Raw genomic sequence first — 144,179 nt, forward strand, 5'->3', positions numbered from 1 at the left:
TAAAAGCTCTGGTGAGGGGGCTCTGGGGGAAAAAAGGTTGGTTTAGAGTATGCAAACGTCACCTTACTCACCTGAGACTATCAGAGAAAGATTCCACTCCGTATTTGGACATGCAATATCCCCCTCCAGAGAAAGTTATTCTACCTGCCACGCTGGCTATATTTACCACACGCCCTCGGGCTTTCCTGATAAGGTGCAACATATTGATTGTCACATCAACAAGGCCTAACAGGTTTACATTCATGATCTTTATAAAATCTTCTTTGGTTAACCATTCATTTGGAGCACAAGGAAAACTAATTCCTGCATTGTTCACTAAGCCCCAGAGCCCTGTAATAAAGAAAATGGATTGTAATGTAAAGGATAGATACCAGAGGTGAGATAACAGATGAACACATCATTAATAAAACAATGGTAAATGTGCAAATATTCAGCCACAAATCTGTAGACCGTAATACCAGCCAGGGTCTAATATAAGGGATAAACATACTCTGTCCACTGTTGAATACGTTGGTACCAGTGACATTATAAAGGAGATAAAGGATAATTAGAATACATTTCACAGTTTATTTTTGGTGCATACAGATTTAAAGGAATTGTTCAGAATAAAAATAAAAACTGGGTAAATAGATAGGCTGTGCAAAATAAAAAATGTTTCTAGTTAGTTAGCCCAAAATGTAATATATAAAGGCTGGAGTGACTGGATGTCTAATATAATAGCCAGAATACTAATTCCTGGTTTCCACTGGTTAGTTACCAGACAATAACCAAACAGTGACTTGTGGGGGGGGGGCACATGGATCTGAATCTGAGCTGCATTGCTGAGGATCAATCGCAAACTTACCGAACAGTTATGTCCCATGTGTTAGAGAGCTGAAAAGCAGGAAGTAGTGTTCTGGCTATTATGTTAGACATCCAGCCACTCCAGCCTTTATACATTACATTTTTGACTAACTAACTATATCAGAAACATTTTTTTATTTTGCACAGCCTATTTACCCAGTTTTTATTTTTACACTGAACTGTTCCTTTAAAGGAGAACTCCCCTTAATAAAAACCATTACCCAGTACCCTACATACACCTATAAGTGCAGAGTGAGCGCAGCGGAGCTCATGGGTACCATCTTTTAGCTCCTCAGATTTCTTCAGGTCCTCTTCCTTTCCTTCTGCAATTTCTGTCACTTTTGGCACATACGCAGTTGCTACAAACAGGAAGAATGCTCCAACTGTGCATGTGCCAATATGGCGCTCACTTCCCAAAGAAATCTGAAGAGCCAGTAGTGTATGTAGGGACCCATAGGTTTTACTATGTTCCTATGGCTTTAAATCCCTATCCTTCCCTTTTCTCTAGTTACTAGACAAAAACCTATGTATCTAATTTCTAATTCTATTTTCATAACCAGTAGTTATTGGCCAAAGGGTTTGATGACTACTTCCTACCACACTTCAATATAGTGTGTGGAAAGGGGTGGATCTTCCTCTTTGGCTCCTGGTGTCCTTCCAGCTAGGTTGTTCCCAAATAAGCCTGGATACACCAAGGCCCAGTAAAGCCACCACCCTAAAGGGACAGCAGGAAACCCGTGAACGAGGTTAACAAGCACAGGTTAGTTTATTTCATAGACTATCTAGGAGAGTGAGATAGACAGATTATATAGAACGAGCAGTTGTGTGCTCCATCAAGGATAATAGCAGGGAGTAGCTTCCCACAAGGCTTCCTTGTATGCCTTTAGTGAAGGGACCACAGTGGATAGGGTGTCAGGCAGTGGCGTAGCTACCGGGGGAGCAGGGGGTGCAATTGGGCTAGGGCCCGCACGCCCTCAGGGCTCCCGGCAGCTCGTGCGCCACTGGATTCTGGCCCCCGGCTGCGCGCCCCTCACGTTACTGGTGTCAGGCTAGAATTCTTCTCCCTAACCACTCCTCTGGATGGGATCCAGACCACTTAAAGGTGTATCTGCCTGAGGGAATTGATGTACGCTTGACTATTTGCCTTATGGGAGTCATAACTGTAAATTCTGTATCATTCTCCTCTATCTACCCTCCTCTGTGTTATGTTACACAGGGGTTTATATTAGTGGAGGGGGGTTGAGTTCTCCTTTAAGGTGGCCATACACCGGCCAATAAAAACTGCCAACATGTATGTACGTATGTATGTATGTATGTAGACATGGGGCCCTGACCAATATGTGGCTAAAGACTGGTCAGATATTGGTTAGACAGGTTTAAAAATGCAGTTGGAGCAAGGACCGCATTGGCCCATTAATGTAGTTAACTAACGGTGTTTTTAAACTTTTACTATTAAACTTTTTAACCTTTAATTAATATCTGGCCACGTTTTGGTCAGGGAAGCCCTTTGGAGGACCCCAATAACATCGCCTGTATCTCTGTCATTATGATCTGATCATAGGCCCTAGAGACCAATGATTGGATCAGCCCGACATAGCTGACCTCAAGGTGGGCATATCAGTGAAAGATCTGCTCTCATGACCATCTTAAGAGTAGCTGTGAGAATATTGACTGTAAGTAACAGGCCAGGCAGGTACATCCTGCTAATCTATCACTAATATTTCACTATTTCAGTTTTACCTTTATCTCCAACAATCTGGCTAGCCCACTTTTCTGCAGATTTCACACTCTTGCTGTCAGTTACATCCAGGAGAATTGTCTGTAGCCCGCTTGATGTCTGCTTTTTTAGTTCTTCAGCCCCTCTATCGGTCAGACAGGCTGCCAGCACATGTATCCCACGTCTATCCAGCTTTCTTGCTAACAGGTTCCCAAATCCAGAGTCACAGCCAGTGATCAACACATATTTATCAGTTAGATTGTCCAAAATATGTCTGCCCTTGTACCACCTATACAGGAGACTCAGAGGCACAAGTAGCAGTAGAAGGACCCACATGGCAGCGGATGTAGTGTATCACTGTAAAATATATGATTCAACAGAACATTATATATAATTGACTTTTTAAGAAGTAGAGGACATTTTGCAAAGATTTTGTGAAACATAACTTGGGCACAAAGGGTAAAAGGGAATAAAGGGGTCACCTGTTTGCCAATGGAAGCATTAGAACAAAACCACCAAACACAAGAAATACCATATTAGTTCCCTTATTTTAAGAGAGAAATACTTTCATATAAAGCAAGGTATTCACAGGGCTTTAAAATATGGTGAAAAAAAAATAAAGTATATTTTCTATTCCAGTGTTTTGGACTTCCTTGAGACCTTTGTCAAGGTGACAATAAACTTTATATACTTTTTTCACCACATTTTAAAGTTCTGTGCTATTCTTAGCTTGAGAGGCAGGATATTCAAGTTCTGGACAAAAGTATCAGGCAAATCTTAAAAGACTGGTTTCTTGTAAGACAGTATTTCAAATATTTTGTTAAGCTTTAGAAATGTATGAAAACATGCTCCCTAGACTAAAGTACTACTGATATACACCCTTATGTGATTATATGTGATTATATAACCAGTTTCACATTAAATGTGTTTTTCTGAAATGTTTCCCATTTATCCAGCATGATAAACCCTGAGTACCAAACATTATTTTCTTGTAACCTGGGCTGACACATAGGGGGTTATTTACTAAAATCCAATTTTATCTAATTTTTTAGATAATTTCTATTTATCTTTAAAATTATTTATCTTTAAAATAACTCGAAAAAATTGTATTGGGAACAAACTCAATAGATCGATCAAAAAACGGAATTGTACAAAATTTTCAGACTTTTCTCCCGAATCACTTGATTTTTCAGGGTTATTGCTCGAAAACCCCCTTAGGCTTCTGCTATTGACATGATTGGGGTCCAAAATACCACCTCCCATATTGTATTCTTTTTTTTTTTTTTTTTTTTAAAGATTTATTTGGGATGTTATATATATATATATATATATATATATATATATATATATATATATATATATATATATATATATATATATATATATATATATATATATATATATATATATATATATATATATATACTAGACTAATATATACTAGAAACCCGCACTTGCAATTCTCCCTGATTTTCTATTGATATTGCAAATTGACTTTTATGGAAGTTTCAGGTGCAATGAAGTCCAATGTCTGCCAATAATGTGAATAAATATTGAAATACACAGTTCCACAGCTCTTCAGCGCTTTATGCAGATCCTCTTGTTTGCACTGTTACCCCCAAATGAAAGGGCAGTGATATCTAGTTACGAACTTTTATGGCCACTGGTCAGATATTTTTAAGATTATCCTGTGTATGGCTCTTAGCTCTCTCTTCATATATATATATATATATATATATATATATATATATATATATATATATATATATATATATATATATATATATATATATATATATATATATATATATATATACTAGACTAATATATACTAGAAACCCGCACTTGCAATTCTCCCTGATTTTCTATTGATATTGCAAATTGACTTTTATGGAAGTTTCAGGTGCAATGAAGTCCAATGTCTGCCAATAATGTGAATAAATATTGAAATACACAGTTCCACAGCTCTTCAGCGCTTTATGCAGATCCTCTTGTTTGCACTGTTACCCCCAAATGAAAGGGCAGTGATATCTAGTTACGAACTTTTATGGCCACTGGTCAGATATTTTTAAGATTATCCTGTGTATGGCTCTTAGCTCTCTCTTCATTTCTCTAGGGTTAATGAGGGAGAAATGATGAACATTGGTTTTTGTTGTTTAAAATGCCTAAACACAAAAACTTGTCACCATTCTGCAATGCATCCATGTGCTGGAGTTTAATTTGTCAACAATATAACTTACTAACAAAACTTTACTGCAGTTTGTGCTGGCTGGGGGAGTACACCCTTAAATAAATGGACCGTAATATGAAAGCAGCACTAGAGTCTTACCCCCCATATGTAATAAATATGTAATAAAGTTGGCCCAGGTACAGTATCCCATGCAAACCCCTGTAAATTATACCTCCTAATGATTAGTTGATTAGGATTGGGGATGCACTGAATCCTGGATCCGGTTCGGTATTCGGACAGGATTCGGCCATTTTCAGCAGAATCCTTGTGCCTAGCTGAACCGAATCCAAATCAATTAGGGCTCCGATTCGGTTCGGTATTCACCCAAATCTTTCACAAAGGATTCAGGGGTTCAGCTGAATCCAAAATAGTGGATTTGGTGCATCCCTAATTAGGTTACTAGAGTTCTAGTAAATGTTGCACCATTTGATAAATAATTCAAATTATTTTTTAAAAAATGGTGAAAAATATTAAAAAAAAATGAAAAAAGAGAATAGAGCAAAGTGCTTAGGAGGTTTTATTAGTGGTGTAACTACCATACAGTAGACCCCGTATTTATGGAAGGGCCCAGGGTACTGTATTGTACTGTACTGTATTGTGGGGTCGGCTGTATGATAGTTCCCCCTCTCCAGCTACTTTGAACTTTGCTGGTGTGGTCGGGTAGGGGGTTCGAGGGCCTACAAGTGCGGACTGCCCACAAGTGAACAGGCCCCTCCTGAATATTTTTTTTGTGGGGAGGGCCTTGAACATTGAAGGTATGTCACTTAGATTGTAAGCTCTACGAGGCAGGGACCTCCTTTCTATTGTCTCTCTTGCCACATGACACTTAAGCTCTGTGTTCTTATATAAGCTCTGTGTATATTTATTATATTTATTATGTTACATATCCTCCCTGTGTGTACTTTTATATATTGTACAGCGCTGTGGGTTACACATACAATACATGTTAATTGTCAGTCCCCTTTAAAATCTAAATAGAAGCGAGTGCAAAAGTCTACTAATAAATGAGCATAGATTATAACACTGCCTGGGAAAAACCACACCTAGTAATTTTTCAGTAATAAATGAACACATAAATGAATGGTTAATAAAGAAACTTGTCATTGATTGCAAACAATTATAGAAACACTATAATGAAGAACTAACACATATAATTAGAATGCAGTAGCAGCAGCAACTTACACTGTAAACGCTTTAGGATCTTTGCCTTTAATCCGTGAGTCTGCTGATATGCAAGAACTGCCCTGCAGGAATTATACCCTGTGCAAATTGTATAATATAGCACTATGCTGAGAAACATTAACACTGTCAATACTGGATGATATTTATGTGTAGAAATACAAGCCAAAAATAAATAAGAAATGTAACGAATGGAAAGTCACAAAAGTTGAACAAGTTCTTACCTGCTGACTGCCAGATCACAAAAACACCAGCTTAACAAGCAGTGATTCCAGTACAGCACACAACTGCACTGCGGGTGAGGAAACTGGGAGTAATATAGAGTAGAGTAGTGGTGAGTGAAATTAAGTGGGAGTGGAATTCAACTGTAAAAAATCTTACTTAAAGAGGTTGTTCACCTTTCAGTTAACTTTTAGTATGCTATAAAATGGTTTATTCTAAGGAACTTTTCAACTGACATTCGATTTCTAGTTTTTGAATTATTTTCCTGCTTATTCAAATGGGGGTCACTGACCCCATCTATAAACAAATGGTCCGCAAAGCTACAAATGTATTTTTATTACTACTTTTTATTATTCATCTTTCTATTCAGGCCCTCCTCTATTCATATTCCAGTCTTTTATTCAAATCAATGCATGGTTGCTAGGGTAACTTGGACCCTAGCATCCAGATTGCCGAACTTGGAAACTGGAGAGTTGCTGAATAAAAAGCTAAATAATGCAAAAACTACAAACAATAGAAATGAGAACCAATTGCAAATTGCAAAAAGACACATGTCCATCAAGTTCAACATTTTTCATAGTCTATATAAACCTGGTAGTTGATCCAGAGGAAGGCAAAAAATCCCATCTGAAGCCTCTCCAATTTGCCTTTAGAGGGGGGTAAAAATTACTTTCTGACTCCAAAATGGCAATCGGACTAGTCATTGGATCAACTTGTACTATGAGCTATCTCCCATAACCCTGTATTCCTTCACTTGCTAAAAAGCTATCCAACCCCTTCTTAAAGCTATCTAATGTATCAGCCTGTACAACTGATTCAGGGAGAGAATTCCACATCTTCACAGCTCTCACTGTAAAAAACCCCTTCTGAATATTTAGACAGAACCTCTTTTCTTCTAATCGGAATGGGTGACCTTGTGTCAGCTGGAAGGACCTACTGGTAAATAAAGCATTAGAGAGATTATTATACGATCCCCTTATATCTTTATACATAGTTATTATACCCCCCTTAAGCGCCTCTTCTCCAGTGTAAGCAATCCCAGCTTGGCCAGTCTTTCCTTATAGGTGTGATTTACCATACCTTTTACCAGCTTAGTTTCCCTTCTCTGGATTTTAGCCCCAAGTCAAGTCTCGTCGGTCTCGCTTAGTGCCACTGAAAATTGGTTAAGGGCTCTTACGCACTGGCGTTCTGACCTGCGCTCCCCTGCGTTCCGTTTTTTGGCGTTCAGCCGCAGGGAAGCGCAGGAATAGACGCATGTCATTATTTCAAATGGGGCTGTACGTGTAGGCGCCGAACGCAGGAAAAATGCAGCATGTTGCGTCTCAACCTGCGTTCGGCGCCTACACGCGCCTGAGTGAATACAGCCCCATTTGAAATAATGACATGCGTCTATTCCTGCGCTCCCCTGCGGCTGAACGCCAAAAAACAGAACGCAGGGGAGCGCAGGTCAGAACGCCAGTGAGTAAGAGCCCTTAACCAATTTTCAGTGGCACTAAGCGAGACCGACGAGACTTGACTTGGGGCTAAAATCCAGAGAAGGGAAACTAAGCTGGTAAAAGGTATGGTAGGTCAGACAGTGAAAGGCACTTACAAATGTGGTGCAAAAATATGCAAAACTTGTCAAGCAATTCTAACAGGCCCGGAATTTAAATCTAATGTGTCAGGACAAATCTTTAAGAATAGAGGGTTCTACAATTGCAACACTAGAAATGTTGTATATCATTTGGAATGCGGACACTGTAATAAACAGTATGTTGGCCGCACATCTCGTATGTTGAAGGAGAGAATAAGAGAGCACATTAGAAGCATAACTAATGAGGAAGAAACCACCCCGGTTGGCAAACATTTTAAAGCATGCTCAAATAACGGAATCAATGATTTAAAAGTCAAAGTAATTGAAAAAGTAAGGGTCCCCATTAGAGGAGGAGACCTTATCCATAGATTAAATCTTAGGGAGGCTTTTTGGATCCTTAAATTGGAAACCAGGATTCCAAATGGTCTTAATTATAGACACGATATAAGTTATCTATATTAGAGTTGGATACTGAGTTTCTAGGGTACTTAATGTTAATCTAGTTCTTACATGAACGCAACAATAGGCATGTAATTTGTTAAATAATATCTTAGATAAAAACCTTAACCTAAAGAAACGGAACCTAATAGATTTTGACAACTACTTTAAGACATAGAGATTTGCAATTTGTTTGGTTTTTATCTCATTTTAACAGTCCTATCTTATAAGGGTTTTAATGTATTTAAATAAAAGTGTAATTTTATTGTTTACCTTTGTATATAATTATAGCTGACCGAAATGAACAATTAGCCTATGACTAAGGGATACATTCCCGAAACGCGTTAGGTGTCGAACAGCAGCAACCCTAATAAACCATATTCCAGAAGTGCCGTCTGTCTGTCTGAGTTATATATGCCCTTCTCTGTACCCTCTCTAATACAATAATATCCTGTTTGAGTGATGGAGACCAAAACTGTACGGCATACTCTAGATGGGGCCTTACCAGTGCTCTATACAGTGGAAGAATAACCGCTCCTCCTGCGAATCTATGCTCAAGACCTTGTTTGCCCTTGAAGCTGCTTACTGGCATTGCTTGCTGCAGCCAAGTTTATTATCTACAAGGACTCCAAGGTCATTTTCTATTATGGTTTTGCCTTGTGCATTCCCATTAAGAGTATAAGTGGCTTGCATATTTTTACATCCCAGATGCATGATTTTATATTTATCAACATTGAATCTCATCTGCATGAGGATCAAGGATGTCGCATTCAGGATGGAATTAATTGGGCTGCATAGTTTTGTGTCACCTGCAAACACTAATAGATTACTTACAATACCCTCACATAAGTCATTAATGAACAAGTTAAATAAAAGTGGACCCAATACCGAGCCCTGAGGGACCCCACTAATAAACTTACTCCAAGGAGAGAATGTACCATTAACAACCACCCTCTGTACCTGATCCTGTAGCCAGTTTCCTATCCACGTGCAAACGACTTCATTAAGCCTAACAGGCCTTAGTTTAGAAAGAAGTCGTTTGTGGGACACTATCAAACGCTTTGGCAAAATCAAAATAGATCACATCTACTGGTCCCCCACTGTCCAGCATCTTACTTTCCTCATCATAAAAAGCAATCAAATTGGTCTGCCATATCCTTCATAAAGCCATGCTGATTGCTGCTCATAATGCCATTCACTAGAACAACATTTTGAATGTGATCCCTTAACAAGCCTTCAAATGATTTATCCGCCATAGATGTCAAACCTACTGGCCTATAATTGCCAGGCTGAGATCGTAATCCCTTTTTAAATATAGGAATGACTTCAGCTTTCCTCCAATCCATAGGTACTATACCAGATGAAAGGGAGACAATCAAAAATAGAGGTTGGTCTAAAACTGAACAAAGCTTTTTTAGAACCCATGGGCGTATTACAACTGGCCCTGGTGCCTTGTTCACATTAATTTTTGGTAAAGCTTTATGAACCATATCCTGAGTCAGCCACAGACTAGATTGAGCTGAACCAACAGTGCAGCTATGAGGTGGGTCTGAGAAGTCTGTATACATTGCATAAAACTGATTAAGCACATTTGCCTTTTCTGTATCGGTTATAACCATACTGGTACCATTATTTAATGGAGCAACACTCTCAACCCACATCATTTTACTATTAATATACTGTAGGGTGTTATTACCCATGACCATATCCTTATTTATCTTCCTTTATAAGTGTCAACTATAGTGTCTTGCATATATAGATATATTTCATAGTCACAGTATAAAGCCTTTGTTCAAATTTTACAGCTACATGCTAAAGTAACAGCTAAGAATGCAGAACCTAATAACTCATGCCAGCTGCAAAGGAAATAAAAGATGCATGTCATTATTAAGAAATTCGGTGAAGGGTTATTAATAATAGAAGTTGCTTACAAGTTAAGTCTGGCCAGAAACAAACTTTCTGCCCAGAAACCAAGTTATCTTTAGAATTATGACACAGAATGCCTTAACCAATTATAGTTTAGACAATGCTTTTGATGTGACATGATATGTGATAAATATGTGTATAACAGTCAGCTTGGGAAGAGATCTCTCCAAGCTACTGAATGCTTCTGTATTCTGTGCTTGACTAAACCTCCTTCTCTGATTATAAGTTGATCAATGTTGTTGGCTGAATCATTGGGAAAGACTATCATTAAGGTACAGACCCAACAATACTTAAACTTTTTGGGTTAGTCCCAGCCTCTGCGCAATGTGCTCCTCATTTCCAGTCTTTGCCTTCCAGATTGCTATTTTACACAGTTATTATAGTGTTTATATTCGTTAAATGCAGCTTCTATTCCCTGGGACTTGTAGTTTTTAATTGCCTTACTCTTCTTTCCTATTAATTTCTTTACTTCTATATTAAGCCACATCGGGTGATTCTTGGTGCTTCTACATTTACTTCTTAAGGGAATAACTTGAGAACCGTCATAATTTAATATAATTTTAAATTATAACCATTTCTGTTCTGTGTTTTTAGCAGAAAACATAATGCCCCAATCTATGCTCTGAATCTATGTTCTAAGATAATAGCATTTTTGCTGGTTGGCACCTCAATAACCTGTGCCATTATATTGCCATGCAACAAGTTTATAAACTCCAGTCAATATCTGGGTAATTAATATTTTCAATTATCATTACTTTCCCCAAACTAGCAACCTTTTCTGTTTTATATCAGGAGCTTAGCCTCCTCCTCTTCACTTACATTAGGGGGTCTATAGCATATCCTTACAATTAATTTTCTGGACTCTTTACAATCAGTGAAAAGCTCCACCCATAATGCTTCAGATCCTTTGTTTTCTAACATTACCTCCTCCTTTATATTAGCTTTTAAATCATGCCTAACAAACAGACGTACCCCTCTTCCTTTTCTATTGCTTCTGTCCCTTCGAAACAAAGTATCGCCACAGCATACTGAAAGTTAATTTAAAGGTGAACAACCCCTTTAACCTTTTAAGGAGCTGGACATTTTTGCATTATTGTTATTTGTGATCAGGTAATGCATTTAAAGGAGACAAATATTTCACTTTTAAGCTGTCAGGAAGTATGCACAGTATAAGTCTGAGCACAGTGACATCTACAGGCCATTTGTATAAACACCACGTATTCCCCCTATAGTAGGAAAGCATTTGGGCAGATATAATAAACAACAATTAAACAGTATGCATCTTAAAGCAATATTATGCATTATTCACATCACATAGTCCTGGGTCTATGCAGGTAGTCCATCAGACAGTTCATATGTGTATGGTCCTCGCTGGCATCTCACTTCAAGTGGTGTAGTCAATTTAGACTGTCCTTGTTTCAGTTTTCCTGGTTTCTTAATTCTGACTAAAGATCCAGGCTGAAAGTGCACTTCTCTTGCAACACGTTTTCTGTACTAATAAGCCTTGCATTTGGCTTGTTGACGTTTGACAATGTCAACAGTAGATGATTTTGAAGGCACAGTATTTTGTGGAAGTTTGATGTCTGCAACATGTAACTTAGTGCGCATCTGTCTGCCATGTAATAATTCAGCTGGAGATGATTAGGTTGTTGCATGGCAAGTTGCTCTTTAGTTATGTAGGAACTCTGTTGTAAATACTTTACAAGATTTCCCAGTTAGATTTGCTGTCTGTAGTGCTTCTTTCAGACTTCTGTTGAATCGCTTGATTTCTCCATTTGCTTGTTAGTAATACACTGAAGATTTCCTATGCACAATATTCCTCTCTCTCAGAAAGGATTCAAATTCATATGAGACAAACTGCGGTCCGTTGTCTGATATTAACTCCTTTGGATTACCTTCTCAGCTGAAGACTATAGACAGAAATGTTATTACTGTAGCTGATGTTATATGATAAACAAATGCAATTTCAGGCCATTTACTGCAATAGTCTATCAAGGTTATAGCAAATCTGCAGTTTATAGGAGCATCTATAAAAGGACCCACAATATCAATAGCAAGTTTTTCCCATGCTGAATCAGGGAATGGTTCTGGTTTTACATCTGGTCTCAACTTTGTGTACAAGGTTCTTTGCACATCCCAGTGAAGTGTTGCTTTGTTGTGAAATTTTAGACACTGGGTGTGTGGCAGGCACTGGTGCTGTAGTAATGACACCATCAACTAATTGGATCCCTTCCAAGTATAGCAGTACCCTTATTCACAATGTAAAAGTCACATTTTGCAGTATTTGATTCAAATTGTACAGTCACTGGCAAGCAACCAAGCACAGGGATTGGATCCTTTAAGTAACTGATCAGTTTCAGGGCAGGTGCAACAAGCGGATCTTTTGCAAAGTATTTCAAGAAAACATCCTTTGGTAGTATAGAAACAGCTGAACCTGTATCAAGCATCAGGTTAATGGAGTGTCCCTTGTCAGGAGAAACAATAATGACACTGACAGTGCATATAAACTTGTCTGGAATAAATCTACCAGCTTTATCCACATTTAACACTGTGACATTTGTAGTAGTGACTTCATGAACATCTTTAGCAGAACTACAGAAGATCTTAGCAAAATTTCCTACATTTGTGCATCTGCTGCACCGTATAGCCTTTGCAGGACATGTAACATGATTTGCAGTGTGTTGTGTTGAACCACAGAGAAAGCAGTATTTTTTATTTGTATTTGCTGTATGGTGAATCCCTTTCCTTAGCACTGTATTTTGCCTGTGACTGTGCATTATTAGGCCACAGTGCTGAATTCCCAGTCTGTACATACCCAGAAGTTTCCTGACTGAGAGTTTAGCCTCTGCCACTGCTGTTTCAATTTGGCTAGCAACTGTAATAGCCTTTGCAAGGGTTAAATCCTGCTCTAGGAGCAGTCTCTCTCTAATGAGAGGTGAGTTTGTTTTTTCCACTATTTGGTCTCTTAGTATTTCATCTGTTAGATTCCCAAACTCACATGTAACAACCAGCTCTCTCAAAGCTGCTACAAATTGTTCTGTGGATTCCATTACATTGTCCACGTTGGCGGAATTTATATCTTTCAACAACCACATTTACTCTTGGCACGAAAAAGTTCTTTATAGCAGTAAGAGCAGTTTCATAAGTCTCATCAAGTAATGGTAATGTATAGAATATACGCTGTCCCTCTGCTCCCAGGCAGTGAATAAGTAAAACACGCTTTCTAGCAGCAGAAATCTCCCCTTGGTCAGCAGCAATAATGTAATTTTCAAACATACGAATCCAAGCAGTAAAAGGTATGGTAGGCTCACCAGGGTTTAGAAGAAAAGGTGCAGGCTGCTGCAGAGGTAGAAGAGCCATCCTTGTCCCATTTGTTATGTTTTGGGTAGCCGAGGATGAGGAGAGTATAACAGTGCTTTTATTAGCAGAGTCATGCAGGCATTACACAACAGTAACTTTCACTTTTAAGCTGTCAGGAAGTATGCACAGTATAAGTCTGAGCACAGTGACATCTACAGGCCATTTGTATAAACACCACACACTCATTAGCCCTCACAGACTTACTCCTCTCTTAGTCATTATGTTCTTCTTTCTTTGATTTGGACTTTTCTTTAGTGTTTCACTAACCCAAACCCCACTTGTGCTATTACAATTAATATCCATTCTCCATCCTCTTGTCTCCCTGACACTAAGCTCTTGTGTATTTATTATTGTACTTTGTGCCTATTTGTATTATTTTAATGCCCCCCTGTTTGTTCTATTATTTTTTTTTATTCTGCTGGTCAGTGCTGAATCTCAAGTAGCTATATAAATAAAAATATACAAAAAATATGCTTTGATTTTCTTGCTTGAGAAGGCATCCAACCTCAGTGCGACCAATCGGGCAGAGGAGAAATCGTAAGTTAAAATGCTGTGTAATTTGTAATAGGTGCATGTTTTGATTTACACCAGTTTTTACACAACATTTTGCACTTTGCGGTGTAGCATAGAGTTGTTAATGTGTTGATGTTCCTGTATTTCATCTCCACTATCATTATAGATACTTGATCCCAGCTAAGATTTAATTAATCCTTATTGGAAGCAAAACCAGCCTATTGGATTTATTTAATATTTAAATAATTTTCTAGTAGAATTTAGGTATGATACAAATTACAAAAAGGTATGTTATCCAGAAAAACCCTAGTCCCGAGCGTTTTGGATAACAGGCCCCACACCTGTATATACAAAATAGATACAAGGCAAGTCTATGGACACCACTGGAATATGCGGAGATCATTAACAGTACCTATGGCGTTGAAGTTGATTTTATGGTATAAAGTGAGACATTCAAAATAACAGCAGCAATGTAATGAGGTCAGAGTAGAAATGTACAAGTACTCACTGAAACTGTCCTAGTGCTGGTGGCTGGCACTGTCCAACTCTGGTGGTGAGAAGCATAGATATGATGTGCTGAGGGCAGGCTAGGTTCATTCATACACTATGTACAATAAGTCACCGCATTCCATCCCTGCCCTGTAAATGATCTTGGTGTCCAGCACCACCTCTACTGCCTTCTCCATGGACATGCTGCTATGGCCCTGTATAATTAACAGATTGCATCACTGCTGGATGGTTTGCCTTGGGCTGCTTGACCTGTTAGACCTCCCTCACCATCCACTGAGTGACAGGTGAACTTTGTACTACATTATTATTATTGCAGTGGAATTTTTTAAAAAAAACAGACACACATGGAAATGTACAGTTTATATTGCTCATCAGATTATTTTACTAAATTAATGTTATAATCTCAATGAATTACTTGATGCATTGTTTGAAGAACCATGTTAAAGAATGCTCGTCCTACCCATACACGCTACAAAACTCCCCCTTGTGGTATTTAAACATAAACGCTGGGAAATAAAAAAAAGTTTCAGATGCACCTGTGATCGTTTACACAGCATAAATGCACCACAAATTTTCCTACGGAATGCATACCAAACCAAAGAAAAATACATAAAAATATTTTTTTCCCAGCCACTATCTACAAGTACTTTGTATGGTCTCTCTGTGTCTGCATGAATTCCTCCCACACTCAAAAAAACATACATGCAGGCTAATTGACCATCACGTGTGTGAATGTGATAGGGACAGGACCGTATTTGTGGCGAGAATAATAGGGGCAGCATTCATGTATGTTCAAATGCATGTGTGTTTATTAAAAAAAAAAAAAAAAGCAAAACTGTGTCTATCCTAAAAAAAGGTGTTTGCTCTAACATCTACCATCTACAAAAATTACACATGAAAGCAGAAAGAAATCTTTATTGCAAGAGAGGGGCCAAACCATCAGTAATAAAATTATGCAACAAACAGAGCAGTTGGAAATAAATGAACAAATTCTATTTTGCAGTAATAAGCTATAGTTCAATTAGCTGTCAATACAAGAAGTCATGAATCATAAAGGCTTGTGTATTCTTGTTCTTTATGCTGCTCCTTTGGGTGGGCTGGGTGCTAGCCTGGATGCCACGTAGTCTGCTAAGAAGGTTGGAAGGTAGGAAAGCGGGAGGTAGAATAACTTTGCATCCCATCCAGGAGAATAGCGGGTCCATGGGTGACAAGCAGTGAGTGCATGCTCCATACAGTTTGTGACCCTGTAGAGCTTGGGGCTGTTGGCCTTAATCAGCTCTTCGATTTTCTGTAAAGCTGAGCACAAATCAAACATTCACTCGTACATATATAATGGGAATATGCCAACAGTGAAAAAACTAATTATTCTCCTAAATAACATATTTTTTTTCGATTCCTTAAAATATATTCAGCTTACTCTCATGTAAGTACTGTTCTCCGTAGCTTTCCTTGGTCTCAGCTGGCAGATTGTCCCATAGCTGTTCTATACTCTTCTTACATGCATTGGCATTTATAATGGAAGTATTGAAACCTCCTGGCTCAATAATAGAAACCTTTATCCCGAAGCAGGAAAGCTCCCTCCTAGAAAAAAAATTATAATGCAGTCATGTTGATATAGTATGTAACAGTTATTTGGCTACAGAGGATTTCTAAATGAAAAAAAACAAAACAGTGATATGCTTTGAAACATAGACTTATGGTAGCCATACACTATAAGACCCGCTCATTTGGTGAGGTCACCAAACAAGCGAATCTTTCCCTTATATGCCCACCTATGGCAGGTCGATATTGGGTTAATCTAATCGTTCAGCCCTAGGGCCAAACAATCGGATTAGAACTATGGCAATGGGCACCGACGACGACCACATCAACTAGCCGCAGCAGTCCTCAATAGCAGGAAAATTCAAACCTGCCCGATCAATATCTGCCCAATTTGTGGCCAGTTATCTATTGGGGAGACCCTCCGGAAGCCTCCATACATGGGCAGTGTATGGCCACATTTTATACAGTATAAAAACATCCAATAGGTTTATGTAGACTTTATCAATAACTAATAGGTAAACCAGGTCCAAAGGGGTGCAAAAATACATAAAACTTTTATTTTATGAGGCAGTTTGCTCCACTAGACACCAAATCATAGACAATAATAATAAAAAAAATCTTCCAGTTTAAAAAGGCAGCTTCAGCTATACGCACAGAGGTGCCAGGTCATGTAGCAGAGAAAGACTGGCATCCTAAAAGAGTTTTTTCAGTTCAGTTGTTTTCAGATAATTCACCAGAAATAAAGAACTTTACCAATTACTTTCTATTTTCTATTTGTACCTTTTTCTAATACTGAAGTGTAAAGTTTCATGTCTCATCTTCTTATGTCTTTTAAAGCAGCTCGGGGAGGGAGGGTCTGTAAACTGTTCTAATCCATTGATTTGATACATTTCTTATCTTTGAGCCTCAGTAATGGAACTAAGGGGGTGCGGGCCGTGCAGCCAGCCCCCCCCCCCGCGGCCCCCCCCCTCGACCGTGCTCGTTTTCTTTGCGGCTGAAGCCGACTTCAGCCGGCTGCAGTGCGCGATCTGATGGGGGGGGGGGCTCTGCGGGGGTGTGGGCCCTGGCCCAGTTGCACTCCCTGCTCCCCCGATACTTACGCCACTGCTGAGCCTGCTGAGCAGAATCTTTGAGTTTCATTAAAGCCAACTGTTATAATTGACAGCTAATATAGTCTCTAATATTCCACAGATGCTGTTGAGAAATGTATCAACTAATTTTTCAAATTGTAACAGTTCAGAATCTGCCCCTGAATTACTGAGCTGCCAGATAAACACAAAAACAGAGACAGGAACTTTAAGGGCGAGGTCACACTGTGAGTTTTATACTGCATTTTTATGGTGCATTTTTAAAAACACGCGTAACTACTCCAATAAAACCACACGCAAAGGATAGTATGTGTTTTTCAGCCTGTAGTTTTCTTTTCCCAACATGCATTTCTGGTTTTTCTTGTTTTTGAATAAATAATTTTCTAGAAGGAACAGTCAGACCGTTGTTTTAAGGAGAACTAAACCCTAAAAATGAATACGGCTAAAAATGCAATATTTTATATAATAACCTTATTGCACCAGCCTAAAGTTTCAGCTTCTCAATAACAACAATGATCCAGGACTTCAAATTGTCACAGAGGTTACAATCTTGGAAAGAGTATGCGACACTCACATGCTCATCTCAATTATCCAGCAGAAAATTAGGTTGGCCTGTCATATAAGCTGATGCTACAAGGCTGATTATTAAATCGTGATGCTAGTTACACTGGTTTCTGTGCTAACATCTAGTAATTATCTGTATTAATCACTAATCATTCAGCCTTATATTGTGACATTTCTATTCTATGTGTACTGTATATTGTGAGTGGGTCCCTAAGCTCAGTAAGCGACAGCAGCACAGAGCATGTGCAGTGAATCAGCAGAAAAGAAGATGGGGAGCTACTGGGGCATCTTTGGAGACACAAATCTTTACTGCTAAAGGGCTGTTTTTGCCTTGGGTTGGTACAGAAGCTCAAAACATAATGTACAACATTTCTAGCTACTTCTTTAGTTTAACTTTCCTTGTCCTTTAATAGGGCAATAAAACATGAGATATAGTTTGTTTGCTGTAATACATGGGTGTGGATTGTGGAGAGCAGAATCTTAAAGAGGGATAACAGATGGGAAACCCCAGGCCCTGAGCATTCTGGATACACCAGGTCCCATACTTATTTAAGCAGTAGTGTAATAGGTATTGCAGAGTGAGATTGGGACATTATAACTATATACAGTATCAGGGCTATCAAGCTGTGGTACTTTTAGCTGTCAGGGGTTAAAGGATGGTACTACAGCAGTAAAAGTACTATAGGGTGAACAGTTGTTTGTACATATAATGGGTTCCAAAAATCTGTTTGTCCTGGGCCCGGCCGCCACTAGAGGCATTAATAGGACAACGCTAAACAAAAATTTGAAAATGATTATTGTCCACATAGCTCACCTTAGGCTGTCCGAGAAGGCCTCCACACCATATTTGGAGAGGCAGTAACCTCCCCCCAAAAGAGAAATCCTTCCCATAATGCTGGCGACATTCACAATTCGTCCCTTTGCTTTTCTGATAAGAGGCAGCAGTTTAAGTGTCACATCGACTGTACCCAGCAAATTTATATCGATCACCTTGACAAAGTGTTCTTTCTTCATCCAAGCATTAGGTCCAACGGGAAGGCCAATTCCTGCATTATTTACCAAACCCCAGAGTCCTGCCGAAACACATTGACCAAAATATTAGGGAAATAACCCAGACTTCATGAAGAAGTAAGGTTTCCAGATAGTTTTATATTTGATTTTTTATAAATGTTCTGCTACCCTGAATAAAGGATCCCATACCTGTATTATGTATGCATAAGACATGATGCCTAGGCTACCCAATTCTTCATCTGGTATAAATGGAATAAAACAGCATTGTTCAGTGACATCTGTCACATCTTGTGTTCAAACCAGATTGAACAAGATGTGAATACCCAGATAATTGAATGTACACAACAACCCTTCTATAGTTCTGTTTTCTGTTTGACGTTTTTAAGAACAATTATGGAAGGAAGCTGCCAGGAATTTCTTGTCTTCCCGTTTGAATGAGCTCTGCTTTTTTTTTTATACCTAGACAAACCATTGTAGCATGGCTTACTACACCTAATGACACATGCAGAGTTTAATGGCAACTTTTTAGAGGAATTGTGCCAATATTTTGACAAAAATTCTATATTTTTTTAACAGGAATTGTTTCATCCCACTTTTGTCACTTCCCCATAGGCAAATTTGCAAATAGGGCCCACAATGTGCACAAACCTGCATTTCCAACAATCTGAGAAGCCCATTCAGCAGCCTTGCTAACACTCTCGCTGTCACTAACATCCACAATGACAGTTTTGAGTCTGCTGGATGTCTCTTTCTTCAACTCCTCAGCTCCCTTCTCTGTTAGACAAGCTGCCAGCACCTTCAGTCCTCGAGCATCCAGTTGCTTTGCTGCAAGGTTCCCAAATCCAGAGTCACAGCCGGTGATCAGCACATATTTATTTGTGAGATTCTCGAGTGTCTGTTTCTGTCTGTTCCATCTATACAGGAAGATCAGTGCCGCCGCCACCCCCAGCAATAGGAGCCACATGATATGATAAACAGTGGCTCTGAAATACAAACAAGGGTATATTATTTGCTGAGATTCATTATCTACACAGTTATTTTGTATTCTCACTCTACATATGCAGTGAAACTCTGGCAAATGTATTTATTTTCGAGCTGTGGTTTTGCCATTATTTGTGCAAAGTCTCAAAAGCATTTTTTTTTTGCTCATACTTTTAGAAAACTCTAGGCCCCAAGCTTTCTGGATAATAGATTCCATACCTGTGCCCCAATAATCAATGCATATCAAACCACTCCCAGGAAAATTCCACACAACCTAAAAATGTACAAAGAATAAATTTTCTTTCGAGAAATTCACAAGTGTCGATTTTTAGGCATTTTTTGGCATTTGGGCAATTTAGTTAGAACATTTAGACACTGCAGTGTCTCATAAAATCTTTTCCTTTTACAATAATCCTAAATAGAATGCCCTAGTTATCTGGGTTCTATACTAAGAAATGGATTGGTAAAGCCTAAGATTAAAACAAAGATAAAGCCACTGCTGATATTCTTCCACCAAAAACTAGGAAAGAGGTAAGTACATTCCTAAGTTTGTTCTCTGTTATTATAAATCTCTGCCAAATTGCTGCTTCGTTAAACAATGTCATTTGAAAGAATCGCAAAGACCAAGTATCATGCAGTCCCAAATATGAAAACATTATCATTAACTGTTTTGCAATAAAGTGAGCACTGGGGGGGGGTTACTTACTAGGCCAAGATGGTACTGTCATTTGGAGATGTGTGGACTATTCTTAAGCTGGTGTCTGTTTGGGAAATACAACCTTGCAAAGTGAAAGTTTTGAGGTGATTTTTCAGACTTTTCATACATTTGCATAGAATCTAGCAAGTTCAGAAAAGCTTTGGTGTTTGGTAATTAGGAGTAGAAAGACGTGGGTTCCCATTTTGGATTCAGCAGGCAGAATACTTGAAAAATATATGGGGTAAATCTACTGTTCCATGTTTTTTGGCTTTGAAATGTAAAGTATGCCATATACTGACCTTTGCCTGACTACTGGATATGCAATTTGCTACCTGCCTTAACTTCTTAGCCTGGAATTTAAATACACATACAATTGACTCATATTTTCACTTTGTGATTTGTTTGTCTGGACCTAGCCTCTGCTTGTTGGTCAACATTGTTCCGTTTTGCTTCACTTGGCTCCTAAGTGTAATTGGGTCCTTGCAGAACGAAATGCAGAAAAAGCCTTGGTTCCTCTTGGTTGAAACTCATGCTTACAGTAGAGTAAATGCTTCCTACCTGCAGGTATGGTTGCCCCTCTTTCTGGAAAGAAATACCTGTACAATATTTTTATCTATCTTTCCTTTTAACAACATTGGCATCAAACGCTATTTGGCAACCCTGGGTGCAGGCTGGTTTCTGTTGGTAAAACTTTGTATGCTTTACACCCCCTGTTTGGTGTACCACAAAAATGATTTGTTTTTTTGCAGCTGCCCAGTAACATGCTTATACTATACTAACTATGTGCAATATTTTCAGAAATATGTTGCATCTGTTAGAACCAAGTAAAACTGAGACACGTATATAAATATATATAACACTGTCTAATACCACTATATGCTATACAATACAAACAAAATTCATTCGCGCTTAAATTGTGAAATCTTCAACTGGTGTTAAGAATCTTGATTGCAGTCACCCTACACTGGTCCTCTCTGCTGGACTCTCCAATGCAAAACAAATCTCTGTGGGGAAGCGCAAGAATGGATACTATGGTGCAGTAACCTTAAATTGTTTATTAAAGTGCCAAATGCAACACACTGTGCTGTGTTAATTACGTGAAATTTGTTTAAAAAGTGCATGTGCATGTTACTGGACTGAATAGAATTACTCTTACGATGGGTACTCACTTTTAGTCTGTTTTGGACACCTGATCAGTAACCCTTACCCCTGAACGAATTTGCATTCCTAGGTCTTATCCAACTCACCTGTTAATGATGAGAGCCCTAGTACCAGCAATAGGACTAAGGATTTTCATTCTTATTCAGTACCAAGTGGGATAAAGAGGGGTTCGGAACCCTTAGAGGAACGCGAACGGGGAAAAGGGTCCAAAATCTGGATAATCTATAATCTAATCTGGATAATACTATTTGATATAATCTGTGCAAATGACCACTTAATATTGGGAGAGAAATGCACAAAGAAAATAAATGCTCTAATTATAAAAAAAAATGTAAACAATCTTTATAGCTCTGCGTTATTCATGAGCAATGTCTCCCCAGACATTGATTTTTGCCAAAATCCTGGGTTTCAGACAAAAAATGTGTTCTACAATACCACAAAAATGCATTCCTCAAAAGATTTTGCTTATCGCTCCTCTTTGCCTAAACCTTTGGTCCCAAACCAGGTCTAATAATATGCTCATTTCAGATCAGATAATCTTTAACACCAAAAATATTACAAAAGCACAAGAAACAGACTGCCAAGGTAAAAACACAGTCACTTCAAAAGTCAACATCAGGGTCAGGGACTGTGCGGCTTAAATAGTGATAAAGAGGCCTCCTCATACCATTTATTGACCTTTGGATTTGTACAGATGTAAACTTCACCAAGTCAGCACAAAAACATTGCAAATATTTTACAAACTGCACTATGTAAGTTTTTGGCTTCACTACATTCTGAGCCACTCCAACAAGCAATTTCACCCAAGGCAAGGGTGGCAATCTGCACCCAACCCAAATGCAAACAAGGTGAATTTGCAGGATACAGCAGGCGTGGGACACCAGGGAGCAGTTTTTAAGGCTGTAAACGCAGTAGCACAAAAACCCAGGAATTTCTGTTCATTAATGAATTTTCTCTATGAACGGGCAAATAAGCTTATATGGGTCTAATGCAGGCCTATTGGCTGAGGACTAACGGCTCACCCTGTACTAACTAGGCAGGTTGACAGCATTTATAGCTGTGCAGTGAGTACCCTTCTGAAAGAGATGGTGAATGTGGTATAGTATTTGTACTAAGGCAAGATGGAGACTTCATTAGGGCTGTCCACCTGCAAAGTTAAAGGCACGCTTGCCCCAATATGTAATAAAAGACACAGAATTTGCCCAGGTGCAGTAACCCATGGCAACCAATAATTTTACTTTTAAAAGGTGACTAATGAATGCTTTTAGGCGATTGGTTGCTGCAGGAGATTAGACCTATAACATAGTAACAAAATAACATAGTAAGTTCGGTTGAAAAAAGAAACACGTCCATCAAGTTCAAACTTTTTACTTTTTTTAACCTGCCTAACTGCCAGTCAGGGCCGGAACTAGGGGTAGGCAGAAGAGGCATGTGCCTAGGGCGCAAAGACAGAGAGGCGCCAGGCACGTACTACTTTACGCCTTCCCCTAGTTCCATTTTGTGCAGAGCTAGCGGCATCCGTTCTCTCGAGTGTGTGCTCTTTGGCACATGTGCACTCTCGCTTCACTGTCTCTTGCGATGTCTCGCGCTTGTGTAATGGCGCGGGGCTCGCCGCTCTTCTGCACATGAGCACTCACGCTTCCTTCTTCTGTGCAGGCGCGAGGGGGGGCGCCGTAGTCGGGCTGGGTTGCCTAAGGCAACCAGTCGACTTGGCCCGGCACTGCTGCCAGTTGATCCATATATATGTGCATATTCTCTCCCAATATGCACATATATAACAATAGATGCATTTATTTTTTTACATTACCCCCTAGATTTCTAACAGCTAGAGTACTACAGGCTGGACAGCCTTGCATTAGAAAAATGTATCGTTCTTACAAAGGCTGCACCACAACTAAAGCTAGCTCTGCATTTTATTTCATAACATATCACCTAAAGGTTAAAATATGAACTAAAAAAGATCACATTACAGGGCTACTCGATCTCTTTTTTTGAGCAAGTATAATATTTCAGTTTGGTATATTGAAACTAATAACCTTCATGTAACATAGCATAGCACAGCAAAGCACAAACATAAACATGGAAGTGAACCCTGCTGCTACTGCACCTAAAGCACTCAAAGGTCTATTTGCTCCTATAGCAAAAAGCAATGATGTTACTTACATGTTAAAGTGGAGTTAAAATTTGCATTAAAGGAAGTCGTGGTGCAGCAGGACAAAACAAAAAGATCAAGCTCACACTGAACTTTAGCTGTGTAATCCTTGATCGCTGTGTAATCGTTGATGGCAGTTTTACAAATAAGATCCACCTCTTTTCAATTAGGAGTATAAAAGCTAGAAACTGAGGAGTGGCTCAAAAAAGTGCTAATAAACTGATTTCCTCTTTTTATTACTACAGGAATTCTGTGTCTCAGATGAATGGGAAAGCAGGTACATTATAACTGCGTGTGCCTCCACCCAGGGTTAAAACTGTAGACTGTGCTGAACATTTCTGATGCACACAGAAGTAAGATTTATTCGCAGTACACTTGTAAAATAATTTGCATTCCTACAATGTGCCAGCTGGGAACAACTTTACATAATAATCCAGATTGCTTGATCTTGGACCTGCTAGGGGATGCCCACTTATACGGCAGGTTCTTCAAAGTTTGTAGAGAGACACTTTTAGCTTTCCATGCCCTAAATAAAGCACACCGATAAGGGTCCCCTTTTGTTTCGCACCCAGAACAAAGTGTGCTTTTCTGCCAAAAGGTATTTAGGATCTTACAGAGATACATTTATCTCTGAATATTTCTCTCCCAGAACTCCTCCTGAAGCTTTCCTTCCTCCCAGCTCACAGGAGTGGGGACCCACTCACAGGCAGGGACCCCCCTCCCTGCAGAGAAACAACCTTGAGCATGTGACAGAAATTCACAGCCTCCCTACATAAGATTTATAGTTCTTGTTTTTAATCATATGCTGGCTTTCAATGTGCCTCCTCCCATTGTTCCTATGTAAAACTAATTCTGGCACCCCTGAAGAATTAAAAAGCAGCTGGGGTGGCTGTGCTCTGAGTACATCATGTCCGCTGCAGGAATGACGTGTACTATCATTGTGTGGTGAAGCTGCAAGAGGAGCACAAAGAAAGTCAGGCAGTGCACTGGACACTGGGACAACTTGTACATGCATGCCTGTCACTTGGGAGAAGCCAAAGGAGACTAGAAGTGGAGAGAAGAATAACAACAAGAAAGGAAAAAAAGTCAGAGGGAAAAAATAATATGCACAATTGAGTGGAAATGCAGAAACGGTAGAAGTATACAGAGTTAGAAATATTCAGTGACATAGAAATAAGTGACAGAGAGAGCAAGAGAGAGAGAAACATTGGAGCAGGGCTGAGGAGAAGTATGAAAGAAACTGTGAGGGAGAGCCAAAGGCACTGCACAGCTACAGATATAAGTAAATATAAGTAAAGTAAATAGAGAGAGGTCATGTTGGACCAGCTCAGCAAGGAATGCTCTGTGCACTCAAAGGCTGTTTGTTACAGGGCGTCACCAGCGTGTGTAATGATTATATGTATTAAGGACAAAGTAACCCTTTGCACACACATCTCCATTACGGGGAGGCTTCAGCTGTGCCAATATGGTGTAAAAAAAACTGTGTAAGACAAATGGTGTGTTTCTAAAGCTGTGTATATTTTCTTTTACACAGCCTGATTGCCATATTTATTGCTGTTATTTTACACCATTAGTTTTATGACATAGCTGTATTTGCAAATAAAAAAAAGGGGGGTTTGTGGGTGCACTCCTAAGGCTAAGTTAAAATGTGTTTGAGTACAATGGAAGTGCTACTGACTTGGTCAATTAATCAGTGCACATTCCCTGGTCCCCTGTCCAAGTAATTCAGTATAAATTCAAGTGTGTTTACAAAAACAGGGGTTTTTAGTTACAAAGTTATGATCATAAAGTTAATAAGCCACCATACCACGTCAAGGTAAACCCCACACGGTGGCCTGTTCTGAGGTTCAGGAGACACTTACTCCAAGTACATACCCCCCAACTGTCCCTTTTTCAGAGCTCAACCTGCAGTCCCTCATTTGTACTGGAAAGTCCCTATTTTCTCTGCACTGAACAGCCAGAAAAAGAAACAAAGTTCTCAATTAATTGGCTTTTAGCAGAGAGCCCAGAACAGCTAACAGGTGCAAACAGGGCCGCCATTAGAAATCACGGGGCCCCGTACAATAAAAGTTTCAGGGCCCCGCCTACCCCGGCCCCAAGCCCCACCCCAGATCCCGCCCACTTCACACTACAGTTAAAAGACCACACAGACATCAGTGCTAAAAAAGGTACCCCCCCCGCACAAGTTATAAAAAGCTATTGATGGCCAGGCCCCCTTATAAGTTAAAAAAAACTATGGTGCCAGGGCCCCCCATACTTTTTTTTTTAAACAATTGGTGGTCAGGGCCCCCCTACAAGTTAAAAAAAAAAACATTGGCGCCAGGGCCCCCCATAAAAGTTTAAAAAAACCAAAAACATTGCTGGTAGGGCCCCCCTTACAAGTAAAAAAAAAATTGATGGCCTAGGCCCCCCCACAAGTTATAAAAAGCCATTGGTGATCAGGGCCCCCTGCAAGTACAAAAAAATTTATGGCCGGGGGCCCCCCCACAAGTTATAAAAAGCTGTACAGGGATTGGATAAGGGGATCCAATCCCAATGCAGATTTACCGGGACTTATTCTTAAAGGACCACGAGGGTACAGGAAATCTTCATAGGAGAAAAGCTTCCGTGCACAGAGCTGCAGTGTCCTATTTTGTGAAGCTGGTAGCACGAAAGCAGGGGGGCCCGGTTAATCAAGTAAGTGAAGCATGGCCAGGCACAAAATCCTGCGGGCCCGGGACAACTGTCCCCCCTGTGACCCCCTGATGTTGGCCCTGGGTGCAAATAAGATACTTTGTAGCAATTTTGAGACACTTAAAAACAGTTTAGATAAGGAGAAATATTTTAAAATTTTCATCAAATTTTGTAAAATGAACATGGTAATTAGGGGGTGTGGCCAACATATGGGACGTGGCCAAAAATTGCGCTGTGCTACGTGCAAAAAATTTTTTTGCCCCTCTTTTTACTTCCAAAATGTTGGGAGGTATGGAATGCTACTATGCAGAGAGGTACAAGACCTTTTATACTATGAACAGAGGTAAACAAGTTAGGGACCACCGTGTGGGGTTTACCTTGACCTTGATCAACTTTATGAACATAACTTTGTAACAAAAACCCCTGTTTTTGTAAACACATGCACTTGCATTTATACTGAATTACTTATCAGGCAGGGGACCAGGGAATGTGCATTGATTAATTGACCAAGTCAGTAGCACTTCCATTGTACTCAAACACATTTTAACTTAGCCTTAGGAGTGCACCCACAACCCCCCTTTCTTTGTATTTATAACTGTATTTGCTCCTTTCTATGTCGAAAGTCTAGCCAGCTTGATCCATTTGCTGTTGTTTTTTTTGCCTGGCGATCAGATGGTCATGTGCTTTTTTAACATTGTTTAACAAACAGGTTCTTAAGTGACAAATAAACTTGAAGTCCGGGTTTTGCAGGTGAATTCAGGAAACAGATTTTATTCACAGTCACCATCATAACTTCACACCAGTTCTTTAGTTTTTTTCATGGGGCCTCTTGGCACAGCAGATGTCCAGTTTAGTATGAGGTACGCACAAAGGAGCCCTGCCACGCTCTCCTTATTGTTTTACTGAGGGATTGTCTCCTACAACTAATGGGATTCCCTGACTCATGCTGCCATCTAATGATAGGAACAGCTAACATATCAACCCTCTTACATGTTGCGACCTATATACTTAAAGGAGAAGTAAACCCTAACTAAAGAAGTAGGATAAACATGCTGTACATTATGTTTTGGGCTTCTGTACCAGCCCAAGGCAACCACAGCCCTTTAGCAGTAAAGATCAGTGTCTCCAAAGATGCCCCAGTAGCTCCCCATCTTCTTTTCTACTGATTCACTGCACATGCTCTGTGCTGCTGTCACTTACTGAGCTTAGGGACTGATTCAAAATATACAGTACACATAGAATAGAAATGTCACAATATAAGGCTGATAAATACTGGTAATTATTGGTACATGTCAGCTCAGAAACCAGTGCAATTAGCATCAGAATTTAATAATCAGTCCTGTAGCATCAGCTTATATCACAGGACAACCTAATTTTCTGATTGTAAATTTGCGAAGACCCCTAAGCTTAGCTTCTCAACAGCTGCTCAGAGCCCACTGAGCATGTGAGTGTCGCAGACACTTTCCAAGATGGTGACCCCCTGTGACAAGTTTGAAGTCCTGGATCATTGCTGCTATTAAATAGACAAGATGAAACTTTAGGCTGGTGCAATAAGTTCAGTATATAAAATATGGCATTTTTAGCCATATTCATTTTTAGGATTTAGTTCTCCTTTAAAAGGGTGGTTCGCCTTAAAAGACCAGTAACATAAATTTTTTTAATAAAAAAATCATTTCTAACAAAAGAAACCACCAACACAGTTTTAACTTTAAATTCACAAAGTCTTTATTAAGAAATTACTTACCAATTCTCTGCTTGCGCTCCTCTTCAGAAACGACGACAGGGCAACGATCCGTTGTGCGGCGCTCGATTTCTCCTCCCTGCCTTCTAAAGGAGATAGCAATGGAGGATAAATCGAGCGCCGATGGCACGATGGATTTTCGCTCTGTCGCCATTTCTGAAGAGTAGCGCAAGCAGAGAATCGGTAAGTAATTTCTTAATAAAGACTTTGTGAATTTAAAGTTAAAACTGTGTTGGTGTTTTTTTTCCGTTAAGTAGAAACTAACTTTTTTAAAACAAATTTTTATGTTACTGGTCCTTTAAGTTAACGTTTAGTATGTTATAAAATGGTCAATTCTAAGCAACTTTTCAAATGCCCATCATTATTTATTTTGTATAGTTTTTAAATGATTTGCCTTCTTCTTCTGACTATTTCCAGCTTTCAAATCCCTCTTCTAAAATCAGATGCTCTTTATGGCTACACGTTTATTGTTATTGCTTCTTTTTATCACTTATCTGTCTGTTCAGGTCCTCTTCTATTCATATTCCAGACTATTATTCAAATCAACATATGGTTGCTAGGATAATGTGGGCACTAGCAACCAGATTGCTGAAATTGCAAACTGGAGAACTGCTGAAAAGAAAGCTAAATAACTCACAAATAATAAAAAATGAAAACAAATTGCAAATTATTCTCTACATCATACTAAAATTCAACTCAAAGGTGAACAAGCCCTTTAAATACTTAAAAAAATGTTGTAGCCTCAGGTTTACAGAACAGAATTTCTCATAATTATTCTGAGCAACAGGAAGGAGTATATAAGTAACTGCTGATATTATATCCCAGGAAGAAGAGATGTAGTGAAGCAAATAATATTTTGTCCCATTTAAAATGAGACCTATACATACACATCCCAAATGCTTATTTTTAATGGAATGGTTTGCAAAGAACATTTGGTTTCTCTCACCAAGTTCTGCAGCAACTTGTATGAACTGTTTGTAGTGATCGGTGAATTTGTCCCCTTTCGCCGGAAAATTTGCCAATTTGGTTGGAAATTCGCGATACAGTGAAAAATTCAAAAAACGCAAATTTTGGCTAAAATTTTGACTATTCCGACGCGCGTCTAAATTTTTTTTGACCCTGGGGAATTTTCGCCACAAAGTTTGGAAATTTGCTGCGAATTCGCGTCTGGAGAATTTATTCACCTATCACTAACTGTTTGCTTTGTTCACAGATATATTCATTACTAGAGTTTCTTCATGTCTTCAACTATCCTCTTGCATGAACTCTTGTGCCTTCTGTGTAGATCCAGGTGGCTTCCTGCAGTATAAGAACTATTTGCTTTGCTCTGTTTTCTGCGCTGCATTTCTCATCATTCAGTTATATGAATATTTTCCCCTAATCAGAGACAGCTTCAAATGGGGTGCTTTCTCCTTTTTTGGGAACAGATAGACATTGCGGTAGCATAGGCTTGATTAAAAGTTTCAACTTGATGGATAGAAGTCTTTTTTTTAATCTTTAAATGCTATGTAACAATATAATTTTAAATCTTTTCGTGTATACCCTTCTGGTGGCTCCAAACCAGTAGTTAGAGCTTCCCATTAGAGCTACAATACTCGTTTCAGGTGATAAGTAACTTCAAATTCTGCAACCTGTTTATGGCACCTAAATCAAGACTGAACCTGGACGTGATGCTGGAACTTTATGACTTTTGGTGGTTTAGATTCAAGTATCCGTTTTTTAAATGTCTCTTTTGCCATTATTTCACAACTGAACGTGTTTCATCACTTTTCCAAATGAAACCTGTAAACTGATTGCAACATTATCTCCTTTCAGCAGAAAACATGACCTTAACCTGAAAGCATTTAGCACTTTACACAATGCTGTGAATTCCTCAGCATATTACAAAATATCTAGTGTGGAGACACTCATACAAAAGAATACACGCAGATGCTAAATTAACACATTTTTATTAATTGCTTTTGATTAGATATCGATGTGGTAATGCACACAATCAATGCAAGATAGATCTGTTTTTGTAAATAATGGATTTTTTAATGCACTGTTGAAAAACAAAAAACATTTGATCCATTCCTTTCTTAGACACTTTGAGCTGCTTTGGCTCGAGAAGTGCTAAGGAGGAAATCTACAAATACAGTAGGAAGGTACGAAAGGGGTATGAAGAAAAATTTGGCGTCATAGCCGGCAGAGTAGCGGGTTCTGGGATACACAGCAGTCAGGGCGTGCTCCATGCAGTCTGTCACCAGGTGAAGCTTTGAGCTGACCTTATTTAGATTCCGCTCTACATTGTTACAGTCTGTGTCAGGGGAAAAAGCAAATGCAAATTAATACTATTTTTTTCTGTGTAATAATAAAACAGTACTTTGTACTTGATCCAAACTAAGATATTATTAATCCATATTGGAAGCAAAAGCAGCCTATTGGGTTTATATAATGTTTCCATGATTTTCTAGTAGACTTAAGGCATGAAGATCCAAATTACAGATCCATTATCTGGAAACCCCAAGGTCCTGAGCATTCTGGATAACAGGTCCCATACCTGTACTCAAAGGATATAAGCACAGGAGTCTGAAATACATTTTTTACTGTGTTATTGACAAGGGTTAATCAGTGCAGCATTAAAGGGGTCGTCCCCTTTTTAACTTATAACTAACTAATAACTAATAACTTTTAACTAATATGGTGCAGAGAGGGATTTTCTGAGAAACTTTGCAATTGTTTCTTTTCATTTTTTTTTTATTATACAGTTTGCGTTATTTAGCTTTTTATTCAGCAGCTCTCCAGTTTGCAATTTCAGCGGTCTGGTTGCTAGGGACCAAATTACCCTAGCAACTATGAATTGATTTGAATGAAAGATTGGAATATGAATTGCAGAGAGCCTGATTAAAAAAGTAAAAAAGTAAATAAAGTATCTATAACAATACTACAAGTCGTTGTTGTTTAGATGGAATCAGTGACCCCTGTTATAAACCTGGAATGATTTAGAAGGAGAGAAATAAATAAATATTAAAAGAAAAATATTAAGTCCAATTGAATTGGTTAGAATTTCTATAACATACTAAAAGTTAACCTGAAGGTGAACCACCCTTTTAATGTTAATGTGCATGTGCAAGGCCTATCTGCCAGTTACATTACATGCACAACCTAGAGCAATAGGTGAATTGGTGCATAACTTGAGGCACAGACTAATTGGAATGAAATATTTACAGACAGAACCTAGGGGCTGTTCCTGCTGAATTGTGCTTAGTACAGTGGAATGCCTATGATGCCATAGTTTTCTGGTAACTCTCTGTACAGGCTATGAGCAAATTTAGGGACTGTTCCTGCTGAATTGTGCTTAGTGCGGGGGAATACCTATGCTTACATAGTTCTATGGGATCTCTTTGTAAAGGCTATGAGCAAATTTAGGGGATGTTACTGAAGAAGTTAGACCATTCCCACTTTGAATATATAGATAGCTAAGCATCTATTTTTCTATTTCCTTTTCTAAAGTATCTCAGAGTTCTGAAAAAAAGCCACTGGTGCAATTTCATTTATAAATCCCATAAAACAATCCCATAAAGCAATTCCATGTATAAATACCCCCAGAACTTATATCAAGATGGCACGGAGGCAATTCCATGTATAAATACCCCCAGAACTTATATCAAGATGGCGCGGAGGCAATTCCATGTACTGTATAAATACCCCCAGAATTCATACCAAGATGGTGCGGTGGCAATTCCAAGTAGAAATACCCCCAGAATTCATATCAAGATGGCGCAGTGGCAATTCCAAGTATAAATACCCAGCACTTATATCAATTAATCTGCATTGAAAAATGCAGCTTCTGCTTGCAAGTAAAGTGGAGTTCTGCCAGAAAATGCATGCTTTCTCAAGCCCTTTGTGAAAGTGCAGTTTTCAGTGAGCAACAAGGCTAGTGACAATGACACCCACTGAATAAAGCCAATCCCCACATAATGCAGCATCTATATGTAATTTGTGGATGAAAAAGAAATTGGTAGAAGACTGTTGGTGACATATGTAGAAATAACAGAATTTATTTCTTAGAGAGAAGCAGTTCCGGTATCTAAACACATCCACCTGCCTAGCAACCCAGAACTCTCTCTCTTCCCTGTTTCAAGGGTCTAGATAGCCTGGACTCCTGATGGGTATTGCAACTTCCTTCTAATGTGCTCCTCTCTCCAGCAGTAATAAAGGCAATGACACATGGGTGGATCTCAGGAGTTTTTGCTCTTATTTACATACTTTTTCTATGCTCTAAACCAATGCATATTTTCCTCAACATGTACTGTCTCTTCTTACATTCCAAGAAACATCAGCCCATAATCATCAGGTTCTAATATTGTCACATCAACAGCCACCTTGCAGGGGCCATCAACTATTCAACTTCAAGAACAGGGCTTACTGGGCATTTACCTAACTTTCACACAATGTACTCACTTAGCTTGGTGGCCTAGAGATTGGACTGCACCACTTTCTGCTTCCTTCTTAAGACCAGAGCTGCCTGAGAGGGTGGTAGAGCAGGGCCTGCCAAAACCCGGTGAAAAGTGCGCGCCACCGGTGACGTCACACGCAGCACGCCGCCAGAGGAGCGTGCCATGAATAACCCGGCCATCTGGATACAACTTCTCTGCTGGGTTGCGGTGCAGGGGCACGAAGCCTGGTGCAGCTGCACCAACTGCACCCCAGGTAGTTTCTCCACTGGAACGTATATAGACTAAAGTTTGTTCTACATTTCATAACATATAGCAACCAATCAGATTCTTGATTTTAAGCTTGCCAGTTAATGCTGCCTGCTTATTGTACTACCCCAGTTTGTTGAATTAAATGTTACTAGTGTGCCTGTTTATGTACAGCATTGACACTTTCTTGTCCTATAAATGCAAGGAAAGCACTCACATTTTTCAAAGTACTCTTGCCCATAGGCTTCTTTGATGTGCTTTGGCACTTTTTCCCAGATTTCAGTCAAAGACTTCCTTTGTATCTTAGCATCAGCGACTGGTGTTTTGAAATATCCAGGTTCCACTATGCACACCTTGATTCCAAACTGAGCCATCTCACGCCTGCAGAATAAAGATAAATGCGGGATCTTGATATTGGTAAGAGAGCAATTGAATATATACAGGTGTAGATGAATCAGGTACTCCGATATTGATGCTAAACAATTCAGCATCATGGAGCAAATATTTCCCATATTTTTATATGTTTTTATAGATGGAAGTTTGGTCTCATACTGAGAATTAACAGCTACTGTACAGACTGTTTATGAAATAAAGTAAAAGTACATAACTACAGAAAGACAAATAACATATAAGACAGCTATAAAGAATAGTTATTTGAACCCACACACTGATAATTCTAGTAATTCTATGAATTGTACTTTACACTTGCATGGGTGCCCCACTGGACAAATTGGCTTCTGCTGGGTGCAGAAGCTGGTATTATGGTTTTGCAAGTCTCTATAAAAATATATCACATAAAGCAGCACAGATGTAATGGTTTTATATTAATAAAGGCTATGAAAAATATACTTTTCGTGTAATATGTGTCATTATATAATCCCATATAGGAAAACTGCAATTTTAGCTACTAAAGTCTGCCCCCTGGCTCATAGGAGGGACTGTGCTCTCACACAAAACAGGGGCATGCATACATACAATACATGCTAGGTTACATCAGCCAAATGAATGGACCGATCTGTGGTGCTCATTTTTTAAACATTGGGCAAATTGGCACCTGGGCAGTTACTCATAGCAACCAATCAACACTTTGCTTTCATCGCTCAACCTGCAGGTGGTTGAAGAAAGCCAGTTACTGATCGCTAGCTATGGGTAATTTGCCCAGGTGCAAATTCACCCATTGTTTATAAATGAGCTCCTGTGTCTTTTAGTGTCGCACTTCTTCTTCCTGTTACAGTTAGAGCTTACATTATTTCATGTCAGGTGATCCGTGAGTGAGCACACACAGAATCACAAAATGGTGGCTCAAGGGAAAATATATCAAAGATCAATATTTACCTATATACAGATACCAATTTGGTAAAAACATTTTAATAGGCCACATTTTTTGCAAATTAGGATTAGGTTCGGTATTGAGATGAATCTTTTGTGAAGAATTCGGGGGCTCATCCAAATCCCAAATAGTGGATTCAGTGCATTGCTAATTCCCACTGATGTCCCTGATTATTGGTTGCATCCCTATAATGTTCTCTATGGTCAAATGGGAGTAACATTGTTCTACGACTACCATGAAATCAGTCACATGTGATTAGACATCATTTTCTTCCTTGGTGGGTTTTCAGCTGAAAAGCACATAAAGTAACATCACATAGCAATCCTATGTTAATGTCAGGGCATGAGTTGCTATCACAAAAGGATGTCATTTGCAGAAGAAATCTCTAGTATCTTGTGCCTCTTGTTGCACTTTCTGAATGAACCACAAGCTAGGGACGTTTCCAGGAGATACCTATGAGCTGTCCATTCCAATCTCTTTTAGCAGAGCTACATACAAAGTAAGACACAACACATTGGGCTTTGCCCCTGTTTTGCACTTTGCATCTTGCTCCATTGTTTTGAATATGAGACCCACTGACTTATTTATATTTGCATTTTAAAGTGTGCAAATAAGACTTACCGTAGGCTATCCGAGAATGATTCTACTCCATATTTAGAAATGCAATATCCACCACCAGAGAGAGACACTCTCCCGGCAACACTGGCTACATTGACAACACGTCCTCTGGCTTTACGAATCAGTGGCAGCAACTTCAGTGTTACATCAATAACCCCCAATAGATTCACATTCAGCACCTTTAAATAATCCTCCTTTGCCAGCCATTCATTGGGGGCTATTGGATTTGAAATGCCTGCATTGTTCACCAGCCCCCACAGCCCTACAGAAGAAGAAAAAACAGAGAACATGGTCAAAAAGTAAAAAAAAATAATTTTTCTTAGTGGTTGTTACTAGTGTATCATTCTTGTCTTGCTGGTGGTAATGAGCATAAGCTACATGAAATTTCATAGAGCGAAGCATAAACCCCTAAAGCATATAGAGGGGCATGGTCACTATTGAGAGTGTAGGTCATAAGAGGAACAAGGTATGAGTTCTACATTATTTTTAAGGCAATACTTATAGAAGAAATATGCTTGCGATATTAGCAGAAATGTAAAAAAAAAAATACAAAAAAAAAGTGGTACAAAGTCTTCTCAGTAACCCTAAATTAGGACCTACCCTTGGGATTGTATGTACTATGAAAACCTTCCTGATATAAATGCCACCACCACTTGCTACTTCTGAAAAACCAAATCCTTCTGATATCAGAATTCGCCTTTAAAGGAGAACCAAACCCTTGCTTATAAAAATCCCTACCCTACATAGACCCCCCTCCCTGCTCCCCCCCAGCCTAGGTGGTACCCCTCGGTGCCGATTAAGGGGATCGGAGTTCACATACACCATCTTCTTGGAGGGAATATACTCTCCTTTTTGGTCTTGTAGATTTCATTTGGTTTGACCAATACTTGAATTGGCAGTGCCTGCTGGTTGGTATCACCAGAGATTGGGACTAGACTTTATTTGTTAGTGGGCACTATTCCATTGGAATTTTTGATACCTACAAAGGTTTTATTGTATATCCATTTACTAGGTATCACCTTATAGTATGTAAATAGTTAAGCAGTGTGGCAGAACGAAGAGTAAAAAATGGTTTCAAGCAATAAATGCGTGCAAAGCTATATAAACAGAGACAAATAGACCCTCTTCTAACCTTTGTTTCCAACAATATCTGAGACCCATTTAGCAGCAGAATTCACACTTTGGCTGTCAGCAACATTGAGCATAACAGTATTCAGTCTACTGGAAGTCTCCTTCTTCAGTTCTTCAGCTCCTTTATCCGTCAGACAGGCTGCTAGCACATGTAGTCCATTTTTGTCCAGCTGCTTTGCCAGCAAGTTTCCAAACCCAGAGTCGCAGCCGGTGATGAACACATACTTCTCTGTTAGATTTAGCAGCTTCTCTCTCTCCCTGTTCCATCTATACAGGAAGATCAGGACCAACAAGACCAGAAGGAAGACCCACATAACTGAAGCCGGCTTCTGCTGTTATATACAGTAGGTTCTTTCCTTATAGAAAAATAAAATGTAAATGGTTTTAATGTTTAATTATTTTCATAGCATCAATGTATAAACCAGGGTGCTCAGAAAGGACTAAAAAATTATTATCCTGTATAAATCAGACCAGTGGCAGTTTAGGGTACTAGCATACAGCTGGGTTTATAAAAAAACAAACTGGTAACTTTTGGGCCTAAATGTATGCATAGGGTTGCATTCCATATAAACTTTCTTTTGTAAGCTCAATGTAAAGCCACTGTGATGGTAACTTTTTAATTTTTAGTTACAAAGTTAGCAGAAATTCCAGTTTCCAGACTTCCAATTGCAGTGACAATATCATGAAATTACTCCAGACTCATTTGATAGAGTACTAAGGGGTGCTTATTCACGAAAGAGTTCTTAATGAGCTCCATGCTTCAGTCCGGATTCAAAACCCATCATACTGTAGCAGCGGCAGAAGCAAAAAAGTGCACTGTTCTACTGTCAGATGTAGCTCTAAATATAGTGAATGAGTTACTTTATAGGGGTAAAAATAAGCATATAAGGCAAGATCATACCCTAGATTTATACACTATAGATTTTAGTTGTCCAATTGGTCATGGTTATATATGCTGTCTATCTTGCTGGTTTTGTGGAACAGTGAGTTCTTTCAATAGGCTACAAATGTAACCAATACTCCATTCAACAGCCCAGGGTGACTCCTTTGTGGGGCTGCAAGATTAGGTGGATCAGAGTGTCAGAGGAGGTACTGTCGGGTCAGGAAGGGGCAATTTAAGAAATACTGCAGTTATTCTTTGTTATTGAACTGACACAATACTTATCATTGATAGGTACACATCAGTATGATTTTAAGTTCTTGAAGTATTTTGAGATTAGAATTCTGGCAGGAGTGCAAAGCACAGAATTGGTGGGCACAAAGTAGCATTGTTCATAACAACCGCAACAGGACAGCTGATAAGTACAGAGCTCCTTTGCAGCCTGTGCCTGCCGACACTCTTCATCTTGTTTATCTGAATGACTGTGTGTGACAGAGATGTAGACTAACCCTATGTTATCAAGGTGATAATAGTTCATTACAGGCACTAGTGTTCAAGTATCAAGGAATTCCATTTCACATGGAGAATCTGGTGATTCCCACAGAAGTATATTAATTTTGGGGTGGACTTTGTTCAACCCACTGGCCCCAATGTACATGCTTGTGGGTAGTGCTGTGGTTCACCCCACTGGACAAAAAGTTCCAGTGAATGAGGCCTAGCCAGACACAGGGCTATGGGGAAATGTATTACAGTAGAACCCCCATTTTTTATCCCGATTTTAAGTTTTCCCTCTCACATTGTTGTTTTGTGGTCCCACCTATGTATTATGCATAATACATTATATACTTTATAAACATAGTCATATGAAAAAGTTTGGGAATCCCTCTTAATCTTTTGGAGTTTTTTTTATCATTAGCTGAGCTTTCAAAATAAAGCTTTCAATATATAACATGCATTATGGAAACAGTAGTATTTGAGCAGTGACATAAATTTTAAAGAATTAACAGAAAATATGCAATATGCATCATAACAAAATAGACAGGTGCATAAATTTTGGCACCCAACAGAGATATTACATCAAAATTTAGTTGAGCCTCCTTTTCCAAATGTAACAGCCTCTAGACGCCTCCTATAGCCTTTGATGAGTGTCTGGATTCTGGATGGCGGCATTTTTGACCATTTGTCCATACAAAATCTCTCCAGTTCAGTTAAATTTGATGGCTGCCGAGCATGGACAGCCTGCTTCAAATCATCCCATAGATTTTCCATGATATTCAATTTTGGGACTGTGACAGTCATTCTAGTATATTGTACTTCTCCCTCTGCATAAATGCCTTTGTAGATTTCAAAGTGTGTTTAAGGTCACCAGGGTTGGACTGGGGGGCCCAAGGCCCACTAGGGCTGTTGTCACAGGGCCCCCCTCCCGGCAGTCCCCTGGCCCCCCCTCCTGAACCCCTCCTGCCCACCTCCACGAATGCGAGCAAAAGATGCGCTGTGACATTAACTTTCTTTTCTGGGTAGCTGGGGGAGCAGGTATGGGCTAGCGGGGCCCACAAGGGCCGGGGCCCGCCGGGTTTTCCCGGCGTCCCGACAGCCCAATCCTACCCTGAGGGTCATTGTCTTGGTGGAATATCCAACCCCTGTGTAACTTCAACTTTGTGACTGATGCTTGAACATTATTCTGACCCCAGTTCCTGAACTAGCCACACAGCCCCACAGCATGATGGAACCGCCACCAAATTTGACAGTAGGCAGCAGGTGTTTTTCTTGGAATGCAGTGTTCTTCTTCTGCCATGCAAAGCTCTTGTTGTTATGACCAAATTACTCAATTTTTGTTTCATCAGTCCAAAGCACTTTGTTCCAAAATGACTGTGGCTGGTCTAAATGAGCTTTTGCATACACCAAGCGACTTTGGCATGAGTGCAGAAAGGGCTTATTTCTCATCACCCTGCCATACAGATGTCCTTTGTGCAAATTGTGCTGAATTGTAGAATGATGTACAAATACACCATCTGCAGCAAGATTATTGCAGGTCTTTGGAGGTGATCTTTGGGTTGTCTGTAACCATTCTCACAATCCTCCACATATGCCACTCCTGTATTTTTCTTGGCCTGCCAGACCTGGGTTTTACAGCAACTGTGCCTGTGGCCTTCCATTTCCTGATTACATTCCTTACAGTTGAAACTGACAGTTTAAACCTCTGAGATAGCTTTGTGTAGCCTTTCCCTAAACCATGATACTGAACAATATTTGTTTTCCGATCTTTTGAGAGTTGCTTTGAGGATCCCATGCTGTCACTCTTCAGAGGAAAGTCAAACAGAAGCACAACTTGCAATTGGTCACCTTAAATAACTTTTCTCATTATTGAACACACCTGCCTAAGAAGTTCAAGGCTTAACAAGCTTATCAACAAATTTGGTGTTGCCAGTAATCAGTATTGAGCAGTTACATGCATTCAAATCAGCAAAACTACAAGGGTACCCACATTTTTACCCAGCCAGTTTTTCACATTTGATTTAATTTCATACAACTGAATACTGCTTCACTAAAAATCTTTGTTCAGAAAACACCCCAGTACTCAGATGTTCCTGGGAAATGAAAGACATACCACTGTTATCTTTTTTGTTGAATGTGGAAAATTATTATGCAGACTGAGAGGGGTTCCAGAACTTTTTCATATGACTGTATATGAACACATACTTATCACATAGCATCAATAATACAGGACATCAGACTTGTTACAGGGGTGACATCTTGGAAAGTGTTTGTGACACTCACATGCTCAGGGGAAGTCACAAATTATCAAGCAGAAAATGAGGTTGGCTGGGCCTGTGTGAAAACCATGATAAAGCAGAATCATAGGTAACAAGCAATGGGCAACTGACGCAACTGCTGCAGCAAGATCAATGAGTATGAGAATGCAATACCCCCCTCGTCCTTAGCATTCAGGAAGCTCTGCGAACCGTTACAGACAATCCATTCCAATTAGGTAGATAGGAAGATGTCAGTTGAGAGCTGAATATGTGGGTTAGTCAGGGCCTGAACAAGAAGTAGGCAGAAGAGGCACCTGCCTAGGGTGCAAAGATGTGGGTACGCAGACAGATACCTGTTTAAAAGTCTTCTGCCTACCCCTATTCTGGGTGGTTTGCTCCCCTGCTGCTCTCTCCTCCCCTCTATCACGCTCCCCTCCCTCCATCACTCACCGCTACTTGCCCCTTAATTACTTCCCCTCCCTCCTTTTTCATGGCGCATGCACACGGGGAGGAGGGGGTAGCCGACTGGGTGCATAGGGTGCCCTGTCGGCTTGGCCCAGCCCTGGGGTTAGTAAAGAAATCAATGTGCAGAAGAGGGCTTTTAGGACATGTGATAGGGTCAAGAGAACAAGTGGGAGTAAACATTTTAATCCCCATTAGGACTTTTTACAAAGCAACCGCATATACCTAAATAGCCATAAAACATGAATAAGAACAAATATTTTCAAAGCAATAATAAATACAAATGCAGAACTGATGCTTCATTTCACTTGGATCTACTTTCAAAAATGTTCATGTCTTATGTCTATTTAAGTATATATGGTAATAGATTTATTTTACATTATGAACTTGTGTGGCTAATTTATGTGCAGGTAACAGCACCTTTGAGTGTATTTATAATATTTTTTTTACATATGTGCAATGCAGCTGCACTGCTTACTTTAAATTATTATCCATGATGTCACTTCCTGTGCTGGGTTCGAATATTTGGGGGTGTTTGAAGGTCACTGTTTAGTTTATATTATTGTCTTGAGGAAACTCCTAATCAAGACCATGTTGGCTGTACAAACAAATGTACATGTATTTTTTGCAAAGAAATTCATTGTTGCTGGTCATATTTCACTGCATGTTAAAGGGGAACAATTGTGAAAATGTAATATAAGCTTCATCATAAGACATACAATACTTTCTAAATACAATCAATTAAATATTGTGCATTGTTTCTGAGTTTTTCTTCACTATACCTCTCTCAGCATCTGTTTCTCTTCATTCTGTCATCATGCAGCAGTTGGGTGTCAGATATTCATTGACAGTTACATCCAATATATGTTATAGGGGGGGGTTCCTTTCCTAGCAGTTGTATTAGAGCTCACTCAAATATCTGATTCCAGTGCAAACAAAATAATTGTCTTTTGCACAAATCCTGCATATAGAGAGACATGATGTCTGGTGAGCTCTAATACATCTTCTAGGCAAAAAGAGTCCCCCTATAAGATATATTGGATCTAACTGTCAATGAATATCTGACACTCAACTCCTGCACGAAGACAGAATGAAGAGAAACAGATGCTGAGAGAGGTATAGCGAAGATAAACATGATTATTTCAGAAACGATATAGAATTTTTAATTATATTTAGAGAACTTCTTATTTCAGTATGCTGAAGCTTAGATTAAAATTTCATTTTCACAATAGTTCCCCTTTAAAGTTACTGAGCATCCGGTAATTGTCTGGGAGTCTATTATCCAGAATACTTGGGACCTGCAAGTTTATTTGATGAAGAAGGAGTTAAGGAACAAACTGCATATTTGTAAAATAAAGAATATATAGAGAACCGTATGCATATAAAGGGTAAATGCAGCTGGACGGACACAGTGGATGATGTTTGTATGGAATCTATTCTTTCCGGCTGGGGAAAGATGAGACAGAATTCTCAGACTGAGGCCCTGCTGCAGTAAATTTGTTATGCTAGAAATGAAATAGACACAATAAAGACAAAACAGAGCCTCAGGGATCAGGAACATGTCACATAATATTCTGTTAGCTAAGGCAATGAAGGAGCACTTACCTTGCACTACAGCACAGCAGCACTGGCAATTCTACAACTGCAGCCGCAGGAAATGTATATGGTTAGCCGAATGTTACTAAATCAGGAAATGTTACGTTATGTCACTGCTTTGCACGGGGAGTGGTTATGTTTAAAGATTTTCTTGTTAAACGTTTTCTCGCTTCTATAAGATGCAAACAGTGCCAAGATAACCCTGGCAAAGAATCTGATCCCCAGGCAAGAAATATACAAACAGGGACCCAATTATATCTGCACATATAATTACAGTCACAGCTACACAGAAAGCTTTGCAACACATAAGAAAAAACAGAGATTGAGGACTGCATAGCACCTTACAGATCAGCTGAACCCCCAAATCTAGTTAACCCAGTGTAGGCAGGTCCCAAGCTTGGTACTAAAGGGAAAAACTAACCTGAGCCTCCTAACACGTTGCTATTGCTGGAGATTAACATCACACTATCTTTGTTCTCCAAGTGTATTTGTGGGGTACACTGTTCTACCCTCTAAAACCATACACAGGGCCAGATTTACATAGCAGGCACCCCTAGGCCCACTGCTGTTCATCATCCCTGTCCCCCATCCCTTCATTCGTGAACATGCACAAATTTTCATCATCAGGTTGGGAGCACTGGTGATTGGTACATGGGAAATTTAAAAAACTATTGTATCTCATGATCAGTCCCAGATCTTCCGAACCAATGTGGGTGTGGTTGGGCTTCATGCCGCCCCCTAAAATCCTGCCGCTCTAGGCCCGGGCCTTTCCAAAAATCCGGGCCTGACCATACAGACAGGCTAATTGGCTCCTGATGAAACTCATCCTAGTGAACGTGATGGATTGTAGGCTCTCCTGGGACAGGGACTGGTGGGAATGTTAACTAGCCTCGATAAAGTGATGCTAAACATGTCGGCACTACATAAATAAAGGGTAATATAAAGGCATTCATCCTGGATTATTTTAATTTTTATGGGGAGAACAATTGTGGAGCTCTTCCTGACTATTAAAAAAGGACAGTTCTTCTGGGGTGATACATTGTTAAAAAGCTATTTTGTACCAAGCACAAAATGATCTAGTTAACAATTATACCTGTTCATTGTTCTTTGTGATTTTGAATAGGTGACTTCTAATATCTTTATAGATTAACAGGGAAGTGAATGACCTACTCAACTATACAAACAATGAAACTATGTGCAGCATTAAAGGTGGATATAAAATATAAGATTCTATCTGAAGTATTTTACCAGTGTGCAAGTGTCTGCCAGTCAGATTTTCTGTTGATCTCCTTGTGCTGAAGTTTGTGTTTTATTATTGCCCATCTCTGATACCATTTACATTCCCATGCATTGTTTCTGTTCTCAAGTTAGGGAAGCTGATAGGGAAGCTGGGGAAGCTGATTTGTAAATGGCGCCAACATATAAAGAAAGAAATACAGGGAATTTACATTGTAAGTTACATTTGATCGTGCCATCTTGGATCTCATTAGGAATCAGTGCCAATATACAAAACCATAATGGGCTGTGTACCAATGTATATGTACACAACAGGGAAGACTTCTAGGCCCTGTCATCGCCTTGCCTGATATCTAGCATTAGCCCAATCATCACCAGCAGTTGCAGACCCCGGATAGAGTGCTAGAGCACTATGGGGAAAAAAAATCAAGCAGAGTGCAGAGATGCTGGGCACAAGGCAGCCCTGTACTTACCCTCTTCTGATGTTGCTTCCTAACTTGAATGCCCCTTGTGCATACAGAGCTGCCAAACATTATCAGTGCTGTATTCTTTAATGGAGTGCAGTTCTTTCAGAATTATGTGCAACAACCTGTGTTTGTGGTGCAAAGTGCAGGCAGGGTGCAATCTTGCAAAAAACAGACCACTTTGCACCTTTCTCTGCACTTTGTGAATGACCCATGAAAACATCCTAGTTTAGGGTGCACCGAAAAAAACAACAATGCAAAGCTATATTTTATTAGACATCATCTTTGTTCCTATTCTTACAATGCATAGCAAATACTTCAGAGACTTAAAGGGATACTGTCATGGAAAAAAACATTTTTTTCAAAATTAATCAGTTAATAGTGCTGCTCCAGCAGAATTCTGCACTGAATCCATTTCTCAAAAGAGCAAACAGATTTTTTAATATTCAATTTTGGAATCTGACATGGGGATAGACATATTGTCAAATTCCCAGCTGCCCCAAGTCATGTGACTTGTGCTCTGATAAACTTCAATCACTCTTTATTGCTGTACTGCAAGTTGGAGTGATATCACCCCCCTCCCTTTCCCCCCAGCAGCCAAACAAAAAACAGCAGCCTGCCAGAAAGCATTTCTCTCCTAAAGTGCAGGCACAAGTCACATGACCAGGGGCTGCTGGGAAATTGACAAAATGTCTAGCCCCATGTCGGATTTCAAAATTGAATATAAAAAAATCTGTTTGCTCTTTTGAGACACAGGTTTGAGCACATAGGCCAGTAAGGAGTTCATTGTTCTAAAGGCTGAATGGCAGCTAGACCGTAATATTAGGATAATACAGTATTAGGCCTCTTCACAGAATTTAGAAAGAAATGACCATCACTAGGTCTAGGGTGCCCATCTCACCCTTTTAAACAGGACACTTATTGAATACACGTGCTGCAAGTTGCATGCGTGGATGAAGGATTTGTGGGCAGTTTTGTATCTAACTTGCAGCATGTGTGTTCAACAGGTGTCATACTTTAAAGAGATGAGATAGCCACCCTAATCTGGGTAGAACCCATTGTAGCTGCAAGAAGCACCCATATACAGTGTCGGACTGGCCCAGCGGGATACCAAGAAAACTTCCGGTGGGCACAGGTGTCATTTGGCCAATTTAATGGTCATTCCCTATTTCTATGATAACAAAGAGGCCAAATAGATGGAATAATAGATTATAGTATGTAAAGAAAAGAGAGAAAATAGAGATGGAGCGTTCAGAGGAAGAATAATAGTACTAAGAGTGGTCCCCTGGTCCAAGGTTTTTTGGTGGGCCCCTGGTGTCCCAGTCTGACACTGCCCATATGCAAGCCCTAGGTCTAATCTACATTCTGGAGTTGACCAGCAAAACTGCAGATTGTTGGCTTGCGCCTCTTTTTTGCACGTAGCACTATGTTCTGCTGATTGTAAATGAACCCTTCTTTTTACTCATTCATAAATTTGCCCCAAGATTTTTCGCAGAGCACAAAATTCCTATGAGATACTTTGTGCTGGTGATGGCTTAGTAATATTAATAAGAAAGTCTACAAAAGCAGTAGGTAAATACGTGAGAGGAATGTAGAAGAGTTTGGCATCCAAGCCAGCAGAATAGCGAGTCTTGGGGTACTCTGCAGTCAGCGCATGCTCCATACAGTCTGTAACCAGGTGAAGCTTTGGGTTAGATCTACCCAGGGTAAGATCAACAATGCTGCAATCTGTAAGTAAATAAAGACAAAGTCACGTTTTATTATATTTTATTTATACAGCAGAAACATACAGTATTTTGCAGAATGCAACAGAGATTATAAACTAGTAACTGCCCCATAGGAGCTTATACTCTAATGCACCTATCACATATACCAGGTCAGTCTGAAAACTAGTCAATTAAGCTGTCTATATATTTTTGGGGTCTGGCAAAAACAACCCTAGGACTCTCAGCAATTAAGAGTACAAGTGAAGCTCACCAAATCTCTTAGTCGTATTTTCCCACTGGGTATCCTGTGCGTGATATCCCAATTCGGTCAAACTGTAGAAATATGTAGAGGTGTGGGACAAATCCAAGGCAGCAACTGGACTGCAAAAACTTCTTTATTGGGGATAGAGGTACACAACATGTTTCGGGCAGCGCCCTTCGTTAAGTGTGCAGGAACAATCAAACTACAAACCTAAAAAACCTGTGACCTATCACATGTCTCATGGGTTAATTTCACAAAATTAACCCCTTAGTGCATCCTGAAAAAAAGTGCATTCAGTGCATAATACAACAAAACAATTTATAAAGTGCATTCTAACATGGTACAGGTTTAGCGTATCTCTTATTGTATAAGTGCATATGTGTTGTTGTAACACAACATTATTACTGTGTATAGCCATATATATTCATGTATAAAAACGAATAAAATTTCTCTTTAAACACCAAGTATAAAAATTTCAAACCATTATTATAATAAAACATTTTTTAACACACCTTATGGGCACGTTATTCTTTCAATTCACACGACTGTAACAAATGTCCCATTGTTTTGTTGTTTTATGCACGGAATGCACTTTGTTTCAGGATGCACTAAGCGGTTAATTTTGTGAAATTAACCCATGAGACATGTGATAGGTCACATGAGATTTTTAGGTTGATAGTTTGATTGTTCCTGCACACTTGACAAAGGGCGCTGCCTAAAACATGTTGTGTACCTCTATCCCCAATAAAGAAGGTTTTGCAGTGCAGTTGCTGCCTTAGATTTGTCCCACGCCTCTGCATATTTCTACCCTAGGACTCTCAGCTCTCCAAGTCAGGAAGTCTAACCACTTATTGTTATGGGTAAAAAAAACATGGTATTTTTGCATCTGAAATTGCACTTTGTGCACTGAATTTATGTTCATAAATGACCCCTAAGTAAATTGGTTTTAAGACCTACACACTGCTTCCTGAATTCTTGCACACAATAGGTTCATTATATCATATCCTGAACCAGTTGTGTGAGGTTTTTGAGATCTCTTGCACTTCTGATCTATAAGTTTAAGCTCCACTGAGGATGTAGCATATGAAAATTCCAAAGATGAAAATGGAGCTCGAAAAAAAACTGCAATAATCCAAACCTTTACTAGCCCAGTAATTAAAATCTTGGAGGTCATAAAAATGTGGGAGAGTAGAATTTCTCCACAACGGGAGAAAAGTGGAGAGAATTGATGCGGAATACCCCAGCATTTTACAAGCTAGCCACCATGTCCTATCGAAGGTGGTAGAGGGGCATCTGGCTTAGTCAAACAATTGCTTATAGGGGATGTTATTAGCTGCCTCCAATGAAACAAAATAATGAGCTAGCAAAAGAGGTCTAGGGTCAGTTTCATCTATATGAACCCAGCCATGAATATAATATATTTGACTGGCCAAAAAATACAGTTGCAGATGAGGAAGAACTAGGCCCCTTCATCTAGTGGTGTTGTAAGAGCCTCCCAAGCTATCGTTGGTACTTTATCAGCCCAAAGGAAGGAAATGAATCTTGAGTTTATTCTCCAAAATTTTTTTTGGGACCCAGATAGGCGAATTATGTAAGGAATTTTGGTAAGCATATCATCTTAAATAGATAAATACACCCCACAATATTAGGGGGGGCTTGGCTCAAATAGTAGCTGCTGTTTTTAAATTAGGTAATAATTTGCTAAATATTTTTAGTAATATATGTTGCAGTAGTAGAAGAAATATGGACACACAGATAGTAAAATTGAGTCACCCAATGGAGACCATGAGTGGAAATGGGATGATTACGTTTATGGTCAATATGGAAAATAACCGATTTGGACCTATTTATTTGTAATCCCAAGTAGGAGCCAAATCTACTAAGAACCTGAAAGGCCACTTGCAGAGACTCTAAATGGTTTTCTAAATAAAAGAAGTAGGCCATCTCAATGTAGAGCCAATTTATTCACCACTGCACAGACCTTAAAGCAGACTATGCCCAAGGACTACCTAATTTGCAGGGCCAAGGGTTCTATGGCAAAAATAGCAGGAGAGAGAGAGAGAGAGAGAACCTCTGTCTAGTGCATCTCTGCAAAGGAAATGACTGGAAAAAGGTTCCCTTGGATTCTAATACGGGCCATAGGTTCCCTATAAAAGGGGGCCAGTCCCAAACTGCATCAGTAGCTACCATAAATAGTACATTCGACCAAAAGGACATTCGACCCTGGACCCCCCATTATCCCAGCACAACTGTAGATGTATATACCAGGCCCAGGCCCAGACTGGCAATCTGTGGGTTCTGGCAAATGCCAGAGGGGCTGCTGTATGGTTCCATAGAAAGTTACCATATAGTGGGCTGGTAGGAAGCTGTTTTGGGCTGGTAGGGGGCTGTTTGGGCCTCTGTGTACTTGGAATGGCAGGGCCTATTTTGACTCCCAGGCCTGGACAGATACCAGCCCAATGCAACTACAGCCCTTTAGCAGGATGAGGATTTGGGGATTTTGCAGAATTGTAGATGTTTGTGTGCCATAAGGAGGGGGCCTGTATAAAATCGGGTCATTGGCCTTTGGCCTTAAGCCCTGAAAGGGGACATCACTTTTCTTTTTTCTCTTTTTGTAAATCTATGAAGAAATACCACTAAAGCAAAAGTTAGTAAAAATTTAATCTTGCTGTACTACTGTGTTCATTGATTTTTGTTGAGCATTGCCTATTGCTGTGATAACCAATTAAATCTTGCCATATCCAACACTCACATTTGTCAAAGTACTGCTGCCCATAACTCTTCCGTATTTCCTCGGGAAGCCCATGCCAGATCTTCTGTAATTGCTCTTTCTGTAACCTTGCATCAGTTACTTGTGTTTTGAAGAACCCTGGCTCGACCATGCAGACCTTCACACCAAACGGGGCCATATCACGCCTGTGAAGAGGTGGTATAACAATACAAGGATTACGTGTAACCTTTTTATCTCAACTATATTAGTAACTGTAGACACATGAAAAGCATCAAACCCCTTACACCATTAGTTGGAGGAGATGTATAACTGGTCACTTTAAGGCAGTGATCCCCAACCAGTGGCTCATGAGCCACATGTTGCTCTCCAACTCCTTCTTTTTGAATGATTGGCTTAAGGACAAGTTTTAGTTGCAAAAAAAAATGGGCGCACTGCCAAACAGCCCTCCTGTTGGCTGCAAGTCCAAATAGTCAGTCACAGCCCATAATTTGCACCCTCAGAAAATGTTTGCATACTTGTGTTGCTCTCCAACATTTTTTTTACATTTGAATGTGGCTCACTAGTAAAAATGTTGGGAACCCCTGCTCTTGGAAATTAATTAGGGTAGTCCCACACGATACGCTTCTCTCAGATGCTCCAATGAGGATGCAAAAATGTCAACGTCTAACTCCTATTCAGTCGGGTTTCCATTTGAGGGAGCAATATTGGGGTTCTGATCTCACTAAAAGTCTCTGCCTCTTTCAGTGGCTCTTCTTAAGGCATACACATTGTTCTGTGGGGCCTCCAATTTCAGGCTCCAGCCCTTCATCGTCCTTTTCTTCTGTGAGGGATCTGAATTCAACTACAGATCTGCCTTATATACTTCATAAGAGGGGGTTACCTGGTAATGTTTCAACATTTTGGTCCTTGTCCCAATACAGGCCCGGACTGGCAATCTGTGGCAGGCCCGGACTGGCAATCTGTGGGTTCTGGCAAATGCCAGAGGGGCTGCTGTATGGTTCCATAGAAAGTTACCATATAGTGGGCTGGTAGGAGGCTGTTTTGGGCTGGTAGGGGGCTGTTTGGGCCTCTGTGTACTTGGAATGGCAGGGCCTATTTTGACTCCCAGTCCAGGCCTGTCCCAATATATTTGGTCTACTAGTGGCTTACCCACTTAAGTTGGCCATTCACATAAAGAAGCACTTGCCTGGTGAGGTGGCCAAGTAAGAGTACCTTTCCTTGATTTAATCACCTACATGCTTGCTTGGCAGGTGAGAACTGAATCAATGTGCCAATGTGGTCCTCGTCCAATTGGATTTTCAAACCTGCCCAAGAGATATCTGCCTGATTTTAGGCCAGATATCTGTCAGGCAGGGCTTACACACAGACAGCCAGCTGTCAACTCAGTTTTAGGATTGGTTTATTTTCATGTAAAATTCATGGATACTTTACAAATTAGTTTGCAGATATTTCTGGTTGTATAATAGGAAAATATATACTTGCACAGGCTGCTATACAGGCCATCTTGTATGGGAGCCAAAGGCAACAAGAACAGAAGTTTATTTCCAACATTGGGGTATTTTTATCAAAAAGTGAAGTTAGAGATCACCACAGTCTTCTAGAGTGAAATTCCGCCACTCTCCATTAATTTCTATGGGATTTTTAAAAGTGTATTTATCAATGGGCGAAAGTGAAAGTTCATCCTTTGATAAATATGCCTTTCAAAATCAAAATGAATGGAGAGTGATGGAACTTCACTCTAGAGCAGGGATCCCCAATCTTTTTCTCCTGTGAGCAACATTCAAATGTAAGTTGGGGAGCAACATCAGCATGAAAATAGTTCCTGAGGATACCAAGGAAGGGCTGTGATTGGCTATTTGGTAAACCCTATGTGGACTAGCAGCCTACAGGAGGCTGTATTTGGCAGTACAACTGTTTTTTATGCAACCAAAACTTGCCTCCAAGCCTGGAATTCAAACTTAGGCACCTGTTTTGAGGCCACAAAATCCAAGGGGTTGGAGAGCAACATGATGCTCACGAGCTACTGGTTGGGGATCACTGCTCTAGAGGACTGTGGCGATCTATAACCTCCCTTTTTGATAAATATACCCCATAGTGTTTAAGACATTCCCTGTTGAAAACTGCCATTGCTTATTTATAATGGCTGAATGATACATATAGAATGATGCATATGCATTAAACAAAATATTTCTTTGGCATTCAGTGAAATTGGTTTAGCAATATCAAGAGACTAATGGTTTTGTTCCCTCTGCATTTTTACACACAAGGCAAGAGAGTGTATCCTGGACTTTCCCTTCTACTGTTAAAATGCTGTGTTTTGTTTGTTGGGGAGGGGGGATAGGATAATATTAGAAGTACTTGGAGGGTTGCAGATTGCATATCCTTGATATAGAGATAGGTGCCATGCCAGGTGAGTGTCAGTGACATCTGGAAAGCACAAAGTGCAAATTTGCTTGGCTACCTTGCTCTTTGTCCCATATCATGGCCATGGAACTCGGCTTCTTGAAAGTAAATTAATAACCAGGTTTCTAAAGAGGTTAACCAGTCATGTGTGAAAGTAAATAAGCAAGTTTATTGCAGATCAGATTTATAGTTAAATGGTCTGCTTCAGAGGTATAACTATAGAGGAAGCAGAAGGGGGGGGGGAGATGTCAGGAGTATAGAGAGCCAATAAAGCTGTGTAATGAGCAATTTCTATATATTTTGGTAAAATTTGTTTTGGGGCCCTAAATTTAATTTGCTGTGGGGCCCAGTAATATCTCGTCATGCCACTGATAATAAACAAATCAATACTGGGCCTGGAGGAGTTATTCTGCCTTCCAAAATCTCTAACTGCACAGCACTAACGGTACAACATAATGCATGTGCTTCTCTAGGAATATACAATAGTCACGCATTGTTTTATAAGGTGTCCTAGAAGTGATAATAATATAGTGATGAGCAAATATGTCCCCTTTTTCTTTAAAAATTTGTGAAATATTCACGAAATGTTGATTAATTCCCAAACTATTTTGTTGCACGACAAAACATTTTTGTAGCAAACTACATTAAGCTCTAATGCTGTTTTTTTGTAGCACCTTGTTTCTGCTTTGGGACTATCAATAAAAATTAGGAGGGTAAAATCACATGCATTTTTCACTTAGTATACCGCTACATTAGGCTATAATTGTCTTCAATTGAACAAATGCTCCCATGTTACCATTTCTTAAAAAAACATGTCTGTGATTTTTGACATTACTCTCAGTGCCGGGGGCCCACCAGAAAACCTTAGACCGTGGGCCCACTTTCCAAACTATTATTCCTCCTCTCCTCACTAAACTTTTATATCTACTTACTATATTTTTCCATTATTACACATTTTTTCCCTTAAAGAAATAGGGAATGACCACGATGGTTAGAAGTAAGAGGGCTTACTGACACCTTGGCCCACCGGGAGTTTTCCTGGTATCCCGGTTGGCCAGTCCGAGACTGGGTCGACTGGTAATGGTATCTATTACTACATTATGTTGCTTTGTATCCCACATTAAAATGAATAAACCATATGCAGTATGTATGTGTATGTCCTTATATGTACAGTGGGATGTCTCAGATCCCTTTGGTTGACGTGGAAGGAGAGAGGAAGGGTAAAATAACGTATGCGTTTGTCGTGCGTCCTATTTTAAGTGAGTCTTTTTTTGTCCAACAAAGCAAAACAACCCTCCTGATGAATTTTTGATGCAATTTTGCGAAAATGTTCGCTGGCGGCAAAACCTGGAAGTTTGTTGCAAATCTGTACATGGTGCAAATATGTTCCGCTCATCACTTAATATGAGTATTTCCATGCATGGATGCATCCTACTCACCGGAGACTGTCAGAGAATGATTCCACTCCGTATTTAGACATGCAGTAGCCTCCTCCGCAGAAGGTCAGTCTGCCAGCAATGCTAGCAACATTGACTACTCTCCCTTTTGCTCTGCGAACTTGCGGTAATAGTCTGAGTGTAACATCAATAACCCCCAAAAGGTTCACATTTAGGATTTTGAAAAAATCCTCCTTTGTCAGCCATTCATTAGGTGCAGTCGGGAGGGAAACACCTGCATTGTTCACCAGGCCCCAGAGTCCTGAAGAAGAATCAGATGTCATTATAATATATAAACAGATGGATAGATAGATTTATAGGCGGGAGATAAATTAAATGGGCCAAGCCCCATTTTCTTGCTTCATTTAAAGAGATTCTGTCATGATTTATGGTGTTTTTTATTACTAAATAATTTTCACATTGTAAATAATTCATTCTGCCGTTCAAAATGTTATTCTTTTTTAGCTGTTATATTGGTGTGTAGGCAGCCGTCTTTGGTCATTGTGCTTGATCCTGAACTTTCAGAAAGAGCCAGCACTTCACTGCTGAACTGCTTTCAGATAAGCTATTGTTTCTCCTATTCAATACTATCTCTAAAATGACTTGGCTTTCTTCTGCTTGGATGCTATTTTCATATCTACCACTAGGTGGGGCATGGGAACATTCTTAGTAATGAAAATTATGTTTAGTTTATTTTAAACTTTATAATGTTGAAACCTACTCCAGCCTTCAGATAAACTGCTTTTTGGAAAGGTAAAGAGTCTGATGTGTCAGGAACCACTGCCTCTCACTTTATTTAATGTATGTGTGGTGTCACTACTCTCTTCTTCCCTCAAGTCATTGTTCTTGCAAGTCACTGTACTGTATAAATATCCTTTAATGGCACATGGGGCAGTTATGAGACATTCATTTTTACTTAATGTCTTTCTAAAGCAGTTGGGAGGGACATAGACTATGTAACTTTTCTAAATTGATACATTTAGTTGATACATTCCTTATCATTTCTTATCAAGATCCTTGAGTTTCATTAGGGCAGAACGAAATCTCCCCGAACTGCCTACCCGCCGGCTAGAATCTTCTTCAGGCGACTAATCTCTCCGCAATGCCTTCCCGTTGGCTAGAATCTAAATCGCCGGTGGGATGGCACTCGGAGAGCTTTGTTTTCCAAAGTTGCCCGAAGTTCCTTTGTGGGGCTACTTCGGAAAACGAAGCGATCCGAGTGCCATCCCACCGGCGATTTAGATTCTAGCCAATGTGAAGGCATTGCGGAGAGATTAGTCGCCTGAAGAAGAGGCGACTAATCTCCCAAATCTCCACGTTTGTCTCTGCCCTTAATAGCAGCTGTTAGAATTAGTTGCTAATTTCTGGTGAACAATCTAAAAACAACTGAACTGAAAGCAGTGTCCAAAAAATGTGCATGGTGCCTTATTACTACTCCTGATAATATTAAATAAAAAGTACCTTGAGCGACTTACTATTGAGTGACTTACAAGAAGCAGTGAAAGTCATACTTCCACCTGTCACCTCTCTTTGAACATGAGTGAATTTCACATTATCAGAAGCCATGGCAGGGTTGTTTTAACTATTGTCACATCCACATAGCCCATGTGCTGTAGCCCTTAGAGAAATGGCAGATAGGGCACTTTGTTGCCCTTGAGATATCTTTCTACCTGCAGACAACACAGTACCCAAAAATACTTTCTCCCACATGGGTAAAACTGAATTCTGTAAAATTGCATGACAATTCACCCTTCTGCATTTTTGCACATTTTACAAGGAGTGATTCATATAGGGAACAATCCAAATGTAATTTTGCAGGTACTCAGTGCCTGTGGGAAGCAAGATATCACTCCAACTTGCAGTACAGCAGTAAAGAGTGACTGAAGTTTATCAGAGCACAAGTCACATAATTGGGGGCAGCTGGGAAACTGACAATATGTCTAGCCCCATGTCAGATTTCAAAATGAAATCGAAAAAAAATCTGTTTGCTCTTTTGAGAAATGGATTTCAATGCAGAATTCTGCTGGAGCAGCACTATTAACTGATGCGTTTTGAAAAAAACATTTTTCCCCCTGACAGTATCCCTTTAAGGATGATAGAACACTGGGAGATTTGCTGCCTTGAGGAAATCTGATCCACCCGTGGGCGACAAATCTTCCAGCAATACCTTTTCTTTGGTGTCCATGTGAATTGCGGGCAATAAAACATATAAATCCCGCAACCACCTGAAAATGCAGGAGAAGGAACATTTTAGCAAAAAGACACTGACACAAATGCAAAGGATTTTCAGGAGATTTGTCACCTCCAGGTAGTGCAAATTCCCATGGGCAACAAATAAATTCAATGGGAAGCAGTACTGATAGTTTTGCCAGTTTCCCCACTAAAATACAGGAGACTATGGGGCAAATTCACTAAAGGACGAAGCGCCTAACGCTAGCGGTAATTCGCTAGCGTAGCGCATTTTCGTTAATTCGCCGATTCCCTAACGAACACTGGCGTAAATTCGCTAGTGTTACTTCGCAACCTTACGCCTGGCGAATTTGCACAATGGACGTAACTACGCAAATTCCCTGACGCGCGCATTTTTCTGAACGCTACCTTTTACGACAGACTTCCTTCGCCAACTCAGACCAGACGAAGTGCAATAGAGTAGATAGGGATTGCTTCAAAAAAAGTTAAACATTTTTCTAAGTCCCAAAAAACGCTGGCGTTTTTTCTTTTTTTATGGGTGATAGGCTGAAAAAGATCGAAAAATTTTTTGCGGCTACCCTCCTTCCCCCCTACATTTCCTAACTCATGGCACCTTAACTATACAGTGGACACATGTGTAGGGCAATATAAAAATTTTATTTGCTGTTTTGAAGGTTTCCCAGGCTTGTGTAGTGATGCTACATATAACTCCATTGTAACTTCAATTTGGTGCCGTATGCAAATTAAGCATCGCTAGCGTAACTTCGCTTTGCTTGGCGAATTAACGGTAGTGAACTTCGCAACCTTATGCTTCCCCTGAGCGCAACTTCGGATTTTAGTGAATTTGCGTAGCGCTGGCGAAAATACGCCTGGCGAAGGCGGCGAAGCAGACGCTGGCGCAACTACGAATCTTAGTGAATTTGCCCCTTTCTCTATCAGCAGTACTATTTCATAAAAAATTTACTTTATAAAATGTTTTCCAAGATTTAATTAAACTCTAACCTTTGTTTCCTACAATACCAGAGACCCAGTTGGCAACAGAGCATACACTTTTGCTATCTGTGACATCGAGGATAAATGTTTGTAGCCTGCTGGAAGTCTTTTTCTTCAGATCCTGAGCACCTTTATCAGTCAGACAAGCTGCCAACACATGGATCCCACGCCTGTCAAGCTGTATTGCCAACAAATTTCCAAATCCGGAGTCACAGCCGGTGATCAGCACATATTTATCTGTCAGATTCTGCATGATCTTTCTGTGTCTGTTCTGTCTGTACAAGAAGATCAGTATCACCACCACCAGCAGGGGGAGCCACATGATGGATGCAAAGCACGTTTACTGTAATATGGGTATAGTATGTTAGAGAAGTATACAGCTATACAACATGGCATAATAACACTCTCCCATACTAAATAGCTAATACGGCAATTTATACATTTTGACTTTGACTACCATTGCAATATTAGGTAATGTGGTACAATGTGTACCCTACAGCAGGCCCTATTTCTTAAATTTTCCTAGGAACTTATCCACTGCAGGTACTGAGGGCTGCTCTCTTTAGCAGGCAGTTGACCATGTGCAGAGAAGGCATGGCGGCTAGCACTCTATTGGGCAAAATGAGCCTTGATTAAAAATCTGAGTGACTGAGAGAAAGTGTGTCATCTCCGGAGAGATCTGAGAATAACATAGGCAGGGCCGGGCCAACAACCAGGCACCCTAGCAGCCCATTTGGCTAACCCCGCCCCCCACATGCATGCATACAGATGGACCATAACATAGGTAGGGTTGCCACCTGGCCAGTATTTTATTGGCCTGGCTGATAAAAATGGTGGTTGATCCTAATGTTATTAATAGGGAAAAAAGATAAATATAGAGGAAGGCCAGTATTTTTTTCCAGAAAAGATGGCAACCCTAAACATAGGTGCAACGAAGGGGAAGCAAAGGGGCAGTTTGTGGTGGGAGAGGGACAGATGAGGGAGGGACAGAGGAGCAAGCAACGGAGGGGGTAGTCGAGACTCGCAGAGGGGAGCAAATCCGGACTAGGGGTAGGCAGAAGAACCTTGGACAGGCACCTGCCCAGCTCCCCACAGTGTTGCACCCTAGGCAGGTGCCTCTTCTGCCTACCCCTAGTTCCGGCCCTGAACATAGGCACAATATACAGGTATGGGTTAGCATACCTTTAATCGGGTTACATTATTCACAGGTTTATCTTGCCGATTGTTTATGCTCTACTATGGTATACCTGTATCTTCCTTATAGCCTAAACATACACCCTTGGAAGGTGCCCTGCTGCCTACCTTCAAGGCCCATTTATCAACATTCTGATTTTAGTGGTTTTAGAAACCACAAAAAAACTAATTTTCTTTAAAACCAGGAATGCCAAGTAATATAAAAAGAACCAGCACATAAAAATGCAGAACTAATCCGAATAATAATATGAAAACCCTGAAATCCTAAAATTTTTCTTGCAAATACAAATGAAAACAACCCGAAAACCTCCAAGGACAATTCGCACAACAGCTTTAAGATGGGAACGTTTTTCATGGCTTTTTTCATTTAATAGATTACACATTTTTCATGGTTGAGAGTAATTAGTATAATCCTTAATTTTAAATGATAAAAAATATAATAAGTAAAAACGAACAAAATACGAACGTTCGTAAATCGGCTCCTTTGAGTCAGTTCTGCCATTAAAAATTCAATGCAGAGGCTTGAGCACGTTCTTTAATTGTATATGTTTGTGTTTAGACTCAAATACTATAACAAAAAAGGGAAACTTGTGCTCACCACTAATTTTTAAACCATTAAGTGGGGGTGCAATGAGGCTGTGACCACAAAATTCATATTTATTGCACCCCCACTTATTGGTTTTAAAATGAGTGGTGAGCACAACTTTCCCTTGCGTGTTAGCTCCCACCTTCCCACCTATAATCAAGTGATCCCATTGGTGGTCAATAAAAGGGCAACCAAGTTTGTAAGTTTTACTTTGAAAGCAGCTAGTAAGTTGAAGGTAAAACTTAGTCCCTGTGTAAAATGTATAAAATGAATAATGAAACAAACAATCCCTGTTTTGTTTAAAGGGTAAGGCATTTTTAGTAGTTTAATTACCAAAATGTCTCAATGCCCTATATATATTGATAATCGGTTGAGGGCAGAGGACCTCTTGTATGAGTCTCACATACCAAAGAGCCCTACAAGCCTGAGTAAATCTTTATCTGCATTCATACCTTTGCAGAACATATTAAAAGGTTCAGAATTTGATTCACACATAAATGCAAAAAGCAAGTGAATCAAATCTGAGAACATTGCATCAAATCTCTGCCAGATTGTTTGGTTACAGACCATTAACAGTTTGATTTTTATTGGTTTGTCTTCCCTGTTTGTACAGCTACTGCTTTATAAAAGTGTGACTGTGTATACAAGTCATACTATGTAGATAAAGTTAGACACACACATATGTACTTACGAAACATTACATGTAGCCTGGTTTGCATGTGCATGTGAAAATTAAAGTATAGGTGAGATAAATTGATATAGTGACTTACAAAAAGAATACAGTTGGCAGGGTAATACTCAGGTTCAGCTCTTACCTTTTCTACAAAGCAGTCGGAATAAAGTACTTTTGCTGTAAATGTATATCACACAGAAACAAGATACATATCTCAGCCTGACTGATGCATCTGATAACCGGATGGGGGAGTGAATATCAGTGGGACATAAGTGCTCAAGAGGCAATACACACAGCACAGAGGGGAAAAGGTTAAAACACGCACACAAGGCCACTCCTGGGTGCAGAGATCACAAGGAAGGCGAATAGGAAGTTACCATAATCGAAGCAAAGGGGAAGGAGGAGCAAAGCCAGAAAAACAACTATGTGCATTCATCCCCAGGCCTACAGGCAGCTGGACAGCAGTGCATTTCCCATGGAGCATTGCATGTGAGCAATCTAACACTGGGTAGAATATCTGAAGGCGTGTGTGGGTTTAGGGAAAGTTCTGGCAGTAGCAATTCAAAAGCTGAGGAACAGCCGTTTCATTAGTCCCGGGCTTTCTGCCTATGGAGCCTGAGACCTGCCTTGTGATGTATTTTATTATTTTGTTTCATTCAACTTTGCCAAATGAATGTGGGATGCAAATATCTAAATGATAACATAGGCTTCATTAACATAAGGCTTAGCTTGGAACTAAGGGATTCATTGACATGTAAACACATTGCATGGAAATCAGGCACGCTACAGTAAACATCAGGTACACCCTGGGAAAGAAGTTGTGTAAGTACTTTATGGCAAGCAGTAAAGACACAGCACCTTCTGCTTGGTCAGGGCAATATGCTGCACAAGTTCTGCCAGGGGGCATTCAGGCAAACATAAGGCATCTAGGGTATGCTTTATAGGGATGATTTAGTGCAAGTGCACCCCTAAGTTTTGAATAGTTTTGATGTATAATAAATTAGAACATGGCATACAATCAATTTGACTATTTCTCCCTATATTGTATCTACTGCCATTCCCTGCAGCCCTCTCTCTAAGGCTTCCTGGGCAACCTAATTCCAGTGCCTTAGCTTCCCCACCAGTGACATTATGTAACGATCGGCTCCCTAAATCCAGAAAAGGTGCTAGGCTCCCTGGTCTCGGCTCTGCTTCCGCCTGTATCAGCCACCTTTCACTTCGGGAGGAGCACTCAGCTAATCAGATGCTGCCAGGTCTTAATAAGATTGGAGCCAAGCAAGAGTTCTGGACAAGCAAAGGGGCACTATTGCTTACCAAGGAGGATGGAAGGCCTCACAACTCAGGAGTAAACAAAGGGGTGTTTTCCTCACGGGGAAACTTCGAGCGCCTTCGGAAAACGAATCGATCCGAGTGCCATCCCGCCGGCGATTTACATTCTAGCTGACGGGAAGGCAGTTCGGGTTGATCAGTCACCCTCCTCTTCTTCAGGGTGACTGATCTACCCAAACTGCCTTCCCGTCAGCTAGAATGTAAATCGCCGGCGGGGTGGCACTCGGATCGATTCATTTTCCGAAGTCGCTGGAAGTTTCCCCGTGAGGTATTTTTGGGCGACTTCGGAAAACGAAGCACTCCAAGTGCCATCCCGCCGGCGATTTACATTCTAGCCGACAGGAAGGCAGTTCGGGGTCGGAGAATAGTCGCCCTGAAGAAGAGATTATTTGTTGCAGGGCAAGTAATCTCCCGGAATCTGACCGTGTATCTGTGCTCTAATAATAACAGCATTGCAAAAATGATCCATTGACTAATATGAAGACACAGAGGTAGCATTTTTTAACTCTAACCTAGAGGGTCGATGGTCAAATAAATGTCCCCCATGTGTTCACCCCTTCAGACAGCAAACTTTAATTATTCTGGATACCGTTGGTCTCCTGGATATTTGCTGAAGTATTAGACCTTCTATTCTCATGCTACTCTATGCTAATTAGATTCCCCAGTTTGTTGCTTCAACTTCTGATATCCTCTTTATCTTTTTACCCTGAATAATGTTCTAAAGTATTATCACTGTCACTGTGTATAATTTCTGGTTTATGCATGTGAAATCACTGCCAGCTTTTGAGCATATATTCGGTGCCAGAGGTCGGAATGCAGATTGTGGGGTGGGGCAGCACATAGATCTGAATCAGGCAGAAGATGAATTGGATCACCCCCTGAAAATTCTTAGAATTAGTTTTATTTATTTTTATACAAAACCAAAGGTACTGTAAATTATAAAATAACATTTATTGTGGTTTGGGGGATGAAAGCCTCACTACATAATCAGAAATGACCGTAGGCAGGTAAGAAAGAGGGATAAAGAAAAGTTTGCTATCCAAGCCAGGGGAGTATCGTGTCCATGGGTGAATGGCTGTGAGGGCATGTTCCATACAGTCTGTCACCTCCTGCAGCCTTGTACTTGCTGAGCCCATTAATCTTTCCATAGACTGTATATCTGCAAAATGCCGACAGACACAACTTAGAAAGCAAATATTATCTTTATCTGTTAACATATACAGTGTATAATACTTCTCTGATGAGTCAATAGATTTGGACTAAAAAATTCCAAATGAAGTAACAAAAAACTTTTTTTTAAATGAGCATCCCCTTATACAGTATTTGATCTACACAATTCACCATCCCCAAAATACAATGTTCTGGATCATGGCGACTTCCTTCTTTCTCCGCAGACACCAGAGAGATACCAAAGAGACTAATAAACCTCTGGGACACCATATCCATGGCAGGATCATTTCCAGAACAGAGGCAGACAAACTAAAAATACTTACATTGCTGGTAGTACAGATCTCCATAACTCTGTTTGATCTCAGTAGGAAGAGCCTCCCACAAGCGCCTCAGATTCTCTTTATGCTTTTCAATGTCTGTCATAGATGTAACAAAAGCACCTGGCTCTATGATGGAGACTTTGATCCCAAAGAAGTCTAGCTCTCTTCTGCAGCAAGAAAGGAAAAATGTTACTATTGAGGTTCTTAGTTTTAAAAAGTTTATCAAAAAAGTTCTAAAAAATATGTCAAGTTAAAACCAAAGTGATAGAGGAAATGAGAAGCAGATTGTAATAAAATCCACTTGCCCTAGTGGTCCAGTGGTGCTATGGACGCCTGCCACGCCGCTCCTCTTCAGCCACCATTGCAGCTCCTTAGGGCACAGGCGCCCGCGAAATTCGAACCACTATAAAAGGCTCATTTGAATTCCTAGACTTTGCCCGTTATAGGTTTAGCCTGGTGGTGTTAAGCTTTGAGCTATCTGTTCCTGATTCTGATCTGTATCCTGTTTTGACCCCTGTCTGGCTATTGACTATTCTGAATTCTTGTATCCTGACCCTTGCATGAATATCGTCTACCTCTTCTGCCTCATCCTTCTGATTGACTACCTGGTTTTGACCCTTGCCTGCCTGACTACGTTTACTCTCTGCCTGCCTCGACTCGGCCTGATCTGACTACGATCTAATGCCTTGTACTGCGACCTTCTGCCCAAAAGACTTTACTATCTGGTTGTGCCCCTCTGCTTGTCCAGAACCCCTCGCCTTGCACCTCTCGTTATAAGACCTGGCGGCATCTGAGTAGCTGAGGGCTCCTCCCGAGGCCAAAGGCGGCTGCTACAGGCAGAAGCACGAGCCGAGACCAGGGTGCTTGGCATCAGTTTGGGTTTTGTTGATGGACAATAGTCCATCAACTTCACGAGGTCATTCATAAACTTTTGTTCTTTGTTTTTTATTCTATAATGTCTAATGTAAGAGTGTAGCACACTTAATGTTTGTATCCCTAAGGTTGCTGATTAATGTAGTGCCCTGTGCCTTCCATTACAGTACAGAGGAACTAGTTAATGCTTCAGCCTGCAGGAAGAAAGGGATTTTTTCCAGTAAATGATAAAGGAAACTGTCTGTGTCCAGCCCCCGGAACCAGGAAGAAGGACAGGATTCAGAGGGGAGGAGAAACCAGCCAGCATGGAGAGATGTGCTGGGAAATCTAGAGACTGTGGGTTTGTGTTCCAGCCTGCTGAGTGACCAGCCAGAGAGAGAGTCTGCTATTAACCTGCCTGTTGCACTGCCATCTTGTGTGCCTGGTTACTGGGGCCTTGGGGTGTCACCTGGTTAAGGAAAGCACTAGCAGACTCATATATACTATTGCCAACACCCACGGGTGCGCTACACTCGTATATTCTAATTATGTTCCTTCACAAGTGACTTCTCTTCAGACAAAACAACCCTAAACCTGAAAGTCTTTTTTCATTCCTTCCTTCATCTCTTTCACCAGTTTAGTTGCACATTGCTGCACTCTCTCCAGCTTATTAATATTCTTCTTAAGGATTGGTGCTCAAAACTGCACTGATAGTTATAGAACCTGTGTAAGATCAGGCCTTACCAAGGATCTATAAATAAGCAAAAATATGTTTTCATCCTTGGAGCTAAAGTACAAATCCTTCGCAATTAAGGTGCCCCCGCCCCAATACTGTTTCATTTTTGGCCAAACTAATGAAAGGTGAAACCATGGCATGCGCTTAATTTTACATCAATCGATTTGATCCAATACCTGTATTGATACATATTCAACATTATATGTGGGGGGCTTTATTACCCGCAACATCAATGAGGGGTATTCATGGAACCATACTTCAAACTAGGGATGCACTGAATCCAGGATTTGGTTCAGGATTCGGCCTTTTTCATCAGGATTCAGATTCGGCTGAATCCTTCTGCCCGGCCAAACCAAATCCTAATGTGCAAATTAGGGGCGGGGAGGGAAATCTCGTTACTTTTTTGTCACAAAACAAGTAGAAAATGTTTTCCCCTTCCCACCTCTAATTTGCATATGCAAATTAGGATTCGGATTTGGTTCGGTATTCATCTGAATCTTTTGCGAAGGATTCGGTGGTTCGGCAGAATCCAAAATAGTGGATTCGGGCATCCCTACTTCAAACATATCAACCTGTACTTGCAAACTTTCCAGAGTTCTCTACTGTGCGCAATTAAAGACCATGTTGTCTTGCCACCCTGCAGTCCCTGAAACCTGGTTTAAGATCTTAACAAAACTAGATATGTTATGTGTAGGAGATTCATAAACGTTTCCATTAATGATACCATTGTGATCCTTCTGACCATGGCATTTAATTAAATAGCTTTACATTACTTTTCCAGAAATGCATGGCATCTTGCCATCTGTTTTTTCATTGTGCTGTTTATTGGTTCATGTCTGTAGCAGTATCCACATATCTCTTTTTAAAATGGTCGTACTTATAGGAGACTGTAATGTATATTTACCCCTGTGCTATGGAATTTTTACCATGTCAGGCTACTAAAGTGCAATTAGGGATTTAAAAAAATAAAAGTCATGGATTCTGTCCATCCATAAAGCCTCCGAAGTTACAGACAAAAGATTCATTGGCTGGCTTTGATGGATAACTTCATTTAAGGTAGACTCCAAATGAATAGGGTCCTGTTATCTTTCTATTCCTTGTACAACTCAATATCAACAGTCATTGATCCCATTAGGAGCACCCCAACCACTATTGGGTGCTTACTGGCAAGGTTCTAGCAAACTACTGGGAAAGGACTGGGAAATCTGCTGCTGATGCTGATTTTCCAGGAAATGCAAACCACTATAATTGTTCTCTCTCACCTTAGACTATCTGAAAATGCTTCCACAGCAAACTTAGAGATGCAGTAACCTCCACCGGCAGAGGAAAGTCTCCCCAGTGCACTGGAGACATTAACTATGCGTCCCCGAGTTTGTCTGAGCAGAGGCAACAGATGTAGGGTCACATTAATCATGCCCAACAGATTTACATTTAGTGCCATAATAAAGTCCTCTTTTGCTTGCCATTCGTTAGGAGCCAGTGCAAACCCAAATCCAGCATTATTCACCAATCCCCATAGTCCTAAAAAACACAAAGCAGAAACAAAAAGTAGCAAATGAAAGCACTGCTTCATCTTTAACAACAATAATTTACATTGAAAGGTAGAGAACATCAGTCCTCAGGTAGGCGTCAAGGACAGGGCTGAGCTGCACCTCCTGACACTGCTCTCTCCAATGAGAACCGGATTTTTGATCAGCCCCTCACTGCCAAGAGCAGCAGATCCAGTGCTTCCTAAATGAGCACTAAGGGGTGCACTCCCCAGGATCTGAGCCCTTAAAACTCCTAAACACATGTTTAGAAAACTTAGGGCTGTCACTGTTTACGACTGGATAAAAGGAATATTGAAAAATGTATCTACACAAAAAGCTGCACTGATTAAGGAAATTAATTTTCCTTAACATAAAGCTACATTGATAATAATGTATATCTATGGCATTGACTGTACTGTACTTTATTGTTACCGCTTTGCAATTACTGAGGGGGCTGGTGATAGAAAGTATTGTTTGAACCAGCCCTTTAAGCCTATTCAAAAGAATCCCTGTATCCCCCTTTCCTGGGTGTTACTATTTCACAGTATTTCCCAATGCAACCCTTTTAGTTTATATTAGGTGACATTACTATACATCTGTGTAACAGGTTTCCCTGTAGTGGCCAGTACCATTGTGGAGGATTTCCAGCTTAAGTTGGCCATACACAGAGAAATATGCTCATTTGATGATGTTACCAAATGAGCGGATCTCTCTTCTATATGCCCACCTTGAGGTGGGTGATATCGGGCTGATCCGATCGTGGGCCCTATCGTCCAACGATCGCATCATAATGAACAAAATACGGGAGGTCAGATCGCGGGACCACATCAACGAACAGATGTGATCCGCGATTTGACTGGATTTTTAGTCCTGCACTGCACGATCGACATCTGGCTGACTTTTGGCCAGATATCGATATCGGAGGGCTACATACATGGGCTAATAAACTGCCAACTCGGTCTGTTGGCAGGTTTGATCAGCCTGTGTATGGCCACCTTTAGCCTCCATCATGGTAGTGCTAAATTGCAGTGCAATCCCCCCTTAAAAACTTAAGCCATGGAGCCAGGAGTTTCAGTTAAAAGGGTCAAGTGCTATCATCCTACCATACTTAAATTTTGAGGCATATTTGTGAGCATAAACTATAATTCTGATTATCCCACAATTTGCCTACTAGTAGTTGGCAGAAGAGGAATGAGCCTACATGTGTGGGTTGAAACTATAGGGGCACAACTGAAAGAGGAATGAGTCCTTGGGAAGGAGGGGGGTGGCTTCGGATCGAGAGCAGCAGGGATGATGAAGGTGGGATGTGGACTGAATGGCCTGAGAGAGGGATAAATAAGCAAAGTGTTGGAGCAGAGGTCTGGGTGCCAAGCTAAGAAGCCAAACCAAGACCAAGCCAGTACCGGGTGCTAATTCTACTGCTAGTAGAGAAATAGAATAGAACCAGGCCTTTACTGGATATGCTATGCGAATACAAAAATATAGCCCTTTCTTTACTTATTGAATAAAGCTGTGTATTTCACCTTTAAATATATTCTGAATATTATATACCTTTTTTCCCAACAGTATTGGCAACCCATTCAGCAACTACTGTCACACGCTGACTGTCAGTTACATCCAGGATCACAGTTTGCAGTCTGCTGGATGTCTCCTTCTTTAGATCCCCTGCTCCCTTTTCTGTTAGACAAGCTGCCAAGACCTGCAGCCCCCGTGCATCCAGTTGCTTTGCTGCAAGGTTCCCAAATCCAGAGTCACAGCCGGTGATCAGCACATACTTTTCTGTGAGATTCTGTAGCTTCTGTCTCTGTCTATTCCATCTATACAGCAGGACCAGTGCTACCACCACCAACAGGGGGAGCCACATGATGATATCAAAGGCAGTAACTTTTCTGTTGTGTTTTTGATAAGAGAAGAGATTTGGAACTAGAATATGCATTAAAAGGCATGCACAAAGAAGACACATGGTAATAAAATAGTTAAAGTGGTGGTTCACCTTTACGTTAACTTTTAGTATGTTATACAATGGCTAATTCTAAGCAAATTTTCAATTGGTCTTCATTATTTCAAGCCTGGTATAAAGAAAAGAGTGGAGGGAGTTAACAGAAGCACTGAAGCATACTGTACCTCCCGTTTTGAGCCGGACAGTCCCTCTTTTGATAGCTCAACCAGCAGTCCTGTTTTTGTACTGGAAAGTCCCGATTTCTCTGCACTGAACAGCCAAAAAAGATACAATTTTTCTAACTTAATTGGATCCCAGCTTAAAGGGCAATTCACTTTCATTAGTAAAACTGTAATAAAACATAAAAACTACAGAAATGTGTTTAAACTTTCATAACCTGGCAAATTTAGTAAAATGGGCATGGTAATTAGGGGGTGTGACTGCAAAAAGGGCGTGGTCAAAAAATATTCGATTCGCTCCAGATGGGGATGAAATCAGCTTGCTGAAACCCGCAGGACGATTTCAGCCTGACCGATAGCAGAATCTTCCTCTTTTCCTCTTCAGCATTTGTGTCCGGAAGCTTTGTGCTTAGACCTGGTCTACCCGGGGGTCGGGCTGGTTCGGGCCAACCTCGCTGCGCCGTTTGCTGTCTGCCTGCCTGTGCCCTTAGACTACCAGCCTCCGAAGTCCAGTTTTATAGGGCTCAATGTCAGTGATGGAATTTGTGTGCAGTTCATTAAATAGAAGTCCATTGTATGGGTAGGTGCAACAAGTGGTAGTAATAACTAAATACAGGAAAGTCAGTGAATGCCTATGACTAAGGGAATGCTTTCCTGAAACGCGTAAGACGCCATGATACAATAAAGATACCTCTTTATACTTATCCGGAGTGCTGCCTGGAATATTTTCTCTTTTGGAGTAATAACTAAAGGCAGGTATTAATTCCAGAGCTTCCTTGCATGTATAGGTGAAAGTACCTTGAGTTTACACTTTGCCCTTGCATTGATAAATAAGCTCTCCTGTATTTTGACTATAAATAATTTGTAAATCTTTACAGATATAACAGAGATCAACAGTACTGATATCTGCTGTACGTGACCTTCTTATCTTTAGTACTTTAGTTCATGCGGTTGAACATTTCAAAATCACTGCACTCCCTATGAGGACCCACTGCAGGGTTCTTTCTTAATGGATTTAGCAAAGCAATTGCCACTTTTTGTAAGAGCAGTCAAAAAGCCTTTCACTGTGGGTCACTTGCCACTTACATACTAATAGGATGTGCCAAGTAGTTCATGAGCTGCAGTTCTTACACAACCTAGTCTGAGGTCCATAGTACACATTATCTGTTTCATGATCAAATAAATATTTATACACATCAGTTGTGTTTAGCTTTAGCTCTCCACTAGGGAGTTGTGAGACAGCCTTACTTTCATTATACTCACTGTCACATATCTATATAAACAGCCTCGTTCATTCAAAAACAACAATGAAAAAACAGAAAAAAACTCACCGTCTGAATTAAAAGGATCTGCTGTCTGAAAATGTTCACACTGATCAGTGCCAACGTGGCATCTGTAGGCAGCAGAAAACAGTGTAGCTACAGTGCATTCCTACAAGGTACATGGGCTTCCCTATACATAAAGCCTGTATTATACTGCAGCCAGAGGCTCACACAGAAATGACTGAATACTCTCGTATCAATGGGTTGTTGTTTTTTTTTCTTTACGTTTACTATAAGTCTGGATAATATCCACTTTGTTTTTCGAAAACTGTAACTTGTTAGACTGCTGCAATCAAAGCAATTTCAATAAAAGAAATAACTATTACACATTGTATTGAAATATATTGTATTTGTATCTGCTTTTGCATATTGTGGTAAAACCATAGGGGTCATTTACAACCACGAGGGCAGTGTGCAAAATGCAAATGTAACTGGTGTTTTTTTTTTACCCACAATGCATTTACCCCCAACATTCCAGCTCAATTGTGGTTGCTAGGGGGTGATGCACCAGACACAAGTTTCAACATTTGTGCACTTGCGCTTGAACTTTGACATGAATTGGACCAAAGTGTGATGAATATTTTTATAGTCAAAATGGTGTCACTCCTGCTGCTTGTATTCACTTTTTCATCTAGCTAATGAGATAGATTACATTTTTCTATAATTTTAAATAATTTGTTGCTATGGGATAAACCTGAGATCCCCTATGGTAGTCAGGTCTGGAATGGGAGTCAAAATAGGCCCTGGCATTCCACAGAGACCTGAACAGCCCCCCCCCACCAGCCCACTAAATAGTGAATAGTGTCACATGACTGCCTTCGCTTCATTCAAATTTACTTGCAGCTGAGGTGGGGTGCCCAAAATCCAGGCAGGATCCAGTCATAAGTCCAGGTCCTGGGTCGGCAGAGACCCACAAAGGCTGGGGCCCACTAAGTTTTTCCTGGTGCCCTGGCCGCCCAATCTGACCATGGGCCTTGATGTGGCATGTGAGCTTACATATTTTAGCCAAAGTGTGATTCCAACACTCTGGGGCATATTTATTAAAAAAACTTCGAAATTTGAATTCAAAAAGACCAACTGAAATTAAGTCGAAGGTTTTTTTTTTGTCGAATAGGTCCATATTCGGCTGAATTTCAATCGTACAAATTGAAGGAATAGCGCAATCGAAGTTTTTCCCAAAAAAAATTTAGATTTTTCAAAGTCCACCAATTGACTCCAACTAGGTTCTAGGAGGCTGAAAAAAGCATTTCAGCAGGTTTTAGATGGCGAATGGTCGTAGTTGAATTTTTTTTAATTTCGAATTTGGACTATTCCCTAATCAAAGCATACAAAAAATTGCTTGAAATAGCTTGAAATTCAAATTTGTTTCATTTGAAAATTCACCTCGACCTTTGATAAATCTGCCCCCTAATTTTTAAACAAAAAATATTTTAAAGCCACAAACTGTGTGCTGGCAATCAATCTCTTTTTACACATGCAAATTGCAATCAAGCTGCATTCGGGGGTTCTGTGTGGTGTAGTGAATATGGACACTATAGGAAAGAATGGGCTGCATTAACCCATGCTTGCCCTTCTGGTAGAACACATAGAAAGCCATCACAGGGCAAGACAGGACAATACACTTAAGTGTATGTAGGTTTTTTGGAACATAACTGAACTGCCTTCAGTTACACCTCTTGTTTATTAACAAAGAACTAAAGATACAGACAACCAAGCAAAAAAATGCTGCCAAAGAACATACATTTGAATTAGCTTCAATTGTTGGGAAACCCATTATCCAGTGCCGTAACTATAAAATTCACCTTCACCCATGCTCAGGGCACAGTATTGAAATGCAACTGTCCATGAATAGATAGGATGCTGGGAAATAGTTTGAAAACAAAACGCACAATTACTATGGAGCTGTAGATCCACACTGTAATTATGGTTTTTCTGTTGTTTGAATTGTTTTGAGTGTAGAGTGAAGAAGCACATAATCTGATATTGCTGTAGGCAGATAAGAAAGAGGGATAAAGTATAATTTGGAGTCCCATCCAGGGCTGTATCGAGTCCAGGGGAAAACAGCAGTAAGAGCGTGCTCCATGCAGTCTGTGACCTCAGTTAATTTTGGACTTGCATATTCCACCAGTTTATCCAGACCATGGCATTCTGTAAGTAGAGATAGAAGATGTAATGTAGAAAATGAACAGCACCATCGATTTGGATGTGGTTTAAAAAGCCTTTATTTGTGCTCTTGTGGGCATCCCCCGCGACGTTTCAGGCCATGTGGCCTTTTATCAAGCTTGATAAAAGGCCACATGGCCTGAAACGTCGCGGGGGATGCCCACAAGAGCACAAATAAAGGCTTTTTAAACCACATCCAAATCGATGGTGCTGTTCATTTTCTACATTACATGGTCTGTCAATGGAAAGTGGTCGTTGCAGAACGTGCACCATCAAGGCAAGATACTAAGAATCGGTGTGCTGACTAAATTTGTTCTCCAGTAGAGATAGAAGAGACAACTCTTTATATAAACTGACCTCCATGAGTTCCATGGAACAGCTTCTAATAAAATCACTATTTTTTAAAAACTTGGGCAAAAGGGTAAATGCCAGATCATAGTATTCAAGTTCAGTAGGTGTAATTCGAGAAACATAACCTTACGTTGCTGGATGTATTGCTCTCCATAACTCTCCTTGATCTCCTGGGGGAGGGCTTCCCATAGTTTAGTTAGGCTCATCTTTAGATTCTCAGCCTGTGACATTTGGGTTCTGAATGCACCTGGTTCTATGATAGAAACCTTTACCCCAAAGTTGTACATCTCCCTTCTGCAGAAGAAGAAACAACAGTGAATGGGCGAATAATGCCAAATGTTCTGTCAAGACTATATATATTATCACATTAGCAATGATGTGTTTTTTTTTATTTAAAAACTAAAACATGAAAAAAATGAAGTCCAATTGAAAAGTTCCTTAAAATTTCTAGTGTTGCCTTTGCTAAAGTAAACAAATGATGCTGCAGACCAAAATTGTTTTACATATGCATCAATTAAGTGAAATGAATTGATAACAAAAGACTCCAAGTAAAGAAGAGAATAGCACGCCTTCATTGCTTTAAAAGACTTTCATTTTATTTTGCAGAAAATCCTGCACAACATGTTTCGGCTACAGCGGCCTTCATCAGATGCACCTGAGGAAGGCCGTTGCACTCTGGCACTGGGCCTGCGGCTCGTTGAGAAGCACTGAATATACAGATGAGTATTATAAGGAAATCTCCATATCTAATCTGATAACAAAAGACAATATTGGTGAAGCCAATCCCAGAATTTGGAGTTAATTGGACAGGCATTTAATGTTTGCAGTGGACCAAGGAAAGACTTTGCTGGGTGAATAAATCAATTTCCTTACCGTAGGCTGTCAGAGAAAGCTTCCACCCCGTACTTAGATAAACAGTATCCTCCACCAGTCACAGCCAGTCTCCCAGCGCCACTAGATACATTGACAATGCGACCTCTGGATCTTCGAATGAGAGGTAGCAAGTGCAATGTCACGTCAATTGTACCCAGTAAGTTCACTTCCAACACTTTTGCAAAATCCTCCTTTCTTTGCAGTCCATTGGGACCACATAATACAATCCCAGCATTATTTACTAAGCCCCAGAGCCCTGCAAGACATAAGATAAGACTGCATGCTAAGAATTGCACTAGGAATCAAGCTAATGCATGCCTCTTCCATATTCTTGTTACTTATTTACTATTATTATGCTTGCCCTGCCTGTGTTTATTCATGTAGCACTTTCTAAGTCAAGCAACACATACATACATACATATTATGCTGAAAATACAACGCACATAAAACTAGGCTGAAAGTAAGAGAAAAAGGGGGCCCTGTCAATTCAAGAAGGTTGAGGAGGAGGGGTGTTAAATCAGGAATATCGAGTTTACAGTCTTCCACCTGTTGCAGTATAATCTGCACTGCCCTCAAGAACCCACCATGATGCTGAGGTAACAGAGCAATTGCCATCTCTGTCCTACCCTAATATCTACCCTAATATTTTGTTTTTCTGTCTGCATAAATGATGTGGTCACACCCTTTTTGCATTCCTGCTTTACAATGTAAAATGTTGAGGATAAGCACTATTTTCCCTTTTGCTACCTTGGAATCAAAGGTGAATAAAGGCCATACACAGGCAGATTTAAGATGCCGTTTCGGGCCCTTCAGACTGATTCAGCAGTTTATCTGCATGTGTATGGGGCCCACTGATGGGGAAACATCTTATAGTGTATGGCAAGTTTTTGCAACACCCCAATATGCTCAGTTTACAGCCTGCTCAGGTATTTCTCAGCTCAATTTCATTTTTCTTTTACCTTCATTTCCAACTGAGTTGGTGATCCATTCAGTAACAGATGTTACCATCTGGCTGTCAGAAATATCTAGGATAATTGTCCTCAGTCTACTGGAAGTCTCCTTTTTTAGCTCTTCTGCTCCTTTATCTGTCAAACAGGCTGCCAGCACCCGAAGGCCACGTCTGTCCAGCTGCTTTGCCAGCACATTTCCAAAGCCAGAGTCACAGCCGGTGATAAACACATACTTATCTGTCAGAAATGGCAGTATTTGTCTCTGCCTGTTCCATCTATACAGGAAGATCAGGACCACCAGCACCATCACGGGGAGCCACATGCTGAAAGTGACAGATTATCATTAATTTGACTAAAGATATTCCTTTATTTCTTTCACTCTTAGGTCTTATTCACACCGACACCCATGTGTAATGGCAGACATGGCATTTGCAGAGTCATAAATAGAGAGAAAGCAGACCATTCCATTGCAGGGGGCCCCAGCAGTGCATTGGTTCCCCCCATAAAAGTAACATAAAAAACATTGGTGGTTAGGGGTTAAAAAAAAAAAACATTGGTGTTCGGGTCTTTACGGCCGCGGCAATCCAGGAAGTGTAGAACCGCCGGGCCTGGTACAGCTGTACCCGCTGTGACCCCCTCATGGCAGCCCTGATCCTGGTAGAATTGGCCACTTTAGCAAAGTTTTGGGGCCCTAAATTGAATTTGCTGTGGAGCCCAGTAACATCTAGTTACATCACTGTCATTTTGTTGCCTGTGCTGGAGGAGAATGAATACAAAAGTCAGTGGGGTAATTAGATGTTACTCGCCCCACAGCAAATTCAATTTGGGACCACAAAAACATTGGTAATTTGACCTATCCTACCAAGATATATTGACGTTGTTCATTAATTAAGGACTCACTGGGTCCTCTACACTCCTGGGTCTGCTTCCTCTATAGTTACGCCCTTGCCCAAAGTTACATTCCTAATGGGACTAATGCCAAGGGTAAAACGTGTGAATAAAACAGTAGCCCAAAGTTGCCTTGTGACAAAAGGTCCCATCTTCCATAGCCCTGTATTTATCAAAATTATCTGCCTGAGAACTGCTTTCAGCTAATCACGTTATAGCTTTAAGGATGTTTTTTTTTTTTATAGAAAGGGGTTGTACATATGGTTTCCCTGGCTAAGTTATCATTGAATAAACAAGAACAATGTTTTTATTTAAGGCAGTAGGTATAGGGGGCCCCCATGAGGCCCTAATGAGTAATTTTATATATATATTGGCAAAACAGGGCAACCTCTGGATATTTTGGGGCGCGGTGTGGGCCCATTAACAGAGGCTGCTGAAGCTTGCTTAGCAAAGAAAAGGGTAGCTTTATTTCTTTAAAGCAGAAGGTAAAGTGTTCCACAGCTCAATTTCAGCATGCCATCAGAACAGCAGTGCGGTCTTTCCCGGGGTCTTTCCTTGGAGAGAGCCAAAACCAGACTCGTGCTGACTGGGAGCGGCCTTTTATACAAAAGGCTCCCAGCATGCTTTGTGGTTCTGTGACATCATTCATTTTAAATTAAACAAATATCCAATTTTAACAATAATTACAATTTTTACTTGTAAATGTACATATTAATCTGCTCAGATTAAATTCCAAGATATGCAAATGCCTGTGCACAGCTGACACTCGAAAGAAAGAAAGAAAGAAAGAAAGAAAGAAAGAAAGAAAGAAAGAAAGAAAGAAAGAAAGAAAGAAAGAAAGAAAGAAAGAAAGATTAAAAAATTAAGCTACATGACACAGGCCCTAAAATTATTTTGCTGTGGGCCAAGTAACATCTAGTTACGTCTCTGTTAAGAATCTTTTCCAGTGATCAAAACAACGTGGAAAAGACTTTACCAATTTGAAAAGCCACCTCATACAGTATTGGACTAGGGAAGCTCAAGCCAACCAGCCAGTCATTGTTGCTTTTCAGGCAGCAGATAGTGGGCACACCAGCAGTTTTTCTGATACCAATGGGCCAGTCCAACCCCATAGACTTGCATTGAGTTAAAACAACTGCAGTGCTTTTTCTTTCTTTGGCAAATTTACAAATCAGGTTCCTTGTAAGATTTCTAAGTGCAATTCAGGAGAAGCAGTATGAAATGCCAAAAATATATCAAGACGGATATCTTGTTGCTTATCCATTCAGTCATTCTTTTTTCCATTTGAATATACAAATGACCAGTCCAGAGAAGACATGCTCTAAAGTAACACAGAAGTTGTTCTCATTAGGGGTCATTTACTTTCCATACCGCAGTTGCACTTGGTCACAGTCAGTTACGTGAAAAACCCCCATTTATAAATCAACTTGCATCAACATGTGATCTTTACACTTTTGTATAGATGGCGTATCACTGCTGCAAAGGCCCACAGTGGGCAGTTGCTCCAAAAGTATTGGGTGCAAACATTGCTCTCACACCGAATGCCAGAAATGATGCCAAATGGGCTAAGGACATTTTCAGTGCAATTGCGTCCAATTTGCATTCAAGAGCAAGCACAACTGTGTGTATTGTAACATATTGGCCAAAATTGCACCGGCTCAACCCCTCTGACGACCACACTGACACTGGAACTATCAGATAAAAAAACGACATTGTGGGTAAAAAAAATATGGCGATTGTGTCCAAAACTTTACACACCGACGTGCAGCAAATAAATGATCTGATAAATCAATTATAAATAGGCTGTAGCTCACCTTTAGTACATGTAGGTGGATTCTCCTGCAAGGTATCCTGTGTCCACACCCAAATTGATACAGTCAGTATTATAATAGAAAGCAGGACAAAGCCAAGGCAGTAGCTATGACTGCAAAGTGCTTTTATTGGGGAAAAATGCTCCACAACATATTTCGGCCGTTGGCCCTTTATCAAGTGTGCAAAACCAAACAGAAGGGAAGTATTTAAACTTTCCTTAACCTTTCACCTCTGAAGTGCATTCTGGGTACATACATCGACAAATGCATTTAAATTGTTGTTTCCATTAATAGCATAAATACAAATTACTTTATACAAGAATAAATATTAAATTACTTAAACAAGATGTGTTATACATTCCATATGTGATCAATAAATACATACATACTTCAACTCCCTATAAAAATTGTCCATGCCTTAAAATATTTCTTATGCGAATAAAATGCATTACAAGAACAGTCCTCAATCTTGTCTGTGAATCATTGTGCTCCGTGTTAAGTCCAAATAAAACGACAGGCCACTGCATACATTAATTTAGCCTGAACAAAAAGGAAACTTCTCGTTAAGCCTATCCAACTACAACTTGATACATGTTCCTAACATAGTTATCGTAACAATTCTAACATAATTTATACAATGTTACCATTTTATCAACTTCATATAACCCCTTTACATTCTCACTTCTAGGGGAGTTAACAATAATTTCTTACTTAAATATTTGAACTTAGACTATAAGACTTAAATTCTATATTTATTAGACTCACCACCGGCGATAGTCTTACGGACATCGTAAACTGAGACTATTTGCCTATTAATACCTCCTGAAAAAGAAACACATTAAATTATAATTGTGCAGTATAAATTAGAGGAAGCATGTTAAATTTAACTGTTCGTTCATCCCTTTAGGGTAGGTGCTCTTTAAACGTCTAATCCAAGGAGCTTCTCTCTGTAGGACTAAGGTGTTTCTATCACCCCCCCTATCTTGCTTAGGTATAACCTCAAGTATCTTCCACTTCATTTGGCAAACGTTATGTTTTGCAGCATCAAAATGTCTGGACACGGGATTGTCACTATAGGTGTCAACCTTGAAGTTCCTAATGGCGTTTTTATGCTCCTTAATTCTAACATTAACAGGTCTTATCGTTTTGCCCACGTAGAGCATCCCACATGGGCATTTCAAAACGTATACCACGTATGTAGTAGTACATGTGGCAAAACAATTAAGTTTAATTTCTTTACCTGTTATGGGGTGATTTATGTTATCCCCTTTTATGATTGAATTGCAGCAATTACAACTCAGGCATGGGAAGGTGCCTAATTTTGGTGTACCATGGAACGGTCCCCTCTTATCGCCCTGGTTGTTAATAGGGCAGAGTATATCACGTACAGTCTTGCCTCTTTTATAGGCAAAGCGTGGTGCTTTTACAAAAATTAAGCCATACGTGTTATCAAGCTGTAAAATTGACCAATATTTTTTAACTATTTTCTCTATGTTTTTACTCCGTTGGTCATATTTACTAATGAAGGTAAGTCTCTCGTTCTCTCTTATTTTCTGTTTGGGATTCAAAAGATCTTGACGAGTTAATTTCTGAACTTCGTCCTGCACTGCAATTAATTTCCCTCTGGGATAACCTCTATCCATAAATCTTTCTGTTAAATCTTTGGCAGCTTCCTCATACGCCAAATCTGTTGAGGCTATCTTTCTAGCTCTCATGTACTGGCCTTTAGGGATTGCTTCTATCGTTAGTGGATTATGGAAGCTTTTTTTGTGTAAAAGATTATTCCTGTCCATCAATTTACGATATAAGTTGGTACATATTTAGTTATTCTCCAATCGTATGTTGATGTCCAGGAAATTAATTTGGGTATCAGAAGATTCTGAAGTGAATTTAACTGTTTGGTGTAATTCATTTGCGGTTTTCACCATTTCCTCAAATTTACATAAAGGCCCTTCCCAAAAGATCAAAATATCATCCACATAGCGATAGTAATGTTTAATGTAGCCTAAATAGGGTTCTCTAAGAAAAAGTTTCTTATCAAGTTCAAAAACAAAAAGATTTGCAAACGACGGCCGCTGAACCCATTGAGGTCCCTTGTATTTGCCAGTAGAAGGTATCCTCATGTTTGAAATAGTTCTTTTTGAGCACTATTTCAAGGCAATCAAGAATAAAATATATTAATGCATTGGGAATATTTGTATCTAACAAAGCCTCTTCAATACACTTAATCCCCTCATCTTGAGGGATAGAATTGAATAGGCTTTGGATATCAATGCTACATAATAGCGTCCCAGGATTTACGGTTGTTTTTTGATTCAATTTATTAAGCAAATCTTTTGTGTAGGAATTTTGGTTACCAAATTCTGGAGATGGAAATCCACATATTTGGACAGGGGGTTCTAATACTGAACCTATGCCGGACACTATTGGCCTTCCCGGGGGATTCACAAGTGTCTTATGCACTTTAGGTAATATGTATAACATAGGAATCCGTGGGAAGTCCATAGTAAGAAATTCTTTTGTTGTTTTATCTATTAGACCAGTAGAATATGCATCAAGGACCATTGAATCTATCATTTTCTTCAATTTTACAGTAGGGTCAGTGTCTATAGAGGTATAGTGCCCAGGGGTATCAAGCTGGCTTTTAACCTCCAAGAGATATTTATATTTGTCCATAACAACCACAGAACCTCCCTTATTTGCTTTCTTAATTACTATTTCTTTGTTATTCTTAAGACTTAATAATGCTTTCCTTTCAGCATACGGGAGATTTTTGTGTTTGGTATGGACTTGATTTTCCCAATTATTCTTAATCTCTTCCATCCCTACCTGTGAAAAAGTGTCCAATGCATTACAGGATATATCCGGTACATATGTACTTTTTTTCTTTAGACCAACAGGTCTTAAACTAGGTGCAGATTCAGAAAAACACATTTTTAACTTGACAGACCGAATAAACTTGAAAAATTCCACTTCCCAGTCAAAATACTCATTAGTGTAACTTGGTACAAATCCCAAGCCCTTATTTAACACCCGCCGCTCATATTCAGTCAATACAACAGAGGATAGATTAACCACTAGGTCTTTTACCTCTTGTGGCTGTAATTGCCGTTCTTTTGCCTCTGTGGATAAGCCTCTCTGGCAATGGGGAGACGTGGGTTTGTTTTTCTTGCAGCTGTTTGCTGGCAATACAGTCCTGCACCTAAAAAAGGCTGAATTTCTCTATCAGACGATGGGCCTTCCTCCTCTTTGCTGGTGTATGGTGACGAATCCACCGTACCCGGATCATGAGGGTATCTATTGCCTGGGCGCGGAGGTTTACGGTCTGCTCTGTACTCCTTTATTCTATAGTCGTTCGGCTTTGGCGCTACTGCCTTGGATTTGTCCTGCTTTCTATTATAATGCTGACTGAATAAATGATCTGAGCCAAAAAGCTGGAAATAACTTGAATCCGAAAATACTCCAGCTAAAACCTGTCGAGGTCATTCAATAGCAGAGATCCCTGGAACCATTTGAAGATGTTTGTAGCCTTCATGATGTTCAGGTTTTTTTGGTGGTTGGCACTTGAAAACTCAAATTACAATGATTGGTTTTTTTTTGCAGAAAACCCGTAAATTTGAGTATTCTGATTCAAGTTTTTCCCATTCATAAATCAAAAAACATTTGAGTTGTTTGATTATTTGAGGTATCACAACCTTACAAACCTCTAAAAGTTGAACTTTTATAAATATCCCCCTAAAATGTATTTTTAATTTCCACCTTCTCATTTCTTCCTGGAGTAACTCTGGGAAGGGGTCACTGAATCCCTAAAGCAGTGATCCCCAACCAGTAGCTTGTGAGCTTGCTCTCCAACCCCTTGGATGTTGCTCCCAGTGGCCTCAAAGCAGGAGCTTATTTTTGAATTCCAGGCTTGGAGGCAAGTTTTGGTTGTATAAAAACCAGATGTACTGCCAAACAGAGCCTCAATGTAGGTTGACAATCCACATAGGGGCTACCAAATGGCCAATCACAGCACTTATTTGGCACCCCAAGAACATTTTTCATGCTTGTGTTGCTCCCCAACTCCTTTTACTTCTGAATGTTGCCCATGGGTTCAAAAGGTTGGCTGCCCTAAAGGCTCCTACATATGGGCGGATTTATTCATTTACTAAAACATGCTGATTCATAAATTTTAATCATTAATGAACATGCGTCAAGTGCAAGAAAATGCAGCATGTTGCGTCTAAAAAACGTGGTGAAATGCAAATGGAGTAAAATGCAAATCTGAAAACTACCTGATGTAACTATCTAAAACAGCTCCTTTTAATCTCTGCCTTAGTGTATCTGAAGCATTTGGCAATTTATAACTTGATTTAATTTTTATTTGTGTTTTTTAGTTATTTAGCATTTTATTCTGCAGCCCTCCAGTTTGCAATTTCAGCAGGAAATCTGGAATACCAGGAAAACTGGAATATGAATAGGAGAGGCCTGGATATAAAGATGAGTAATAAAAAGTAGCAATAACAATACATTTGTAGCTTTACAGAGCATTTGCTTTTTTTAGATGGGGTCGGTGACTCCCATTTGAAAGCTGGAAAGAGTTAATTATTGGTTCAAATTATGCTTAATGTAGCGATACCCACACATTTTTCCATGAAGCTTGTCCCTCCGGAACAAGAAATAGACATCTAAATTTTTGCCCAGTAATGTGACTCAATCACAGATAACATTGCATTTTACATACATAGTCATTATCTTAACCTTGCCCATTTTGCCAGCCAAAGTCATCATCAAATGTGGAAAAAAAAAACGTTATTACCATCTCAGTGTAAGCATGTAATATATTTGTCTTTAAAGGGGTTGTTCACCTTTAACTTAACGTTTAGTATGATAATCTGAGACAACCTGCCATTGGTTTTCATTGTTTTTATTTGTTGTTTTTTGAGTTATTTAGTTGTTTATTCAGCAACCCTCCAGTTTGCAATTTCAGCAAGATTTTAATAAAAGACTGGAATATGAATAGGAAAGGGCCTGAATAGAAAGATGAGTAATAAAAAGTAGCAATAACAATACATTTGTAGCCTTACAGAGCATTTGTTTTTTTAGATGGGGTCAGTGACCCATTTGAAAGCTGAAAAGAGATAAAGAAAAGGGCAAATTATTCAAAAACTATAAAAAAGAAAAATGAAGGCCAATTGAAAAGTTGCTTAGAATTAGCCATTCCATAACATACTAAAAGTTAACTTAAAGGTGAACCACATTTTATATGAAGCAATAAGCTTTATTGTAGAATGTTCTAATAGAGAGATCTACTTTCAGTTTACTCTCTATAAAGAGTATTATTTAAAATATAAACAAGTCTTACCTTTCAAATGGCTCTAAACATACAACCTGTGTGTGTCAGTGGCAAAGAGTGGCTATAGACTACAGTCTGGGTAGCGGGGTATCTGGATCTGTGGTGCTGACTAAAGAAAGGAGGGACAATCTGTGAAAGCTTAGAGATGCCTCTGGCACAGGGAGCAGAGAACAGTGCCAGGCATTCTTGTGGAGTTGTTGAGCCAGTTCTTGTTTTAAATCAGATGAAGAAAATATGCTGGGACAAGTAAAGTAAAAGAACAACATAGCCTCTGCCTTCATGAAATGCATGGACCATGAACAAGGTTAGCTAGAGACAGGATTAGAAATGTTCTCGATTCTCTAGGAGAGTGAGAGAGAGTACAGATAGTAAGAGCAGCTTTGTGCACCATCGAGGATTGTAGCATGGAGTAGCTTCCCAATGCTCCTAGATTGTATTTAGTGAAGGGACCACAGTGGATAGGGTGTCAGGCTTGGACTCAAGATCTGAACCACTTTCAAGGTACATCTGCCTGACGGAATTCTATTCCTCAGCTGTCTCATCCACCTGTCCTAGTCTATGATATTATCTGACATACCTCATATGACTGTAAGTAAACCTGTGGGATATTTATCTTGAACAAATAAATTGTTACTCCATTTGTTTTCACCACAAGAACCTCCTGGCGTACATTATTTCATTCTTTTCCTATTTTATTGCACAGTAGCCTGTGGTAGTTGTAGTCATACTACACCACATCTGAAATCTTCCACTTAGTGAAGGCCCTAGTTCTGGAGTGTTTGAGTGACATGTAACTAATGCTCTAAGCACTAGCTGGATATTAACTCCTTTTGGTCTGCCTAGCCCAAGTTAGCGTTACACATATCCAATCTTTTCTAACAATTTTAGATTGTGAGTTCTTGTAAGCAGGTCCCTCTTATCTTATTTCTATTCTGTAACCCTTATTTATTAAATTATTGTAAGGCCCCTGTTTCACTGCTCTTGGTTCAGCCTTGTGTTTTGATCCCAGATAGAAACCTCCCTCTCCAAGCTTAACAAATCTATAGCACCCTTCATAAAATATTGGCAATCTTCTTTAAAAGGGACAAACCATGACCAGGCCATAGGGGCTGGGAGCACCTGCCCCCTCAGAATTTTGCTCTCAACCAGGTCCCGATTTGGGCCCTGCATTAGCTGCTCTACTAGACAGCTCAAAGCCCTCTTCCTTACCTTCTCACCCTTGCATGTTTGCTGCCAGATGTAAACTTAAAGGGATACTGTCATGGAAAAAATCTGACATGGGGCTAGACATTTTGTCAATTTCCCAGCTGCCCCTGGTCATGTGACTTGTGCCTGCACTTTAGGAGAGAAATGCTTTCTGGCAGGCTGCTGTTTTTCCTTCTCAATGTAACTGAATGTGTCTCAGTGGGACATGGGTTTTTACTATTGAGTGTTGTTCTTAGATCTACCAGGCAGCTGTTATCTTGTGTTAGGGAGCTGCTATCTGGTTACCTTCCCATTGTTCTTTTGTGTGGCTGCTGGGGGGGAAAAGGGAGGGGGGTGATATCACTCCAACTTGCAGTACAGCAGTAAAGAGTGATCGAAGTTTATCAGAGCACTAGCCACATGACTTGCGGCAGCTGGGAAATTGACAATATGTCTAGCCCCATGTCAGATTTCAAAATTGAATATAAAAAAATCTGTTTGCCCTTTTGAGAAATGGATTTCAGTGCAGAATTCTGCTGGAGCAGCACTATTAACTGATTCATTTTGAAAAAAAATTTTTTTCCCGTGACAGTATCCCTTTAAAGATGTTTGTGTGTTCCACACACAGGAAATCATTTTTTAAAAAAATGATTCGCTTAAAATGAAGCCTATGGCATATGATCTTTCTGTAATGTGAAGCTTTCTAGACAAGTAGTGTAGTGTAGTGTAGATTATAACAAGTGTACAGTATTTAAAAGCAATTCAAATCATGCTGTATTCAGTTCAGAAGCTTGCAGTGAAGGAATTGGTAAACTTGTACCATCCCTCGGGGCTCATCAGCCACAATGATTAGGGAACCCACTCACAGTCTGAGCCCCTCTATGTTTATTCTGTGTGTATATCACTTCCTGTAAAATCCATATGTTTGGGCTTAGTCTTCCTACTGATTGGCAGCTCAGTTTCTGCTTGACTGTCCCACTTCTCAACTATCCCAATATGTCTCTCAATATAAACATTTATAAACCATAATATATATATATAAAATAGTGGCTGGCCAGATATCTATGTAATATCATATAACCTATATAGTGGGCTTTTCAGCCTTAATTAGTTCCAGTCTGGATATCCATATAGGTGACCATTTGCTTCTGGTTACATTTTTCCAATAGACTTTTATCTGTTACTGTATTATATATAGTGCAGCACATTCTCATGATTAATGCTCTCTACTTAAACAGCCACCCTACACTTAGGTACTATAGGTACTCGCTGTACACCTAGTTACAGGCGTAGGCTAGAAAAACAAGTTGTTTTTGACAGATGGCTGGAAAATTTTCTGCAGACGCCCATTCGTTTCTGGCATGGCCAACTGCCGTAATCTGGTTGCTATAGGTTACTGCACTGATGCAATTTTGCACCTATGTTGATAAATCTCACACAAGATATACAGCTCATAACCAAGCAATAATATCTGCCTTTCACTGGTGTCAAGTACAAAGTTACCTTTATGCCTTGCAGCTTCTGCCATCCCTGTCTTGTACATCTTATTAGTACAGCCATAAATGGGAATAACTGTTTGCTCTCCTTTCTGTGTGTGTAAAGAGGGTGCCTGTGAGTGGAATGTGCAATTTCTGGGCAACATCATGAAACCATTAATTAAATGTACATTTTTAGCTACTAGCAGATGAGAGTCTAACTACTTTTGTGGGTTTGAAAGGCATACAGGTATGGGATCTGTTATCTGGAAACAGAGAGCTCAGAGATTAAGGAATAGCCATCTCCCATAGACTCCGTTTTATGCAAATAATCCAAATTTTTTAAAACCGATTTACTATATCTCTGTAATAATAAAACAGTACCTTGTACTTGATTCAGACTAATATATAATTAATCTTTATTGTAAGCAAAACCAGCCTATTGGGATGTATTTATTATTTACATGATTTTCTAGTAGACATGAAGATCCAAATTATGTAAAGATTTGTTATCTCGAAAACCCCAGGTCCCGAGCATTCTGGAATACACGTCCTATACCTGTATTACATTTTTCCAAAGCAAATATTGCTCAAATATTGCTCACACAAACAATCCTACATGGGTAGAGCCGAACTAATTAAAACAATACTATTCCCCAAACTCCTGTACACTCTACAAGCCTTGCCACTACTCTTGAAACCAAAAGATGAGAAATAGCTTAGAGCACAATTTAGCGCTTGTATTTGAAATGGCAAAAGATCAGCTATTGGCCTATAGAAACTGAGCCAACCCAAGGCAAATGGAGGCATTAACTTTCCCCATATCAAATTATACAACCTGGCAGCACAACTTAGGTATATTAAAGATTGGCTGCACAATAATGAGACCTTCATGAACGCAACCCGGGACCAACAACTTATACCGCACATTAACTTGGCCACCTTACTACACACACTACAACACAATCTGCCATAAGAAACACAACATAACCCCTCCTCTACACAGCCTGGAAGACCTGGAGGCAATCACAGGCCAGAATGGGCCTTCATCAAGCCACTTGCTCACTGTGAATTCCCTTTGTTGGTAAACCTGACCAAAATGGCATAGCTGGCCCAATCTTCCGACACTGGGACCAAAATGGCTTTAGTCGAATTGGCCAACTACTTTTCACAGCTAGCAAAAAAAGCTTTAAGTGTAACAGAGGCATCTACTCTATTCTCAATGCTAAGCAAACACTTTTTCTTGTATTACCTAGTGAACCTACCTGGAGCATGAAGAATCCGAATCCAGGTCCCAGTCTTTTCTACTTTACTATCCCTCTACCTCTTTTCTCTATCTACCTACTGTTCTGTTTTAAATATCTTATGTTTATTAAATACAAAGTTTAGTTTTTATTTGACGTTACATATTTATAGATGATTGGAGGTGCAATGTATGGGAACTGCTAAACTCTGGGAAACATCAAGACTGATCAATGTATCTTGACACCTTCACAATGCCTACTGTCCAACAACTTGTTCCTTATTGTGTTCTAAATAAAAAGAGTTTGAAAAAAAAATTCAGATTCAGGCCGAAGTCCAAAGGAATCCTGCACTCTTACATGCAGTCTAAAGCTTATTCAAAAGCCTGCAATACTAAATACAATCATCATGCTATATATAAATTAGAAACCAGAACAAACATTTCCGCCGCTCATTTTCTTTCTATCTATAGTAGATGGTACAAATGGATGGCATGGGTATTAGTGCTGCTACCTTGGGTTTGGGTCTTGGGTTTGAATCTGATGAGGGCAGCTTCTGTAATGAGTTTATATCTTCACCCAGGGTTATTATGGGGTTCCTTTGGGTGCTCCTGTTTTCTCCCACAGTATAAAAACATTCTGCTGTGGAAAACCTTATATACTTGTATTGGACATTTGAAAACGTATTTATGAATTATTTTTTTATAATTACGGTTGCTGAAACTGATAAAATAAGCTTGTGATGATATTTTTGTGCTACTGTCCCAAAACAAATTGTTCCAGTTAAAAACAGATTTGTGATTTTCTTCTTGGTCAGTGATCGTGATTTTTTGGTTGTTTGGAGGCTGTATATTTCAGCATAAAGGCTGCACATTTCAATTTGATGATAGCGTGTATAAGGAATAAACACAATTATAAATCCTTCTGTAGCATTGGTTACATTGGCCTATATATTTCAGAGGAATAACAAGAGATTACTTTGCACAGAGAGCTGGTTTGGGGGCAGAGCGGCACAACACATAGTCAGAGACAACTGTGGGGAGATAGGAAAGGGGGAGATGGAAGAGTTTGCAGTCCCAGCCGACGGAATATCGTGTCCAGGGGTGAACAGCGGTCAGAGCATGTTCCATACAGTCGGTGACTTTGTGCAGCTCGGGGCAGGTTTTGCTTGTTAAACACTCCACGTTTTGGTAATCTAGGCATAAAAATAATGGAATAACAAACAACATCAACATTACATAATCCCTGTAATATTGATATCACACTTGAAAAAGTGTTACTGTTTCCCAGCCATGAAAGTTGCATAAATAAAAGCTTTGGTATTAACTACAATCACTTCTCATTGTGAATGAATTGACTTAACACAAGTATTGCACATCAGTTGTTTGAAAAGGCAGCCACTCTACTTTACAGGCTCAATGATGCACATGTGTGCTATTCTTGCACCAAGACCATATACTGTTCCATTTCAAAGAAACAGACCATGGAACATTAATGCTTCCCGCCTTCTGTATTCCTTCTGCTTCAATAAGCCGCTGTTATTCATTTTCAGTTAACAATATTCCCAAAGGCTAATTTTAAATGAACAAATCTGTTCGTTCATGCTTGTTAGGCAAACCCTTTGGCAGAGAAATAGACTTTGTTGGCAAGTATTTTAGCCAGATTGTTGTGTTATAGGAAAATATACTCTGTGTTTAAGAAGGGGTTAACAGTTTATGTCTCTGAAAGGGGCAGATAACTAACATTTGGGTAAAAGTCTTCACTTCTTTTAATTTACTAGTGTTAATCTGCAGAACCTTCTCATATTGCTTAAGACTCCTGGTACACTTGTAAAAATGTTGGCAATAGTTTCTATTGGTGTGTGCCCCATTAGAGCAAGCAAACATTTTTGGCAAAAAAAAATACAAAATGGATTTAATCAATAGTTTAAAAACATGCATTTCCAAAAAGAAATAAGCAAAAGTCTTGCTTTAAAAAAAAATTGACCAGCCTTCAACTTTAAACATTTACATTTTGGGGAGGATTCTAATTCCATTCAAGTCTGAGGAAGAAAACATTTGCCCCAAAATGGATGAAATCTGTTAAAATTTGTGCAAATTTGTATAAATGGAGGCTGCATGAACATATACTGTAGAATTCTCATATACAGTAAATTAGAACAGGGGGTTGATTTGCCCTGATTATTCCTGTGATACCCAGACATGGGACACAGAGTTTGGCACGGGAGATTTGTTGCATGTTCCATACAGTTATAATTCCATTTCTCAGATTATCCAAATGTTTGGATGGTATGAAAGTGATTCAGTATCTACTAATGTAAATCTTATGCATAAGATAAATAAATCAGTATATCTAAAAATTGCTGAACGTAATTACTCATTTAATTCTGTAGTAGAAAAGGTGCTTACATTGCTTATAGTACTCCTCTCCATAGCTTTCCTTGGCCTCAGGATCAAGGTTCTTCCAGAGCTGCTCCAAAAACTGAACATGAGGGCCTGAAACTCCCATTCCAGTTCTGAAAGCACCTGGTTCTATTATAGAAACCTTTATTCCAAAATCCCGCAGCTCCCTTCTGCATAAAACAAAAATATACAGTACAGTTGTTTTTGTTACAGCATTTCCCCAGCAACATTAATAGAGATTAATTATGGCCTGTAACAGGTACGTTATATTATATTTGGCCAATATACTGAGGGATATTGAACTAGAGCAATGCCTTAAATATTTTAGGAAAGCACATGATATGGACTTTGCACAGAATGGTAAAGATTTTGATAATCCACCAGTCTAAATGTGTTATGGTGATGAAGTTATGCAAAGTGTGCTTTAATGCATAAATGTACAAACCAGTAAACAAGAATGTCTCACCTTAGGCTGTCAGAAAAAGCTTCCACCCCAAACTTACTGAGACAGTATCCTCCACCAATAAAAGCCAGTCTCCCTGCATTACTTGATACATTGACAATGCGCCCCTGGGCTTTTCTTAGAAGAGGCAGCAGATTGAGGGTCACGTCAACCATACCAAGCAAGTTTATCTCCAACACCTTGACAAAATGCTCTTTCTTTTGCCATCCACTGGGTGAAAATACAAACCCATAACCAGCATTATTTACTAATCCCCAGAGTCCTACAAAACAATAAGAGATACATTTAGTTGGACACGCAAATGCTCCTGTTTATTATGATGGTGCAGACTAATCTGAAAGAGTTCTGTTCTCTGTACTAAGTAGTCTAAAGCGGTTTGCCTGCACTTATATACATATCCATTTTTGCAATGTGTGCCAGACAGTAATAACCATATTAGAGAGAAGAAAATCTGTGATCACCAAAGGGACAATTACTGAATCCATTGCCTAAGCATGGTTAGCCATTACTGACTTGTGAAGCTTAAGAATTAGACATCCTCTTTTTAAATGCATTTTGTGTACTTTCATGTAGACTAGACAATACAAGAAGTAGGTTTTAAAATTGTAGAATGCAAGGAGGAAAAATAAAAAACGTATTTTATAATATATAGACAGTTCAGATCATGTTCAGGTTTAGCCAGCAGGTGGTGTCATGTCCACCTATATAAGGCAATGCCTTGCTGAGCCACTTCCTGTTTTGGCCTAGGAAGATCTAGAGGCAGTAGCTAGACTGAAGTGGCCAGACCTATGTGGAGGTTAGTACAGTCAGGGCTAGCTAGAAGATAGAAGTGACAAGTGAGTTCTAGGAGTGAAAAGTAGAGAGGGCTAGCAAGCATGGATAGCCTGTTGTCCTGTCGAGAAGTGACAAGGTGGGGGATACAGCCCCTGAGGCGATTGTGCGCCAGTGTTAGGAAACTGAGCGTTTAGGTGTAGGTTGAGATAGAAGGGACCTAAGCTTGGGCACTGTATATCATAGAGAGGGGGAAGGAGGACCCCCTGGAACAGCCAACAGCACTCTGTGCATCCCTGCGGGACAGGGGCCCTGAAGGCTTTGTTGAGACATGCTAAAGCTGTGTGTGAGTGAGAGAATAGAGAATCTTCAGAAGTAATAAGTATTATGAAACTTTCATCCGTTGTCGGCAACCAGAGCCCTGGTCTTAAGTCTGCCATCCTTCAGGAAGCTGTTCTTTGCGAAGATGTCTAATTCTTTCAGCAAAGGCCATATATATACATTTGACAACAGGAGGTGTCTGGCAGCCATGGGCAGACATTTTAAAAGCTTCCACAAAAGCCCCCCAGAATATATTCCAGTAGAATTTACCCTATAAACATACAGTATAGAAAAACTAGCCTATAGAGTACAGGGATTGTTTATGAGTCATTCGCGTAACCTATGGGGGTAAACTTACCTGCATCTCCCACTATACCAGTGACCCACGCTGCTGCAGACTTTACACTCTGACTGTCAGTTACATTCATGATCACTGTCCTCAATCTGCTGGAAGCTTCTGACTTAAGGGTCTCTGCCCCTTTCACAGTCAGACAAGTTGCCAGCACCTGAATTCCTTGCTTATCCAACTGCTTTGCCAGCACGTTTCCAAACCCTGAGTCACATCCCGTTATAAAAACATATTTATCTGAAAGATTCTCTATTCTCTTTCTCTGTCTGTTCCATCTATAGAGAAATATCATAGCAATGATCACCAGCATTGGGAGCCACATGATGAAGGTGGTAGCTTCTCACTGTAATTAAGACACAAACACAGCCTATTAGTGTGAGTAGGATATATCCGAGATTCTAAAACTTTGCAACCTGTCATTTATCTTCCATGGATTCTAAAATTTAGGAACGAAATAATACAATCTCTTGGACTTTCCAGCATGGGGTCTATATTTATCCTGAAAAAAATCTACTCCCATAATAAAACTTCACCTTAGCATGTAATGCTATGGCATTGGACTAAAATGTTTTTGAGCATTCTGTACCCTAGAGCATTCTTTATTAAATCCATATCTACATTATATACAAATGTCACAGGTTTTCTCCATCTGGTTTCTTACAATTTTAGACTCAGGAAAGCCATTTTAAGGAAACACCATTCCCTATGATAAACTTGAATCTAGCCCCTACTAGGATGTTGTGCTTCTCTGTCCATCCAGCTTCATGAATGTTCCGCCATGGAAACTGACAAGTCCTTCCATGGTTTGCTCTGTGGTTGCACATTCTGATACACTGGGAAGTGCGGTTGCACTTGATCTTTTTTTCGCTCCCCTGTCTGCTCTGCAAGCCAGTTTCTACAGGTATTACATATGGTTTGTATAGAATAATAAACTCACAATTAAAATACTGAACACTTCTGAATTTGTTTGCTCTGTTGGATTTCTGAATAAACAAGTAGATAGTTAATTGCTATCTCGGGCCTGTGCAGTAAAGTTATTTGGCTCCACAGACTTTTAGGGTCCCCATCACTAAAACCTTGTAGAGGAAGATGCCATGTTTTGCATACATGTATTAGAACACACTTGAATTGGGGCCTGCAGCTGCTGTACTCTTGGGCCCTCCAGCAGCTGGGTCTAAAGCCCCCTTACTCAGTGATAAAATGTTCCATTTACTGTAATACCGTTCTATAATACCATTATATTTAAACAGATCAAGAATCCTTGACATTTACAAAGCACTTACCTTGTAAAAGTGGCCAAAGCTGGGGATATTTTAACAGTGACAGACTGCTGCTCTCAGGAAGTTCCTGCTCTCTACAAAATGTTCGGAATATTTTTCAGTAAAGAGGGAGGGACAGAGCAGTAGGCAGACAGCCAAAAGTTCATAGGCGCTGCTGTTTCACTGACAGCATTCCTCCATGAAGGAATTATATGGGTAAGAGGTGGAGTGCCTGCCAGGAATATATTGGATTTAGTATTGGCTACATTCCAATATCGAAAGAGCTTAATAATGAACGGTTTATGGGAGTGCAACTCCTGAGTGCCGTTATTTCTGAATGTAGAACAGCAGTGTAGATAAGCAGTCGCTCTGCCCTCTTACCACTCCCTGCCTGTTTACTCAGTTTAGAGGTTATTGTTGTAACTGTTACTTGTTCATGGAACATGTGACTTGCAGCTTAACCATTACAAGGGAAGAATTAACATTTTCAACCAATTCAGTGCAATACCTCAGCACAAGCAATGCGACATTACACAAGCCTACACAATATGTTTATCATAAGCCTCCCTCTCTATCCATTAGGTCATATATCATCTACATCAACATTCTTTTATATAATGCTTCAGAATACAGTATGTTGGTCCTTAATATGTAGTTAGTAATAAGTACTTGTAACCCTATCTTGGCCACCACTTATAGGATGTACATCAGAAGGAATAAAGCCTGTTTAGGACTGAAATAGGGTTAGGCAAGGCCCCCCTTCCCCTTCAGGTGTAGTCTAGCCTCCCCCACCACTTCCCAGTCAGCCCCCAGGTAAGAACAATGGAGGGTGCTAGCAGCGGTGGGTAGGGGAGGAGTGTTGGCACGGGAGGGTTTTTAAGGGGATGTGTGGTTGGAGAGCTCAGACTTACTTGTTTTTTGTTTCCCACCCTCCTTCCTAGGTAAGACAGATACAGATGACAGGACAGTGCGCCAGGGTGTTTTATAACCGATCGCCTGGATGGGGTCAGGAAGGAATTTTTCTCGCTAAATGGCTGAAAAGTGCTAGAGTTTTTGCCTTCCTCTGGAGTACCATTATCTGTGGTGGTCAACAGTACTTACCTGGGTCAGCTGTGGCTCAACGTCAGTGTGGCTCTAGGAGTACGAATTGGTTGCGGTGCAGGCCTACCTTTAGTGAGTCGCAAGTGTGCATCAGACTTTGACTGCATGCAAGAGACTGGGTTAGCGCTTTTATGCACAATGTTGGCAGCAGGGGGATGGGCTAAAAAGGCAGTCACTGAGGGCACTCAGCCCCATGAACCCTGCTCAATTTTTTTGGGCAGTGCGCCCACATTTGGAGAATAAGAGCCGCAGCTGGGGTCAGGGTGTACCTAGACTTATGCTTAAAACTGTTAAATAAAGCCTGGGACCTCCACAGATTTTTGCCATAATATGTCTCTGTGTTTTTGGATAAAGGATCTTTCCCTAATTTGCATCTCCATACATTTAATTCTACTTATAATTCATTTAAATATTAAACCCAATAGGATTGTTCTGCCTCTAATAAGGATTACTTATATCTTAACTTCACGAGGGGGGGACCGCTCCAAGTTCACAATCCCTATTCGCTGCTCCAATCGGGTGCTCAGTCCGCAGCGTCCCCACTGCTAGAATTCACTTAGACATCAAAAAAGAAGGACGGCACTCCGGGACATGGAATATGCTTTTTATTCCAGGTTCATACAAGGATCCAACGCCCTACGCGTTTCGGGAATCACTCCCTTAATCATAGGCCTATGATTAAGGGAGTGATTCCCAAAACGCGTAGGGCGTTGGATCCTTGTATGAACCTGGAATAAAAAGCATATTCCATGTGTGTGAGAGCCGTCCTTCTTTTTTTATGTCTTACTTATATCTTAGTTGGGATCAAATGCAAGGTACTGTTTAATTATTTATAGCAAGGAGAACAATGGTCATGATAAACTCGCCCGGTATATGAGGTGGTCCAGGTACACAGCTCTGAACCTTCAGCCAAGGGAACAATCCTCCACATGTGTAAATGAAATATTCGTTTATTCGGTGTTCATGGCACAGCCTTACGCGTTTAGTATCATCACAAATGTTTAATAATAGGCACAAACATACAGAAATCACAAACATATTGAAGAAGTCAACCACCAGTGGGCTATCTAGCTTAATTAACTCCTACCAATTGGAAGGAGCATACCGTGTGGTGCAAATTACATCATGGATCCTGATGAAGGGAGGGTTTTCTGCCCCGAAACATTGACATTTCTGGTAGCACAATAAAAGGGGGTTAACTCCCCGACTGCATACTTTTGTGTGCGTGTGAATCTGTTTACAAACGATCATTTATCTAAGCCCAGGTGCCATCTTGGTGCTCTCAGTTAGTGAGAGAAATACAAAACAAACACAACTTTATCCATACAATAATTTTTTCAATGTTAGAAAATATTTCAATGTTAGTAAATTATTGGCTACTCGAAAAATGGCTTAAACATATTTGGTGGCCACATTTTTTACACGAGATTAAATAGATAATATTATGTGTGTTGCAGTTAACGTATAGTTTAATCGTATAATCTTCTAAGTACGAATAAAAAAAACACCAGTTTCCAACTCCTTTGACATAATGGAAGAAACTTTTAACCACCCAAAACCCAATCCCATATTGTGTGTCTTGACATACGGTCCACATTAAGTAGACATAGTGAATAATAGTGGACAATCCACTTGGTTGACTCACAAGGGATCTTATAAATGTGGGTCTAAAAAATGCATCACGTGTCATTATATGATTGTGTGTAGTGAATTTGCTTCCACTAACACCATAAAAACTTGTGGGATTAAACAATACTTTAACTGCAACACACGTGTAAAAAATGTGGCCACCAATATGTTGGTCAAATAAGCCGCACACTAAAAGAAAGGGCATGGAAACACCTTAACAACATTAAAAATAACACAGAGACGAACATAGCTAAACACTTCCATAATTGCTGTAATAACAATTTGGATTTCTTTAGTATTTGTGGTATAGAGAGAATCTCTTTAGATCAGAGAAGGGGTGACATAAGTAAGAAACTGCTTCATCTAGAAACAAAGTGGATTTATACCCTAGCTCAGTGCTGTCCAACTTCTGTGGTACCGAGGGCCGGAATTTTTCTAATCTACATGGTGGAGGGCCGATAACGGAAGCCAGTGTTAGCCACTCCCTGTTTTTAGACCACACCCACTTTAAACCACACCCATATTACCGCAAGACCATGTCCACATTAATAGCACACCAAAAAACCAAATGGTTGGTGCTCACTGCAGGGATCAGAGCCGGAACTAGGGGTAGGCAGAGTAGGCTGCTGTCTAGGGCACCATCATTGAGGGGCACACTTTTAAGGGGATTTATTTAATAATTTGTTTCAATAATCATGGTCACCCAGTTGGGTGGAATCCCCCTCCTTCACTGTCTCCCTCTTGCCGGCAAGTAAAAGCTCCTTCTGTGCGGTGCAGTGCGATGTGCGTACTGATGTGTTGGGTGACAGAGAGAGGCAGAGAGCTGGCGGCCTGCTTGGTGTGGCTCTCGCTGCTCTCAGCCTTGCACATATGATGGCTGCTGGAGGACTGTATGATGAATGGCTGCTGAGCTTGCTGGTACAGGTATGGGGGGGCAGTATAATGGATGGCTGCTGGGCTTGCTGGCACAGGTATGGGGAGCAGTAATATAAATGAAAAAGTGTTGTAAATTTTCTTGCTCTCTTTTTTAAAAACCATCATGGTAAGGAGGGAAATGGTAATGCAGGACAGGGGTCACTGATTGAAGCTCTTGCCTAGGGTGCCAAACTACCTTGTGCCTGTCCTGGCAAGGATGCCACTCATGTGTGAAAAAAGCTAAGTCATAAAAGACATACCCATAAATCCATATGCCTCCTCCTCCCCTGTGTATAATACAGTACCCCAGCATATGATTAAACACTTTAGGGGCCACTAACAATAATTTTCAAATGCTAAAAAAAACCCAGAACAAATACCAAAGTATGAGACACACAGGGAACTCTAAGATGTACTACATTATACAGTGACACAGTGCTGGTGCCTTGAATAAGGTGTGAACAATGTGGGCAGTTTCAGTCTGGGTCTCAGGTGTGAATAGTACTGGGCTTTAGGGGAGTGAACAATAGAGGTGTCACAGGTGTGAACAATACAGGGGATTAGTCTGAATTTGAGGTTTATACAATGCAGGGGCCAGTTAATCTCTGTAGTGATACCTTTTAAAATTTACATATGGTAAGAAGACACAGCAGGCAGACTTTGATGTGGAGGGCCATATAACGGGGGGCAGTTGGACAGCCCTGCCCTAGCTACTAGATCCCCTTTGGGGATGAATAATTAATATGTCACCTATTATTTATTATACAGTGCTACGCAATATGTTGGCGCTATATAAATACATGTTAATAATAAAATATTATTATTTATGTTATTATTATTGTGTTATTTTTAAATCATTTTTTGAGTAGCCAATAATTTTCTAACATTGAAATATTTTCTAACATTGAAAAATTCTTTTATGGATAAAGTTGTGTTTGTTTTGTATTTCTCTCACTGAGAGCACCAAGATGGCACCTGGGTTTAGATCCATGATGTAATTTGCATCACACAGTATGCTCCTTCCAATTGGTAGGAGTTAATAAGCTAGATAGCCCATTGGTGGTTGACTTCTTAAAAATATTTGTGATGTCTGTATGTTTGTGCCTATGATTACGTATCTGTGATGATACGAAACGTGTACGTTTACACAACTGTGTGGAGGATTGTTCCATTGACTGCCTGCCTAATTGCTTTGCTGTTTAATTATTGCAGAGGAAAAGGAAATCATTTTTAAAATTTTTAGTTGAGTATAATGGAGTCTATGGGAGATGGCCTTCCCGCAATTCAGAGATTTCTAGATAACAGGTCTCTGGATAATGGGTTCCATACCTGTAGTAATAAAACCTTTTATCCTGGTACACAGAAAAAAAAACGGCTGAGCTTAAAGATATGTACCAAGCATTTTAAGGTCTTTGCTATAGTATTTTGCATGAACACAAATAAAATTCTAAAAACCCCAGGCCTGGATCATGATCTTCTTGATGACATGGAATTAGTTGATGCCTCAAACTTAGCCCAGTGGTGCAAATGCATTTGCTATCATGACAATCCTCTGAGGAAGAAATGTGCCAATTCAAACCCCTGTTATCTCTTATTAACAATCTGGTACTTGAATGTAAAGTAGCCAAAAGATGCTAGAACTGTCAGACAGGTAGCCTTCAGTCACAGTGACTTTTATATTCCTGAGTGATACTCAGCTCTGCTATGGACTGGTGACAAAAAGGGAGTAAGGATGATGGTACACCCGGTGTACTGGTCCTATGATTCAAGGGTAGAGTAGGCTAAACTCTGTATGGGGGCAACAGCAAGACAAAGAGAGTTTTCGTAGCAGTTCAAGTGCTGTAACTTTTTTCACAAGGAAGCTGATAGTGGAGATGCCAGTCAGGGAAGGGATGGTGGGAAAACTGATACTCTCTACAGGAGGGAGGAGAACAAATCTTTAAAATCACAGAGAAAAACTGGGGAAACAAACACCAAATACAAGGTACCAAATAGCGGATCGTAAGACTTTTTCAAAGTGCAATTTTTTTGAGTCAGAGAAAATCCAGACTTATTAGGATTATCCAGTGCAAATCAAGATGTCAAGAAACATATTCAGGGACATCTGCCATTGACTTCTACATGACCTCGGAAGGTTTTCGCTGGAGTATTTTCAGATTTTTGGCAGTTTTGGGGTATAATAAGTCTCTAAAAATTCAATCTTTCAATCTAAAAATCGAGCTTTCCCCTTTAAAAGCTCGATCAGAAAAATCGAGGCTTCATAACTAGGCCCCAAAATGTTAGTGCTAAGGAGATCTATGTCTGATTTTTGTCTCATTTTCACAGTTACAAGTGCCCAGTGGAAAAGTGTTGCACTGTGAGAAAGTAATGTGGTGCAATCAAGTGCAAAAAACTGGCACAAATCACACTTTTTTAAGTGAGCCTCTATGTTTCAGCTACAATGAGCAAAAAATGCTAAAGATTATTTGTGAAGCAAATTTATTCAAAATCACCTACCACTTGCTGGGTTTTGTTAATTGCAATGATAATTAATTAATCTCACCATTACATCAGGATAGGTCAATTTTCTGCTTCTGAGATCTCCTGTTCTGGCTAAATGTGAAAGTGACTGACTGCCTAGTACCCACCTAAGAACCAACAAGGGTGATAAATCCTGAATGAGTCTACTGGATGCCTTTGGAGGAGACCTAAGCACATTTTGAAATAGGCCATGTAAATCGTTTTGTCAGTGATTCATTTGTAAAGAGTCAGGTTGGCCTGGAAAAAGAGTGACTCAGCAGGTAGTCAGATACAACAGTAGGGAAGTAGGACAATGGGAGGTAGAAGAGCTTAGTTTTCCATCCTGCAGAATAGCGTGTCCATGGATTTACTGCAGTCAGTGCATGTTCCATACAGTCTGTGACCTGAGACACATGAGGGCTGCACTTAGATAATTTTTGCCTGATTACTTTGCAGTCTGAAAAATGAAAGAAAAAAAACTTGATATGTAAAAATAAACATTTAAAACTGTATAAAGAACCATTACATTGCATGACAGATGGTTGATGGTAAGTAGCAAAACTGCAGTTATCATGCAATCTAATGTTTAAAATTTCCCTTAGCATATGTTCAACCTACATAACAGCCATCCTGTATAGTGAGGGTTCATTCATTGACTGGATGGGGCATTCATTTGCTACCGCAATAACACACGCATGTACTCACAGTCCAAGAAATACTGTTGCCCATAACTGTTTTGTATGTGCTTAGGGCATTTGTTCCAAATAGCATGGATGCTCTCGAGGGTGGCTTTTAGGTCTGTAGCTGGTGTTCTGTAAGTTGTAGGTTCAATGATGGAAACCCTGACGCCAAAGGGTTGAAGATCACGTCTGCGATAACAAAGAAAATCATAAATAAAACAATGACTTAGACAGGAACCTGTAGAATAAAAAGTGGTGAAAGTTATGGTCTTATGAAAACTCATCCTCTTAATCAGCGGAAATTTGTTTATTCAGCATAATATTCTGGTTTATTGTTCAAACATGTCCAATAACAATACAACAAATCACTTTAATTGTTTATTTGTGCCTAAACTGACATGTCCTCAGTTTGTACACTCACTGTTGAGTTCATCAGTGCAATATTAATGCAAGGCAATTCATTGGGGCATGAATTTTTTACAAATGAGCAGCTGCACTAACATCACAAACCATAACCCTGTAGTGTACAATGAATTCTTGACAAGTGGGTGCATTCTGCTTTCTGGAATCGTTTGATGAAGGCCCTTTTAGGGCCGAAACTAGAGGTAGGCAGAGTACACACGTGCCTAGGGTGCAAACTTTGGGGCACCAGGCACGTACCATCTCTGCTTCTTACCCCTAGTCTGGTCCCCTCTCTCCTCACTCTCATTGCTGGCTGTGAGCCTATTAGTGTGTGCATGCAACTATTCAGTGACTCGACTGGCCAGGTTGCGTACGGCACCTGGCTGGCCTGTTGCTGGGCTCTTTCAGCACAATAATGCCCCGTGCGAAAAAGCAAAGTCTGTACAGAATGGATTTCCTGGGAAAGGAGTGAAAGAACCAGAGTGGCCTACACAGAGTCATGACTTCAACCCAGCTAAACACTTGTGGTATGAACTGGAATGCCAACTGTGCAACTTGTCTAGTGTCCAACCACTCCAACACTTGTGGCTGAATGGCAGCAAACCAACGCAACAATGTTACTCTGACTGTGATAAAGCCTGGACATTTAATGTGTCATTAATCAGTCATGAATACCATGCTTTAAAGAATTACCTTAAGGAATCAGAAAATGCTTCTACCCCATGTCTGGAGATGCTGTATCCGCCTCCAATGAAAGCTAATCTACCCATGACACTAGACATGTTGATGATTCTCCCCTTTGATTTTCTAATAAGAGGCAGCACACCCAGCGTCACATCAATGGTACCCAGCAGATTTACATTTAGAACTTTAGAAAAATCCTCCTTTGTTAGCCATTCATTTGGAGCTGATGGAATCGAAGTGCCAGCATTATTTACCAATCCCCAGAGACCTGAGGGGAAAGCAGAAGATATAGTTGAGGGGGTACATTAAATATTAAGAAAATCTGTCATCCACATATCAGCGATACCAATCAATACCAGTCCAAGTGTGGGACTAGTATAAGGGTCAGCAGAGTTCCGCTTGCATTCTCCACTGTACCCTAGTCCAGCATATAGCTGAGTTCTGATCATTAAAGATGCAATATACTGAGAAATTTGCACAAATAAGAAAAAAAATTCACATTTCGCAATGTAATACTCTTCCTTAGACTCTTATTGCATTGCGAATTTTAATTGCGCATTGCCCACTTTTAAGAAGTACTTGAAGGTGTCTTAATCTTTTAGAGCAAACATAACTTTTTCAGTTAAAAGTTTTATTACATTTAATGCGCACTGGCAGAAAGTATAAAATTCGCAAACCTTCTACCCCTGTCGGAAGTGGTCGCTAAGCAGTTTCCGGATTCGCAAAAGCTATATTTAATTTGCACAAAGGCAAATTTGTTCGCACAAATGCATAACTTCGCTTTGTGAATATTTTTTATTTTTATTTAATTACATTCCCGCAAATATGTTCACTGGGTTAGTAGTTGGGAGGTTAAGGTCTCATCCAGGGGAAATTTATTGCTATTTTTTGCATAGCAAGTATGTTTTCTGTTGAAAATATGTACAATCCCAAATAAGATGGCATTAAGGAAAGAACATGAGGACAATGCTTTAAGTGTTCAGCAAGGTAAGGAACAATAACTATACTTTATGCAAAATATTGTACTTCAGTAACTACAACGTGATTGTTTTGTAAATGTCTTTCCACTTACAGTTCCCAATTTAATAGGGGCGATTGTGATGTGAAATTAGATCAATGTTTCCATTGTTTAAATTAAAATTGTGTGGAGGGTGACTGAGGCCTCCAACAAATCTTTAGCAAGTGTTTAGCTTCTCTGTCACATGCAACATCAAGGTTAAATAGTAATGTAAATAAGTAAACAGGTTGCCTTAGTAGACAAATTCATCAGTTGAACTCCCTCTCCAAGTTATTACAGTGGGGCATGCAAAAAGGCAAGTTATTCAAATTTACTTAAATAAAATTCATATTCTGACCCTGAAATAGCAATCAAATTGCTACCAGTGGCATAACTAGATGTTACTGGGCCCCACAACAAATTAATTTTAGGGCCCCCAACATATCCAGAGGTTGTCCTGTTTTTTCAATATTTATTGAAATTGTATATGAATTAGGGCCTCATGGGGCCCCTATACCTCCTGGGCCCCCTGCAGCCGCAGGGTCTGCTTCCTCTATAGTTACGCCCCTGATTACTACAATAGATTTAATTAATAGGTTTTATTTTTACAAATTTGTGGGTGTTGATTATACATATATATGGGAGTGAGGTGGTACAAAGAACAGGGAAAATAACATTATATGGAATGGTAACAAGCTACAGCGAAGTCTTGTGTGAGGGTCAGGTTTACTTTCAACTTCTGATTGGGCCTTTTTTCCTTACTGATTGTACAGAACCCCCTGCCAAAAATACCATTTATGGAAAAGTAGCAAGCCGTTACATTGATTTTATAAATTCACTAAGATCTGAAGCTTTGTCGCACTTCGCCAGGCGTAGTTTCACCAGCGCTACGCAAATTCATTAAAATGCGAAGTTGCGATCAGGGAGGCGAACGGTAGCAAAGTTGCGCTACAGTTACTTCGTCAGGCAAAGCGAAGTTACGCTCTTACAGTAATTTGCATACAGCGCAAAGTTAAAATATAATGGACGTACTGAATATGCTGCAGCAACTACATTACATTACACAAGCCCAGGAAACCTTTATAAAATAAAGGTTTCTATTGCCCTACACATGTGCCCACTGTATCGCTGAGTTGCCATAGGTTAGGAAATGTAGGGGGAAAGGAGGGTACCCTCAAAAAAATGTACTCTATTTTTCAGCCTATCACCCTTAAAAAAGTAAAAGACGCCAGCGTTGTTTGGGACTTAGAAAAAATGTTAACTATTTTTGGACAAACTCCTATCTATTGTATTGAACTTCGCCTGGTCTGACCTGGCAAAGTAAAGTCTGGCGCAAGAGGTAACGTTCAGTAAAATGCGCAAGTTAGTGAATTAGCGTAGTTACGCCCCTTCGCCATAGTGCAACTTCACCTGGTGTAAGGGTGTGAAGTAGCGCTAGAGTAGTCGAATACCCGTTAGTAAATCAGTGAAGTAACGAAATGACGTCACGCTGGCGAATTTGCGCTAGCGTTAGCAGCTTTGTGCTTTTGTGAATTTGCCCCATAGCCTCTCAAAAGCTCCATAGATTTGTATTGTTTATTGTGACACCATTAATATTTAATATTTGGTATTAAAATATGATCTACAAACAAGGTGGAAGCACAGGTGGAAAAGTTGGACATTACTACAATACATTATCAGCATACAACATCACCCATTTATTCTAGTAAATGCTTCATTTTAGAATTCGATATTCCTTAACAATGGTTGGCAAGAAAGACCAAAATGTGAATGGGCATCCATGTTGGGACATCATCCACTCTTTTGTTGTTTTCTAGTGCAGATGACTGCAAAACACAATGGGGAAAAGACTATAAGCCAGATAGATTGATTTATTAGAAAGTCTGATCGAACCTTTGAAGTCTTGAAAGTCTACCTCCATATGTAATAAAAGGCAAAGTTTGCAGTAACAAATAGCAACCAATAAGATATTTGCTTTTAAACAAGTGCTATGGATTATGGTACTTTGCAGCTTTTAGCAATTAATAATTGTAACCTTTGGGGTTCACTTACCTGTATCTCCTACTATACCAGTGACCCATTGAGCAGTGGATTTTACACTTTGGCTGTCAGTAACATCTAGTATCACTGTCTGCAGTCTACTTGATGCTTCCTTCTTCAGGGCCTCAGCTCCTATCTCAGTCAGACAGGCAGCAAGTACCTGCATCCCCCGTTTGTCCAGACTCTTTGCCAAATGGTTTCCAAATCCAGAGTCACAGCCGGTGATTAGCACATATTTATCTGTGAGAATCCTTAGCATTTGTCTCTGTCTGTTCCACCTGTACAGAAAGGAAAGGGCCAAAAGCAACAGCAGAAGGAGCCACATGTTGAGGAGCTAGTTCATGTAAGTAAAAAAAAAAAAAAGAATAAAAAAGGAAAATTGATTTAAAGGAAAACTAAACTTTAACTTTGCACTTTGAAAAAACAAAATTTAAAAATACATTTTATTGATAATTCTTATATATTCTTCATAATTAACCTGTTAAAAAAAAAGTAAAATAGTCCTATTTAAGTAGTAGGATAGGTGAATCCTGGGCATTTACTATGTTCCAGGAGAGCAGTGCAAGAGTTTGCTCCATGGTGTTTATGTATTTCTGCGCAGGACTGAATGGACTCTGTACTTTGTGCTGGACAGTCCTGTCCTTATAACCTGTTATAGGGCAAGTATAATGAAAGTACAGGGCTTCATTGCATCCTGGGTTTGCAAACTCTCCCTGAATTGTGCGTTCAATGACGTTCATGTTAGGGGATAGGTAGGGAAAGGGAAAGGGAAGCCTACATACTTCTCCCTTCAAGCTGCACTTGAGGCAGGGCATAAGTAAATCACCCCTTTAGTCTGTACTGCTTATTCTGTATGCAGTGGTGTAGAATAATGTGAAATTAGTGCTCTTATTTTACATAGTTAAGTTGAGTTGAAAAAGACAAAAGCCCATCTAGTCCAACCCCTCCAAATGAAACCCCAAGTGCACATATATATATATATATATATATATATATATATATACTATATATAAATGAATATCTATACTAAACTAACTGTAGATTTTACTATCACAACAGGCTTTGATATTAACCTTGTTCAAGAAACCATCCAAGCCTTTCCTAAAGGCATTAATAGAATCTACAATCACCTGGCAGGGCACTCACAACCTCATTGCCCTCACCGTCAGTAACCACCTAAGCTACTTCAAATGACAGTTCATCTCGTTTGCTGTCGCAGTATTTCCCATCGCAGTATTTCCCAAAGTTTTTACCTGGAAAACAGAATGGCTGGACTAAATGATCCTCCCTGGGCTGCAAACTAAACAATAAACTAGAGAAAGAAATGCTACAGCTACTTCTTGGCAATCCCAGCAGCATTCCTGAGCCCGCCTTATTTCAAGGATTCCAGATGTGTATTGCATGTGAGAGCTAATTACATTAGTGAGGATGCTTACAAGCACCACTGGCAAAGATGCTTCAAAGAAAACAAAGAACACTGTGTCATCAGCAAGGGCCCGGGGGTGTGGGGAGAATAGTTCTTAGTCTGGCCTGCCAACTATAATACAGTGTAATGAATAAAAGAGTCATTTTGTTATGGCTAATTGATTTGTTTTCCTGTGACAATGAAAAGCACCCTTATAATATGGGTACTACTAGTGGCCATTGCATAGTTTAGGTTTTTCAGGGTTGAAATTAGAAATTTTTAAACCACTGAAAAACATTACTCAAGCTCAGGGATACTGAGTATTGGGACTCTATGATGCAAGTCCTCCATGCATGTGAATTCCCACTTTGACCTGCATGGGGGTGCCTCCTAACTAATATATATCAGCTGTTCCACTATGGAAACACATTTACTGGCTCTAAGTTTCTTCTCAGATCAATCAATTTCATATTACTAACACATTCAAGACCCTTAACATGAAGTTCCTCATTATATCCCAGCTCTAATCTTAAAATACACTCCTTCAAGCAACCTTTGCTTTTCATCTCACTTTTTCCTTTCTTCTCCTTTCATCACTTCAACGTATTGACTGCAAGACTTCTCTCCAGCTTCAGCCTTTCTCTTGAATTCCCTACCATGACCAATAAGACTTTTCCCTTCAAAGCACTAAGAACCCATCTTGCCTAGGTTGCCTAGGGCGCCCGGCCGGCTTGGCCCGGCCCTGTTTACACCCCTAAAGCCCTGTTCTGATCACACATGTATGTTTTAATATGAAGTAAACATATGAGTGATATCCCTGCAGTGAGCACTAACCATTTGGTTTTTTGGTGTGCTACCATCATTAATTAATGTGGACATGGTCTTAAAAGTTCATGTGGTAACATAGGTGTGGTTGAAAGTTGGTGTGGTTTAAAAACAGAGAGTGGTCAACACTAGTGATGGTTAAATTTCTCCTGTTTCGCTGAAAAATTTGCATTTTGCCGTCGGCATCGGCGACAATTCAGAAGCACATTAAAGTCAATGGACGCCTTTAATTGTCCCCGGCGTCGGAATTGTTGCCAGCATCGGAATTGTAGTTGCAAAATTTGCAAATTTATTCACCGGCGGAGAAACGTGGAAATTCACGTCAAATTAGCGCCTGGCGAATAAATTCACCCATCACTAGTCAAAACTGGCTTCCATTATCGGCCATCCTCCATGTAGGCCAGAAAAACTCCAGCCATCAGTACTACAGAAGCTCGACAGCACTGGCTTACATGATTTTTAGCAGACTAAAGGTGGCCATACACGGGCATATTAAAGCTGCCGCTATCAGTCTTTTAGTCTGATTCGGCATTTCATCTGCCCATGTATGGGGGCTCCCCACGGGTCCTCCTGATCGATATCAGGTAAAAAGTCGGCCAGATATCGATTGGTCAAGTTTTTTCAACGATCCAGGACCGCATTGGCTAGTTGATGTGGTCCCGCGACCCGTCAGCACCCATTTGTAACATTGTAATCCGATCGTTCAGCCCCAGGGCCAAATGTTAGGATTCACCCGATATTGACCAGCCGTTAGTGGGCATATCGGGTTAAGATCCACTCATTTGGCAACCTTGGCAAACGAGCGGATCTTATAGTGTATGGCCATCTTTAATGTATGGAAATCCAAATTACAGAAAGATCTCTTATCTGGTAAACCCGGGGTCCTAAGTATTCCAGATAATACATTCTATAACTGTATATATATGACTATAATATGCAGAATTACTAAAAAGAGCAAAATAAATGCTAAAAAAGAGACTAGATACCTTTTTTTACACAGTACCTTCTATGTGACAAAAAGACACAAAAGGTAAGGAAAGAGGGAAATTATGTGATGACAGTAGGGCTATTCCTTGCTGTACATTAAATGAAAATATGCCATACACATTTCTTTGCATTTCTTCTAATATCCAATTAAAATACTTACAAATGAGAATGTGAAGGTCCAGGCAGGATAAGCGAAACGTGTTGAGAGATTTCCCAAATAGCAAGCTAATGTGCTACCCTACTTTATTCAGCCTGGCTAAAAGGAGAATGGAAAGTTTTATACCTCAAGGTAATGGGAGGAAATGTCTTTTAGTGGGAAGTGTTAAAACAAGAATTCCTGCTTTGAAACTGGTGGTACGTTTTCACAAGGGAACGGTGATGAAGTATCTGTTCACGGAAGAGGTGGTGAATTCACGGAATCTCATCCCTACAGATCTGGCTTATGGAAATTGGCAAAGAGCTTAGCATATATACTGTATATACTGTATATCCATATATATATATATATTTACAGTATATAGGCAATGAAAAGTATACTGTACATAGCTCCTCTTCTTCTCATAGTCTCATACACGGAGCAGATAAGTAAAACAAAGAGCACATATTCCCAGATGAGACATAGTATGAATAAGCAGAAGTCTCATTTTAATGTTTACTACAATAGTGTTTATATTAACCTTCGCTAGACTTCCATCACAGTAATGATGCGCTTAATGCTTACAAGAACTGCAACCAGATTCCTGGCAGAGATTAAGGATGTTTAAAACAAGGGGTAATACAAGCCTATGTTAAACAATGGTTTCAAAAGATGTTATTTGTATTAATGAGGCCAAAAACGACACTAGTAAAAGCTCATAGTGATAGGCATGAAATTAACTAGTGAAGGGATACAATCAGTTTCAGCATATTATGGAGTTCATTTGAATGAACTACCATTGCCTTTTCTTCATTAATTCTATAAATAAAATAAGCTTTCTTGCTACAAGGAGCAGCCATTAGACTGAAGGGGTACATTATCTAATATACAGGCCTACTATGGTAACCAATACATGGAAACACAGTAATAGGATAAAAATAGTTTTTCCTTGACCTAGAGCCACAGCTTGCAAGAGAGTATCCATGCTTGCTACTGACATTATTAATGTTTGGGCATAAGTGCAAATGCGATGCAAAATTAGTGGTAGGGTTGGGGTTCACCTGACTGCTGCAAAAAAGGCCACATTATGAACAGATAATTATACGTAATGCTTCTCTGTTGTATTTGTCTAAGCAGGATAGACCTGCTCGCACACAACTCGGATCTCCAGTCACAAAGCCAAGACAAGCTTGTCAATTCAGTGGCTTTGTGACTGGAGACCCCTGTTGTTGAAAGTATACGCACTTGCCTATACACTAAATTACTGGTGAAGCAGGAGACCGGGAGAAGTGCATTAATCAAACCCCTCTCTTTTGTATGTTTGTGGCTAACTTGGCCAGCACTTCCATTGTACTTATGTATTTTACTAAGCCTTTCATTTTGTGTATTTTATGCTCACACATACTATGATGACTGTAGAGCAACAATCCAAGAAAAGATGAAGTGGACCTGATTTCTGAAATTGCCAACACTCTTTTCAACTGTGTAACTCTCTCCATGTAGTGTGTCTTTAAATGTTCTTTATAGGTTCTGAGCACCCGTGGAGAATACATCCCTTAGGTATTATTCCATTTTAAGACATTCTTATGAGCAGAAGACATGCTTGTCTTATTATGTTCAAATCTCTTGATCACATCCATTATCTCTCTATTTATTTATACTGTACATGCTGTGATAAACAGTTAAACAGAATTGTTGGGGGGGCATGATAACAGAGGTACTGCATGGCCCTAGCATCACTATTATATATATATTGCATTCATATATATGGAGTATAAAAAGTGGCACTGTTGAATAATACATTTCAAAATAACAGTCATATTGAATATTAAAGTTAAACTTTTAGTATGATGTAGATAAGACAATTTGCAATTGGTTTTCATGTTTTATTATTTGTGGCTTTTGAGTTATTTAGCTTTTTATTCAGCAGCTCTCCAGTAATCTGGTTGCTATGGGTACAAATAATCCTTAGAACTATGCATTGATTTGATTGGAATATGATTAGGAGAGGCCTGAAGAGAAGGATGAGTAATACAACATAGCAGTAACAATATATTTGGAGCCTTTCAGAACATTTGTTGTTTAAATGGGGTCAGTCACCTCCATTTGAAAGCTGGAAAGAATCACAAGAAGGCAATTCATTTAAAAACTATAAAAATAAATAATGAAGACCAATTGAAAAGTTGGCCATTATATAACATACTAAAAGTTAACTTGAAGGTGAACCCTTTATTAATATATTGTACTACAAATTAGATACAGTGCTTAACACCAACGAGTGTCTCTTTATCTCTCTACTCTTAGCCCCATTGCACCCAGGTTTCCTGGTGTTTCATCTTGGCAACTTTCCCAATGGAAAAGTGAGAAATGCCTATGCCACCTTATGAGCAGAAAACCAAGAAGTCAGAACTAAATAAGGGTGCCGAATACAACTATTTGGAATTGAAAGTAGTGGTTTTGTGCATCAACTGTGCCAAAAGCTGCACAACTGCATCTGTGGTTTTCCTTGTAAATGACTCTTCATGCTTAATGCCTGAAGTTCAAACAGATATATCTAACAAGAGGTTGATTATATTTTCACTGTTGTATTGTAGAAAAGTATTAATAGTAAAGCCTTATGTTGATTCCTCTGAATCAATAAATTCCTAACTGTATATAACTTTCTGGGTGTTCAATCAAAAGTGCTTGTGCTGAATAAGATTGCCTAGAAATCCTATTCTGACTACGGTATATTCTACAATAGTAAAACTATACTATTTCTTGCATTACAGTGGAATGGGGTCTCCTTACTCCAGGATTATTGACACAACTGCACACTTTTACTATGCATAGGAAGGTCTAACACTTATTGGGTTATTTATCAAGGGTCGAGTTTGTGAGGCTTTTTTCTACCTCGAATCAACTCACAACTCGAAGGTTTGCTTATTTATGAAAAAAACAGAATGTAAAAAACTCGAATCAATGCAATTGGGGGGAAAAACTTTAATACTCAAATTGATTGTTATCATTGAACTGATCGCATTTTCGAATGCAAACCGCCGGAAAAAAACAAGAAAAACATGAAGGCTAAAAACATCTTCTAATGGTTCAAGGGTCCTCTGCCATTGACTTCTACATGACCTTGACAGGTTTTAGCTGGAGTATTTTTGGATTCAAGCTTTATGCAGCTTTAAGGCAGAATAAATCATGAAAAATTTGAGTATTTATTTTATCCCGAGAAATTCAAGTTTTTACTGAAACTATCCTAGAAAACCTTAATTTTTTTGGGGAAAAACACAATTTAACCTTTTATAAATAAGCCCCTTAACCAGGGGCGCTCCGCCAATGAGGCGAGCTGAGTAGCTCGCCTCAGGTGGCAGCGCCTGAAAGGATTCCAGGGGCAGCAAAAAGCCGCTCCTACACCCTTAAGAGCCGAATTTCCGGTTTTTAAACCGGAAATTCGGCTGTACTATTGCGAGAGAGCGCAATTGCGCTCTCCACAATAGTGTTTCTGCCTCCCCTCCCGACACGTAAGCTGGTGAGGGGGGGCGGCATTGCAGGAGCTGCCTCAGACAGCACCTTAGTCAGAATCTGGTGCTGCCCTTAACCTTACAACCCCCTGTGACCACTACCATTCTTTGGTGGAGCTCTTCTCTGCTCTGGCTTTACCTTTCTCTTTTATAGTAATTAAAGCATTTGTCTGGCAAAGTCAAGTTGACTGTGACTTTGTTCCTTCCTTTTTTTGCCATCCAGCACATTTTGATCTCTGCTTGTAACAGGGCTACTCATATCTGTAACAAGAAAGGGTATTGGAGAAGTCTTTGCTGTAAGAAGTAGACATCTTAGTCTCACCAGGTAATGCAATGAGGCAATAGGTGTCTTTGTTCTACGAGACATTCCACTTAAAACATCAAACTTGGTGATGCAAAATAATCCCCCACATATAATCACCGTCCCTACAATACTGGATGCATTGACTATGTATCTCTGGGATTTTATTCTTAGTGTAACTGGACTAGGTATCACATCAGCTAATCCAAGAAAGTCAGAAATAGTGAGAAAGCGCTGCAGAGCCTTCTGTGCCATTGTCAATGCCCAAAATGTTTCAAACAACACTTGGTCAGAGGTTCATTTTTTTTTTGTTGGACACTAAAATCTTTTTTACCCAGATTAACTCTTCAGTGCTATGAGGACACTTATTTTAACCAATATCAAACATGATTATTTTGCCATTGTGCCAATCTATATTAGTTAACAAAAAAAAAGAATTTAAATGAAAACAAATATGAAACAAATATAAAACCAATTTGGCAGCAAAGCTAACACTCTGGCTGCCACTAATCTCCATGTTCTTTATTTTCTCAGCACTCTTAGTCAACATTCCAGTAGCCGTAACCCAATTTATTTGCAGTTTGTGGTCTCAAAATCACCACGAGAGGGAGCCACATTATAACTGATGTCTTTACTGTAGGAATATAACAGCATGGCATTAGTAGAACTGTGAAAAAGAGTAACATATAGAGAAAACAATTGGAGCTAGAATAAAGCCAGTATTCTTATTTGCTATTGGAAAACACTAGGTTTACCTGAAAGGTTTTTTAATGTCTTAAAAATATTAAGTATCATGTGTCACCATTAAATTATAAGACAAAAAACACATAGGACTATTTGTTTAAGACTGAACTTAATTTTATGTGTAGCTAAAAGGGTTTAAGAAAAGCTGAAGTGAAATCACCAAATAAGCTGATTTTTCACCGATATGTAACCAAATGAAGTGGGCAATATCAGGCTGATACAAACATTTGCCTTCAGAATGAGGACTGTATTAATGCCTCGATCCAATGCGTAAATTAAATCTGCCTTATTTATAGCCAGATATCAGGCAGGCCTGTGGGGTAGCAACTTGCACAGGCAAATTATCAGCTCCTGTTGCACCTTTTGTCCAATGCACAGACTCTGAAATTCAGAATAGAACATGAATCACTTTTGGGATCATGTTATAAAGGTTATATTGCTTGAACAAATCAGCAACCTGTCAGCAAGTGCATATACAGGTTTAACTCTGAGTAACATGCCACAATGTACCCAGAATCAATGTGTTTCTTCCAACTAAACATTGAGTATAAATGGAATGGTGCCCACTTACCAGCACTCACATTTAACTTCACTCTATCGTGAGATCCTTCAGGTTTCCCTTTGAGGAGATTAATAGGGGGCTTGAACCCAAACCTACAGTAGTAAGGGACTTATATATATTTTTGCATCTTAACTAGGGGGAAAATAGGGGCAATCATAGCAATATTATAATAACAGTAAATAACAATAATAATAATATGTCAGAGCAAACTGTTAACAGAAAGCCAAGATAGAATACTGAAGAAAGCAAAAGAATATTCAACCCAAATTTCCCATTGAGTGGCTCTCAGGTTGGGCTTCAAGGATTAACAAATACAGCAAACCCAAATGTCACAGTATTTTCCTTTAGGTAAGTCTCCCCAATTCACATTTCTGAGATCCCCTTGCTGAAGACAGTCCTATATTTTTGGGAACCTCAGTTGTATACTAGTACAGGTATAGGATCCGTTATAGGGAAACCCTGTTATCCGAATGACGAGATCACCATCTCCCATAGACTCAGTTTTATCTAAATAATCCAAGTCTTTAAAAATGATTCGCTCTGTAACTGTACCTTGTACTTGATCCAAACTAAGATATAATTAATCCTTATCTGTAGCAAAATCTGCCTATCGGGTTTATTTAATGTTTACATGATTTTCTAGTAGGCTTAAAGTATGGAGATCCAAATTACAGAAAGATTCACAATACTAAAAAAACCTGGTCCTGAGCATTCTGTATAATAGGTCCCATACATTTACTGTTATATTTTGGGGACCACAGTTTTATACCATTATTGTGGAAGCTGTGACCCTTTGGTTTCTGCTGAGTACAATACCCCACAGTGATACAATAGCCCTTAATTTCATAGATCCTGGTTTTTCACCTAATAACTAAGAATTTTACTTATCTTTTTTTCCCCACCATTCCCAGGGTTGCTGGTTAACATAAAAAAAACAGTTGTTTATAGTTGTTACAAACAATCCATCTAAGCCCATTTAAGCTTTTTTGTATGATATTTGCCCTACTTTTGGTAATTCTGAGGGCCTCTCTCATACAGCACGTCCAAGTTCTGCCATTTGCAACAGCTGCCCAACGTTTATCATCTGCTGAAGCTGTTCTGAAGGTAAGCACATGATATATGTATAGAACCTGCCCCCCTACTTATTGTTAAAGTGTTGTGTGTTGTATCATGTGCCCAGGAAGAAAAGCAAATTGGATTCTGCCTAGAACAGGGCAGTTATAATGCAGCCTCCTACCTGCACAAAGCAATGAGCCCTATCTAAGAGAAGCCAAGGGGTAGATCAGGCTAAAATAATGTGATGCATGAAGAGATATTGTGAGACAATTTGCAATTGGTCTTCGGGTTTTCTTATTTATTTGACTTTATTCATTCAAGACCTTAAATATAAATGCTGGAATGCTGTCTGCTTGCTGGTTGGCGGTCACTGACACACATTATTATTTTATTCAACAGTTTGCATAACCTGTTGGTAATTTGCTTACCAGAACCTTATTATTATTATACAAGACTCCAAGACAAGGAAGGTTCTTTGGAATAACTGATTTCTTTTTTAGACAAAACATTGGATTCTTGGGAAGCTTGTCCCAATGTCACACTTAACAAGTACTGTATGACACAAAGAGCTTCAAATGTCACGCCTATTTGACCCAGCTTATATACATTTCACAGAGGAAAAGTACACGGAATTGACATACATGGTCAAGACACTCCTTATTTCTGAGCAGATATAGACAGGGTGCATGTGCAGTAGGGTTGCCACCTTCTGTGCGGTGGAACTCCGGGCAGGGGGGTGGGACTGTTATGTGTTAGGGGCAGGGCCACAATGTAATGGGGCGGGTCCGTGATGCGATTGGGGGTGCCACAATATCAAGGGCGGAACTATGATATGGTGGTTGATGATTGGCCAATCGCCACATCATTCATAGGAAATCCTGCCTGGTGTTGCTAATTTGGAAAACTGGACAGACAGTTTAGACCCGGGCAGCCCTTCAAAAAACTGGGTTGTCCAGGTCAAAACCAGACATGTGGCAACCCTAACATGCAGTTCTGTAGCTACAGTCCTACCTCCTGCCTTACTGAAGTTAATATTTGACCTCTGGTATCAGGGCTTTGGTAGTATATGAGTTATGACTTTATAGGGCCACAATTAAATCCTCCATCTTAGACCACATCTGTCTGTCTAGGTTAGTCTTGTGGTATTAGGGAACTTGGGGGAGGGCATTATCATTGGGTGAGGACTGTATTATTGCACAGTTGTGATCCTTGATCCAATAACCTGCCTGATCAATTTCTGCCTAATTTATAGCCAGATATCTGTCGGGCAGGCCAACTAAACAGTGAGTATAAATGGACTCACATTTAACTTCACTCTATTGTGAGATCCTTCAGGTTTCCCTTTGAGGAGATTAATAGGGGGCTTGAACCCAAACCTACAGTAGTAAGGGACTTTATATATTTTTGCATCTTAACTAGAGGGAAAATAGGGGCAATCATAGCAATATTATAATAACAGTAAATAATAATAATAATATGCCAGAGCAAACTGTTAACAGATAGCCAAGATAGAATACCGAAGAAAGCAAAAGAATATTCAAAACCCCATATTTTGGGGAACCTCAGTTATATACTAGTACAGGTATGGGATCTGTTATAGGGAAACCCCGTTATCCGAATTAGAAGATGGCCATCTCCCAGAGACTCAGTTTTATCTAAATATTTAAAGTTTTTAAAAATGATTTGCTCTGTAATAATAAAAACAGTACCTTGTACTAAACTAAGGTATAATATGAGCACAGTTTATTATGACTTTATAGGGCCACAATTAAATCCTCCATCTTAGACAACATCTGTCTGAGGTTAGTCTTGTCATTTTAGGGAACTTGGGGGAGGGCATTATCATTTTATGTTATTTTATTTGTCCCTTTATACAGACTATTACCCGTCATCAATGGATTTTTCTGTCCCAAAATGCACATCACCAGCTCAGCTGGAAGTGGATGCTGGGTATTGTAGTTCTGTAATTGCTAGAGCAACAGATGTGTCTGTTGCAGAACTAAATTGCCCAGAGCACATGCAAAACACAAGCACAGGCATGCACTCAATATGCCATATTTCTTTAATCACAATGGAACATTATTAGAATTCCAGCTATATCTTTAAATAGGAAAAATACACTATAAAGGGATTGCATAGGTTTACAACTCCTTTTAATTTCTGAAGTGTCACAATACGATCAGGGCCGTATCTATATTTAGGTGCCTGTGGGCCTGTGCCTAGGGTGGCAGCTTTTGGGGGTGGCGCTCGGGTACCTATATAACTGAATTAATTTTTTAAATAAAAAAAAATCCCCCTAGCTTCCGCAGGACACTTACTGATTAAATTGGGGGTGAGGGGTACAGGGCCCATTTTCACAATCCCAAGGGTGGCACCGGACCTAAATACATCCCTGTATACAGCATACCATTACATTTTAAACAATTAGACAGGCTTATAATGAGGCTGTGACCATAAAATTCATATAGGCAAAGACAAAAGGTGCTCTGCACTCAACCCATTATTAATATATTATGGACACCAAGACATTTTGTGCATTAAGCTCCTAAAATATTACTTACCCTTTAAACAAACTAGGATTGTTTGTCCATATTTTGCAATATATTTTGCAACTACGTCAAAGTCATCCCTGGTCTGGCCAGTCCTACACTCAACTTTCATCTGATTCTATTGCTTCATTATATATTTTACACAAGGACAAATTTTTACCTGCAATCAGACCCGGATTTCTAATTGGGTCCCCCCAGGCCAGTGGGTGCTGGCCTCCCCCCTCCCCCTTGCAAGCGTGTTCCTCCCTCACAACGGCATGCAAGGGGTGCTCCTGAAAAAACTAGAATGTGGCTGGGTGGCATGGCCCTTGAAATTTTGCCTGCCCCAGGCCCAGGCCTTTGTGGCCTTTCCACAAATCCAGGCTTGCCCTTTTATTGGCCACCACTGGGATCACCTGACTAAAACTGGAAAGAGTGGGAGCTACAGTTGTGTCACTGCCTTAATGAGATTCTGTCATGATTTTTATGGTGTAGCTTTTCATACTAAATATCACTGTGTACATTGCAAGTAATTCATTCTACAATTTAAAATTGTATTCTTGAACCAATAATTTTTTTTTTAAAGTTGTAATGTTGGTGTGTAGGCACCATCTCAGGTCATTTTTCATGCTCACGAGCTTTCAGAAGGAGCCAGCACTTCATGATGGAACTACTTTCAGATAAGCTATTGTTTCTCCAACTGTAACTGGAAGAGTCGCAGTGGGACTTTGATTTTTACTACTGACTGCTATTCTCATATGTACCAGAGAACTGGTGTCAGTGAGCTGTTATCTTCCCATTGTTGATAGGCTGCTGGGGGGGGTCACTCCAGTCACATGAATGAGGACACATATCTAGTCCCATGTCAGATTTCAAAATTAAATATATAAAAATCAGTTTTTTCTTTTGAAAAAAGGATTTTGCTGGAGGAGCACAATTAACTGATGCATTTTTGAAACAAACTTGTTTTCCCATGACAGAATCCCTTTATAATGTATTCTTTATTATACAGATCTCATGAATTAATAAAAGGCCCAATGTTTATTCAAGGCTAGTAAGTGATAAGAAAATAGAAACCAAACATGTCATTGGTTGCTATTGGTTACTAGACCTGGGAAAAACTTTTTTATTACTTTACCACATATACAGGGCTTAAAAAAAGACTACTAGAAAATGAAAGCCAATGTGATAAACAGTTACAAAATGTCACCACTTCAGGACTTTTTTCTAAAGCTATAAAGGAAATAGTGAGCTGTGATAATGCAGTTTCTAGGCATATTTGTAGCTTCTTTATTGTCTATTTTCAGTGTCCACAGTGTTGCCCCCCGAGCAGGTCAGTGGAGTGTGATCACTTCTTGTCATGCAGAGGTTGCTGCTGTTAGTGTTTACCTAAGCTGTTGACTGTTGATGCACAGTATAAAAGCTGCCGCTGGAAGGGGCTACATTTGATGCATGGGGGGTTAAACAGCTTGGAAATCCCCACCTCTTCTGTCCTGCCAAGAGACACCACTGAGAATAAAAGAGAAAGTCAGAGTCATGAGAGGAGTTCAAACACAAGACAAAGCATTCCTTGTTTGAACAGAGGCGATACTGTCACTTTCTACTCTACATAAGCACATACAAATCATTTCCCTACAGTCTGTGGAATGGCAGGGAAGAGAAAATATTGTGCTTTCAGGGCAAATATTACAGGAAAATTCCACTTATCGAAATACACTCTTGTCTAAAGCTCTTAACACTTTTACTGTCAGATGATTTTCTCTAGACCTTGGCACCAAATACCAATCTATTTTAATCAACATGTTCTGCTCTATGGCTTGATGGCATTTCCTGAAATTTGTATTTTACCCTAGGAAAACTATAGGGGTTATTTATAAAGCACAGGGCAGGGTGCAAAGTGCAAGAGATGTTCACAAACTGCCATGTTCTTTACACACTTGTACCGTGACCTGCACTGAATTGAAGTAGGTCTCTGCACTCCAATATAGAGAACAGACCTGCATGTGCCCCGTGAATACATTGCTGCCTGCATTTGCATGAGGGGCAGGGGTGAAGCATGTAGCTGGTCAACATCCCACCCTCTCACTTGCCATTCATTCAGACCTGCAATTTAGGGAGCACCGGAAGGCAGCACTGAGAGGTGAACTTCAGCTCAGCCTTTACCAATATTTTGTACATTGCTGCTTTTGTTTCATTAATGCTTGGGCTTATGTGCTACAACGCAATACTAAAAACAAATGCATTTTTAAAAAGTTTTACAACATGTTACTGACCGAGAAAAGGTACACTAAAGCTGGCCATAGATGTTGAGTTTTTTAAAAGATCAGATCCTGATCGTGAGACTACGATCTTCTCAGAACGATCGTACGAATTTACCATCAACTACAAAGACCATTTGCCAGGAAAACAAAGGGAAGCTGCCTGCTTGGCCCTGCAAACATAGATAGATTGCACTGGGACCGACAAAGATTTTTTGACCTGGCCGATCAATTTCCTGACAGATGTCGGCCGAAAAATTGTAAGATGTGCGATCGTTCGAATCCCACTAACCACACGATAATTTCGAAGGATCGGTCGGGCTTCCCTAAAATCGGTCGTTCGGCAAGAAGAATCGTCGCGTCTATGGGGAGCTTAAGACCCTGAAAAGAGTAGATGCATTGTACTTATAGCAAGCAGCTAATGAATGGTACAGAGCGATCCTCTCCCTTCTTATTCTTTCTTCACGCGGGTGCACAAGCGCAGTACAGTGAAAAGCTGAACTTTAACAAAAAAGCCAGCTATTTCTCTTTAATATGCATGCGTCTGCCCCGGAGTAGCGTAGAAAGAAGAAGCGGAAGAAGAGGATCACTAATATATTTTTATATGACCACATTTACAGCCTATTCCAATGACGGACAAATGGTTATGTGTCAGAGTGTAAGAATAATAAAATCTAACTAGAGAGGTACATTTCCTGAAGAAAATGTGAGTGGTGCTTGCTGTGGCAAAACTCAGGCCCAAATCTGATTGGCTGTTGTTGCCCCGCCCCTTTTTTTCCTAATTGTGAACCACAGTCACTCAGTGACTAACATACCAAAGTTTGGGAATGCTGTCATTTAATGTGTAAAAATGGCAGCATTTCTATTTTTTTCTATTGAAAATCAATGAATGAAATTTGATTGGTTGTTGGTGGCTCCGCCCACTTTTTCTAAACTTGAAGTGGAAACCCCCAGCGACCACATTTGTGATATTCAAGGTCCCTGACATCAATACTGAGAGAATGGCAGCCTTCTTAATTTTTCCCATTAAAACCAATCAAAGAAATCTGATTGGTAGTGATGGGCGAATTTATTCGCCAGGCGCGAATTCGCAGCGAATTTGCGCGTTTCGCCGCCAGCGAATAAATTCGCGAAACGCCTTCGAAAATTCGCGGCAAAAATTCGCCGGCGTCAAAATTTTTTTTTTCGAAAAACGGACCCCGGCGCCAAAAACGGGCGCCGGCGTCGGAAAAACGGGCGCCGGCGTCAAAAACGGGCGCCGGCGTCAAAAACGAGACGCCGGCGCCGTTTCGCGAATTTTTCGCCGTTTCGCGAATTTCGCGCGAAATTCGCGAATTTTTCGGCGAAGCGAAATGGCGCAAATTCGCCTATCACTACTGATTGGTTGGTTTTGGCTCCACCCACTTTTCTTAATTTTAATCCCAGTCCCCCAGTGACCAACTGTGCCAAGTTTGAGGACCCTGCCATTAACCGTCTAAGAGCGGCAGCAGTTTAAAATTTTCCTATTTAATTGAATGGCTGAAATTTGATTGGCTGTTGTAGACTCCGCCCACTTTTTGTAAATTTTGGCTGCAGTCACCCAGTGACCCACGGTGCCAAGTTTGGGAGCTCTGGCTTTATTACTGTGAGAATTACAGCTGTTTACATTTTCTCATTGAAGTCAATAGGGAAAATCTGATTGGTTGTTTGCGGCTCCGCTCACTTTTTTGGGTCCCCAAAATAGGACAGAAAAGTCACAACACCCCATTCCCGAATAAGCTGAACGGTTTGACACCTCATTCATGGGTCTGCGACAAACGAATTATTCGATAAATTCCCCATTATAAGTCAATGGGGCAAATTTGGGGACCTCTCCTGCCCCGGGGGTAAAACTTATACCCTCGTGTGGGGTATCATCTGACACAGGTCGCAAACCTCTTCAAATGTGGTAAATTTAACGTTTCTACAAGATTCCCTCTCTGCGCTAGAATCCGTCAAAAGTTGGCCTCAATGTTAATCTATGGGACTTTTCGGGGTGGTTAATTGCCCCCGCAAGGGGCAATTAACCACCCACCCATTAGAAAAGTCATACCACCCCATTCCCGATTAAGCCGCACGATTTGACACCTCATTCATGGGTCTAGGACAAACGGTGCAGGACTAGTTACGCGCCAAACTTTCATACGGAAGAAGAATAAAAATAAGTTTGCAAGATAACAGTAGTGATGCTTTGCTTCGCAAGCACCACTAATAACATTTACCCCTTTCATTCTGACGCTGCAATAACCACATGCCCAAGGCAGGAAAGGTGTAGGTAGGGGTAATGTTCCCCCATTTATTATTTCTCTTATTAATGACACCCAGTGATGAGAGTCCACTTTGTAAGTTACTGACAGAATTCAGAGTGTCAGCAGATACTAGATGAGGCCCCTCTATACAGAATTGTTTTCTTCATTTACTGAGTTCCTTCCTGTGTCTGCTTTTAATAAATTTCATTCCATTTGAAATAGCCTTATCTCGATGTTTTGCTTTCCATATTACGAGGTCATAGCAATAAAATTATCAACACACTCCATGGTGCAGGAGCAGTTTTTTGTCAACGGGAATTCCAACCCGTGGTATCAGGTAAGCAAGCGAATACAATCACAGGGGGGGAGTTGTAACTTTTGGCACCCCCAGTGATTTCAGCTTTCCTTCTCCTTTAATGCAATCATAGGCATTCTTCTTTAAGATATCTTCAGTGTCCAGACGCCAGTTGGATTTTTTCTAATGAGTTTTTATCACTGTTCATGATCTATGAATGATGGGAGGACAAAGAGTTATTACGGGTTCTGAATATCAAGGTCACTATATCGGCCCTGGTTGCGTAGCCATGTGTACAAAATCAATGCTTCAACCCCCTTAGTCAGCAGGATTGTGTTATTCTTTAGGGTCATTGCTAAATTGTATCCTTTCAGGAAGTATTGTATCTTTGCTGGCGGCTTCCTTGTCTCATTGATTTTTTTTCTTCCTGTCTCTCTCCTTCCTCGCACTTAACCTCGTCTTAAAAATTGAGCTTCCAGGAATTGTTTTTTACTCTCATAGTTTTACTTTTGCACCCTGACCCCTCACAACTCTAATTCTGCTAAAGAACATTTTGTAATGATACCCAACACACACACCCTGTATTTCAGTTTATGTTTCCTTCAAACGAATTCAGCAATCAGTCCCTTTCCCTTGCATCCTATCTTCTAATCAGTCTGCTGTGGCCTTTACTGGACATCTTTCCTTGATCTATTGTCATGTATTTATGTATTCTGTTGCCAAGCTATATCAGGGCATATAGCATGTAGGACTGCTGTAGGCATAAACGCATAATATGGCTCATTTTTACAATAATATGTAAGAAAAATGTAACTTGGGAGGGCTGTCATTTTCAGGAGTTTAATCCAAGTTCATGCATAATCCATCTAGGTTTTTTTAAAAGCAGATGCAGTTTCACTCGATCTGCACATCCAGACTGAATTTCTGATTGGTTGACAGCTGCTCGGCCTTATAAGCAAGCTCTGTATTACATGTATAGAAATTAATACTGGACTGAACAACAGACCGAGATAATCAATCTGGAAAAAGTTGGGAGGTGCTGATATAATGTGATCACTAAACAGCTCTCCGTAGCTATTCCATTCATGTGTCATTTTTATAACCTTGCATAAACAGTATTCTAATTCTGGGATTTGCAAGGGTTTTCTGAGGGCTATATTAGGATAAATTACTACATTTGCCTAGAATTTTAATCTTTACACCCATTAGGTAAAATCATTTAGTTTCAATCTCTCGTATTCCATTCTTGTCTGAATTAGATATGTACCAAACTCCTATTTTTGGGAACCCCTAATTGTTCCAGAGGAATTTAGCTGAATCTTAATTCGAATTTGCATATACCAATTAGGAAACAGAATGGGGAAATGGAAAAAAATATCATCCCATTAATCACGTGACCTAAAGTCACGTGATTTTAAGGGTTTGGATTCTGTTCTGCCAGACTCTTGGATATGGCTGAATTCAGATCCTGCTGAAAACTAACTGAAACCTGTACCAAATCCAGGATTTGGTGCATCCCTAGTCTGAATTCTGAATAGATCAAACAGTGGGTTAAAATGATCATCCACCCTTCCATTACAGCCATCATATCCTACAGATGGAGAAAGTTGGTATAAAAGATTTCATTGTCCATATGTAGATTTCACAGCCATTACAAATAAAGACATAAAATGACATAAAACTGGCCACTCTGAAGAACAACAAGGCCTAAGTTATAAATGGACTTATTAAGAATTGATTTCCACTATCCTTTCAAAAACATTCAGTAGTAGGTTATTCCAGAAGGATGTCAGCAACAGCACTTAACAGATCACCATAGTAAGGTAATACCCATAACACCTGCATAACACCGAAAAACTGCAAACCTCAGGGTTACTTTGAGGCTCTATTTGTGTTGTGACTGGGAGTCCAGTGAAACCTCAATGTATCTATCTAATGGATAGCTGTTACTGGCAGGATAGGAGGAACCAGAACTTCATCTAATAGTAGGTTTGTGCTTTGTGAACCAAGTTACAGACAACTTGTATGGCTGTAAGGATTATGGGCAGGCAGCGATTAGGAGATGCTACATGCTAAAAGTCAATAAACCAGAATATCAGATAACTCACAATCAAGAACTTAGCATAGTAAAAACAAAAGTCATGCCATCTCAGGAATCGAGCAGGGCCTTTAAAGGGGTGGTTCAACTTTAAGTTAAAGGGATTCTGTCATGATTTTTATGGTGTAGTTTTTATTTCTAAATTACATTGTTTACACTGCAAATAATTCACTCTACAATATAAAATGTAATTCCTGAACCAATAAGTGTAATTTTTTTAGTTGTAATATTGGTGTGTAGGCAGCCATCTCAGGTCATTTTGCCTGGTCATGTGCTTTCAGAAAGAGCCAGAACTTAAGGATGGAACTGCTTTCTGGCAGGCTATTGTTTCTCCTACTCAATGTAACTGAATTTGTCAAAGTGGGATCTGGATTTTATTATTGAGTGCTGTTCTTAGATCTACCAGGCAGCTGTTTGTTATCTTGTGTTAGGGAGCTGCTAACTTGTTATCTTCCCAGTGTTCTGTTGTTAGGCTACTGGGAAGGGTGATATCACTCAAATTTGCAGTACAACAGCAGTAAAGAGTGACTAGAGTTGAGCACAAGTCACATGACTGGGGGCACCTGGGAAAATGATAATATGTCTAGTCCCATGTCATATTTCAAAATGAAATATAAAAAAATTTTTTTTGCTCTTTTGAAAAACAGATATCAGTGCAGAAGTCTGCTGGAGCAGCGCTATAAACTGACCATGACTGTATCCCTTTAACTTTTAGTATGTTATGGAATGGCTAATTCTAGGCAACTTTTCAATTGCCCTTCATTATTTAGTTTTTTTTTTTTTTTAGTTTTTGAATCATTTGCCTCCTTCTTCTTCTTCTGACTCTTTCCAGCCTGGTCACTGACCCAATTTAAAAACAAAATGCTCTGTAAGGCTACAAATGTATTGTTATTACTACTTTTTATTATTCGTCTTTCTATTCATGCCCTCTTCTATTTATATTCTCTTATTCAAATCAATACATGGTTTCTAGGGTAATTTGGACTGAAATTGCAAACTGGAGAGCTGCTGAATCAAAAGCTAAATAACTCAAAAACCCACAAATAATAACCAATTGCAAATTTCTCAGAATTACTCATCACACCAACAGTTAATGTAAAGGTGAACAACCCATTTAAATGGAATTTAGCACCAAAACATGGTATCCTCACTGTGGTGACATTAGTAAAGAATGGCAAACATGGCACTGAAGTTCCAGTATGGGAGCAATGTCATTAATGCACCCATGGTAACTGTGCCCAGGTCAAATCATCTTTACAACATTGATTGATGTACTGTATTTAATATAGAAATAATATAGTTCACAATACAAAGAAACAAACAACACAAATAAAATGAAGCGAGGGGGGGAAGGAACAAATGTAATATAGTAGGATAAATGGGCAGGCAAATGTAGGTTTTCGGCAATATTCCCCGTGAGCTGTGCATGTTATCACACTAATGGTTCTTTTAGGCAGTAGAACATTACAATAAAAAGTTTAAACAAAACTCTGCATCATCAACTTCCCCACTTCAAATGCATCATTTTCCTGTATCCAGAATAAAATGAACACATAAAATTAGTCCCAGATGGGTTAGAATCCAACCAGGCTCCAAAAAAAGCCTTTGAACCTGTCTCTTATCCAGTACATTAAAATATGAATTGATGGATGTAATGTACTATATGGTATTCTGCAGGACCAGCTGGGACCTTAAGTGTTTCTAAGACCACTTACAGTTTCCTATTGGTAATTAAATATCGCTCTTCTGAAATAATAGCGTACTATCACGTAGAGAAACTATTCAATGAATCTGCTAAAAACATTATGGCATTTCACAGCTTTATTATTCTTACTGCACAGAACTCACATATCATTTCCTCTAATCATGAGCGATGACCTTGGGTCCTCTGTGACATTAAGTAGTTACTAGTCTCTCGGTGCATTGTTCTGTATGGGCAATTAAAATATTTATGCAGTAAATGGTGATAATATCCTACTTAGGTGTTAATGCAAACAAATCCCACTTGCAAACCTGGCTTTATTAAATCTCCGTTTCCCTGGAGCCCAAACTGCATTGTATATGGAGAATAAGGACTAGTTAACATTTTTATCCCAAAAATATACCCTTAAAAAAAACTCCATCAAGCTCATTTACCTATTGCATTGATTATTAACTGATTGGCTAGGGCCTCAAAGGATGTAGCCACTGCCGCTTCTAGAACTGTAGCTTGATTGTTGGGATCAGGTTTTAGCCACCACCAGGCGTATACCAACTGACTGGCGTAATAGTAAAGTGTAAATTTGGGAAGGGCCAGTCCCCCTTTCTTAACCGGTGCTTGTAGCATATTAATTAGTTCGTCCGCCCAAATGAACCCCCTGACACAGGCATCCAACTGCTTGAACCACACCCTAGGGAGTATACATGGTGCATTATGGAAAGCATATAAGAATTTAGGTAAAAAGATCATTTTCAGGATATTAATACGACCCGGAAGGGTTAGTGGCAGTGTTGCATTTTCAGAGAGCGTAGTATTGGGGCCAGATTCAACTCGGAATATTGCCTGGGATCCCTATGAATCTCAATTCCCAGGTAGGTAAAAGAGGACACCCATTGCAGTTGGGGTTGAGTTATATAGATTTAATCCAAGCTATAACCCAAACTACCTGCTAAAATCCTTGGAAAATGCTCCAGACTTCATGCAATGCATTTGTTTCAGCATTCTTGTCACTGCCTTCTAGATGAACAACCTTGCAGCTTCCATAAACCAAAATTCCCAGTCTCACCTAAAATGCATAGTTTACAAGGCTTCTGGCTAGGCAAGCCAATGCCCTTTATAAAAATAAAAAATACAGCACAAGTAAGATTTTCATCTATATGTATATATTAAAACAGCGCTTATATATATATAAAAAAAAGTGGAAATAGGGGTCATTTATGATTGCAGGTACAGTGAGCAAAGTGCAATTTTAACCAATAATGCAGTGTTTTCCAATAATTTCAGCATAATTGTGGTTGCCCTATGAGTTGTGTGCACCGCAATTGTGCCCAATGTGTCAAAATGGATGCTACCGGGCTTGGGTTTTAATGCAAATTAGGTGCAAGTTGCTTTTAGCATTTACCAGAGTGGGAGTTCCCACTCTTTAAAGCCTAACACTAATTTTCATGTTCAAATTAAAAAAAATTGCAGCTTAAGTGAACCAAAAAAATCATCACATTTCATTGTCCAGAGCTGTCATATAGAATATCTTTTTAGGTCTGGATCAATCAGACCCTAAACTGCTCAGTCCCGCAACAAGTGCTAGCATCTGGCTGAATTCTGAACCAAATCCTGCATTTATAATTAGTGCAATTATTTAATGTAAAAATTGTATTTCTCTATAACAACTCTCAGCTCACACAATAGGTAGGTGGCAGACTGGGAGATTAGTCGCCTGCAGTAGAGGGAATTTGTCAATGGGCGACTAATCTTCCTGTCTGCCACCACCCTTAAGGTGCAAATTTATCATCATAAATTTATCAACATCAACATGTTTTTTTGGCAAAAGATGCAAATTTGAATTTTAGTTTCCAAATAAACTTGAAAGAGCAAATAAAACATACTGGCATCTAAAAGCTGATCAGTTCAGATTCAGATCTAGCTATTTTTCACTTACAGTTTTTTAATTTAAGTTAAAATGTGGCAGCCTCATTGACAATAAGGGCAGAGATACACAGTCAGATTCGGGGGGATTAGTCAACCGGCGACAAATCTTCTCTTCTTCCGGGCGTCTAATCTCCCCGAACTGCCTTCCCCTGCCTTCCCGCCGGCTAGAATGTAAATCGCCAGCGGGATGGCTCTCGGAGCACTTTGTTTTCCGAAGACGCTCGAAAACGAAGCGCTCCCAGTGCCATCCCACCGGCTAGACCTTAAATCGCCGGCGGGATAGCACTCGGATTGCTTTGTTTTCCGAAGGCAGTCCGGGGACATTACTCGCCCTGAAGAAGAGGAGATTTGTCGCCGGGCGACTAATCTCCCTGAATCTGACAGTGTGTCTCTGCCCTAAAGGGTAAGATAGGATTTCACTGCATTCCAGTTGTGCTTTCAATTTGCCTCCCCATGTTTAAACTGCCAGTACAGGTATATAACCTATGATCCGCTACTCTGGATATGGTATCTTTCCGTAATTTGGATCACTATACAGAGGCACTGCTGCCATGAGAGGCAAAAAGTCGCTCTTTGTAACCTCAAGAGCCGAAATTCTGAATTTTATATTTTTCTCTTGTATGTGAAACTTCGCTTCAAAGCTGGACAATTCTGTGTTAATCTTTCTGTATCAAAGTACAGGCTATGAAAATAAATAGTCACTCTCACACAGTGTGTTTCCTAGGAGAAACAAACTAGGTATTAACACTGCTTTAGCTGCTTTTCTTATTATCTCCTCTTGACAAGGCAACAGACTCATTAAGTAGCTTGGAGGGTCCTAGAAGGTGTTTGTGTTTTCATTGGAGGATATCCAGGGATGCAGACCTAGAAGCAATGTTTGGAATATCAGGATATTGTGGATCGTTTCCTGAATGGAAGCATTACTAGCAAGTTTTAGAAAAAAAAGCCTCATTTACAGCCGAAAGGAAAAGTTTCTGCACAGAGCCAGGACTAGGTGATTTTATTGAGCTTGCACTTTCTCATTGTCAGGTAAGCACTTATTTAGGTTTCATTCTCACGGAATAAGTAAAAATGAGTTTGACTTTACTTCTGATATAAACAGTACATGCCACCTTAGGAAAACATGTTATTGTGATTCTGAGTTAATGTCTGATAAAGGGAAGCATGTATAACACGTATCGTGCTTATGAGATTGCAAGAACAGTTGACTTTTAACAATACAGTATGTATATGTGAAATTATATGTGATTGTATCACTTGCAGTGTGTATGCCAGTTTCATTGTTTAACTTCTTTGCTCACATCATGCCCTGGTTGTGTTATTTGTAAAATAGGATTGCATTCTTTAGCTCCCTTATTAGTAGTGTGAGAGTGGTGGGATTAATAGGATCTTCGTCAGACTCCTGCAATACCTCCAATTATGTGGTAGCTTCCCCTTTGGCAATTGGTTTTCTTTCATGGATTGCTCCTCAATCCAGAGATATAAAGTAAGGCTGATATGGTCCAACACCTTATCTGGTTTAAATGAGCTCCTTTGGTAACCACTTATTTATAAAGTCTGGCTTTAATCCCTATACCACTGCTTGTGACCTTGGGCAAGAATTGAGGTCACTTCCCCTTTATTCCCCTTCACTCAAGCATTGATTTGTCATTTGCAAATTGCTCTTCTAGATGTATAAAATAAGATTTTCTCTACAGGTCTAAATCCTTTTGGTGGTTTTGCTCAGTGCCTTTGAAAGTCATTGATTTAGGGAAACAAGGATTAAATTACTATGTCACTACAACATGTGATCAAGTATCACTATTTCTCTCTGGGGGGACTCACTGTTTATGAAACATTCCGTGTACAGCGCATGAGTGTAGTAGTAATGCTATATAAGTACATTTTATTAGATCATCTGTTTATACGTTGAACAGCAGGAGGGCATTATGTTTTAAACTGTACAAAACACAATTATTTATTGCACATTATGCCTTGCTATCTAATGATTTATATATTAGAAGTAAAGAGGGGTTTTATAAAAATCTTGTTACCCTTTTTTACAATTGTGAATGTTGTGAAAAAATGAATATAAAGAGAAGGGAGATTCCCCTTTATGTTATTTCCAAAATGTGATCATAGGGAGGCTCATTTATCAAAGTTCGAATTTATCACAATATTATCTGAAAAAACAGGCAGGTCTGAGATGCTGGATTTTCGGATTCGGAATTTTTCCATCCTTGGGGTATAATAAATTACAAGAAATTTGTGGGGTTTTTTTTAAATTCCGATTTTATACTAAAAAATTTTCTGCATTCGGAGTTTAGTAAATAACCCCCTAGGTGTTTGATGTGTTTGGCGAGTAATTTTTTCCTATCAAGGCTGCCGTGTTTGTTCACAACTGCGTGTTTGGATGAACTGATTATAACACATGTTCCTATGTGAAAGTATTCTGTTACTAAAATGTCAGAAAATGTATGTGACCATTTCCTGCCCTGGTTCAATGAATCGTGTTTATAATTCTCAGGCTCTTGTCATTTGGCGGAAGGGTTGAGTTGATTGACTTGAATTTTACATTCAGGTTTGCAGTCATTTAAAGGGATACTGTCATGGGAAAAAATTTTTTTTCAAAATGAATCGGTTAATAGTGCTGCTCCAGCAGAATTCTGCACTGAATCCATTTCTCAAAAGAGCAAACAGATTTTTTTATATTCAATTTTGGAATCTGACATGGGGCTAGACATATTGTCAATTTCTCAGCTGCCCCAAGTCATGTGATTTGTGCTCTGATAAACTTCAATCACTCTTTACTGCTGTACTGCAAGTCGGAGTGATATCACTCCCTTCCCTCCCCCCCCCAGCAGCCAAACAAAAGAACAATGGGAAGGTAACCAGATAGCAGCTCCCTAACACAAGATAACAGCTGCCTGGTAGATCTAAGAACAACACTCAATAGTAAAAACCCATGGTCCCACTGAGACACATTCAGTTACATTGAGAAGGAAAAACAGCAGCCTGCCAGAAAGCATTTCTCTCCTAAAGTGCAGGCACAAGTCACATGACTGGGGGCAGCTGGGAAATTGACAATATGTCTAGCCCAATGTCAGATTTCAAAATTGAATATAAAAAAATCTGTTTGCTCTTTTGAGAAATGGATTTCAGTGCAGAATTCTGCTGGGGTAGCACTATTAACTGATGTGTTTTGAAAAAAATATGTTTTCTGATGGCAGGATCCCTTTAAGTGTTTTGTTTGCCTGTTCTATCCTGTGTTTTGGTGTCTGCTGGGGGCAACTGTGCAACCATTTTCTAAGCATCGCATTTCTCATACATTCAAATTTTGTACTATATTCACATTCATACAACAACTCACTGCATATTTCCTTTTACTAACTCTATCCCTCAAAAGTTACTTCTTTAATAATTTCTTATTAAAATACAAATACGTCCCCCAAGCTTTCCGTTTTCCACCTTCCATTTGTTTATGGGACCAAAACTACATTTCCATATTATGATATCCATCATGCAGCCTATAACTGGTTTATTCTCATGCACAAAGTATTATTTCAGCAGATAAACACTCTCTTATCTCTCCCATCATCCCATACTAAACCATATACACCATTCATGTCTGACTGCTTATTGTAGAAATGTCCTCTTACTTTGCAACCTGTTTTTATGCACACTTTCGGGAACACACAAAAATATTTTACAATATTAATAGGGTTGAATGATGTAAATTTAATTGTGAGAAAGTCTGTCCTGAGTGGAATTTCTGATTCCTGAAACAAATATTTGTTAAGGTTGTTAAATGCTGCTACAAGAGTCACATATTTCTGTTTTATCTTATCTAAAACAGGTGCAACTATTCAAAACTTCTTATTGAAATCTTTTTTTCCCGCATTCCCATGGAATTTTCCCTAGTTATTAACTTGGTACAGATTTAAGACATTTATAGGAACAGGTACAGGACCTGTTATTCAGAATTTTGGGGATCTTCATACATAAGTCTACTAGAAAATCAAGTAAACATTAAATAAACCCAATAGGATGGTTTTGCTTCCAATAAGGATTAATTATATCTTAGTTGGGATCGAGTACAAGGTACTGTTTTATTATTACAGAGAAAAAGGAATCATTTAAAAAAATTGGATTATTTCGATAATATGGAGTTTATGGGACATGGCCTTCCTGTAATTTTGAGCTTTCTGGATAACAGATTTCTGGATAACAGATCCCATACCTGTACTGTATGCTAAAAATAGTCTATTTCTTATAAATCTGATGATTTATCTTATGAAAACTCAACTGAAGTCTATGGGGAAATTTAGAATTGAATTAGGAGATACGTTTTCTCATCAAAATTCAATCTGGCCCACTGTTCTCTAAATCTATGATGACCCTTAAAAGTACTTATCCCTGCAGTATACATGCTTCATAATGTCACATAAAGCAATAATGTTCAAAGGAATATACTGTTTATAGCAATGTTGTTAATGTTAGCCCCAGTGTCAGACTGGGATGCCTGGGGCCCACCATTCCTCCTCTCCTCGCTCAACCTCTTTATTCTCCTAGTCTTTTATATCTACTTACTATATACGTCCATTATTAAGCATTTTTTCCCATAAATAGGGAAGGACTATGAAATAGGCTAATTGGTTAGAAAAGGAGGGCGCACTGACACCTGGGCCCACCGGGAGTTTTCCTGGTATCCCGGTGGGCCAGTCCGACACTGGTTAGCCCTTTATGTTCCACTTTTTGGGGCAATGTATTAACGGGTACAACGTTTGCTCCAGGTCTATTAATCCATAGCAGCAGATATTTGCTTCCGGAGAGCAGTTGATGCTACCTGCTAATTGAGTTACTATGAGTTACTAGTCATGGCGTAAACTTGGCACCTGTTATTACATTTCACCTATTGTTTTTAAGAGGGAAGAAGGAAACTTGTGGCATAAGAATAATGATATGATATTTTTCCCTTTTAGCTTTGGAAATGGCTGAAGAATTTGGCATGCACAAAGATGAGCATAACTATGAAGACAACTATGATTACATCCACAACTGGACAGACCTTGAGTATTTTCTCAATCATACATTTTCAAAATGTGATGTTGATTTAAATGAAAATGTAAAGCAGGCCTTCGTGTTCATACTTTATCTCGTTATATTTGTTGTGGGTTTGGCTGGAAACCTCCTTGTATTATGGGTCAACTGGCAGTCGCAAAGAAGCAAGAGTTCCATCAATCTCTATATTTTCAACATGGCAGTTGCAGACCTTGGAGTGGTGTTTACCTTACCTTTTTGGATGTTAGAAACCATGCTGGAATACACTTGGCTGTGGGGTGGGTTCCTGTGCAAGTTTACTCACTACTTCTATTTCGCCAACATGTACAGCAGCATTTACTTCTTGATGGCTTTAAGTGTCGACCGTTACTTGACTCTAGTGTCCTCATCCGTTTTCTGGAGGCAAAATCAACAAAGGATACGTCGGGCTCTTTGTATTGGGATCTGGGTACTAGCTGGTATTTTCCCTTTACCAGAGGTGGTTCATATGAAGCTGATAGATCTAGTAGAACCTGTCTGTGTTTTCATGGCACCACTTGAGTCCTATGATGAATGGGCTATAGCAGTGAGTCTACTGACTGTTATTATAGGGTTTCTGATTCCCTTCTCTATAATCCTTGTTTTTAACCTAATGACTGCCTATTACATTCGTTGTTCTGGAAGACCAGAAAGCCGCAAGCACTGTTGCCTTATCTACGCCTATATATTGACGTTCCTGTTCAGTTGGCTTCCATACCACGTGACATTGTTTGTATTAACACTGCATGGGAGCCACATTTTCCTTCACTGCCAGCTGGTCCATATTCTCTATTTTTTCTATGAAGTGATTCAATGCATCTCATTGCTCCACTGTGTGGTAAACCCAATCCTCTACAACTTCTTCAGCAAGGACTTCAAAGGCAAGTTCATAAATGCGGTGGTTAAGTATATTCCCAAGGAAAAAATAACCGGTGATGGGAAAGCAGAGCATTCCACTTCCACCACTGACCATTCCATAGTAATTACCAAGGAGGGAGCTTAACAAACCAATCATATGCACCCACTCCCTATACCATGAACAGCACATCCTGGAAGACAGAATAATTATAATTGCAACAGGTTATTTGTCGTTTACCAGTTATATAATCCACCATACTGGGGCTCTATCTCTTAATACACGTATATGACACATTAACCACAATTTCTAGAAACAATACATTGAATCCTGTTATCTGGATAAATAAAGCACATCCTCCTAAACCAGGTCAATGACATCATGCTATGGAAAGAGGAAATGGCTTTACAATTTCCAACATTTTCAATGGGTTTTGTAGTTCAACAATGCCTGGAAGCAATCCTCAAGCACCCTCCTTTGCTTATTAGGCTAAGAGCCAAATGTATAGGCTAATTAACATAAAGTTGGAATTACCCTTGTGTACCTCTTTTATACTGGTTGCCCTGCTATTTTTTGTTTTATTAATTGCAATGAACAATGAATCTAAACCTTTTCTCCAGTAAGTGCAAAGGCTCAAAGCTTATATGACCCTTTTACTATGCAGTTAAGTCAAAATACTTTTTCATGTAAATGTAGAAATGCAGGGAGTGAAAAACAAAATTGCTTATTTTTTTAAAGTATGTTGATAATTGTCAAATATTATATATTAGCGTATCTGTGATATTACCTGTATATTATATATTTTTTGTTAGTAATATATCAAGCCACTACAGATTGTTTAAGCTTTTATATGAAAAAAACTGAAGTGTTCATCCAAATAGGTTTCCCTGCAGTCCGATGCGAAATACTTTGGGGCACATTTACTATGGGTCGAATTTACTATGGGTCGAATATCGAGGGTTTATTAACCCTCAATATTCAACCATCGAAGTTAAATCCTTCAACTTCGAATATCGAAGTCGAAGGATTTACCGCATTTACTTCGATCTAACGATCGAAGGAAAAAACGTTCGATCGAACGATTAAATCCTTCGAATCGAAGGATTTTAATCCATCGATCGAATGATTTTCCTTCGATCATAAATTGCTTAGAAAGCCTATGGGGAAGGTCCCAAAAGACTAACATTGGTGCTCGGTAGGTTTTAGGTGGCGAAGTAGGTAGTCGAAGTTTTTTTTAAAGAGACAGTACTTCGACTATCGAATGGTTGAACGATTTTTAGTTTGAATTGTTCAATTTGAAGTCATAGTCGAAGGTCGAAGTAACCAAAAAAAAAACTTCGAAATTCTAATTATTTTTCATTCTAATCCTTCATTCGAACTAAGTAAATGTGCCCCTTTGGGTTCATTATCAGTCAGCGACTTATAAAAACAATAGGCGGACAGACCATTAAGAAATTGGCACCTTTACCATCTACAGGACCTCCAGATGGCCAGTCCAGGCCAAGGTGGATGAAGATTTTTTTTTTTTTTTTTATTTAGCATGGAAAAGTGGAGCTGTGAATGTGAACTCTACACTATAATGGACAAAGTTAACTATTCTGATAAAGCAAGGCTACTCATGTGCTGTGGATCTGCTCATCTCTCCTAAATGTATTATACCTGCATACTGGACACTACAGAGAACTGTGAATCTAACCACTATGAAGGGAATCAAAAAAATGCCTCACCCTCATATGTGACATACTGTATATTACTTATGCTGTGTGCCGAATATACAGTACATATCTTTTACATATTAAGGGGGTAGTTCACCTTTAAGTTAACTTTTAGTGTGTTATAGAATGGCTTATTCTAAGAAACTTTTCAATTGACCTTTACTTTGTATTTTTAGTTTTGAATTATTTCTTCTTCTGACTTTTCCAGCTTTCAAATGGGGGTCACTGACCCCATCTAAAAAATGAAATGCTCTGTAAGGCTACAAATGTATTGTTATTGGTACTTTTTATTACCCATCTTTCTATTCAGGCCCACTCCTACTCATATTCCAGTTTCATAACAATGAATGGTTGTTATGGTAATTTGGATCATAGCAACCAGATTGCTGCAGTAGCAAACTGGAGAGCTGCTGAATAAAAAACAAAATAACTCAAAATTAGTTATGTGCGGGTCGAGGATTTCTTGACCCACACCAGACCCTAAAGCACCCACCTCACAATCCGCGCCCGGCCCGCAATGACGTCATAAAAGGGGCGGCGCAGGAGCGGGTGCAAGTCTATATATTTTGGCGCTGGTGGGGAGAGCAGGAGAAGAGCTCCACCCGCGATATTGTGCAGGAGTCGGCCCGAACCCGGCTAACACGTTTGTTTTGGCCTGGCCCTCACATTACTTCTCAAAACCCATAAATAATAAAAAATGAAAACCAATTGCAAATTCTTTCAGAATATAACTCTCTACATCAGTGATTTAATCTAAAGGTGAACAACCCCTTTAAACTACATTTATCTATGTACTCTTACAGACAGCATTTGAATAGCAATGTCTTCCTGTCTTTGGGCCATTTTAGTGAAGTTGCCAGTTTAAAGCTAAGTTAATGTAAGGAAATGTTGCATACCTCCCAACATTTTGAAAATAGAAAGAGGGACAAAAAGATTTGCCACACACAGCGAGGCAATGACAATGAACATTTTATGGCCACACTCCCTAATTACCATGTCCATTTTACAAAATTTGGCAGGTTGTGGAAAGTTTGAACACATTTCTGGGAGTTTTAGGGTCAGGTTTAATGTGTTATTACAGTTATTACAGTAAATTGCCCTTTAACCTGCAAGTCACCGTTTCCTCAAGAGACCTGCTTATCTTAAATAGTTACAATTGTTTCTTTGATTATCTTAAATTGTAACAAATGTATCTAAGTGCACCTGCCACATATTCTGAGCTCTCTGCCAAAAGGCAAAGAAACTTTGTATCTTTTTCTGGCTGTTCAGTGCAGGAGATCAAAGCGAAAGTCGGGACATTTCAGTAACAATCGGGTATGCATTATGTTTGTGGGGCGCTCATCATAGACTGTTCCGACAGTCACTTTATACATGACCATCAAATATTGCAGCTGAGGTGCATCACTGCTTAAAAAATAACTGAAGGGTAGAAGGCAGTAAGAACTTCATCAAGCAAAGGATTTCTAATCATAAAAAGATTGCAAATTCTTCTTCAGAATGGATGTGGTAACTATTTGGATGCAACAGAAAGACATATTGTAGCTGATTCTTACTATCTGGTATGAGAATAATAGTGACTAACGCTAAAGTCAGATGTGTGACTACATGGGATACATTTGCGCCTGAGCCCACACCTTCTTGGTGCCTGCGAGAGATGCAATGGCATCTCTCGCATGTCCAAAGGAGATTAGATGCTCTTCTGTAGGGGGCCCGGTGGGGGGCTCAGGTGTAAATCCCCCACAACAGTAGTTATGGCGATGCCTAAAGTGTAATTAAGTGTGAGAACAGTCAGGAGTCATCATGCAATTCTCTGCTACGAGTCCTACATGCAAGGGTTTTATTTTGTGACACAAATAAATAAATAATGCCGTATTAAAGCATTCTGTGTGCACAACGTGTTTCTTCCCTGCATTTATAGCTGCAAGTGGGACCTGCCGCATGGTTTGTCTCAGTAGAAGCACTTTTATTATTATTATTATTATTTCCTATATCATATTGTTTCTAAACATTAATGGGAAGGAATAAGTGTCACATACATATACAGAGACAAGAGATAGTGAGGATTGACGGCCCTCCCTGCAAAGAGATTGTATTCTAAAGTGAATGATGACAAGTAATTGTAAAAGTACACATGAGATACATCTAGGGTTGCCACCTTACCAGTTTCTTACCCAGGGGTATAACCACAGAGGAAGCAGACCCTGCGACTGCAGGGGGGCCCAGGGGTACAGGGGGCCCCATGAGGCCCTAATTATTTGTAAAAAAGGACAACCTCTGGTTATGTTGGGGGCCCTATAATTGATTTGCTGTGGGACCCAGTAACATCTAATTACATCACTGATCTTATTGCCTGACCTGAAAAAAATCTGCTTGACCCCAATATTATTTATAGGAAAAAAAAACTAAATATACAGGCCAGTATTTTTTTCCAAAAAAGGTGACAACCCTAGATACATCTTACCAACTTGCAGGCTGGTCCGAATGAGAACTTTGGGAAATGACAAATCTTGCTGGTTGGAAAGATGTTGTGCTGAGAATACTATGTACATGTTTACTGTATTACTTAAAGCAAGTTGAGAAAAGTAGAAGCTTGCAGAGCCGACCTTGGGCCTGTTGGACTGATTGGGTCCAATCGGGACCCTGCATGATCAGCCTAAAGAAACAGTTGAGGATTTTCACATTATGAAAATATGTTTTTTACTATTAAGCCAAAAAAATAACTACTTGCAATTTGCTAATTATTTAATTTCATTATCAAGCTAGCACTGTAGGGTTAGAGGAGACCGAGAAATATTGAAATAAATAAAATCTGTGTCTGCCTTTCAACTTTACTGCCCGCAGACCTGGATCAGTAGCTAAAAAGTCCCTCTTCTCAGCTGTGTGGAAGTCAAAATAGGACTTCTAGGCAGTGGGTTGGAATTATGCTACACAAGTGAGCTGCACAAGATAATGTGGGATGGGATAGAGAAGTTCCTTAATGCTGGAGGATCGAGTAACCCTAAGATAAAGAATGTTGGTAACTGCAGTGCTGCTAATAGGGAATGTTTATTTTTGCTACCCTTTGTTTATCAGTGCAGTCCTTGGGGCAAATTTTGCAGCACTTTGTCAGACGAAAATTCGATCAGACAACGCTAATTTACTAAAATGCAAAGTTTAGTCCTGGGAGTCGGACGCTGGCGAATTTATGCTAGTGTTACTTTGGCAATGCGAGCAAATCAATTCGAAGAAGCGCTAGCGTTCAAACATAGTGCAACTTCGTTAGAGACCTTTGCTCAGGCTAATTTGCACAAGGCGGGAAATTTAAACTTGAATGGAGGTTTGTATGTTACATGTTGCAGCTAATACATTACATTTCCGGGTACCTGAAACATTTTTAAGGCCTTTTGCTGCCTATCACCCTGAAAAACTGAAAAGTTGCCAGCGTTTTTTGGAAGATTTTCCATTCAAAAATGATGATGTAAGTAACTGAAGATTGAGGAAGATATATGCACTCCAATGCACATCTTAGTGAATTTGCAGAGTAACGGTCATTCGCCAGAGCAAAAAGTCGCCTGGCGTTAGAGTGCGAATCAGTACTAGCGTCTATCTCCTTCACTAGCGAATTGTAGCCTGCGCCTGTTGGCGAAGTGGCCAAAAGTAGTAACACTGGCAAATTGTCGCCATCGTTAGTCACTTCGCTGTTAACAACTTTACCCCCTTCTATCTTTTTCTTGCTTCTGCCCTATAATGTACCATTCGTTTTAGTTGCCTGCTTTGCCCTCCAAACACTTGCTCTCTTGCAGGACAGTTTGGCTCCAGCTCATTGATTGTTACTAGAAATAACTTAATAAACCATTTTTCACCCTAATCACCCCACCTATTTTTTGTATCTATAACTTTATTTGTAAAGTGTTGTCAAGGAGCCACAGCATTGTTTAATGCAAAAAGTACAATAGAAATAAAAAGTACAATATATAAAAATGCACACAGGGAGGACAAGTCAGACAATAAATACAATAAATATACACAATACACAGAGCTCATATAATGACACAGAGCTTAAGTGCTATGTGGTAAAAGACACAGTAAGAAGGAGGTCCCTGCCCTGTAGAGCTTACAGTCTGAGTGGGTGGGTGGCTAACATACAAGCACAAATTGGAGGGGAAAGGTAAAGGTATTGTCCAATAGGTACAAGGACTAGACTAATGTTCTAGAGCTCCAAAAGGTAGACTCTTAATTTTTTTAAGAGATTGAGAGAACACTCCCTATGGGGGAATTCAAGGATGGAATTCCAGAGGTAAGGAGCAGCAACATAGAAAAATTTGAGATGAAAGGTGGCAGTGGATGTGGTTGGTGTGACAAAAAGGTGGCTCTGAGAGGAGTGGAGAAGACAGACAGGAATGTACAATGAGATAAGTAAAGAAATGTATTGAGGGGAAGAGCAATGGAGGGCTTTGAATGTTAGCAGAAGGGTTTTATATGCTATCCTTTGCTTAACAGGCATCCATGCTATGTATTTAAGTTATGGTTGGGCAGGTTCCCTTTTGGGAAAGATCAGAAGGATCCTGGTAGTGTTGGTGAAAGAGGTAGGAGGCAGGATGACTGGTTAGTAGGAGATTGCAATAGTCTAAGGATAGGATAAGGGCATGGATTAGTGTATTGGCTGTTGTTTGTGAACTAAAGGGACTTATCTTGGCTATATTGCAAAGGAAGAAACAACAAGTTTTGGCATTAGTATTAATATGATTAGAGAAGGAGAGAGACTGGTTGAAGATGTCCACCAAGCAATGTGCTGAATTAAGAGGGTTAAAGGAACAGTAACACAAAAAAATGTGCTTATCACACATTTGCACTTTGTTTTCTAGGATAATGATTTAAGATTATGTTTCAAGCATCTTCCCAATAATAAAATAAGCAAATCTTGTGAGGCAAATAAGGTGCCTCACAAGGAAACCTCAGTCGATCCGAGTGCCACCCCACCGGCAATTTACATTCTAGCCAGTGGGAAGACAGTTCAGGGAGATTAGTTGCCCGAAGAAGAAGCGATTTGTCGCTGGGCGACTAATCTCCTGAAATAGTAGTGTGTGTCTCTGCCCTAATACAGATTGTAGAACTTCAAGATGACTTCTAAGGAGACACATTACTATGTAGGGTTATAAAGATACTATTACCCATGAATGACAACCAAGATACAATATACCTGCAGTTATAGAAGATTATCTGTGCATTCTTTGCAACACAGACACAGTTAATAATGTACATATAGCACTAGCAATGTGTTTTTACATAAGAATCAGGGTGCTCTGCCAAATTATTCCTATGCCAGTAAACACCATATTTTTATATATTCGCTATTGAATCTTATAAAGTACATTTTACCTAAAGATTTACCATTTGTTGTTGTTTTTCTTGTTTATTCATATGTTCTAAATGAAAAGTCTCTGCACCCCATTACACCTCATGATTGTTACATGATAAAAGGAATAACTGGACCCATATTTTACATAATTGGAGAGCCTCATACAATTGATTAGTTCCCATAAGCCAGTTTGCTGAAACTGAAGAACATCTGAATGGGGCCCTGAACAGGAACACCCTCTCCTTTCATGACAAGTAACTCAGCAGATGGCCATTTGATTTTCCAAACAACTTTCATTGTTGTCTAAAAGGCAAAAACACTCAAACATTTAAAGAATGCCACTAAATGGCTTCCTGCCTTTTACCAGTAGCTATTTAAAGAAAGTGTGAAAATAATAACAATAAATCTCTTCTTACACCATGGCTTCCCAAGGCTTAACCACGGAGAAGACTTCTTGATCGTGCTCTGATCCATATGTCATTGAAACTAAGATTTTCTTCAATAAATGATGGAGAAATAGGGTTATTTCAGTAAGGAATTGAATTAATACTTTCAGCACAAATTTTTTTGCCCAATTTTTGGCAACTGCCACGACGATCTTCACCATAACTATGGTTTACCCCAAACAATTCCTTTAATTTCAGTCATTTGAATTGAGTATGATTATGTATAAGCCCAAACTAAAAGTATGTAACTGAAACAAAGGCTGGTGGATTCTGTTTAAGAATAAGTGGAAAGTATTTTCTAAATGTTTTAGTAAAAAAAAATCTATTTGCCATTGATAACATTTTTAAGACTATAACCGTTATCTGCAACTATATATTCAGGTAACAAGAACATGTATTAGGGTACATGGCAGTCAGTACTAAACACTGCAAACAAAACTACCGAAGGCCCTGACTGGTCATAATTCATGATTTTGGTTACTTGAAATCCATACGTCATTGCATTAATGACCCTATTTCACCGGCAGCTGAGCAGGATCATTGCAACTGGATAGTAGTACAGCTCATTTTGCCTCATCTACAGAACTGAACCAGATTTCTAATATGAACCTCATATTTCAAAAAAAATGTTGCTCTGTAGAATGTGGGGGCAAATTCACTAAAGGGCAAATTTTTGCCAGCGACCACTTCGCCAGGCGCAAATTCGTTACCACTGCGCTAATTCCCTGAAATATGAAGTTGCGTCTCAGCAGCTGAACACTGGCAAAGTTTCGCTAGCGTTAATTCATCAGTGCGAGCATTTCTTACCAATATTTCTCTAGCGTTCAATTCAGCCTAGCGAAAATTTGTTAGTACTCTTACGCTTAGGTCAATTTGAATAGGTACATATAGGTCGAATAGGATCTTTATTAGAGACTAGACATTAAACCCGTTAAATTAACGGGCGCTAGAACATATGTAGTCAAACATTTATAAAAACAGAATTGTTATAGTCTAAAAAAAATCGCCAGAGACGGTCCGTGGGGCACATGCGCAGTAGCGCAATCCCACGGACACAGGGACTGGACGCAGAGACACTTCAACTTTATTATTAGAAATGTTGGTTAAAATGCTTGAAGTGGCCACTTATTATTAGACATGTCCAAGGAAGCAAAATAAAGACAAAAGAGATCCTCTAATGCCCTAGACATGAGCCCATCCTAAAAAAATGTGTCATGCCCTTCAAATTGGTTAAAAAAATTAACACAAAAATCCTGCTTTAAATTTTTTTTTCCAGCATACAGGATATGATGTCACTGACATAAGATTGAGGAGGATGTAGCTTCATCTTACCAGTTTCCAGGTATAAGCTGGCGAAGGAAACTCTGGCGAAAGAGGTAACGTTCTGTAAATTTCATGAATTTGCAGAGTAACGGCAGTTCGCCTGAGTGAAAATGCGCTGGCGATACGTTGCGAAACTGCACTGCAATCTAATCTACTCTTGTTAGTAAATTGGCAATGTCCCTGAGGAGGAGATTTCTGGTGAACTTTCTCTACGCCGGCCACTTTGCCCTTTAGTAAATCTGTCCCGTGCTGTTCTCCACCCTAAACCAGTTTCAATAATGAGTTAACCAGAATCTTACATGAGATGTATTGCTTATTTATTATTACATTAAATGTTGAAAAGTATGTAGGCAACTGCCTTTCCAACATCTCAATCCAAAACCAGGCATTTTAATAGAAAGGCATATTAATAGGCATATTAATAGAAAGTTGCTTCTTTTTTGATGATCTCTTTTGATTTTACATTGTTGGTTGTACATTGTTTATAACATTGTTGGCATTTACATCCATATATATGTAAGTGGTTGGAGGCTGATATTGGGTGAATAGGACAGGACAGAGTGGTCGTAGAATTAAAAGAGAATAGAATAGCAGTCAGGACAAGGAAGGACCAGGATGGACCAAAATGGACAAGCTAGAGCTAGGGACAAGCAACTGGGTTCCAGCAATAATGCTCATGCCAAGACTTAATGAGGGAGAAGAGTTAAAATAGGGAACAGTCAGCTCTAATTGGCTGGGCCTAAATGACCACTAAGTTGAAGGGATGTAGTGAGAAAGGCAGGATCAGACTCACCATAAAATGCTAGCTGCTCTCCTGACCCAGTGGGTAAGGCACAGCGACCAGTAACCAGGAGATGATCACAGACAAGAAATTATATTTTTTTATTAAAGATTTTTTGTGGCTCTGCTATCAATGGGAATAGTTTTATTTTATTAGATTATTAAAATAAGGAATCATCTGCTTCTGGAAAATGTTCGAATAAAGTTATTATTACAAAATTGGGTTAAAAAGGATTAGTTGCAGTACTACTCACCAGTTTCAGACAATGGACATGCTTACTCTATGGGGATGCAACACAACACTTCTTTCTGAAATTACATCCCTGGTGACCGAAATGGAATTTCATGGTTTGTACAAACTCTGCGATGCATTTAGAATGTACACAAATTAAAAGACAATTTACTAATGTAATCAGTAAGTGCATGAATAGCAAATAGTTCATCTAAGCATTAGATATCTGTACATGGTTAGAAGTTAAGCATCTCCCTGAGTGGCTGCAATGATTCCAAGAACTGTGCACAACTGATCCGTCTCAGCCGAAGGTTTTCACTAATATACACAGAGCACAATGGCAGTAATAACAGTGGGTTTTACCATCCTCTTTATAAAAATAATAAAGTAACCATAGATCACAACATAAACAGGCCATTGCACTCAACATTCCTTGTTGCATGAAATACGTATATGATTATTTATATTGATATATACTATTTTTTTCAGATGGACCACAGACAATGGGCCAGAATGGACAACGCCAATGTAAACACTCAAATGAATGTAGAATTGCTATTGTAAGCACTTTTGCAATTTGCATTTAGGTTTCAAGATAACATTCCAATAGAGCAGTGAACAGTAGAACCCCCATTTCAGGAGACTTTGAAAAAATGGTGTAAAATTTAGGAAAACGTAAAATCAGGGAAATGTATTGAGGACGTTGTTACGTGTCAGTTATTTATTAAAGAACATGTAACTGCCTGTTACTCCAGTGTCTTGGTGTGCCACATTTTCCAGCAGCTCTAATTCCACTGCACCGAATCCTGGATCTGGCATAGAACAGTAGAGTACAGATCCTGCCCCAAACTGCCCCATGTGAATGTGATAAATGTCAAGTTAGACGCACACCATCACTGACTACATTATACTCCCTTTAATCAAAGTCAGTGTTGGGTCTGCCACATGGGAGCCCCCAACCCCAGTTGCAAGTGCCACATTCCCCCACTGTGCACCGTGAACCCTGATTACATAATACAAATGTGATCGCATGTGGGGAGGGACGCAAGTGCCCACAATTGTCAGCAAGGGAAGTGGCCCTGGGTCAGTGGTCAGGTTTTTTCCTGGTGTCCGTCCGGCCCAGTCCGACCCTGATCAAAGTGACTTACATGACAAGAGGCTGTCCTGGGACTTTATGTAAGCTGTGGCTGGATGTCTGTCCTGAGGAGCTCTGTGCTATATTTATTTGTATATCTTATATACTAGTGATGTGTGGGTCAACCCGCACCCCACCGTAACCCATGCTTCCCCAATCCCCATCCACCCGCCCCCGACTTTTTCTTTCCTTTTATAGACCAGCGATGACTCACCAGGCCAATGTTGTCACAAAGGGGGCGGGGTGGACAGACACATGCCTTTAAAACCAGAAGCAGGCAGTGTAAGGAACAACCCGAACCCGCCGGCAACCCGCAAATGTGGAGAGCGAGGTCAGCCCGAACCTGCAGATTTCGCAGGTATCGGCCTGGCCTGCACATCACTATTATATACTGCTGTACTACTCTGGTGCTACATCGAATAATACCTCTTTATCTTTTAGCAATGGTACTACATGCTTTTTGCTACACCCCATCTTCCTTATACTAACTGTATACTTTATGCAACCTAACTGCCATACAGATTCTCTAACCAAGTGACTTACCAGCGTGTTTGTTATCTGTTTATAACAACAGCTTCATACTCTCTCTCTATATATATATATTTATATATACAGTATATATTAGCAATGAGAAGCATGTGAGATGAGAAGAAGCTTCTATAAAAGCTGCAAATGTGCATCTGACCTACTGTCATCATAATAATTTCAAAGGTTTTGTACTTAATGCAAATTCACAACTTTCCCCCCAGAAAACATGGTAGGAGTTTGAAAATAAATTGGGTGTACATATGAGCACTTATTATCTGTTATTTATATAGTTACACAGTGCTTTACAGAGATCATACAGTATATCATCCCCATAACTAATCATCAATTTATTGAGAGGTTCAGAGTATAAAGATAGTTAACTGATGCAGAATGCACTGGTTTTTATGCATTTAGGTTAATAAAAAATATACTGTATTTTGTCAGATGATACCTAAGATCAGGTAACTGACAGCGGCCCAAAGAATCAGCAGAAAAGACAATGAGGGAGCTACTGGGAACACATATGGAGGCACAGCTATTAATATCTAAAGGGCTGTGGGAGCCCTGGAGTGGCACAGAGGCACAAAATGATGGTTTAACATGCCTAGATTTATTCTTTGTTGAACTAGTTCTCCGTTATTTACTACAATTAAGGCGTATCAGAGAATAATGACAGGAAAGAAATTTATGTGGCTGTTTTATAGATGTGCTGGGTATTCATAGGAAAAGGGTATGAACAGACATTGATGCCTCTTCTGAAAGGTTAAAAGGGAAAGGAAATATCTTTTCATAATACAAATGATTAGAGCTTGTTTACAAAGAGAAGGAACACGTTTTATAAAAGATGGTGATTTAGGAGTTGATAGTCTTTGTACTTTCCACCATTCTTGTCTGGAAAACTGGGACATTTTAGACCTTGTACTTGACTCAGTTAATTTTCTGTTACACACCAATTATTTTTTGTTCGATGGTCATTTCTTCCTTCAGCAGTGTGGGGCGGCGATGGGGGCCTCGTTCGCTCCAACGTATGCTAACTTGTACATGGGATGGTTTGAGCAACTCCACATTTTTCAGGCCCCCGACCACTTTCGGGGTCGTTTGATTAAATTCTTTCGCTACATCGATGATTGTATTGGTATTTGGGATGGAGACGAGGAGTCTTTGGAGGAGTTTGTCCGATATTGTAATGGGAGAGTGCAGGGTCTTGCCTTTACCATGGAGACACATAAATTACAGATTCCGTTTTTGGATGTCCTATTCTCAGTGGAACGGGATTCAGTGGTCACTGACCTGTATAGGAAACCAATTACAAGGAATACACTACTACACTCTGACAGTGCCCACCCCCTTAGCTGTAAGAAGGGAATCCCGGTAGGGCAATTTATTCGCCTACGTAGGATTTGCTCGTCTTGGGAGCGGTTTAATGTGCAGGCAATGCAACTTTGGGACCGGTTCTTGGAACGAGGCTATGAGATTGAGGTAATCAGGGAGGCGTATGAGAAGGCAGTCTCGCTGGATAGAAAAGCCCTTTTGGCTAGGGATAAAGATCGTAGACGGGGAACGAGTCGTAAAGACAGTACGCTACGGTATTGCACTACTTTTGATAGAAGCACCAGACTTATTAAAACTAGTGTGAGTAAATACTGGAATGTTTTGAGGCAGGATCCGATATTGGCGGCTGTTTTAGACCCCCACCCCTCTTTTGTGTTTAAGAGGAATAGGAATTTAGCGTCATGGCTGTCGAAAAGCCTTTATGATTCCAGAAGGGGTGGTAACAATAAGACATGGCTTAGGTATAAGGGAAATTATAGATGTGGCAGAACCAGGTGCAAATCTTGCCATTATCTACTTGTTTCAAAGGAATTCAGATCAACGTCAACGGGGAGAACTTATGGTATAAGGAGATATTTTAATTGTGCCTCGATTGGGGTGGTCTACCTTGTCACATGTAGCTGTGGGGCCCAATATGTGGGTAAAACTGTAAGAAGAGCGGGTACACGGGTACTGGAACACCTTTCCTCAGTGAACAGAAAGGACACTAAGTCCGCAGTGGCTAAGCATATATTGGACAAACATAATGGGGATATTAAAATACATTACCAGGTTATTGATACAGTTACAGTGGGACCAAGGGGTGGGAATTTGGATAAATTGTTACTACGTAAGGAGGCATACTGGATATATCAGCTTAGGTCAACTGAATCTTTTGGGGGGTTGAATAGGGAGTGGGAGGTTTCCTGCTTCTATTAATTTTTGGCGGATCATTGTTCGTGATATCATGGGGTTTGGATATTCAATCCATTGAGTCATTATTAAGATACACTGATAATATTTGTATCCTTTATGTTAATATGCTGATAATGAGTTAAATGTTGAATGAGGGATACATTTCGTTATATTTATTTCGGGGATTATTAGGGCTTTCTAGATTTATATTACATAAGCGAAATGGTTATTACATCAATGTTCACTTTTTTGGAGTCTTTAGCTACTATTAGCAACAGTGTTTATCTGGAGTGGGAGAGATAAGATGAATACTATGTATTGCTTTTTATGATGATTTGTTATATTGTGTTTGGTTTTATTGTATATGTTTTGAGTATTAATGTGGGGGTTAACCTTTGTCTGAAGATGCATGTTTACATATGGTTTTCACTGAAAGGGTTAAACCTTGTGGGGATGGGTGGGGGCCTGCTACAGGGAGGGGCTGGATGTCTCTTATATATATCTGGTGTTTGGGGTGTCTGTTAGCTCCTGAGGAAGTGGCGAGAGCCATGAAACGCGTTGAGTGAACAGCCCTTTGTTTAGTGTGGGGCATGCTTTTTCCTACTACCATTTTAAAATGCTTGAATAAAGGTTTATATTTTTCTACCTCCTGGATTCCTTGGTGCTGCACCTACAAACTCACTCTCTCTTTGGAAGCAACCGTTGGGATCTTCGGTTTTGTGACATGCACAGGTGAATCCTAGTACCTGGTAAGTGCTCCCACTATTTTTTGCAAGTTTTGTATCTACCTAAGAGGATCCCTCGGTGGTTGTAGCACCCGGTACACATTTTTTGTTACTCTTTTTCATGGTTATTGAACTTTTTATTATACCTCTAATTGGATCGTTGCATGCTACCTAATATGCCTCCTCCCCCCGCAACGAAGGTGGATCAACACAGACTGCGGCAAGCAGAAATTGTATTTGCAGAGACATTGACTAAAGAGGGGTTAATGGAGGAGGATTCTTTACCTGATGCACAACATTTATTCCGTTCATTAGAACGTAATATGAAGCGAGAAGTCCGTTTATGGTGGGATATATCCTCATTGGAGAACTATATTAAATGTAACCGCATACCTCGTGGCCTGAGAATTAAAAAGTATCCTACCTTTTCTGATATATCAGCCGAGTTTGTAACTGCTTGGAACTTAGTACTGACGGATTGCTCCATTAAGCTAATGGGCCTTATAATTGATTATGACAAACAGCAGTTAGAGAAGGTCCAGAGAGACATTACGGACACTCATAATACTTTGCAGTCGGCTAAATGCACTGGTTTTGATATGACCTTGTTGGATACTCTTTCAAGACAGATTAAGCAGTTTGAACATACTGTCAAATCGGGAAAGAGAGAGAAGTTCCAGAGGGATAAACGGGACTATGAGAACGGCCAGGTGTATGTCTGGAGGGGTAATGATTCAACACTCACCCCGCAGAGAGCTGGCGCATGGAGTTCCTCCTATGGTGGTGGCACAGGGCCACGATTCATACTCAAAAGAGATCGTGCCGTACACTTCAATGAGCGTGGGACAGAGGCATCGTATACTCGCACACCTCCCCCCTCCCCTTCTTCTTCTTCTTTTTTAAGGTCGGACCCCGAGACCCCAGACAACGATTGGATAGGGGAGCCACAACCATACTATCAGAGGCATCAATCCACGCCAGGGTTGGACCCGATGAGAACCCGCAGCTATGGAAGAGGAGGAGGAAGAGGCGAGGTGGGCGCAGGTATGGAGCAGCCGTTTCAACAATGGCGGCCGGGGAGAGGGTCCCGGTCCAGACGGCGGTGATTACCGGAGAGGAGGGAAGTCTTTTACCAAGTTTGGATGCATCTGGGTCGGCCTCACTGAAAACATCGACTGTAAGTGATTTGAACAATGTTATTAATCTATCATCAAGAGTGTTGACACGAGATGAACTATCTGTCCTTTCACGTGGACTTAACTTCATCCCGGATTTGAATAGCGATATATTTTCATTGATCATGGACTTGAATAGATTTGTGAGGAATTTGACTTTGAAACGACATTTTGCTTTACTGAATACTAATACCGAGGCTGAGGATATGGGAATATTGATAACTGATGATTCTGCTGCTATACTCAGTAGCCCTGATGATACTATGATTGATCCTATTAATTCGGAATATGAGGGGTTAACTGGGAGTGTTGATGGGGTACCGACTACGGATTTATATGATTTTGATGATTTAAGCACTCTAAATATTTTATGTCAATTGAGTGAGGAGAGTAATCAGGGATTAGATGTGGCAGTTAAACATTCGGGAATGCGGAA

General features: G+C 39.7%; 9 protein-coding genes across 16 annotated transcripts in view; 1 reads left to right on the top strand and 8 right to left on the bottom strand.

Moving 5' to 3' along the window:
• Nucleotides 1-6,260, bottom strand: part of rdh7.2.L (retinol dehydrogenase 7, gene 2 L homeolog) — an 8,953-nt gene extending 2,693 nt beyond the window's left edge. Inside the window, 3 exon segments of the mRNA NM_001094615.2 lie at nt 72-330; nt 2,584-2,917; nt 6,194-6,260. Of these exon segments, the coding sequence (NP_001088084.1) occupies nt 72-330; nt 2,584-2,896 (572 nt within the window). The 5' untranslated portion in view covers nt 2,897-2,917; nt 6,194-6,260.
• Nucleotides 6,261-15,408: 9,148 nt separating this feature from the next.
• XB5807236.L (uncharacterized XB5807236 L homeolog) lies at nt 15,409-23,795 on the bottom strand. Of its 2 annotated transcripts, none has more exon segments than NM_001090133.1 (5): nt 15,409-15,807; nt 15,929-16,092; nt 18,520-18,778; nt 19,365-19,699; nt 23,719-23,795. In NM_001090133.1, coding segments are annotated over 4 exon segments (960 nt in total). In that variant the 5' UTR covers nt 19,681-19,699; nt 23,719-23,795; the 3' UTR covers nt 15,409-15,586.
• A 6,258-nt stretch (nt 23,796-30,053) lies between these two features.
• rdh16.L (retinol dehydrogenase 16 L homeolog) lies at nt 30,054-41,633 on the bottom strand. Of its 2 annotated transcripts, NM_001089887.2 has the most exon segments (5): nt 30,054-30,417; nt 33,024-33,187; nt 34,758-35,016; nt 35,887-36,241; nt 41,586-41,633. In NM_001089887.2, coding segments are annotated over 4 exon segments (954 nt in total). In that variant the 5' UTR covers nt 36,200-36,241; nt 41,586-41,633; the 3' UTR covers nt 30,054-30,199.
• A 1,898-nt stretch (nt 41,634-43,531) lies between these two features.
• On the bottom strand, nt 43,532-57,685 carry rdh7.L (retinol dehydrogenase 7 L homeolog). Its single transcript, NM_001085720.1, is given in 5 exon segments — nt 43,532-45,004; nt 47,997-48,160; nt 51,818-52,076; nt 55,007-55,340; nt 57,593-57,685. Coding segments are annotated over 4 exon segments (957 nt in total). The 5' UTR covers nt 55,320-55,340; nt 57,593-57,685; the 3' UTR covers nt 43,532-44,783.
• A 2,026-nt stretch (nt 57,686-59,711) lies between these two features.
• Nucleotides 59,712-65,349, bottom strand: LOC108708580 (retinol dehydrogenase 7). Its single transcript, XM_018247450.2, has 4 exons — nt 64,938-65,349; nt 63,120-63,378; nt 60,273-60,436; nt 59,712-59,938 (listed from the first exon to the last, which is right to left on the bottom strand). Exons 1-4 carry the CDS (start codon nt 65,347-65,349, stop codon nt 59,730-59,732), a joined length of 1,044 nt encoding a protein of 347 aa, XP_018102939.1. The 3' UTR covers nt 59,712-59,729.
• Nucleotides 65,350-65,380: 31 nt separating this feature from the next.
• rdh9 (retinol dehydrogenase 9) lies at nt 65,381-79,310 on the bottom strand. 6 transcript variants are annotated; one of them, XM_041581132.1, is made up of 6 exons: nt 79,207-79,310; nt 71,173-71,486; nt 70,214-70,469; nt 69,471-69,634; nt 66,836-66,897; nt 65,533-65,595 (listed from the first exon to the last, which is right to left on the bottom strand). In XM_041581132.1, exons 2-6 carry the CDS (start codon nt 71,483-71,485, stop codon nt 65,548-65,550), a joined length of 843 nt encoding a protein of 280 aa, XP_041437066.1. In that variant the 5' UTR covers nt 71,486; nt 79,207-79,310; the 3' UTR covers nt 65,533-65,547.
• A 3,919-nt stretch (nt 79,311-83,229) lies between these two features.
• Nucleotides 83,230-88,752, bottom strand: hsd17b6.L (hydroxysteroid (17-beta) dehydrogenase 6 L homeolog). The gene is given in 5 exon segments (NM_001089992.1): nt 83,230-84,293; nt 85,507-85,670; nt 85,967-86,225; nt 87,414-87,747; nt 88,688-88,752. Coding segments are annotated over 4 exon segments (957 nt in total). The 5' UTR covers nt 87,727-87,747; nt 88,688-88,752; the 3' UTR covers nt 83,230-84,072.
• Nucleotides 88,753-94,624: 5,872 nt separating this feature from the next.
• LOC108708581 (17-beta-hydroxysteroid dehydrogenase type 6) lies at nt 94,625-100,987 on the bottom strand. Its single transcript, XM_018247451.2, has 5 exons — nt 100,864-100,987; nt 99,623-99,944; nt 96,583-96,841; nt 95,513-95,676; nt 94,625-95,264 (listed from the first exon to the last, which is right to left on the bottom strand). The coding sequence occupies exons 2-5, from the start codon at nt 99,933-99,935 to the stop codon at nt 95,056-95,058; spliced, it is 945 nt and encodes a 314-aa protein (XP_018102940.1). The 5' UTR covers nt 99,936-99,944; nt 100,864-100,987; the 3' UTR covers nt 94,625-95,055.
• Nucleotides 100,988-123,170: 22,183 nt separating this feature from the next.
• gpr182.L (G protein-coupled receptor 182 L homeolog) lies at nt 123,171-130,533 on the top strand. The gene is given in 2 exon segments (NM_001086553.1): nt 123,171-123,235; nt 127,168-130,533. A coding segment is annotated over 1 exon segment (1,092 nt). The 5' UTR covers nt 123,171-123,235; nt 127,168-127,175; the 3' UTR covers nt 128,268-130,533.
• The last annotated feature ends 13,646 nt before the right edge of the window (nt 130,534-144,179 follow it).

Source organism: Xenopus laevis, chromosome 2L, assembly GCF_017654675.1.
Source record: "Xenopus laevis strain J_2021 chromosome 2L, Xenopus_laevis_v10.1, whole genome shotgun sequence".
Taxonomy (NCBI): domain Eukaryota; kingdom Metazoa; phylum Chordata; class Amphibia; order Anura; family Pipidae; genus Xenopus; species Xenopus laevis.

What these genes read in the sequence shown, in the direction of transcription:
- LOC108708580 (XM_018247450.2), bottom strand. Translation starts at nt 65,349, where the DNA reads ATGTGTCTTCTTTGTGCATGCCTTTTAATGCATATTCTAGTTCCAAAT. An exon ending in CAATACTGTTGGGAAAAAAG is followed by an intron (nt 63,379 to 64,937) that starts GTATATAATATT and finishes TGTGTTTTTTAG; the next exon opens with GACTATGGGGATTGGTGAAT. An exon ending in AGATCTGTACTACCAGCAAT is followed by an intron (nt 59,939 to 60,272) that starts GTAAGTATTTTT and finishes GGCATTTTGCAG; the next exon opens with ATATACAGTCTATGGAAAGA.
- rdh16.L (XM_041580920.1), bottom strand. Translation starts at nt 36,199, where the DNA reads ATGTGGGTCTTCCTTCTGGTCTTGTTGGTCCTGATCTTCCTGTATAGA. An exon ending in TCATTCTCGGATAGCCTACG is followed by an intron (nt 33,188 to 34,757) that starts GTAAGTCTTATT and finishes TTTATTCTGCAG; the next exon opens with GCGTGAGATGGCTCAGTTTG. An exon ending in GCAAGAGTACTTTGAAAAAT is followed by an intron (nt 30,418 to 33,023) that starts GTGAGTGCTTTC and finishes CCCCTGACACAG; the next exon opens with ACTGTAACAATGTAGAGCGG.
- XB5807236.L (XM_018244923.2), bottom strand. Translation starts at nt 21,691, where the DNA reads ATGAAAATCCTTAGTCCTATTGCTGGTACTAGGGCTCTCATCATTAAC. An exon ending in GCCTTCTCGGACAGCCTAAG is followed by an intron (nt 16,093 to 18,519) that starts GTGAGCTATGTG and finishes TTTTTTTTCTAG; the next exon opens with GAGGGAGCTTTCCTGCTTCG. An exon ending in AGAACAGTACTTACATGAGA is followed by an intron (nt 15,808 to 15,928) that starts GTAAGCTGAATA and finishes ATTTGTGCTCAG; the next exon opens with CTTTACAGAAAATCGAAGAG.
- LOC108708581 (XM_018247451.2), bottom strand. Translation starts at nt 99,935, where the DNA reads ATGTGGCTCCTTCTGCTGTTGCTTTTGGCCCTTTCCTTTCTGTACAGG. An exon ending in GCATTTTCTGATTCCTTAAG is followed by an intron (nt 95,677 to 96,582) that starts GTAATTCTTTAA and finishes TTGTTATCGCAG; the next exon opens with ACGTGATCTTCAACCCTTTG. An exon ending in GCAACAGTATTTCTTGGACT is followed by an intron (nt 95,265 to 95,512) that starts GTGAGTACATGC and finishes TTCATTTTTCAG; the next exon opens with ACTGCAAAGTAATCAGGCAA.
- rdh9 (XM_041581130.1), bottom strand. Translation starts at nt 71,485, where the DNA reads ATGTGGCTCCCCGTGATGGTGCTGGTGGTCCTGATCTTCCTGTATAGA. An exon ending in CAACTCAGTTGGAAATGAAG is followed by an intron (nt 70,470 to 71,172) that starts GTAAAAGAAAAA and finishes TATGTCTTGCAG; the next exon opens with GGCTCTGGGGCTTAGTAAAT. An exon ending in AGAGCAATACATCCAGCAAC is followed by an intron (nt 68,975 to 69,470) that starts GTAAGGTTATGT and finishes CTCTACTTACAG; the next exon opens with AATGCCATGGTCTGGATAAA.